Source organism: Asterias rubens, chromosome 2 (genome assembly GCF_902459465.1).
Source record: "Asterias rubens chromosome 2, eAstRub1.3, whole genome shotgun sequence".
Taxonomy (NCBI): Eukaryota; Metazoa; Echinodermata; class Asteroidea; order Forcipulatida; family Asteriidae; genus Asterias; species Asterias rubens.
Window position 1 is genome coordinate 15,589,326 of NC_047063.1, and position 114,036 is coordinate 15,703,361.

At 37.9% G+C, this 114,036-nt stretch overlaps 2 protein-coding genes across 5 annotated transcripts; one reads left to right on the forward strand and one right to left on the reverse strand.

Annotated features, from left to right (window-relative positions):
* Positions 1–49,343: 49,343 nt before the first annotated feature.
* Positions 49,344–79,499, reverse strand: LOC117303806 (cyclin-D-binding Myb-like transcription factor 1). The gene is made up of 14 exons (XM_033788171.1): positions 79,405–79,499; positions 77,700–77,812; positions 76,856–76,912; positions 74,918–75,024; positions 73,781–73,877; positions 72,101–72,177; positions 70,985–71,142; positions 70,397–70,429; positions 69,430–69,539; positions 66,066–66,294; positions 64,868–65,019; positions 52,259–52,381; positions 50,604–50,752; positions 49,344–49,755 (listed from the first exon to the last, which is right to left on the reverse strand). The coding sequence occupies exons 2-14, from the start codon at positions 77,785–77,787 to the stop codon at positions 49,531–49,533; spliced, it is 1,605 nt and encodes a 534-aa protein (XP_033644062.1). The 5' UTR covers positions 77,788–77,812; positions 79,405–79,499; the 3' UTR covers positions 49,344–49,530.
* LOC117303779 (hepatocyte growth factor receptor-like) lies at positions 79,299–109,877 on the forward strand. Of its 4 annotated transcripts, none has more exons than XM_033788137.1 (20): positions 79,299–79,377; positions 81,533–81,943; positions 83,213–84,114; positions 85,372–85,691; positions 86,386–86,574; positions 89,833–89,985; positions 90,770–90,946; positions 91,842–91,993; positions 95,259–95,397; positions 97,693–97,829; positions 98,507–98,671; positions 99,071–99,179; positions 100,313–100,555; positions 102,272–102,427; positions 103,132–103,405; positions 105,295–105,456; positions 106,306–106,562; positions 106,746–107,018; positions 107,795–107,931; positions 108,637–109,877. In XM_033788137.1, exons 3-20 carry the CDS (start codon positions 83,220–83,222, stop codon positions 108,791–108,793), a joined length of 4,095 nt encoding a protein of 1,364 aa, XP_033644028.1. In that variant the 5' UTR covers positions 79,299–79,377; positions 81,533–81,943; positions 83,213–83,219; the 3' UTR covers positions 108,794–109,877. The 4 variants fall into 4 exon arrangements, with proteins under 4 accessions (XP_033644028.1, XP_033644051.1, XP_033644044.1 ...); XM_033788160.1 differs by having other exon boundaries at positions 103,132–103,351; XM_033788153.1 differs by having other exon boundaries at positions 79,316–79,377; positions 81,822–81,943.
* The last annotated feature ends 4,159 nt before the right edge of the window (positions 109,878–114,036 follow it).

A 114,036-nucleotide genomic window follows, 5' to 3' on the forward strand; every position in this document is an offset into this window, starting at 1 on the left:
TGACATTTTCTGAGCCCAGTCACTTCTTCTTCCTATGGGTTACATCCTGTCGCCATTCTGGCATTATGGTGTTATCAAATCATTTTCAAAACGTGGCCCAGTGTGGGTAAAAGTTCCCAAAATTGTCAAATATGAGTACTCCAAATCTGTCTTGATATGGCGCCCAAAGTAAGGCATAAGGTGACCTCATCATTTGTAATGGGTTGAGACTCAACTTTCTCTTTTCATCACATTAATACAGGCTTGGAATTTCATCTTAGGAAGGGCAAGGACATTTAAAAAGGGCACTTTCATTGGAAAATCATGCAGTCAATGAGAAAACCTTTGAAGGGGCACCAAGGCCAAGTCCAGGAGCAATGGAGGCCTGCATGTAATCTCAGGCCTGTAATAGACCCTCTAAGATTGAGGCAACTTTGTGAATTGAACACAAACCAGCTGACATCTCCTAGTTTTATTCCTCTTTGATTCCCTGCCATGTTATTAGACCCTTGAAAGATCTACACCAACGGAAGTGGACAACAAAGTACAATGTATGCCAACATGCTTTGGTGGGCTAACATTCTGGGCCCAATTTCATAAGCCTTTTTGAGATATGGCGAACACAATGCTACAACACTATTAAGGTTTGGGTAAATTTGTGTGTATACATCCAAACCAAACAGTACTCCTGCCATACCTAAAAAAAAAAAAAAAAAAAAAGGGCTTATAAAGCAGCTAAAGCACAAAAAGTAACTAAGCACAACAAGATTATGTTTACTAGAGTATGGTTACCAGCCAAAACTTTTTGTAATCAATACTTTCTGCTGAAACAGCTTTATTAAATTGGTTCCTGGTCACACTCATATAAACCTAAAGTATCACGTCTCATTGTAGGTCCATTTTGTACAAGTGAATTAGGTAAGCCATGTCCGAAAGTGTGGCTACGGCTGCGGCTATCGCTACTGGTGTTGCTATGGGTTTATGCTTTGATGCATGTTCACACCAATTTGATCAAGCCATGGTGCAGCCACCACAACCAGTAAGACTGTAACTCGAATATGGTCTTATACTATTGAATTGCTACTTCATTACTAATTAATTCATTATTTGGGGGGGAAAAAAAACCACTATTGGCAACGACCGACCTCAAAGTTTCCATAGAAAATGTATCTTGACAGACTCTCATCCTCCTTGGCAAATTATCAAGACCAACTTCCCACGTGCCGACAGCCAAAATAAAGCAAACAAGAAAATTGGAAACTTTGGCCAGAGCAGTGTATGTTACTTTGAGTAGTGTTTCTGGTTCATCACTCATCTTAGAAATATTTTGACACTTTTACCTGCACCACTCCCCCCCCCTCCCTCCCCCCTCCTCCAACCATTTGAAACTGGGACAGTTTTAAATTCATGTTTATACATATATCCTGTTTTAAAGACAATCAAACAAATCTCAGGAACAAGCAAGGATTGAGGTCTCGACAGAGAACATCTGTATGTCTAAAGTTAAGAGATATTTTATTAGTTAAAGCCATGATACACTTTCGGTAAACAGTATTGTCCAAGTCCCACACTTCGTGTATCACAACTTATATATAAAATAACAAACCTGTGAAAATTTAGGCTCAATCGGTCATCGGAGTCGGGAGAAAATAACGGGAAAACCCACTCTTGTTTCCGCACGTTTTGCCGTGTCATGACACGTGTTTAAAACAAATCCGTAATTCTCGCTTTCGAGAATTTATATTGTTTTAATGTTTTCTCAAAAAGTAAAGCATTTCATGAAACAATATTTCAAGAGAAGTCTTTCACCATTACCTTCTGTAAACCCTGTAAATTATTTGTAAATCTGTGAACTTTTTTTTCTTTTTCTGTACCACAATGTATAGTGGCTTTAAGAGATGCAACTGTCTTTACTTGAGCTATTGGCATCTAACATGTATATTTTTATCAAATTATTGTATTCACAGTGGTTACATTTCTTACAAGTGGTCTCGAACAGTAAGGTCTTGGTTTGTAAAGTCTTGGGTCTCAAAAGACGAGTGAGGTCTCAGTTTTGGACTTTGAGGCCTTGACGTTTGTGATGCCATAATATGTCGAACATCAGTATACAAAAAGTAATCAGTACACAAAAATAACAATTTAAATCAAAGTTAAAGACCTTGAATACGCATGAGTGTAGAGAGACAGGATGTCTTACTGACATTCTGAACTTGCCTGTCAAGAAACATTTGTGGCATCTAACAAATTAAATAATAATGTAGCGTCAAATGTCCTTCTAGGAACAACTGTAATTTGATCACTGTAAGAAGAAGAACAAAAAAGTTCTCCCACACATAAAATTCTGCTATGTGATAGAACAGCTGTTTAATGTACTTAGAGTAATTGCATGTCCTGTACAGTGTGTACAGCTTGCCAAGAGCCAAGTAGAATTATGAAAAACCTAGATAAGATGCTTAACAAATAAACACTTTTCAATTAAGCACAAATTTTAATCACCATCCTCAAGCAATCAGGCTGCAACAGCCACAGCCGGGACAGACCATACTGATTAAAACTTTCACTTGGGTTTGTGTATAACTACATACAAACAAGTGATTCTTTGTAATTTCTCTAACAGTGATGTGTTCTAACTGTATATAACAGTGCCCAAGTCCTGTGAATAAATTCCACAGAAAAAAAAAACTACTTCGGTGGAATTCAAATCCAGATCTTTTGCCATTCCATTGAGCTTGTCTGTCAAACATTTCAAGGGAAGTTTCCGAGCATGACCATCTTTATACATTGTCTCAGTTACGCCCAAATCGGTGAAAATTTATGCAATCTTACTGATGCTGTGCATACCCTTTCGGAGTAATCAATGTAGATTCAAAATTAGATAAACATACATGTTCAGGCCTGATACTGGACGGCAACAAAGGCGATTGCCTCCATGCCCCCTGGTCATTGCATTTGTGCCCTTAAAATGCTCCAGTAGAAGTTTGCAATTTCATCATAGGGTGCCTTTTATGAAGAAGAAAATGCATTGGTGCCCTTGCCCTTTCAAAAATGAAGCATACCGGCCGTAGGCGGTAAGGGGGGGGGGGGGAGGGAGAACACCAGAAAGTACAAGCCTGTCTTCAAACCTTCGTTTTATTTTTAAACATTAGCTCAGCGGTTTTGAGAGCCAAGACATTTAATTTTAAGAAAATAATAGACTTACATCTCATCAATAAGAATGACAGACTCTGCATCAAACAGGTGCCGAGAGTCACAGATTGAAAGAAAAATGTCACGCACATAAGACACCCACTAAACAGACATGCCTCGCACGATATACATGTACATGTATACAATAAGATTAAAGGCACTGGGCACTTTTGGTAATTTACTCAAAATATTTGTTAGCATAAAAACTCCCTTGGAAGTGGTGAGATGTGCAACAAGGTTTTTTTTTCTTTCTTTTATATCTTGCAACTGTGATGAACAATTAAGTCCAAATGGTCACAGAAATTGTTATTTTACGCAAGTTTGTGGATACACCTAGGGAGAATACTGGTCTTTGACACTGCAGTACCTTTAGAGCCAAATCATCCAAATTATTGTAGCAAGTTGAGATGTTCTGGTCTCTAGTGGCAGCAGACACACCAGGTAAATTCAATGTTCAAATATGCACATGCTCAGAACTAACCAATGAACAACTTAGCACCCAAAGTCCTTGATTACAAATGTACATGGCATTTGTTTAAACCCCATTTTAAGAAGTGCCATGCTCTGTTTTTTTCTCTTCTTGAAAATTTGTGCCACGATGGCCACTGTTTTATTATTAAATTTTCAAAATGTATTATGAATACAACATTCTTTGCTGTGGCAAAGTATCAGTGATGATGTCACAGTTAACCAGTTACCACTTAGAACCATCCATTTTCTTAACCATTTACACATTCAAAACTGTTCACATCTAACAGAATTTTTTGTGAGAAAACTACAAGTTTGATTAATTAGTTTATTTAAAATTTAATAGAAATTAAGGCTCCTAGTCCTTTCTTAGGAAAAAAGAAAGGAGTTCAGCTTCTGACTGACACCCCGAACAAAGATACTGACAGATAGGGAAAATTGCCAGCATAGGTCTAGATACATTAGTTGGTAGAGCGCAGGAAGGTTAAACCAGAGGTCGGTTAATTATCCACCTCAAGATAAAATCGAGTATGAAAGACCTCAGCTCTTAAAAAACCAACCCCCCAAAATCACAGAAATAAAAAGTTTTCAAAAATGTTTCTCACCAACACAACAACAATGAAATGTCCAACAAACATGGGATCATTACACAAAATCTAAATTGATTACTAATAATTGGGCCCTTGATGCATGGCTTTGACCTATAGGTAGTTCTTAATAATACTGCACCTGTGATGTCAATGTCAAACAGGCTTTCATGAACTTGGACACTCCCCCCTCCTCCCAGCTATAAAACTCCTCCAGTTATTAGAGTGGCCATGAAGAGGACGTATCAAGGGGGAAAGGAATTACTTTAAAAAACCCAGGTATCTCAAGTCGGCAGGCAGGGCAGGACAGTCAAAATTGCAAAACAGGTTACATAATACGTCCCTTGAAGAGGATGATTACATATCCTGTCTGGTCATGATAACTATGACATGCTGTCTGCTACTTAAGACAGACAGACGGGGGGGTCGATCAAGTCTAATAAATGTCCAAAGTCTTAAGATGCTGCACTGATGATGTCGGAGAAAGAAGGGGGGGGCTATCAAAAATAAATATGAGGAGAGTCATGCGATGCAAAAAGGGAGAGATACAATTTTATGTTTTACAGCACTGATGTAGGGTTGTTTGAAGTGTCTGCATGAATAAAACTGTTAAGTGACTTAACAGTTTATTATACAAGGTTATTTGCTGGTGTCTGTTAAACATTTGTGAGTATGACTGAAAACGAAGATTTCAACAACAGGGATCCAGGCAGTTTGAAAGAGAGGACACCCTAGCTCCACTTAAAAAAAAGAAAAAAAGTTCAAACTGTTGGAGAAAAAAAGAGAGAAGACCTTGATTGACTGTGTCGACATGGGTAGGAGTGGGTTCGAGTGTGTCCACTCATTGATTGATATGAAGAATCGGGTGTTTTAACAGAGTGAGTACGTCCTCACTTTGCTTTGGCACACAAAACCGTTTTGGACATCACAAAAAAAAACACCCATAAAGTCCTAACGATGGAAGTTCAAAGAGAATTTCTTGATCTGCCAGCTTGACATGGGTTGCCTGTTGGTGTGGGCGTGATTGCTACCAGCAAATTTGTAGGTGACGTTAATATAAGCACCAACATTTGCTGACGACAGGTCTATGCAATTGCCCCAAGTTTGTTCAATGTTGCAAAAGGGATCTTAACACAAGTCATTCACTATTTTCATCTTTTGAGTGACCATGAGTGCGTTTTTGTATAAAAGACAAATTTTATCAGAAGATGTTTCTCTTTTTATGTTAAAAAAGAAAGTTGAGGTTCAGGACATCCTGACTAACACTACACATGCTAAAAGGAAGTTACAACATGGATGATGATCATCCTTATTTAAGAATTCAAGAAGTAATACTTGAAGATGCACTTCATGCCAAATCGGTTGATGGTCTTATTGGTCGAAGACCTAACTCTCTGCTTGAAAACCTTCCTTTATTTCATTCTCAAGCATTTCATTGGCGTCTGAAAAGTTCTCAAAGTCCTGCCCTCCATACTTAACCAAATATAAACAACGGTTTCATTTGAATAAATGTAGGTATATGCGGTGGCCGTATATATAGATTGTAGGGAATTGTCTATGTAACCATCTACTCCTGGTATGTCACTGCTGAGTGGTCAAGCGCACCAGACTCAAGCTATTGTGATTCTGATCAGTAGAATAAGGGTTCGAGTCCTGGACTTGACACTTGTATTTTTCAGCAAGACACTTATTATTGCCTCGTCCTTCAGATGTGTTGTAAAAGCTGTTGATCCCATGTTTTATGTAATGCATGTAAAAGAACACACTTTACTGTTATTAGAGAAGGGGTCGGCCCCAGTGTTTCTAGCTGTGGCTGCTGAATGCGCCAGAGCACATTGTACACCCTATAGAAGGTGTTACATAAATAGGTCTCATAACTCAAAAACTATCAAAAACCTGTCTGGAACTAAATGATGATAAGTGCTTTGAGACACAGTAGATAAAGAGCCATATATAACGAGTCTATAGTGTCTTGCTGAAGGACATAAGTGCAATGACCAGCCACGCCAAGGTTGGAACCCACAGTCTAGAGACTAAGCTATTTAAACTTTACTTTGATGTGTTTGACCACTTGAACATGGCACTTAACCAATGGAAGTCGTAATGAATAAATTTCAGCATCTTGGAAAGGGAAATGCGTCACATGAAACAAATATCAGTATCTTGCCTGGCCTGGCCAGTTACGGGGACAGGGCTTACTACAACATAGCACCAAGACTCTGGAACTCACTTCCGGAATACCTCAGACAAATACACAACATCACTCTCTTCTTCCAGCAGAAACTCAAAACACCTTGCTTTCTAACAATGATCTTGACAAAACTTGACCGGCGCCTTTAAATGTTTGTCTTTTTCAGTAAAGTGCGCCTTATAAATGCTGTAGTTTATTATTATAAATTAGTATTATCTCGTCCTTGGTGTGTAATCGGGTGAGGGGGTGAGAGACAAAGGGCCGGAAGTCATCGTGCAATTCTTGGCTATGATGAAGACAAACATGATCTTCTCATGGATCAAGATTATCTCAAAGTCATGTCATATTGGCAGAGATAGTCATCGCTACCCCAGCCAGCTGTGAGTAACATAGCTGTGAGTAACATTCCCCATGAAATGTACTTTAGGATACATTCATTTTCCTGAATGGGCCAAGGAAGAAAATAAAACATTTCCTCTATTTGGAGCGGAAGCGTTTCTCTAGGCTGCATGACCCTGGGGGTTGCTGTCAGCGGTTATGTCTTGGTGACTCATCCCTGGAACAAATTCCATCTCCAGAATCTGAAGAGGATGAATGTTGAGAGATCTGGGGTGACCCCAAAAGAGTGGGATGAGGGGGAGGAGTGGCCTTCAAGGAAATGTCAAGGGTCACATGAATGAAAATGGGTGACTGAATATCTAGGTAATTCCAACAACAATGGTGTACTTCCAACACTGCAACTGTCAGGCATTACATTTGGTCCTGAGGAAAAAAGTAGGAACATTTGTTAAGCTCAAAGGCTGACCTACCTGGTTAATCTAAGTGATGCCGGGTTTAATAAATTTGTCAGGCTATTTAATAACAGATTTTCTTAATTTTCAAAGGGCACAAAAAGTATAAAAAATAAAAATCAGACTAAAGTAGGATAAGTATTATGTCTGTGACTATTTGTACAGTTTTATGGCATTTCCTTACTGTAAATTTAATATAGGCTTAATAAAATACAAGTAAAAGTTCCTGGACTATATCCTAAATGAGGGAAAAATGCAGAACCTGTGAGTTTTCATTGTGGTGTATACTACACAGTATTGGCATGTACGGGCAAAATCAAAATAATATAAAATTTTAGCTGTTCTCATTATTGGTATGCGCTTTGGGCAAATTTGGGCATCTCACTGGGTCTTGCCATGGCTAGTTACAAAAACGATCCTGTGCCATAAAGCCAGCATGAAGAACAGTGTATGTAGAAATTTTCAAATAAATACAGTATAAACCGTTGACATTACGCAACAGGTTAAAAACAAAATTTGAGACTCTTCCTACACAATCCTACAAATACATCAGTTGCTGTAAACTGATAACCCATAGCTCTTTGGTTCACACCATGTTAGTATGATGTAACATGATAATGGTTACATAACTTCCCATACTACGCTTGATGATAAAAGAGCGTTAAATATTACGGAGGATATTTCCTCCGGGAGCGTTGTGTGTATCTCAAGATAACTTCTCCAGCTATGATAAAGCGATTGGACATGGAAACAAAGTGAGCATGCGGGGGAAGTATGCCACTTTTTGGTAGAGTAAAATGGTGAGAATTCTATCAAATTGAGGTTACCTATATGCCCGAGGCCCGGGCATTTATGTGTAAGAGGGCAAAGCCACTTTCATTTTGCAAAGGACACTTCCATTTGAAAATCTGAAAGTCTATGAGAAATTTTTGAAGGAGTACCAAATGCATACCAATACTAAATTTGGTTATTTTGATTTTGCTCGTACATGCCAATACTGTGTGATATCAGCATCATAAAATATCACAAGTTCAAGATTTTCCCATCATTAAGAATGAATGCCAGGAACTTTTTATTGTATTTTATTGAAGACACAATACACTATTGGTAATTGTCAAAGACTAGTCTTCACAGTTGGTGTATCTCAACATATGCACAAAATAACAAACAAAGTTGTGAGGTATTAATGAAAGAAATAAACACCCTTGTCACAGGGTAATTACCAACAGTGTCCATCACTGCCTTTAAGATAAAACAACAGAGCCCAAGTTAATAAAAGGCTGAGAAACAGAAAATGGTGCTTAGCATTTTTTTTCAGCTGAGCAAAGCTTTTCAGGAAACCAGTAAAAAACATCATATAATGAAAAGATCCTTATCAAAGCACATTTCAAAACCCTCATTTCGACCCTATCAGAGTCTTTCTCAAATCAAAGGCTACATTCTTATCTGCTTGTGTGCATTTTATAGAATGGGGGCAATATTGTTTCTGTTCTCTTCTTTTCATGCGCTTTGAGCACCTTCTTAGGTGGATACATGCGCAATATAAATTTTCCTTATTATTATTAGTATTATAAATGAATAAATTATTATTTATTAAAAAAAAACCAAAAAAACATACAACCAACAAACAGTATAAATACCGCAGACTTGTCACAAATTATCAAGCAGTTACACAACTTCCCATACTGCATGTACATTACACAAGCCTAAAAGTTGTACACATTTCCTATTTTCTAGCCTTCCTGTTCGGAGATAATCAGGGGATGTATTTGTAAAATAACAAGTGAATCACCAGAAGTTTTATCTATTCCAGGTTCGACCTACATATTGTGTTCTGGTTCGCCCAAAGATTACATTCAGTCAGCCTGCCTAACATTTCATGTTGTTTGATTTCATAACCTTCCTTTCTCCAAGTCAGAAATGTTGAGAAATTTGTATTAATAAATATGACTTCCACAGAGGGAAGTACAGTTAAGGTTGGTAAAGCTATGCCAATCATAGATTTATCTCCAGTCTTTATCCTTCAATGATGTAATAGATGCATATATATAGATAGGATTATGCGATTTTATGACACGAATTAAGCAATTTTTTTTTGCATTTTATATAGATTTGTACTGGCATCATACACCCTGAAAAAGCTTCAAACTTTAAGGTTTAGAATAAAATGTTGAACAAATAAAATATTTATTTTCAAACAATGTCATAGGGTTCGAGTCCAGGACTCAGATGTCAGTCTGACTTCTTCATGATTGTGAGGACTCGGACTTGGGCATACCCTTGGACCTGACTATCATCAGTTGGACTTGACAAAGAGGACTTGGGACTCATGAGTCACAAGTTACACAAAAACTTATAACTCATGCTTTTTATCAATGTTTTGACATGTAAATTTTTCAATTTTTATCTTTTTAATGTTGAACAAATAAACTATCGAATTGAATCATCACAGAGAGGAAAAATGAAATGTATATAGCGAAAAATTTGATTATAGAGATCTAAACTTGCCACATTTTTTGGGATCATAAAAAAAAGTTTAGTTAGTTAGCAAAGGGGATCCACCTTCTACAAGATCTGGGTCCCATTTGATAGAGGTGCTTCAGCACAAAAAGTCGTCAAGTAATTTTGAATTGACTGAGATAACCAGCTAAAACACCATGTCACATGTGCAATCTGTGACTGGTATCCTGCTTATTTTTGCTAAGCAGAAAATGTATATGCAATACTTTCTGCTTAACGTAGCAATTGGGCCCTGGTAAATTTTAACTAACTTTGAACAAATTAATTATTTTCTAATTATTGAAAATACAACAGTAGTGACTTGTAACTTGGTCTTGAACTCGGACCAAGTGGCTTGACTACAACTCTGCTCTCCATTTAAAGAGTTAACTGTTCACACTGGAAAGAAAATGTTGTTTTTCAGGGAAATGAGGTTGGGCGGGGAGGAAAGAGGAGGGGTGGGAGGGGTTCGGAAAGAGATCGAAACTAAACTTAATTGGTGAAAAAGACATTTCTGATTGTATAGACAAGTAAATTTGTTCCAAATGGTCCAGGTTTACAAAATAACTAATGCAACATTTCAGTGTACTCTCGGGAATATTCAAAATCAGTTAAACTGCTCAGAATATTTTGAGATGCACTTGTCTGCAAACGTCTCCACTTATGCCTCTGAGGTAGACTAAATAATATTAAAATTAAATACACACTACCCCATGGTCTGCACCACATTTTAACACAGGAAAACTGAGACCGACTTTACTAGGGCATTAGCCAAGAACTGACTCACTCAATCACATCACAACATATTAATGTCAATAAAAATGTATCCAGCCCAGAAATACAGATTCGTTCCCACACACTAGATGGGACAGTAATTTCAACTGTTGGTCAGGGCAGTTAAAGAGGTAGTTTAAAAAGAAAAGTTGATAAAATATGTGGCTAGTGATATGCTCAGCCTCTTTGAATCAAGATTTGGTTTAACAATTCATTCTTATCAAAATTGGCGCAACTGATCTTATTTTGTTTTAATCAAGATAAAGAAGGAATTTGATGATGTAAGCAAAACTAGTACTACAATTTGTTACTGCTTAACTGGTATGCTGACTGTAGTTTTTGGATATATCCGCTATCATTTTGTAAAGTAAATTCCAGTCAGTTTGAATTTGCTATTTGAATTAAAAGGTTTTGGGGAAGTTATAATTTCAGGTAAATTTTAAGGAAGACCACCTCTACCAAAAAAAACTTGGCTTTAACATGGTATGTCTTGAAGAAGACAATTTCCGAAAATTGAGCCTGTAGCGAGCTTCATTTAAAATACACCTTATATGTACACAATGTTTTCTTGAAGATTCAGAATTTCATTTCCATACACAACCATGAATCTTAAAACACTAATTCAATTACCAGTGAACTGGTCTATGTCGGGCAACACACTATTTCAGTGAAAGCCTCTGTCGAGATTTCATTGAATGTGATACAGAATTAGGATTGAAGTGGGTAAATCATGTCATAGGGTAACGTACCAGTCACCCGATAGTGGTGGTGTGGGGCATTTTTACTATGTCCTGGTTTTACTGCCTCTGCTAGTGATCTTGGGGGAGCCAGTCATAGGGGACTAGACAGCATTCTTCTCATTTTGTCAGATGATGGTAGTAATTGCTTAACGAGGACTATGCTGTGCGGAGAGGAATGAGGGAAAATTTGGGGGGAGGTTGGAGGAACTAAGGGAGGATGGAAACAAGATGAGATGCTCGCTCAGATCGAAATCTCTTCATGAGTATATCGGGCTATAATTGTGGCAGCACGTGGTTTTGCATATGAGTCTTGGCCGTTCCAGAGACGATGCAATTGAATGTAATTGTAAAAGAAAAAAATATTTAGGGCTCAATTATATCCATAGACTTATAAAAAACCTTCTTGATGACATTTTTGACAAGACAAAGAAGTAACTAAAATTTAATCAATATCAATGTCTTAAAGGCAGTGGACAATATTGGTAATTACTTAAAATAATTATTAGCATAAAACCTTTCTTGGTGACAAGTAATGGGGAGAGGTTGGTGGTATAAAACATTGTTAGAAACAGCTCCCTCTGAAGTGCCATAGTTTTGGAGAAAGAAGAAATTTTCCTCGAGATTGATTTCGAGACCTCAAGTTTAGAATTTGAGGTCTCGAAATCAACCATCTAAACATACACAACTTCTTGTGACAAGGGTGTTTTCTTCTTTCATTATTATCTCGCAACTTTGACGACCGATTGAGCTCAAATTTTCACAGGTTTGCTATTTTATGCATATGTTGAAATACACCAACTGTGAAGGCTAGTCTTTGACAAACTACCAATAGTGTCCACTGCCTTTAACATGGCAGTCCATTTTGATAAAAACCTTTGATTTGAGGTTAATATTGTGTTGAATTTCTTTTTTGAGAACCACTGCAGCCCTAGGCAGAAAGATTACAGGAATGTTATTGACCAGGGCACTAATGTAAAGCAAATTGATACTTAAATGCATTATCATTATTATTATTATTTATACTACTTGTTAACCAATAAAGTGTCAAAATTATTGAATTGTCAACCAAAAATGTATCCTAGCATTAGGAGGGCAGAATTATCTAGGTCATGATCCATGTGACAGACTCTACATGTGGCATCTATAATTCCATCCATTATTCCATCTGTAATTCCATCTGTAATTTCATCAACATTTTCAAACGCAGATTTTTCCTTTCCCTGGGCTGGGGGGAAAATTCATGCATTGGGGAGTTGGGAATTGTGCAGCCTCTGAACATAATTGTGTTCGAATTGGATTCATGTTTATTGGGAGTAAAATCAAGTGATTTCCTCAGAGCCCTCAACAGACTTTCAATAATAGCGATGTGGTTCATCAATCATACTTTATTAGTTTGGGTATTCGGACAGGATCCTGCTTTGAGATTCTTTAGTGCATTTAAAGACACTTTACGTTACTTCAGAGGGAGTCGTTTCCCACTTTTTTTTTATATTATCAACAGCTTTCCAATGCTCATTACCAAGTTAGTTTTTAAGTTAATATTTGTTTTGAGTAATTACCAAATGTGTACCTTCCCTTTAAAGAGATGGTATGCAAACATTGAAGGCTGATAAGTGCAAATAGTTTCATGAGTGGAGTTAATGAGTTATTATGATAACATGTTTCTGGTTATCAAATTAACTCAACTTGCCTCAACTTAATCACTGCAGTTTGCAGGACTGAGGAAACCTGTAGCCAAGGGTGCTTGAAAAACCGGGGTTACCCCCTACTCATCCACAATATGTGTTCTGGGTTATTTTTGCGCACAACCAATCCAAATACACAGGACCTACTGCTTAATGTCCACATTTACATTTTGAGTTGTCCTTCAAATAGCTCTTTGAAAAGAGTGGTGGTTATTTCACTCTTTTAGAGGGGGTTTCACTCAAGGACAGAGTGAAACATCACTCAAAAAGATGCAAACTTCAATCTAACAGAGTGGAGTACCACTCGAAAAAGATTTGTCCCTCACATGGCTCTTCAAAGAGTGCTTTTTCACTCTTTTACATTAAGAGAGTACAGAAACCCCAAAGTAAAAAATACAGTATGTGCGAATTCAACGAAATGTTCACAGTTACTGTTTCTTGTGTTTATTGAGGATGACTACAGCAAGCTAGTCAAAACGTTGAGACCATTTCAAGAACTGACTCTGCGGTAGTACAGTTAATTACGAAAGTAGTAGTCCCAGCCTATTTCTATACCATCCGCCCAGGTAATAGTTAATAAGCAGGACAGTTCTTTTCAGAACTGAGAAGTCTCCTGAACACCCGAACAATCTACTCCGCGGTAGTAGAATAAAGCAAGACAGTTCTCTAAGAACAAACTCTACCTGGTAATTACATACACACATGGTGTTACCGCAAACCAAATATTTATTGAAAACTGAAGAGTTCCAAAACCAGATGATAATTATACCTTTTTACAAATGAACTTGGAATAAAAGAACTTTGAATTTAGTTTGTAATAAGTGTTCTTATAACTCTTTAATGTTTACATTATTTAAAGAAAAAAATTGTTTTGCCAGACATTGCACCTGGCTACAATCATTTCCCACTTAGCGATTGTTTCAGGACCCCCAATTGATCGTCTTCACATCCATCAATCTATCCGCATTTGGGAAACATTACCATCGCCGAATGTTCTTCCTTACACATTTGTCAAAAAAGAGACTTTCCATGAATGTTTTGAATGTCTACGGATGGTTTAATTAGGATGTTGTGAACGTACATGAATGTTGCTTTTGTGAAACATGATGTTGGTTGAGGTACAAAACATTTAAAGCATTAAAGGTGAAGCTGCGTGAAATGGAACAGCCAAATTCACCAAGTGATTATACTTTGCAAGATAACAATTTGCAAGAAAACAATTTGTTCTCCAACAGCACGACACTGTATCTTTCTAGCCTTTTGCACACGACATCAATTTAGCAGGGGTCCCTTGCTTAATTTTAGCATGGTTGTGAAGTTGCATTTCATGTAAAAGGCACATGGAGTATCCAAGATCCCTAGTGAAATCCTCTAAAATTTGCCATCCTCTACAGACAGTAAAAACATTGCTGTTCTTTCACAACCATGCTAGAACTAAGCAAGGAACCATTGCTAAATTGATGTCGTGTGAAAAGGGCTTAACTGTACAAACCTCTTCAATGCACAGCTGTTGATTGACAACAGTGATAGTTATTCCAAGCACTGTGTTATCATTATCATTGGGAAGTGAGTCACTGGCAATTGGTCTATTTTAGATTCCATGTCCATACATTTTAATATGCTGTTTTCAATAAAATAGTGGAAAAGGCTTCTATTTAGAATAGAAGGAGTGCTATAGACCCCCCCCCCCCTCCCCTCTCCACACATCTTGATGTACTTTACATAATGTATTGGCCTTGTGTCTCGAATTCCTTCTGAATCCATCTCAGGTCTAAGTCTGACCCTTTTGGCATTCAAACGACAGGATGTGGTCTCAAACAGTACCTTTTTGGTTCTACCCTTAAACCAATGCATGTATGTTTGTTTGTTTGTTTGTTTGTTTGTTTGTTTGTTTGTTTTATTTCCATTTGTACAGCAACAAAATTACAGGAATATCGGTAACAAGTGATAAATAAAGTTATAAATACTAAATAAGTACCTGGTTCTACCTCCATGGTAAGTACAGATGGGGGTTGCAACCAGAGCAGGTAACCCTCCTGTATTGGAGCACCCAAACTGTACATTGTGTATATAGCTCACATCGATTTTTAAGTTCTACAGAAAAAAATACCCACAGGAAACCATGGAGCTATATGACCCAACATTTGCATCTTGCAATCAGTGAGATTGTGACCAACACTCAGGGAGATCATTTAGAATTACATCCAACATTACAGGGAAAAGGTTTCAGGGCGATTGTCAAGTTCAGACAGAAGAAAAAAAGTAATGGCATTAAATTGGTGTAATTCCTACATGTCTGGAAAATGGACCCATCTGAATTACCCATCAGAACAGGGACAATTTTGTTTAATTTGAGCGGACTTTGTTCAGAATAAAGGAGAGTTTGCAGCTCCTTGAGAAAGTGACCCCTCCTTGAGCAGAGGTCTATACCACTACACCAACCAACCTGCCCAAGAGACAACAATCACTGGTTTTACCTACATGTAGCCATATTCTCAATCAAAGCGGCTTCCTGATCATTACAAGCACACATACAACTTTTTCTTCAGTTCCTGCTTTCCCCACGCAAAGCAAAGATTGAAAGCAAAGCTGTAAATAACAGCTTTGTGAATGGCACAAATTAATTGGTCCATTTTCCGGACATGTAGGAATTACACCAATTAAATGCCATTACTTTTCTGCTTCTGTCTGAATTGCCCAATCTTAATTCTTTTCTACTTGTAGGCAATCTCTTGGTGAATGGCACAAATTAATTGTTCAATTTGCCCAATTGTAGGAATTACACAAATTAAACGCAGTTCCTTTTTCCCCTTCTAAAAAGCCTTGTAGTAATTTCGTTCTAATTTCTATTGTCCCGACCATGTTTAAAGTGCTTCAGAATAAACGTTCTATCAACTTTTCCACCTCTGGAATTGTTTCCATTGTAAAACAAACTCCTGGACGATATTCAGTTCAGAGTGCCTATTAATTCACAAACATATTGAGAGACAATCCTACTATTACTTCCAAAGACTTTTCTGATTGATAAACATCTCTTGGCCATTGCTTTTTATTACGCGCTTCTGAACACACAATCACTCAAATGCCTCAGGCTTAAGTCCAATAGTATAAACAAAAAATATCTTAATTCATGCTACAGACTTTGGTCACAATGTACTTGTTGGATGGGAAGCTTTGACAGTATCTTGTGCAAAATTTGCTTAGCCCAAAAAGATTTGCTAGGCAGATACAGCTTACCAGCCAAAATATCTCACAAGGTTTTATTTTGCTTCATTCTTTTAGGCGAAGTGGGAGAGGGGTGGGGTGGACTAGTTGAAAATTTGGTGGACCAGTCAAATTGTAGTTAGTCGTTCTGCTGGTTCAACATTTATAAATCTTTGCACTGGTGCCCCTTGAAGTTACCCCCTTGTAAAAGACTCCTGCTGATACTCAGTTAAAAATGCTTATTAATTCGCAACATATTGAGACAATCCTACTTCCAAATCCTACTCTGATTGATAACCATTTCTTGGCCATCGCTTTTTATTAAGCACTTCTGAACGCACAATCACTCAGGTTAGTGTTTTAAATAAGGTTTACTTGAAGACCTCATCAACATGCTCTAATTCCAAACACACTGTTGTTGTTTCTGAGTTCCCCGGTTCCTTCTTCTTCTTCTTCTTGAAGGGTTGACCTTTATTTCAACTTTTACTATGAGTACATCCAGTGATCCCATCATCAGTTCCCTGATTTCATGGAAGATCACATTAAGGACATGATGAGTGGTTTTGGGTGACCTACTTTTTATCATTTCAACGGCTAGCAGTTTCACTTTTAAGACTGCATCGAGATCAAATCATTTCCCTCTTGACTTTGGATGTCTCCACCGTACTTCGGAAATGATCATTCTCATGTGCATTACATATTCTCTCAAACACACATTGTTCTTGGCGAAACTGATAGATGGTGTTGTTTTTTTATTCACTTTGAGAATGAGTGTGTTGTTTTTTAGCGGACAAAAACAAAACACAGTAATAATGAACAGTCTCAAACAATCTGTGTTTGTCCTGCACTTTTTCTAAAAAGTATTTTTTTTTTTATGTAGGCTTTTCCAAAATATGACATCTTAATTGATGTACTGGCTCTTAAAGGCAAAGTATGTCATAGGATTTTGAATCGATTATGTTTTAGTCCTATAAAAATGAGAATAATACGCTAAAAAAAACACCAAAAAAAAACACAAGGGACACTGACTGGGTAAATCTTAATTGATTTAGGGTTTAACGTGACATTCAACAAAGACAAACTTACCAGAGCGGGATTTTAATCAACCACATTCGGATTTAACATTCAAATCCAGCGCTATAGTAACTTTTCTTTGTTCAACCCCAAATCATAGTACAATAAAACTAACATGTGAAAATTTAATTTCAAAAGTTTGTAGCGTTTTTGAGATATTACCGAAAATCTGGGGCGGTTTTGTCTACGAACAAGCCACACCTCCATTCCATTTAAAGTGCATCAACAATAAGGGTAATGTTCTCTTCATATTATTACCACAACATTTCTTTTGGTTTTTACTATCAATCAAGCCACTTCCTCCAAGATGTTTTATTAATCCCTTGATGCTAAATGTAGCCTGTGAATCTATCAATCAAATGCCCCAGGCTTATTATACTTCAGACTCCCAAGTCCAATAGTACAAATGGAAATATCTTAATTCATGCAACAGACTTTAGTCTCAATGTACATGTTGGATGGGAGTCAAATCGCTTTTACGGAGTGTTGTGGAACATTTTCTAAGCACCAACAAGATTTGCTTAGCAGATACAGATATCCAGCCGGCCAAAATATATCGCGATGTGGTTTTGTTGTTATTGTTGTTTTTGTGTTTTTGGGGGGGTGGCTCTTTCTTTTTGAAAAAGCGGTGGACCACACTATTTGTAAATTACTAGTCTGCTGGTAAAACCCTGAATAATGTAAGAATCTTTGTGCTTGTCCCCCATGACATTAACCCCACCCCAAGAAGTCTTGATCTTCAAAAATATACAGGCATCCCTTTACAAAGAGAGATGTCCCATGGCAATTGTTTACGATTAAGAACAGAGATCTCCAAAACATACACTTGACGTCCACTTTATGAGAGGAATCAATGAAACAGCCCCTGAAATGTATCTGTCTGAAATGCTGAAAATTCCCACCTGGACAACTGACTTCAGGCAGGAGACCAAATATCAACATTGTAAGACAAATATGAGAATTGCATTTCAATCAATCATTCAATATAACATTTTTTTCCACATTCACATGGAGGCATTATCCTCAAAGCCGAGGCTTGTCGTGGATGTGCCCGTTATTATATAAATACATAATAGAGAAACAAAGTCAGTTGATGGATGTAACAAGAATAAAGGTTTTTATCCTCAACAGTTATGAATGTGTTTAGAAATGCCTCCTTTCACCGAAATATTTACTTGCGTTTCTAAGCACGTTCATCCTTAGGACTAATTTCACAGAATTGCTTCAGCACAAAATATAAGCTTAGCACAAAAAACTATGCCTACCACAATAAGGTTACCTGCCAAAATACCATGTCACATGTACAATTTGTGACTGGTATCTTGATCATGTCAGAGAGGCAGGAAATTGTTAGCCAATATTTACTGCCCAAGCAGTTCTATAAATTGGGCCAGACTTTTATTGAAAACAAAAACAGATATAGACACGCAAACTGCTTTGCTGACAAAATAATCTGTGGTATAAGTGCAAACAGTGGTAATGGCATCAAATTTCGACCCCAGCACAGTCCTTCTTAAGGGCTAAATAGCCAAACTTGCACACAAGTTTATAAATCATGAGTGAATATCATTGCTTACAAAAAGGCCTGAAACTATAGGGTTAACATTTCATGAGGTATGTTGAAATAATGACATTTCCACCTTCTGTTAATCCCTAGAGTTATAGATTGCAAGGAGCTTTTAAGAACAGTATCCTCAGCGGTAGTAGATCAAACAACATGATTTCTTAATACCCCAAAACAAATAAGAACAGCAACTTTTTTTTCACCAAGCAGCAAAGGGTCTGAAATCAGATAAAAGTCGCGACTCTGAAAGATCTCAAATTATTGTTCATGAACATCCAAATAGTTGTACCATGTTGTACAATCAAGAAGATGAAAATGGCACCAAAAAGTACACAGAAAGCTTTTAATGATTTCCCAGTGTCAGGTTTAAACACACTACTCTGTGTGTCAAAGCCTGACAGAGTGGGGAAGCTAAATCAAGAACCAACTCCAAACTTTTATTGATTTGAAATGTCTCCAGTAATTGTCAAAAAAGATCCCTGTGAATAGATCTCCATTTAAACCAAAATCCAGCCTCACTAGAAACAGGAGCATGTTTCTATTCTCAAATGAGACATATTTGCCAGAGAATACGCATGGCCCAGCTTCTTCCCTTTATCTCAATTTCAGTTTTATCTTTACGCGTAAAAGACAATCCATCCATCCTCTGAGGAGTGCTAGGTATGCTGCCCATATGAAGGGGGCAAACCGTTGCAGTTTACTATAAAAGAAAAATCGCTTTCAGCTGGGATTAAATCATTTCCTCCGAAGGGCCTTTGACTGATCCCAGGATGTCGACTTCGATAGAGTTTTCAAATATCCACGGCTCAAGCCAAGATCCTATTTCAATCCCCTCCAATGTATATTCCAGATCAGAGGCGCAAAAGTCACCATGATATTGGCTTGGAAAAATTATAGAAGGGTTTATGGGAAAGTATGGGAAGCAAGTTATGGCTAGACTTTTGTTCAATGCATTATACTACTCAACCAAACTTAAAAGTAGTATAAAGTGGTACCTTTCCTGAATAATCAGAACAACATTTTGATCTTGAACCTGGGTTTGGGTAGAACTTTTACAACAGCTTTTTTTCCTTTCTGCAAAAGGACAAAAACCTGTTGAAAGTATTTTTTAGGTAGTAATCCATCACTAAGACAGATTGACTCGTCAATTCAGAAGGCTGATATTTGCATCTTGGAAAACTAAGTAGAAATTTGTGTTGTGTACCAGAGATGACCTACAATGTACAATACACATATAATAAGGTGTTTAAATTTTTCAGCATATCTAGTATAAAATAAAAGAGTTTTCAAAGGACAACAAGTAATAATATAGGTATTTATATTGTGCCTTTAACACAGATGAAAGCGCTGAACAATGAATAAAACAAGAACAAAGGGAGAAAGGAGAGAAAAACCAGAAATCAGCTGGTGGACTACCATGAACACACAGTACAGTTTGGGTGGCAAAAGGGGGAAAATAAATTGATGATTCAATTCTTGATTCTGTTGTAACATTCAGTAGACCCAGGCTCAACAAATGTTTTTGAAAGTTTTTGAGCCTGTATGTTTGCCACAAGAAATGCTGAAACGCTTACAAGTTGTTTTCTTCTGAGTTTCAAGACAACAAAGGGGAGTATGCAACAACCATACTCGCGCTGGCCAAAATGGTCTTTACTGTACAGAATGGTGGTTCGAATCCTGGCCTGGTCAGTACCGACACATGAGTCCTTGAGCAAGGTACCATGTCATGACTGCTTCTCTACACCCAGGAGTATGGTCTAGCATCCCGTCTACTGGGATAGGAATATTCTCAGTGGTTTAATACCAATGAAACCATAAATAAAATCCAGCCTGATGAGCCATATTAGCTTGGGACACACTTATTTTCAGAATACTCCTCCTCTTTAAGATGAACTGTAGACCTTAGAACCAGAAAATGATAGTTTATTGATTTAACAGATGAATGGAGTCCGAGTAACATTACAAAATGGATCATAATGACTGTTCAGGCTGATGTCAATTTATAGGATTGGGTCTCTCGTCAGAATCAGAACAGGTGCTAAACGACAGGAAATGACCACAATGGTGTTGAGATGTGAGTACATCGCTTCTAACAGGCTAAGTAACTTTCTTAATTGTTTATTATTTTAAAAAATCACAAGGGAAACAACCAACATAGGGCTATATACATGTGTAGATACATGCAACTCAGTTGGTAGAGCACCGGAAAGTTAATCCGGAGGTCAATGGTTCATATCCCGGTCTACTAAACTTGTCTTTAGTCAACCCAAATTTTGAATTCTTTTATCAAAGACTTTGGTTTGAGAATCATTTTTGGTAAGTATTCTTGGAGGAAAAGTTGGTCACATTACAAAAATCAAATAAACAGTTTATGTCCTAATGTTAACTAACAATTACTTAACTATTTTTTGGCAGTTATACCATAGATTGGTTGGTAAGCAGTTTGCAAAGACTAACTCTATATTCTCATTTGAAAAAAGAGGTACAATTTACAGTTAACATTGCCAAGATCTAAATATTCAAAGCATGTATAATAAATGTGAACAAAATCCATGACTTAACATGTATGTATGCACAATCTGGTAATAGATGGTGTATTTGGGAAAGTAAAGATTGGAAAGTAATTTAATTTTTTCCTAAAAAAATTCACCGGAAACAAAGAAAAAAACCTTGTAAATTCTGAACAGACAGACATCTTTCTTCCCCTAATCAAATTTAAAAAACAAGAGCGTGGCCTCTTTCCCATCCCTCTAGTCTATGAACTCTGGTGAAAGTTCACACCACAATGAAACCAGTCCACAAAAGTTCATCTGCTCCTCAAATTGTGACTTAACAAGAAGTAAAACGGAAATGATTTATGGAGTTCCTCTTTCATAGCTAGGGGCGGGAAGTTTGGGGGAACAGACCATGTGTATCAAAGCTTATGAAATGTAGACTTAACTAATAAAAATAACTAAATGGGAACAAAAATAGGCATATTGGTTAATGGTTTTCCCTTATGTACTCTCTGCCATGAATGCTATGGAAAAAAGACCAGTATCCTGCCAGGGAAACAGTTGAAACTTGTGCCAAATTCGTGCTGTTCAATTTTGCAATTGTAGAAGTTGCTTCTGGCGTCCCTGTAGGCCTATGTAAAGCATGGAAATTGCAAAAAAAATCAATGCGCCAAAAACCATTTTTACATTTAAAAAAAAAGGAACATCAAGACAAACTAAGGTTAATATAAATAGTAAACTTGCGGGTAGAGCCATGTTTAGAATCTTAATTTGAAGAAGAGTTGGTTCTGAGAAGAGCCATTATGGGTCTCAACATTTCAAACAGTATACTTTGCTCGTCTTCAGGGGAATGCTGGAATGCTGATACTGCTGAGGCTATGCAGGGCTGGAGGGGATGCACAGTGAAACAAAACTTTTGCAACAAAAAATATTTTAAATTTGTTGTACTTTCTAATGCTAAGAAAATCTATCAGACCTGCAACGTTGAGTGACACTCTATGAAGCCATAAGCCAGTGCCCAATTTAACACAGTGGTGTGTGGCAAATGTTTCCGCTGAGCAAAAATTTGCAGGGAACTTGTTACAAACATTATATCACAGAGTATTTTGGCTGGTAAACTGTTTCTGCTGAGCAAAATTGTTCTTATGTTGCAAGCAATGTCAGCTTTTGAGTGGTTGAAATAGGTTTCCTTAATATCTGTACTGACTGTGTAACCTCCACTGGCATTTAAATATCATTTTCCACATAAAACAAGTAAAACAATTGCTCAGATATGTTCATTAGAGACACACCCTCAAAGCCTTTCAAAGCTCAACTGATCTGCAGAAATCTAACTAAAAATCACCAGCCTTAGCCATGATAACAACAATAAGTAGCTTCATCCTTAAGGAAACAATCTTAAACCCTCTGGTTTCAAGATGACATGATTTGCAGGGCTTGCACTTCATCCTTAATAGTCCTCTCACAATGCCAACACACTTTGCCAGAGTTCAGTTGTCACTTCTTTATCCCTGTGCGACACACTTACAGGAAATACTGTGTAACTTGAGGCTCAATGGGTAGATGATATGGGACAGTTTGACATGGATCCACATAAGGTATCAAACGAACAAACCCGCCTGTGAGAAGACCAACGACTTTTATTAATCAGTCATGTCGAAGCAGTTTTTAATTCAATTTGTCCACAGAGAGTCATTTTAGTAGTTACCGCAGCAGAGGGAAACTTGCCAGTGCCTAATTCAAATTGAAGGAATTTCCAAAGTCTGTTCGTACTGGGAAGATCATTTTAAGATTTTGTTTCCCCTTTCTTCCTTGTTGTTTGATGGCCTTGATGGATGAAACTGGAACGAGGGAAGAAAGTCATTCATGATGCTCTCTGCACCTGACTCTTGCACTTTCTGTATTTTTGGTTACTGCCAAATATTTAGTGAATAATGATCACAAGAGTCACTATAGCTCCCCACTTAATCCTTGTGAGTTGGGTCTCCTTCAATTTAATGTTTTGTCACAGTGTGGAGATCTTCTAAAAGTTGACAGGCCTTGGACAAAATGAGTTCAGCAAATTATTTGTTGGTGTTTGTCTTTTCCCCCGTAGTGATGTGCGGCCACTGTCGTAAACCCAGGCAAGAGAAAATAACTATAATGTACAGAGTTTATAATGAAACAATTGCTGCGTTAACGGGAAAGTACATTAATATTTATTGGAAGAGTAGATTCAAATTCCATCCTACAATATTTTTTTTAGTTAACAGAAAACACTCAAATCAAGCCCAAACTTGTTGAACGTTTCATCAATATCAGCGGTCATTATTTTAAGTTATCCATGGGTTTTTAACAATTTTTTTACCCTTTGTATGTACCCTTCGTTAAGCACTTTCTAAGTCCTGCCGAATAATATACATTCTACTTGGCTGACATATGAACCAAAGACCCTCACATTCTAGAACAGATGTCTTAATAACAAGTCCAACGAATGCGGTTGTACGACAGTCAGTTTGGCCAGGACCTTGACACTGTTGGAGACTCATTACGGATACTCAGACAGGTGGTGAGATATTTGAGAGGTCTCACAGTCACATGCATCAGTGTCAGGACTTGATATTGGGGGGGTGGAGGAAAATCCACTAGCCTGCATGCAGGGCCCAATTTCATAAAGCCGGTAAGCACAACAATTTGCTTAGCATGAAATTTATTCCTTGATAAATACAGAATTACCAACCAAATTTCCATTTGTTGCATATCGATTGATACTTGTATTCAGCTGTTGTTTGCTAAATCCTGAAATCCTGCTTTTATTAATTTCTATTTCATTCTAAGCAAGTTTGTGTGCTTACAGACTTTATGAAATTGGGCCCAGGGCTTTTAGCTCAAAACTTTTACTGGGTCAGAGAACTCGTTACAAGACAAGAATCAAAATAAAAAATACAAAAAAACAAAAAAAACTATATACAAAGTTTCACATTTGAGCTGTTTCTGGAACAAGTAGTAATTCTTAAGAGATGATTTTTCTTATAGGTTATACTTCAATACTCAGCGGAAATGGAAGATAACTGTATTTATCAGTTTAAATTAAACATGCAGTGACTACCTGAATTGTACAGTCGTATCTTTACTGGCCTGATGCTAAAATCACTTGCCCGGGCTGCTGTCCAATATGGTAATTTGAGCCCTCTGAGTGTCCTCAGCACTGATCTTGAGGAGAATGCAAGCATTTCCTAGCCAGTGAATGAGAAATTGTAAGATAATGAAGCCAGTCTCGGCTAATTACGGGGTTCTTTTTCGAAGAAGACAAGATCAATTAAAGAAAACCTCAGTGTTTCGTGGGGGTTCTGATGTTAAGATGGATCATTCTGGGAGGTGATCCAATTAAAACAATCTGAATACCTCTAGAGAGGTTTTCCTATGACAGGTTGACGACGCATCAGGAGAAGGTGAGGATGTTTGTTACCGTCAACAATCCTTCATCCAATTAATGCTTTGGAGTCCAAGACTACTCCCCGACAATTTTTTTCCCCCAGTAATTACCAACAGGTATATAGGATTTGAGGCATTGCATGGTGAGGTATAAATATACATGCTTGATTTGCAGTAACACCATGTGTGTGTCTACTTGCCAGGTAGAGTTTGTTCTTAGAAAAGTGTCTAACCAGTCTCCTGATGATGACTAGAGCAAGCTAGTCGAAATGTTGAGACCAATTCAAGAGAACTGACTCCGCGGTAGTGCAGTTAACTACGATCCGTTAAACTAAAGTAGTAGTCCCAGCCAATTTTCCATACCTTCCGCCCGGGAAGCAGGACAGTTCTTTTCAGAACTGAGAAGTCTCCTGAACATCCGATAAATCTATTCCGTGGTAGTGGAATCAAGATAGACATTTCTCTAAAGAACAAACTCTCCCTGGCAAGTAGATGCACACATGATGTTACCGCAAACCAAATATCTACCAACAGGTAGTTGCTCCCATAGAATAGAACCACAGATGAACAACCACAATTAAATGACATCAGTATTTGGAGACTGACAAGGTCTAGCCTGTTGGTCAGACTTTATAACAACAAATTCCAATGACAATGTTTTTATAAGAATTAATTATTTATTCTCTGAATGGTTCCTTGAAACATTAAAGGCTACTTCATGTTTGTGAGCGCCACTATTAAAGTTTCCAGTGTTTTTTATTCATGCAAGTTAATTGTGATTCTTTTTTAAACAGGATTTTTCCTTTAAAGGGAAGGTATTCACTCTTAACATTAATGGCAATACAAACTTAATTGGTTAGAAGTGCAGCAGCTTTCCAATTCCAAAACGTTTATCTGAGAAAGGCGACTGTTAGATACGATTCTCAGTGTGTGAATGGGCCATACATGTACATGTATTTTTGACCGCATGAGGGCACTCTCAATCGCTTCCGGGGGTATATTCATTATTATACCCAAAACAGATTGGAGATTGGAAAACATTACCACCACAGACATCTAATCCATCACAGTCAATACGACTTTTAAAGGAGCCGTTATAATCCACCTCGAAAGCAAATTGAAACAACGGCGCATAAAGTGACAGAGAACGCCTATTAATCTGTTAAATTAAATTTTGAAGTTTTTGTTTTATCGTGTATATCTATCTTTATATAGGATTTAAAACAATCAAACGGTTCCAAAAACCCAAAGAACTGTGTATTTTCTCTATAAACTCTAAAATTCTGTCACCCTTGCACTTGAGTTTCGGCTTTAGGGTTTGTAGCTAAAACTTTGTTCTTGGAACTTTCCTCTTGTAAAAAGGAACTTCTATGAGGACAAGTTGTATGGGAACTCTGAAACGAGAAAGGGCACCACAGCAATTCCAGACGAGAAAGCCTGGCACTAATATGGCGGCGGCGGCGACGACGACGACGACGACGACGACAACAACGACGACAACAACAACAACAACAACAACAACAACAACAGCTGATGCCTACAGATGACAAATCTCACAACCTGTGCCTAATAGCAACTTAATCATGACAGAAAAGCAACTTTTCAAGCCTGTCTCCTAAATACAAACACAACCTCACCAGCGCCCGAAGTACAGATAAATAACTTCAGAGACAATAACTTCAGAGACAATAATGCAGTCTGACAATAAGTTTTTGGGAAAGTCTGTGCTTTACCCACTAACCCCTGCAAGATAATCACCATTCATCTAGCTATCCAAGGATCTATCCTACCCTAATTAATGATCATTCTAATGCATCCGTATTGGCTCTGAGTATCACCTTTTATTTGAACGGATCTGTCCTGGATAAACCGGATTGCCGGTCATTACAGTGGTAGACCGGTCATTATTGAGACCATCTTGGACACTCTAGGGTGCCTTCTAGCTAGGAGTAGGTTACCCATGATGACGCAAACATAAGTCTACTGTTTACAGGTCAAGATCACTATGTGATTCATGCAATGGTTATTTGATAAAGTTTTAACAACATGCTTCAAGATGGACGGGGCTCCTTAGTGGTGGATCAGCGACTGACCATAAGGCAAGGACCAGTGGACTGGCAGACAGAGGTGAGTTGATGGTGGCCAGGGTGAGTGGGGTTGGCAGATGGAAGGATCAGGAAAGAAATTCATCCAATGTGTCACTGTATTCCTGGTGGATCATTTGTTTTAACCCCACATCTCATAGTGGAGCATTTGTCAACGGTCTACTTTCTTAAAAGAAAAACAAATCATTAACACATGCTCTTTAGATTTACAACCAGCACCACCAATTTGGACCAAGACCTTCTGGTTTTATCATTCCACCCAATTTGGCATCCGAAAACCACAAACTTACAGAATAAAACTCAAATAACCCTTACATCCGCCGAGGGAAATAATGTGGTCTTGAAATATAGGTCCCCTTAAACCACTAGATTATCACATCTTCCTAGCCGGTTCCAGTTCACTGGCACCAAGTTCAACTTCAACCCAAGTTTCCAGCAGACAACCCCAACCTGCAGCCTACTAGTAGCCTCAGGTGATATGAACCTGTTCTGAACTGAAGAAACGACCCAGTCACTGGGTTTATGAACCCTGTCATCCATCCAATAATGGCAAGGATGAAAACTTCAAGCCTGGTCCAGCGACGGCGGCGGCTGATCAAACTCTTACCCCAGACGTCTTTTACCTCCCCTGAGCAAGTGTTGGTTTTAAAACCTTTTTTTTATGTGTTAATGATGCGGTGCACTTCACCGAAGGGGGTGTTCAAAGCTCTTGGCGGGCGCTGAGAACTTGCGGGGTTATACAAACCAATTTCACTGAGATGAAAGAAGGATGGAGTGATGAGAAATAAAACTAAAACAAGGTTTTATAAGATCCAGGCTTGTTACAGTATTCTAGACCTCCCTTGGGCACGGTTTGGGTCTAGGTGTTAATAAGATGATTAGGCGCCTTGGTTTTTTTTTTCCGGGAGCAAATCAGGCATCCATACGGTTGCAGGGGAAGACGGCTACAATCAAATGGGACGAGCAAAGTACACCTGTATAAACCTTGATCAACACAGAGTTTATCACCATCATCATTTTTTAAAGGCAGGGCATACTTTTGGTTATTGTCAAAGACCAGCATCCTCACTGGGTGCACTATGCTTAAAATAGCAAACCTGTGAAAATGTTGGCTTGGTTGGTCATCTAAGTTGCAAGAAACTAATGAAAGAAACAAACACGCTTGTTGTGTAGCATTGCATGCTTTCAGATGCATGAGAGAGTTTTCATGCCTGGAACCACCTCCCAAACAAAATGAACTATCAACACAATCAATGATAATAGAGTTTTTCCTGAGTAATCCACAAGCAAAAAAATACTTTATAAATCTCACTGAACTTCAAATTGGAAAAAACACGAGCAAATCATAATTTCCTTTCTTTAACGGACACACGTCTTTAAGATAATCCAAAAGAAGAGTCCAATTGGCTTGAAATATACATCCTACAAATGTTCAAGTCTTAAAAAAAAACATTTTCATTCAGTTTGACCAGGCTTTATGTGTAAACAAATGAATCAAGCTTTACAAATTTCTTTGCTAAAATGACCAAGGCGCGTCACCAGTCATACCCAATTATATTACGCAACTTTTTGATTCCTTTCAAAAACTCTTTTTTTTTGGGGGGGGGGGGGGGGGGGCCTAAAGCAAAGTTTGCTGCAGTTACTGTGAGTAATTATTCCCAGGCTTTATGGGGTTCAAAAAAGAAACAAACACATTGATGAATTAAGGCAGTTGGAATAAACAAGTCAGCAAAAACAACCAGGAATGGTCAGTCAGTGGATTTAGAGCTGATAATCAGCAGTACCGGCCACTCACCATGCTCACTAATATCTTCATATACAGGAAGCCATGATAACAGCTTTATTAAGCGGATCATGCACGAAGGAAACAACTACAAATAAACCTGTCAAGTGATATGAGAAATCTGGCCAAGTCCCAACATAAGCGCCATACCACAAACATCCCGTATAGTATGATGTGTTGATTCGGACATCAATTATGAATCCAGCCCAACTCAAGAGGATATAAACACATGGCGTGTTCTTGTTTTGACCAGAGGGCCTAATTTTACGAAGCCGTTAGGCAGAAAAATGGGTGGAGCACCAGTCGCAATAATGTAATATTTGGCTGGTAACCTCTTTCTGATGAACAAGATTTTCCTGTGTTTAGCAGCTATTTGTACTCGCATGCTTTATGAGACGCCGGGCTAATTACATAAAGCAATAAGATTTATCTTGAGATAAGTTTCAGTTATACCATAGTCATTTTTATTGTGACATCACACTTTGCTTAGCGGCTAAGATTGGTACACAATTAAAATCAATCTTGGCTCTTGGTGAAATCAGCCACAGGGCATAATCTCCCTTTTCGTATAAAACCAGTAAGCAGTGTTACAGAGCAAACCTAATTTGCTGATGGATCTAGTTTCACTGCCAACTCTTCTTTATTGTTTATAAAAACTCTTTTGCTTCAGCAGATATTCCTGTTTTAGTTAGACAAATATTTGATTTCTGGTTAAACAAGAATTATAAAATTGGGCCCCGGGTGTGACAATGACGCCCCCCCCTTCAACTTCCGGGTCACTTCTAATAAGTGAGTTTATCTCAAAGGTTTCCCTACATGTATGTTTCACAAAAGTACGTGAAATATAAAACCCAAAAACACCTGTGTTTTTGTTTAAATATGTATTCAGTATATTTCAAAGCGACAACTTTTTTTAATTAAGTTTTTTACTTTTAATAGATAAAAAGAAACTCTTTGAGGGTATATATTGACACTTAATATGCAAAAGAATTGTGTTTTAGCTAAAATAATAATCAGAGAGATAGCCTTTTTTTTTTTGGGGGGGGGGGGGGGGGGGGGGGGGCGGCACGCATGATGCCAGCCATTTTTATGAAAGTGCCCTTTCTAGATAAATGGCTGTCCTCCTTCAAGGGGGAAGTTTAAGGCCTGGGGAATTATGCCCTAACTCTAACACTCATTACAGCAGGTGTGTCATCCCAAGCAAAAGCCTCCCAGTCATAAAACTGACATAATAATAATATACCCTTTATAAAAAAAAGAAATTTGGGGGGTGCATGAAACCTGTTTGTGTTTTATACTGAAATTAGATATTCTATTCTGACTAGACCCCAGGCTGGTCGAGCATCGGTTGTGGTCGACTATTTGAAACCAGCCTGGGGTCCACTGGTGTCGTTCCTCCTGGTACCAGGAAACACAATACACAACAAATTTCCCCATGGCATGTAGGTTTGATCTGTTTTTGATAAACACATCTTACATTTACTACAAGAACTGTGCTTAGCAGCTTTATGGCAGTGCACAGATAGAGATCCTCTGCATGCACTTGGTGAGTGGGAACATCTTACTGTATTAGGGCGATTTATTACCCTAAAGCCCGATTCATAATTTGTGGCATCACAACCTAAGAAATGGTGCAAAATTCTCTTTGCATTTTTATTTTTGGGTGAAGTATGAACCGGGCTTATGACTGATCCATGAAGCCCCGCCCACCATGACAAATGTCTATCAAAGAGAGTGAATGCGTACTGCACATTATACAAATTGGACAATGTGGCAATCCAAATGGCAACAAAAGTTGTCGCCATGTGTAACAAAGCATCTTAACATATTAACTTTTGAGCGGACACAGGCATTTATGATTGGCCAGTTGAAATAGGGCGGAACCTCATGGATCGGTCAATAGCTGGCCAATGAAAAAGGCAATTCTTACCTGATAGGGAGAACACACCTTCAGGCAACTGGGCGTCGTCCACTGACCCTACTGGCTGCATTAGACTTGCAGATGGTGCTGTGTTTACTATGACAAGCTGGGTTTCTGGTTCTTCAATCACTTCTGGTACCATATCCTAGAGAGCAGAGAAAATAACACTTGTAATTTGCGTTTTTTTTCTTTTTGATTTGAAAGCACCACTGAGATCATGGCCCAATTTCATATAGCCTGTATAGAACTTGCTTAGAACTTGCTTAGCACAACAAATCTTTGCTTATCAGAGAAAGGGTACCAGCCAAACTACCATACAAATGTCATTGCTGCGACTGACACACTGGTCATTTCTTGCTTAGCCAAGAACTATGCTAAGCCAGCCCTGAGAATAAAGAATAATCACAGCCTGTGACAGGTGATACTCCTGGGGGAAGAGAAGCAAATAATGGTGATGTGTCTTCCGCAAGGCCACAACCAATACAACCAGGCAGACTAGAAGAATCAGAACCTGATGATGACTCTTCGAGTCAATAGTACTGTTCCAAATGATTCTGAAATGTCCCCTTAAATACCGGTAGTTATTTTCTTTATATTTTCTGTGTGAGGGTATATAACCCTCTGTCTCTTCTTTTAATGTGTTCAGGTGAAAAGGGAACAACTTGACATTAAAAACTTGTGACGCAAAGTTAGAATAATATACAGGGTTTTCCCCATGCACTAAGCTGGTGAATAAGGCCAATAAGCGTGAACTACATGCCAATCCGCGATTCGGACGATACACACAAAAACTAAAAATTTGCATTACTAATTTCACAAAAATCTTCGAGATAAGACCGTTTATAATGCTCAAGAATGCACATAGGGCATTTAAAACCAAGATAAACACCAGGTGGAAGACAGAATGCCCCACAGTTTTGAAAAATCTTGGGAAGAACCAAGATATAAAATTGAAACTGCATGTATTATCATGTTTACTAAAAAACATCTTGACAGAAGGGAAAAGGAAATTATAAGGTGACAAGGTTGTCTTTCTGTTTTCCCAATTTTCATTAAGAAACCAGTAACTATTTCAAGCATTTATTCTGAAGGGTCAGTTGTTTTTGAGTATTTAGTACATAGTTCTGATATCCAGATGTATTAGAGTAATCAGCGTGCTTATTCAGTCAATAAACTCATTACATGGTATAGACCTTATGCATTGACGTCATCCAGCCGCCATCTTTGAGGTCAAACGGTGAAGAAACAATCGAAACGCACATAGATTGGCCAATGAACAACCTCCTTTTGACCTCAAGGCGAGGGCGCCGTACTGAAATAACGTCATGTGCATAAGGTCTATTAACCAAGCCACTCAACATGCCAAACAATTAGCCTTTTTGAGGTAATGGTGGACACTGTTTGGTTTGGGTGTCTACAGACAAATTTACCCAAACCAAAATTAGTGTCAAGGTATTGTGTCTACCTCCATGGTCAACCATACCTCAAAATGGCTTATGGAAACAACCAACTAACAAAACAAACAAACTGTAGCTACTGAGCAACGCCTGTGTTACCATGATGATAATGGTAATGACCGAATAAATTCTTACAAAGCAAAATAGGACCTTGTGATGCACTGACAAGGGCCAGGGAGGGTAAAGAATAGATGGACATCTGACATAATCACTCTGAACGTCAAGGCTGTTAATGACAGCGCGATACCAGCCGTCCAAACCATGACATATCTAGCAATGATCGTGACCATTACCATGACCCACTTTGCTTTGAACTTGTTGAAAGGGCAAGGCGGTTTTCATTTTGAAAAGGGCACTTCCATTTGAAAATCTTAACATCAACGATGTTCATTAAGAAACCAGTAACTATTTTAAGCATTTATTCTGAAGGGTCAGTTGTTTTTGAGTATTTAGTACATAGTTCTGATATATCCAGATGTATTAGAGTAATCAGCGTGCTTATTCAGTCAATAAACTCATTACATGGTTTTAACCAAGCCACTCAACATGCCAAACAATTAGCCTTTTTGAGGTAATGGTGGACACTATTTGGTTTGGGTGTCTACAGACAAATTTACCCAAACCAAATGAGTGTCAAGGTATTGTGTCCACCTCCATGGTCAACCATACCTCAAAATGGCTTATGGAAACAACCAACTAACAAAACAAACAAACTGTAGCTACTGAGCAACGCCTGTGTTACCATGATGATAATGGTAATGACCGAATAAATTCTTACAAAGCAAATTAGGACCTTGTGATGCACTGACAAGGGCCAGGGAGGGTAAAGAATAGATGGACATCTGACATAATCACTCTGAACGTCAAGGCTGTTAATGACAGCGCGATACCAGCCGTCCAAACCATGACATATCTAGCAATGATCATGACCATGACCATGACCCACTTTGCTTTGAACTTGTTGAAAGGGCAAGGTGGTTTTCATTTTGAAAAGGGCACTTCCATTTGAAAATCTTAACATCAACGAGAAACTTTTGAAGGGCACCAAGGCCAAGACCAGGGGCAGCGGAGGCCTTGGACCTCCGTTGCCCGCGTGTAATTCCAGGCCTGGTATTTTCGAGGCTTAACAGGAAGATCAGCTACATTGTATCTACAAAAAGTGCGCATACATGTAGATACAGCATGCTCATAGTGTAGGATGACCAAGAGCCTGCTAATAGTCCCATGCCGAATGCGTGTCCCAGTTCTCAAGATAACAAACTTTTTAATTCCGTAAAGTATGTTAAGATCAAGTCCAGTTATTACACTTTTTTTAAAGCACAAATCATGAAATAAAACTAGCTCAACACAACTCCTATGGGCTTCTGGTGATCTGCAGTGGAGCCGGTTTGTGTGAACTGGGCATGGCTTAGAATGGAATTGCGTGACCACTGGGCAGAGAGACAAATGAGAGAGAACTTTTCTCTTCAATGATGTAAGCAGATGATGGCCATTTAGCACGCATATTGGACTCCTATTATAAGTAATCAAACTGGTCCAGTTTTAAGTGACCCCTAGCGTGTGTCGAATCAATGATTAAACTGACTGCACTTTGATGATTTACTTGACATGTAACAACAAAATTGTATAAATTGTTCAACTCAAAGTCACTAATTCAGCATTTGAAGAGATTTAAAATGTCTTAAGAAGAAAGGTTTCCAGATTTGTTTTTTCGAGGGTCAAACATTCTTATTTGGTTGGGAATTGTTCAATTCTGAATGTTTTTTTATACTCAAGTAATAAGCCACAAGGGTAGCTGACTAAGTAAATTTTAAATGATTGTGGCTTGAACGAAGAAAAATTGACTGGGACAGGGAGACTGCCAGCATGGGGCTGGATAGCTAAGTTGGTACAGCGACGGTATGTTTCAGAAGGTTTTTGGTTCTACTCACTATCCAGTAAATTTATCTTTTTTTTTAACCCAAATGGTTTTAGTATTAAAGGAACATGTTGCCTTGGATCGGTCGAGTTGGTCTTTGAAAAGCGTTTTTTGTAATAGTAAAATACAATGATCCACACAAACATGCCTCGAAATTGCACAGTTTTCCTTTTACCTCGTCGACTAATGGTCTGCCATTTATGGGAGTCAAATTTTTGACTCCCATGAATGGCCGACCGACCGTGTTAGTTCGCACAGTTAGAGGAAAACCACGCAATTTCAAGGCAAATTTGTGTGGATCATTGTATTCTACTTTTACATCATTCCAACCATATCAAAAATGGTTACAAACGCTTTTTATAGACCAACTCATTCGATCCAAGGCAACGTGTTCCTTTAATACAACTATTATGTAAAAAATCATTTTTTTACCCCCCCCCCCCTCCCCCCAAAAAGGTTTTCCACAAAAACTAAGAAATAGAGTAACATTATGGTAACATTGTATAAATCGCACCCCGGAGTTGAATTCTTTTAATTCATTTCCTGGCGCCTTATGAACAAATATACACAAAAAACTTCCAGCCTATCCTAGTAAATGATTTGATTCGACAGTGACATGTTGGGCAGGCATGAGGGCAACGTTGCCAGCCAAACATGGGCCATAGTCACTACACCCCAATTGATTCCTGACTCACAACCCACCCAGCCGTTGGTAACATGAGCCTATATTCCACTCATACAGAGAGGTCTAGCCAAATGTTACTTGACGACTCAAGTACATATAAATGTGTGAAAGAGAGAGAGAGATGTATAATTTTCCCACGGGTGGGCCGATAGAATGTGGTGGAGACGAAAAAAAAAAAAAACCAGGCCAAAAATGTGTGTGACTGTCAGGAACTACAGTCTTGCATTTCCAGGTTGTGGAAAGCCCAGGAGAGCTATAGGTTTATAAGTAGTAACAGGATCCCAATCATGCGTGGAATAAGATGTAACCACAAAGCATGCAAAACTTGTAGGTTAGTGAGCTGACATGATGACAGATCCAGAGCGAGAGAGACAAAAAAAGACAGAAAAAAAGGGGGCGGAGGAAACCGGGAGCAAGAAGATGGTTGAGGAAAGTTCTAATCCCTTTCCAGTGTTCGGCCTTGAACTACGGCTTTTGAAGAGGGGCAACATTTGTATTTGGTGAGGGGTACTTCAATTAGGGCCAAAGCCATAATGTCGGTGGGGAACGATTCTAGCGGCACCAGCAGGGGCGACCACACTCTTTGGAGGTCATTACAACTGACAACTTATTTAAGTCATTGATAGACCAGAGGGTCTGGGCATAAGCCCCTGCTGAACTTGAGCTGGTCTTTCCTTTCAAGGGCTCTGGGAGATGGTAGAAAATATAGGTTTGGGAAGTGCTGCGATCTCAAAGAAAAAAACGTGGCTTGTCAAGCGGGTAAGAGCACTGGACTCAAGTGTGGGATCGAGTCCCGGTAGTGACACTTGTATCCAAATGTAAGACACTTAACCATTGTTGCTGTGTCCTTCGGATGGACTATCAAAAATATTGCAACTATCTTGGGAGAGAGAGTTCTAATAGAGAGAAGATCCAGCAAATGCGAATGAATGATTCCCCCATAAGGTGCGGTTTTAGAAAATGGATGATCTAGAAATATAATTTGTTTTTTGTTTAACCTTAAAACCACGTGTATACACAATTTCAACTTTACTTTTTACAAAAATAGTGTAATTAGCCTCCCCTCCACCTAGAAACCATCAGATGAAATAATCACAATGTACTTTGGTTTAAAAACATCCACCAAACAAACCTTCAAAATAACTACAGATTTACGTGAATGCTTTTCATACATTTTTTTCACTTTCTTGACTGAAGTTGAAAGCACTGTCTACTTCCCACCAGCCAGAGCCGCAGACAGACGGCTGTGGAGAGGTGATCACAGGTGACCTGTACAATAGATTTACAGTGTGTGAAACCATAGTGTGTGCAACCACAGGACGTACAATGGCTACTGTCAAACACGCAACTAATAATTACTCAAGTCATTGACCATATGGGCCTTGTCCATCAAATAATGATATCTATGACAGAGATTGTTGGCGGAAAATTTGTCTGCCCAAGTTTAGTATATTGTCGTCATCTGTCAATCAAGCATCCTTGATGGGCAGTTCTTTGCTAAGGGCCAGTCAGTATCAAGTCAAAAATAACTGGAAATCAAAACTCAGTTGTTATTAAAAAATAGTTGTTTTAAAGTAAAATTACTTAGCTGGCCAAAATTGCCAATTTCGTTCCTGAATAATTTACAAAGTTGTATAAAGTTTTAAGCTAGAAAAAGGCATTGAAAACTAGTGATGTTGAAGACCTTTGATCTAAAATAGCTGGTTCATTCGATGCATTACTTTCTTCTTCAGTGTATTAAAAAGCCATTTAATGTTTAAAAATAGAAATTTAAGTCTAAAATCAAAATCAAAATCTAAAACTGGATTTTGGGGTACAAAAAGTGAGGCGAAAAATAAACGTTTAACACTACGTTTCTTTTTTACTATGGCAATGTGGGGCACTGACTGACCCTGCCTTCAATGATTTGCCACATTTAAAGATGCAGTAAAAGAAAGGCAAGACATGGGTTGGTTTTTAATTACATAAATCGTTTAAAATGTGTAATATCCTGTTGCAAATCTGGAGTAAGCACAATTAAAAAGGTGGGCAAAGTTTCAAAGCGATTCTATATAACAACAGAAAGATTAATATTTTTCTGACATCACTTGAAAGTGTAGCGGTTTCTCTTCACTGTCTTTCACTTCTCTGGACCATGGTTCATACCCCCACCATTGACTGGACCCCGACACAAAAAATGAGTGGGGTGAGTTTCCATGGTAATATTGGTTTTTACTGTCAATATTTTCTCCTTCTATTTTAGGATTCCTAATACAATCAAACAAGCAAAACAATTTAACTGACTGGTGAATCCACAAAGTGAACATAACTGTTTGCAAGATTGTTTAACCCAAATTGTGTCTGGACACACCAAAAGACAGCCAAAACATTTTGAATTGGTTAATGAATACTCATAATCACCTGGGACAAATTATCAATCCTAATTTCCTGAGCAAAGACCATGTGACCACGAGGAAATGTGTGACATAAACACAGTTAGAATTAAAAGTGATTAAAAACATTACCTGACCTTATTGAGTCAAACGAGGGTGCTAACAGATGATTGCGCCGAGTGTGCAAATTTCACGACCCTACTTAATTGGTAGGTCCTATTTAATTGGGATTTGGCTTGTGCAAGTTTGAATATTTTGTGTGATAGTTTGAAATTTAAAAGTTCAAGGCAAACTTTGATTCCCATTTATAAACATCCATTATTTTTTGTTTTAAACCTAGCCTCTGCTCATCTTAACTCTGCATTGAATTTCCGTTCACATCAGCGCTAAGTAGCTCCAGTACACCATTCAACACACGACTGCATTATTAAGTATAATGTCACAGGCTCATTTTCATAAACCTGTAACCCTATAAATCTGTTACCACATCAAAACATTACTTCAATTTTTCTAGTGACCTTGCCAATGTAATGAAATATGTGACTTTAAATTCCACACTGTGTTGACAACATTTACTATCTTTGTTGAGTCTAACACAGCCTCAACAAACTATCATAAAAAATAACTATAATGATATTATTCAATAAATAATAACAAGTTTTGTTTATGAAGCACTTTATTCAGTGGCATCTCAAAGTGCTTATCATTTGTTAGTTTCAGACATATTTTTGAAATTTTGAATTATGAGACGTGTTTATTGTAGGGGTTAATAATGTGCTGCAGCGCATTCAGCAGTCAATGCCAGAAATACTGAGGCAATTTAATAGCGGAGTAATAGATAAAGTGTCTTGTTTAAGAACACAGTCAAGACAAGGATTCAAGCCCACACACTCTGCTGATCACACACACCAGAGCTTGAGTCCATGGACAGTGCGCTTGACCACTCAGCCACAACACAACTCTACATGTAACTGTACCCCGTGACAACGCACTCTCCTGGGGAAGAGGATCAACTTGGCCTGCCCCCCCCCCTCACAGTGATTAAAAGAGTTACTGTTCAAGAGCTCCCTTATTTCAAGGAGCTGAGCTGAAAGTGTCTGTGTAAAAACACCCTATCGATTCAGAAGTTCCAGACAAAAGGTCAGACCAGAGTGACCTTCAGTTTTGTCATGGCCCTAATCCACACTAATCCACACCCTAACTGCTCAAAACAAGAATTCACGGACAAGTACACAATAATTTCATAGGAGTCTTCTAAGATGGGTTGCTTGTGACCGATTGTCAATCATAAGTACAATGTCTGATTATATTTTTGCTTAATACAAAAAAAAAAACAGGGTGCTGAAAAACAATAGAGTATTGTTATGGCATTTTGAATGATAACCAGTTTCTGCTCAACACATTTTTTAGTGCTAAGCAATTATTTGTAAGTGCTGAGCAAATGTTAATGCTTACAAACTTCATGAAATTAGGTCTTGGAATGTTGGTTGACCAAGTTTAACATGATATGGGGAAGACTGGCTCCTCCCACTCTTAGAAGAGTTTCTTTAAATAAAAAGTTTTAAAAAATCACTCCAGATGTGGAACTTTCAGCCGACACACACATTCCAATTCATGCTTGAGTCTGTATTCGATACAAACATAAGGCATTTGGAGAAAGAAAAAAAAAGCTCAACGAAAAATCAGAAAACTTTAAACCAAGAATTGACACAGGGGTGAATGTTTATTGGGCAAATATACGACTGTAGCCTAGAAATGTGACTATCTGTGAAGGTTGCATTCTGCACATAAATAATCATAATATAAAACTAGATTTGTTACATGGGATGCAAAAAAATAAATGATCCACAATATTTCTATCCTTCTGTTTCTACTAGCTTATGATGCCAATATGAACAACTGCAGGTAAATATTAAAGTAGAAGAACATTATTATATGAGTAGTACCCAAGCCTTTATTGAACTATTGTTCAACTGTTGTAAGGGTGTGCAGAACTCTTTTTATGGAATTCCAATCTATTTAAAGTCACCTGGAAGTGGTATTTTTTTTAAATAAAGCTTTTGTCACTAATATATGTGTTTTGATGAGTGGAATGTGAATAAACAGTTAACTAGGGTTTTAAAAAATCAGTTCTTATGTTATTTAAAAATTTAACAGTAGACCCCAGCCCGTGACGTCAATCGAGGCAGACTTTGCCTGTAAAGCGTAGAGTAAACACAATTGCAAAGTACATGTACGGACCAAGTCATGAGTTTGTACGTTTAAAAAAAAACGGCAATGTCGACAAGGTGTATTGCTGCTGAATGCAGAAAAACACTTTTTGAAATGTACCAACTCACGACTTGGACGTACATGTACTTTGCACGTGTGTTTACTATACGCATTGCAGGCAAAGTCTGCCTCGATTGACGTCACAAAAGGGGTAGGCGGAGTCAGCCCCCCAAACAACTTTATATATTTTTTTAAACATATAAATCGTGACAAACAATTACTAAAAAAATTGTTTTATTGTTCGTAAGCATATACTCTTATGTTTGAAAGAAAATAAAATTCTATTTCCAGGTGACTTTAACAAGCTAGGAAGGTTCAATATACATTTAGTATGTAGACCTACACTACTGAACTATCAAAAACAGCACAATAAGGAGCACCAACACAACAGGATGAATAGGAAGCAACAAGAAATTATCATTTTTAGTGATCCCAGTATTTTTACTGTAGAGCCACACAGTATCCTATTCATTTCTTTGCACCCCCACCCCCAGCGCATCCTCCCGACACAAATCCTTGCCCTTGTGATACTCCAACACAGACCAACATTTTATCAACCCCTCTTAATGATAGGTAGTACCTGTACAGCGCTTTGAAACTTTTGTAAAAGGCGCTTTAAAAATATTATTTATTTATCCAAGCATTTTTACTGTAGAGACACACAGTATCCTAATCCTAACCAATTGTTTGCCCCCATCCCAACGCATCCTCCCCTTGCGATCCTCCCACGCACACCAACAATTTGTCGCCCCCTCACACCACCCTAACAGGAAGTGTTACTGACCTGGCCAAAATTAATTGAAGAACCTCCTGCTTGAGATCCAGGTGCCTAACTAACCAGGTGCCCAGATACTTATTGCGTGCACAATTTGAGACGTTTGACCTTGGGACATAGTCTCTTGCGTGACTGTATACATTATATTTACATCTACTACGCAAGCCGGTGGGCCCAAACACGTTGTAGGTGTGTTCGCTTTCCCGACTGACCGTGTTTCATAAGTGCCACCACTGCACGTTTGGATAAGCAGTACGTGCTACTAGGGCCTGCCAGACATATCAAAAGAGGCCTGGAGATGAAATTGTCAGCTGTGTAGGTCATCAAATCTTTTATGATTCGGTAAGATTTATCATGGCTATTTAAATGGTGATGGAGATTTCAACTTACAACAGGAAAATATTGGGTTTTTTTCAGATTACCAAATAATACATGGTAAAAAAATTGCACTAAATGCCCCGCTTGGAATTACAAACGAGGGTGGTATGGCTTGGAAAGGAGATGGGGCTTAATGTTAATAATGAAACCAAGTTTTTAGGATGTGCCAACAAAACCCCATAAATGTTCACAGATTCGCATTGTACTTTCATAATATGCGTTTTACATGATTCCAGTAAGCAATAATTTCATTCCCAGATGCAAAAATTTTACCAATGAAAAGTACAATGTGCTGCATCCATAAGTGTTCTATGCTTGTTTCATAACTATAGGATGTAACCTCCGGCACTTCAAATCTATCAAAATCATGACTCGGCAACCCAGATTAGGTTTGAACCCCGCATCAAACTGTATTCAAGATGGCGTCAACAGCCAGAAAGCATCTTTAGGAGACTGCCTTGTCTGTGTAAACTCCTGAAACCAACTTTAAGGTTTTTATTTTCTTTCTCCAATGTCAATGTCTTGAATACCTCTCCCTCTACATACCAATCAAAACCAGACAAATGAGCTTCCCATGAATGAAACAACTGGGTATCTCATTCCATTCACCTGGATGGACTATCCGTGGTGCTGAATTGCCCAAATTGTTAACTCAAAGGTTCAACCACTGTACTTTAGATGGAACCAGACAAATGAGTTTCACATCCATGACCAAGGCACAACATTGGTCAGTCAGAGTCTTGGTCATTAGAATTTCAGGGGTCATTTACAGCACATGTTATGCTTTGCATTTGATGATTTTGTTGTTGTAGCCAATATTGAAATAAATGTCTAAACACTTTTAATTTGAAAGGGCAACCGCACCAAGGCATTTTCTCCTTGTATTGGTAAAGGGCACCCTATGAGGAATTGTTTTGTGACTGGTTCACTGTTTGGCAACTTAAATGTTCCCAACAGCTTCATAATAACAGGCCCTGGAGGATACCTCAATATTCCTGTTCACCCACTGACATACATTTACAGGGATGATGTACTACCAAAGCTTTTTCCCTGTGACTCAGTCTACAAAACACACTGACATTTGTTTTTGTCGTACTTTGTTTGATACAGGCTTCTACGCATAACACCACATGCTCCCTCAGCAGCACCCATGAAAAAAATCGGTGCCAAGTAAGGTGAGGAGTGCCTTGTTTCAATTTCCTTTGGGCTGTATCTGCCGTTGCAGACAGGAATACTGGTGTGTTGCTCTACTTGGACTGGGTATGTTTACTAGCACACAATGAGAGAGTGGGTTGGCTGTAAGGAGGTTATAGGGTAGTATATATATAGGGTACTCTTACGGGATAGGAAGGGGCTCTTATACGCATGCTTCCCCCTCTTGACCCCATTCCCCACCCCACTCCCACACCTAGGGACTGGTTGATGGTGCAAAAAAAAACACTGTACAGCAAGCTTGATAAACGCTATCAAACAATCAAATACATGTACCTGATCCACAATATGACCTATTGAATCCAAGGAATAATAATGGAAAGCTGGACTTTACAAAAAAAGACTGAATTGAACTTAGAATTGGTCTCCTCTCTAAATAGCCTTTTTAATTTCCACTTTGTGACATTTTAGAGAATACTCCCTGCATTACCAAAGATGGGCAAATAAGGTGCCCCCCCCCCTTTTGATTGTATTTTTATCAATATTAGTGCTTTATCTATGCCCGGCAGGCGTCTCAAAGAGTTGAATATTTTTACAAAAAGTTTGCAGAGCCATTCCAGAAACCCCTTCTACCATGTCTACAGCCATTGCACAACACCGGACGTATGGCTTTATGTCCCCTCTTAATGACAAAGCAATTCTGGCTGAGTGTCATACTCAAGGACACAGGTGACCATGACCAGGACCTGAACTCACTCTCTGATAATAGACCTTATGCAAACGACATCATTTGAGTAGGGAGCCCTCGTCTGGAGATCAATCGAAGGTTGCTCATTGGCCCATCATGCGCTCAGTGCGTATAGTTGTGCGTCTGCCATTAGTGTGTCATCTAAACATTGTAGTTCCCTCACAGAGATGCTTTTACTAAGGAAATTTTGCCTCAATGCCCCATGCCATTGCTTGGTGCCCTTTAAAATGGAAAAATTGCATCAATGCCCCTGATGCTCCTAAATGTTCACTCTAAATGTTTACTCTACATTGTATTGCAGCAGGTGGATAGGTGGAGGGGTTATTTAGTTGCTTTTTAGAACTGCTTAAACTGGGCAAGTTTCCAGGCAAGCTCTAACAAACAAGGGTCCTTGACACTTGTTAAATGACCCCAGAAATTCCTGTGCTTCCTGATTGAAAATGAATGACGCAACAGTGTAAATCCATGGTGAACGCGCAAGCTGGCCGCCTAATTTTCCTGGTAACCTGTAAAATACACTGACGCTTAAAAGCAAATTACAAGGGCCTACTTGTCTTTACTACCTCACAAAGAGATCACCGCTTCAGTCACATGGCTGTAGGTTAAACTGTTAACCTTGCCTCAATGAGCATTCATTAAGAATGTATCCTTCGCCTAAGGCAAAGGATGCAGTCATATCAGCCATTAAGTCCCAGTACTAAGCCACAGCATGTGAAATCCTCACAAACACTTTACAACGCATCTTGTGGTCAATGCTGACTTTAACGATATTAGGCGTTTATTGGGCACTTTTAAAACATGTATTAAAGCGTCTTACACTTTTTATTAGTTATGTGTATTTAATAATGCTGGTCATGAAGCCAAAGGTTCTTTAAAAAAAAGCAACCTTATGTAATTACTATACTTGCCAAGGGAGAAGACAGAGAAGAAAGTTTCAGTTTAAGATATTGGAGAAAGTCCCCAGCGAGAGTTTTTCATCGAAAAACCAAGGGATACTTCCTCAATCCACAAAGTGCCCCGGTGGGATTCGAATTGGGGTCCTAGAGGCAGACGGCGAGGAAAGAAGCCACAACGGCAACCAAACCGCCGTATCACTACCCCTATTAAACAATGGCTTTAAGCATTCGTAAAAACATTCCTCAGCTCCTGTGGTGTATGCAGCACCAGCAGCCAGATGGGTGCACAGCTTGCTAATCATTTATATCAGCAATCTCAACCCTGACAGGTGCCCATTTACTCCTGGGTGATGAGAAGCAACATAGATAATTGTTTTACTCGATGACACCAGTGTCCTGACCGGGATTCAAGCCTAAAAATCCAGAGATTTTACCACCAGAGGGACCTTAGGTCCCACAGCTCAATAACAACCTCGCTGATACTTCAATAGCATTCAATAAGAAACCAATATTTATAAGCGTCACCTTAAGGCTTGGAAAGCAACGTCCTTTTCTAAATCTTAAGGTCTTAAAATGAAGGCTGAAAGAATACCCATGAGCTTAACTTTTAGTACACCTTGAGTAGGACACCTTTAATGTATGACAAAGACAACAAGTCAATGTAGTGACATAAGATCAACTCTTAATATACAGCCATTACCAACCGACCTTCTCTGTGAATTAACGTGTCTATGCCTTGTGTTCCCATCTGTCCCCTCCTCACAATCCCAGGCATGTTGTTGAGTTCTAACACAGCCTCGTCCCCAGAGCCTGGCCCCCAGGACAAGTTGAGACTCAAGCACATATCAGTGTAGGAAACGAGACGATGCCACCAGGTTGTCTGGCACCAAACCTTGTACTGTGAAAATACAATCTATACCCTCACAGGTACCCAATTAATTCTGGGAGATGACAACAAACATTTAGATAAGTGCCTTTTTTGAGCGAAATCTGAACCCACACTCCAGAAAAGATGAGGATACAAACATTTCTCATAAAAACAAAATGGACTTATGATCACAAAGTTTTATAGGAGTAAATACTGGCGAATAAATTCTGTTAACATGAAGGATTTTGTTAAAAACCACTACCGGTACTTATACATCTTTGCATAAAAATATCAAAGGTTTGTTCAATATACCAACTGTATGAAAACTACTTAGTTCTATAATTATTTCGTACTACAATGGGCATCCAACAAGTTTGTTAACCTGTTAGTCTCAGTGGTTGTACAGTGGTTGGAGTACGCGCACTAGCATTTCTTTTTTCTTTTTTCAAAGAGGGTTACAAAATAGGAAGCAGACTCTCAAATTGCAGACTGCTGAACCCTCAATGTTTGAACCGACCATACCAACACCAACCAAAACTTTCGACAGCCGATTTCATGAAAAGCTAAGATTAATCCTCAGTTAGGACGACTAACCGTCCTAATTTAGGACGAGTTCAATGTGTCCTACATTGTACATCTTGGAATAGGGAACTTAACTCGTCCTAAGTCTCAAGTTTAATCTTTAGTTAGGAAGAGTTTGGTCTCCAGAGGTCTTTAGAAAAGTGTGGTGACTGGAGATTCAGTTTCAAGGGAAAATACTGTGCAGCATCTTGATACAGCTCTACTCGCACACGAAGACAACTGTGTGGTTGCAGAGGCAACTTGGGGGTTTCTTGGGGGGAAGCATGGCCTCATTTGAGGAATGAAGGAAGCCCTTCACTCAATTGACATTTCCTTGCATGCTAACTGACTCACTTTTCAGAGGATTTTTCAGTCAAAAAGGGATGCCACAAGAAAAAAGAAAAGAAACAAAAAAGTTGGATGTGTGTTGATTTAAGTAAATACCACAGAAAGATATCACCCCAAATCAGTCAATTAATCACGTACACCTAATGTAAACCTAACGTATCTGCCGGCGGTATTTCCTGTTCTTATTACAGGGAAAGCACAACATTTATTTAGGTTGAAACAACAAAGTCTCTATTTTGAATCCTCAATGTCTGATTCATACATTTAAAAATAAAACAGTGTATTGTTCAGACTGAGACTTTTGATGGAATCTGGTCATGAGAAACCTACATGTATGTGCACCCAAGGGATGTGGGGGTGGGGGTGAGGGTGGGAGCTCAATCAAGGTGGTGGGGACAAGATTCTCCAGGATTTTCCTGAGGTTTCATACTCTGGGAAGTGGCTCCAGAGTGTGAAAATTTAACATTTTATGAATTTGAAATGTGTAATAAGGATCCCCACACGAATAGGGGTGGGGGGGGGGGCAGCTTTGGCTAAAAATATAAGACAGGGCTTTTCAAATCACTCAGAATTGTATGAGATGTTTGGTTGCTAAATTTAAATTCTTTTACATGATAAATATATACCAAAGAGTGTATCAATAAACCCCTTGCACATGACTTCGCAAGCTCAAACGGCACCCTCACTGAAGAGGTCAAAGGAAGATCTATCATTGGCTAAGAGTTATGCATGGCGAGAACACTATGAATAAGAAACAAGAAGAGGACAACCCCAAAGGGGAAAACCAACGCAACCAGGTAGAGACTGAAAACCCAATTCACATGCAAGGCTCCCATTTGAGGTGGGATTTGACCGGGGTCCACAGAAGTAAACTGGCAAGTAGAGAAACCACCGCCTGATATGCACTGTTTGACCTTGGCATTGGCAGACAATGCAAGGTGTTCTTACATCCCAAACAGGGCGCACAAAGGATTTAATTTACCCACATAAGGAGAAAAGTAACTTACAGAAATCTATATAAAGGTTCAGAGTAAACAAGTCTCCTGGGTTCGATCTCACAAAGAGCTTACATGTAGATTGATCTAAAAATGTGCATCAATCTTAATTTCTAGGCAGAGTGTGATGTCACAATAGAAGTCACACTAGAGCTAACTGACAACTCATATGAAGAGTGAGTTTCAGCCATAGAGCTATATATATTGACTAGAGCGCTAACTTGCTCTGCGTTTTGAAGCCACCCTGGGCGCAGACATGTTTGGTGTGTTGCGTGAATTCGGAATTTTAAGAGAACACACATTGCCGCGATTATTTTACATTCTGCGTGTGCGTATACATACGCAACTGTCCACTCGCGCGCGTACGTCCGCGCTACGAAAACTGTAACTTCGACTTGATCGCCGTACTAAAAAAAGTATACGCGCCTTTTAAACATGACGCACATGGCGATCGCAGTTTTGTACGCTCATCAGCAGATTGTGCGTTCACATTTGCTGCATTTTTTTGCTTCGATGACACACAAAAAAGAACAAACGCACTATCATGCAAATAGCCGTACAATTGTCGTACAAAAGCTTTTGTATTGGTTTGTACATAAACATGGATGCGCCCACACGGCTTCAAAACCTTAGTGCGTGTATAACGGTGTGTTAGCTCTCTAGTCAATATATATAGCTCTATGGTTTCAGCTCTGTGTGACAACAAGCCCAGACAGCCTAATGACTGGCGTTCAGAAAGTGATGGGTCACCGCTATGTTTGTTCTTGAAACAGTTGTGCACGGACAAGTTTTATATATTCCACACCGGATTTGCAGAGAAATTGATTGATTTTACTGCACCATCTTATTTTGTTGTCCTCCCATGGTGATGAGCATTTCCACATGCAAGTGAAACAGAAAACTAATGTACAAACACATTATGCCAGCTTTCACTTTGCTACAGCAGGTTTTAGTACTTGAATATAAATTCTGAGTGAGGCGACGGCGATACTCTTTTGGATGGTCGGTTTAAAGAGAAGAACAAATTTTATCTAGGATTTGAGGCATGGCATGGTGGGGTATCAATATATTCAGTTCGCAGTAACACCATGTGTGTACATCGTGCCAGGTATAGTTTGTTCTTTGGAGAACTGTCTTTCTAGGTTCTTCTACCGCGGAACAGATTTACCGGTTCGTTCAGGTGACTTCTCAGTTCTGTTAAGAACTGTCCTACTTTTAACTGCTACCCGAGCGAAAGGTATAGAAAATTGCCTGGGACTATTACTTTATCTTACAGGATCTTAATTAACTGCACTACCGCTGAGTCAGTTCTTGAATTGGTCTCAACGTTTCGACTAGCTTGCTCTAGAACAAGCCGATAAATATACTCTGCGGTAGTAGCAGTAGAAAGACAGTTCTCCAAAGAACAAACTCTACCTGGCAAGTAGATACACACATGATGGTGTCACCGCAAACCAAATAAACATTTTACTGTATCACTGATTTTGTTTAGGTCTAACTGAATTCTCATCATCCAAGTTCTCTTTAAGAAACGTCAGGCCATTAACTGTTTTGTGCATTATTTCCATAGTGGCAACAAAATTAAAACAACGGGCACAAGTGGGGTCTTTAAGTGCTAATTCCCTCAACATTGACAGTATTTCCCACAGAAACATTGCTACTACAAATTGGTACTATAATGAACTTTACAATCAGTTTTCTTTTAGATTGAAGTTTTTCTCCAGATAATTGCAAATCCTTTACTCCATCTTTAAGTCACTACTAAGTCCTTCCACCCCCAACCCCCCAACAAAAAATAAATAAATGTGTTTCAAATGTGTTTTAAATGGATTCACCAGACTATACCTTCATATTTTGTGAAAGTTTGATCATCTGTGACAGAATTGGACTCCACACGGGTTCACAAATGTGAGGAATGTTCATTCATGGTTTTTCTTCACTGGATAAAATGTGGTACTCATTTAGCAGAATATAAGTATCCCTGACTCCCACAGGCACATGAACAATCAAAAGTGAAGAAACAGATGTCTGTACTTGTATCCTGCCTGGGGTGTGTGGAACATTCAAGACTCACACTAGAAAAATTCGAATAGGGTGCGGTGGCTAGTGCATAGTATGTTACAGTACATCGTTTGTAGTTATTTTGAGAACTAGAAGTGCGTCAATGTTGTCCAAAGACTTTTTAACTGTATTTTTACCCTTACTGTGTCCATTTCCTTCTGCTATAATTCTTAAGAATTTTTTTTTAATTCCTCCCAAAAACCCTCCCAGAAAAAGAAAAAAAACCTGAACAAATTCTTACCTGCTGAGTGAGTACTGCATCCGTTCCGATCAACTGGGATTGGCTCCCGAGCGTTCCCTCTTCCGACTGATCTGATTGGCTAATATCTCCCGTCAGCTGAACGTCATGACTGTTCATCATCTCCGATTGGACGAGAGGATTGTCCTCAGATTGCTCTGATTGGTCCATATCACTTGTCAGCTGATCATCATGCGTATTGATGAGCTGTGATTGGTTGAGGGTGTTCTCCTCTGAGGGTACAGACTGATCATCAAGGTCATCTGCTTGAGGTATGCCGACCGGAACAAAACCTTATTTTGACAAAAAAAAACACAATTTAATTGACAACACTTATTAATAAAATAACAATGATCATGAATAAAATATATTTACAATGTTTGTCAATCTAAGGGATGGGGGTGCTTGATCTTTAAAAAATGGATATATATTCCAGTAACTACAAAAACAATTGTTTTTTAACTTCACAAGCATTCTCACCCTGACCATTTCCATTTACCAAAAGTTTGGTGCATGGCCGTTGTACTATGACCTCTATGACCTCTTTGTAGAGTGTCATGGCCGAGTGGTTAAGAGCATCAAATTCAAGTTCTGGTGCGTTTTCACCGGAGTGTAGGTTCGAATCCCGGTCGTGACACTTGTGTCCTTGAGCAAGATACTTTACTATAATTGCTTCTCTTCACCCAGGGGAATAAATGGGTACCTGCGAGGGTAGAGGTTGATATTGTGAATGAAAAAGCCTTTGGAGCGATATAAACTGTTGCCCAGGTTGTATACTCCCAAGGGAGCTGAGAAACATTAAAAAGGGATGTTATTGGCCCTATGACCAGGGCACTAATGTAAAGCGCTTAGAGAATTAAGCGTTAGTTATTAGGCGCTATATAAATCGAAAAATTATTATTAATTATTATTATTGGCTAAACAAAACAGGTAATTGAAATGTCACGCTTCAAGTTCGTGTTCCCTGCTCCCTTGCAAGTCCGGCAAACTTTGGGTCCTGTTGGGTGTGTAATTTTGTTTCCTTAATGCTTTTAAGTTATTGAGGGGTTGTAAACAGGTTCCAAAAATGTTTGAATTAATTTGCATGGTGTGTAGATTTTAATTGTATTACACATCCAACAGCACAATTAGCACCACTACGGGATGAATATGAATCAATATCCAGTTTTAGATGTGGGAGGAAAACCCCAATGGAATCTGGTAGTTAATAAAATCCACATGAAAGGGTCTGGTCTGTGGTTGGAATCGAACAAGGGTCCACATAGGTGAAAAGCAGGGAAAGAAACCAATGAGCCAACATCATCCCCTAAAATCTTCCACGTTCAAGCCAATTTTATGGCCAACCATTTATGATATGATGAAGAAATCTGTACCTTCTCCTGCATCGCTGGTCAATGCTGTCAACTGTCTCCTCTTAACTGCAGGCATAGCTCCATACTCTCTGCTTGCAAAGGCCTGGGCGGATATGACGGGGTTCTTAGAGATTGCAGAGATGATGATCTGACCCGTGGAGGGAAGGAGGGAGCGGTTCAAATGAACAGTAACATTCTCGTTACTCTGAAGATGCTCACCCTATGGGAACAAATATAAATAAATCATTGATCGGTCAAGACCAGGGCCCAATTTCACACAGCTGCTTTTATAAGCACACAAGTAGTTTAAGTAGCTAAGCAAAATAACATCATGGTTACCAAACTATGGTTACAAGCCAAAATGACATTTATTATGTACAATCCGTAACTGCTTTCCTGCTTATATTTTCTGGTGAAGCAGCTGTATGAAAATGAGCCCAGAGCCCCCATCTACAAGGTTTTATAATCCATTAGGACTGTCAGAGCCCACTTTCATAGGGTTGCCATTATGCCTTGGAGCACCACTTTACACAAGACTAAGCACGCCCACCCCAGTATTTTCACAATCTAAATCACAATTTAAAATAAAGTTTTTTGTTCGGCAACTGAGTGAACTTAAGGATGCTCATGTTCTTTTTAATTTGGTGCGCCTAACATAACAAGGCAAGGGCTACATTTAAACAATCAACCAAAATCAACTGTCATCAGGGGTGCACACGATAAACAGAGTAAACAGAAAGTCGGCTTCATTAATTTTTTTGTAGGCCCTAAAAGTATTCTATTCTAGACAGATTTTAGTATCATCTGCTGCTGACAACGAGAGAGCTTGACTGGGTCCAGTGAATTAGACCGCTTGGCCATGACACGCCATGCCACCAGAGTCAAAGTAGCTGTGAACCACGCACTGTGGGCTTAATTGGTTCTGAAGTTTCTAGTCCAGTTCAAAAATTACCAGACTCCGACATTTAGGCCTGATTGGTTTTGAAGTTACTGGTTCAGTTCTAAAAGTACTGGACACCAGCCAGTGATCCAGAACATAATTGAAGCCCTAGTTACACACAGTCCTACCTGCATAGTAGTCACAATGTAGCTATCTGCGCTGGTACCTGGGTCTCCCTGGTTAGTTGCACTGTGTATGAGGTATGTATTAGCTGGTGCCAGACCCATTGGTGTGTCTAGAACCTCATACTGGTACACTCCCATTTGCTCAGCTGTAGCTGATAAGCAACAAAAAGAAGAAGACATAAGATATATATAAGATTAATGAATATTTAAAATGTGCTGGTATCCATCACAAAAGATATACAGCAGCTCTTGAAAATTTAGCAAAAATTGTAACATTACCACTTCCCATTAAAGGCACTGGATATCTTTGGTAATTATCAAAGAACAGTGATCTCACTTGGTGTATCTCAACATATGCATAAAATAACAAATCTGTGAACATTTGAACTCATTCAAATATTTTAGTGAGAAATTACTTCTTTCTCAAAAACTTTGTAACTTCAGAGGTACATGTAGATGTTTCTCACAATGTTTTGTACTATCAACAGCTCTCCATTGCTCGTTACCAAGTAAGTTTTTATGCTTACAGTTATTTAAGTAATTACCAAAAGTGTCAAGTGCCTTTAACAAAAGCATTCAGTGAAATATTATAGTCTGAATGCAAGTTTAACTTCTAATAATAAGTATTCTTTGCACTGCACCGACATCCTGGGTATAAAAGCTTCTCGGCGAGACTGTTAAAATGTATAAATATGAAATTATTTTGCAATGAAGTTTTTTGCACTCCAACCTGGGCTACTAATAAAATACCGATCAAGACAATTACAAACTTTCAACGATTTTGTATTGTTTTTTTTCAATTTTGAATGGTAAAACTGAGACTAAAAAAAGATGAAATCAGCTGATCCAAGAAAAAGTTGCATGCCTGAGATTAGAGTTGTAAAAAACACAAATGGAAATGTAATCACATCATGATATGGAAATAGACCCCTCCACCCAAACAAAATGTAAAACCAATACTTGTATTTGTTGCAACACTCAACCCAAATTGAAAACAACATTGCTGCAATATTCTACTCAACATTCAAAAACAACATTGCTGCAATATTCTACTCAACATTCAAAAACAACATTACTGCAACATTCCACCCAAAGTTAAAAACAACAGTACTACCAAAATTCTACCCAAAGTCAAAACGACATTCAAAACAACATTGGCACAGACAGTAATATGCATCTCAACTTGTAGGTGCACAAGTGCATCAAGGCACTCAAACATTAGATTGCTGTTTCGTATTAGATCATTGTTTTATGATTTGGGGTTGAATAAAAAAAAATTCACAAGAGCTGGATTTGAACATGAAGGCACTCTACCAACTGAGCAATATAGGCTATGTTAGATGACTCCCTATTTCGTTAATATACTTTTTTGGGGGGTGGCAGTCAGAAGCCAGAATCCATAACTGCCGTGTAGCCAGGGATCATACCTGTGTAGCCAGGGATCACACCCAAGTTTTTGATACAACCTGTGAAGCAACAGCCAGGGGATCGCCTTAAGAGGATGCAAGTTTTTATTAGGGAGACCGCCAACATAGGGCTTGATAGCTCAGCTGGTGGAGTGCCGGCAAGTTAACCCGAAGTCATTGGCGGAAAACCCCCCATCTTTAAACTGACTTCAAATGGGTAAAACTAAGGACAGTTTTGTGGTGAGTACTTACTTCCTAACGGTACGGTCAGAGTGGTGACAGGCATATTGACCTCACTGGACATTCGTTTAGGTCCTCGTGGTGACTTGAGAAGTTTTGTGCCGACTGGTTGGGTATTTAAATGCTCAATTAATGCTTTATTTAGGAAGAGAAAATAATTTGAAAAATCCTTTATTATCATTCCAGAACACTGCTATGTACATCTTGGCAAATATATAGAATAGTTTCCTACAACATTGTCATAAGCAGCAGCATGCTGAATTGCAACAATTTACAACAAAAAAGGAAAAGTTTTCAATTTAGTTTTAAAAACTTCTTTAAAAATTTACAATAAAATCTTAGGAAAAAAGAAGGTCATAACAAGTTTGAAAATTAAAAAAAGTACTTGATGTGTAACTGAAAACAATAATTATTTATAGTGTGACAACTACTGAGAATTTAAAAGATTGATTAAATAAGGCACAGTACCGAGTCTGCAAGGACTTAGATTGAAGGTATGATAAAGAATATTAAATTTAAATTAGCCAAGCAACGATTTAAGTGATTTAATAAGTGGTATCCATTTCCAATGCTCAACTGCCTTTTGAACCCCTTTTTTACGGTCATTGAGGGCTTAGGGAGGCCATTTGGCTCAGACGCAGAGAACTGAAAAAAATCTTTAGTTATATAATTAATGTAGAAAACAGACTTTTTTTGCACAAAACTTTACTTTTTAATAGCACAATGACCAAAAAAAAAAAAAAAAAAAAAACCCAAATAAGTTTGGAGGCATTGCATATGGAATATTTAATATGGTTTTCGATCAGCAAATCTGACTTTCCGGCAGTATACAAACTTGGCAGGATAAGGTCTTTCCAGCCAAGCCTGAATTATAATTCTTATCAGAACTGAAATTCTACCTGGAGAACAATAGACAACACATGGTAATAATGCAAACCTAAAACCAAAAGGGCAAGGATGGTATTTTGAAAGGTAAGGTATTACACAAATATTTAATAAAAACAATAATATTACTATATAGCGCAATATGAATAAAACATTCCTCAAAGCGCTTAAAGGCAGTGGACACTATTGGTGTTTACTCAAAATAATTATGAGCATAAAACTTACATGGTAAAAAGTAATGGGGAGAGGTTGATAGTATAAAACATTGTGAGAAACGGCTCCCCCTAAAGTGACGAAGTCTTCGAGAAAGAAGTAGTTTTCCACGAATTTGATTTTGAGACCTCAGATTTAGAATAATCAAGCATCTGAAAGCACACAACTTCGTGTGACAAGGGTGTTTTTTCTTTCATACAGTGTAGTTATCTCGCAACTCCGAGACGACCAATCAAGCTCAAATTTCCACAGGTTTGTTATTTTATGCATATGATGAGATATAAGTGAGAAGACTGGTCTTTGACAATTACCAATAGTGTCCAGTGTCTTTAACAGCAACATGAAAAGCATTAAGTAAACAAAACTTGGAGTATAATGAATGCTGTGAGAGTGTTGTCGATGAATATAATCCCGAGGTGACATCTATACCATTCACAAGAAGAAGCCAAGTGAAATGGAGAAGCCAGATTTCATCAAGATAGTATATTCTGTGAAAATGCAAAATGTATTTATTATTTGTTTTAAATAACTCACACTTAGATTACTGTCTGTTGGTTTTGTTTTAACAAACCCAAATTAGACACAACAACTTGTCCACCCTACACTTTGAAAATAATAAACATCCCTTCTAAACATGGTTGACTCTGTAGTGAATTCCTTTTATAAATAAATAAAGCTTTCCTGGTGGGCAGAAGAGGCACGTTTTGAAAAACACTGAGGCGAAGCGACAACGAGGGGTGCAAAGAAAAGGATCTCTTATCTTTAACCACGACAGTTTTCTTCGCTACTATTTTCTTTGGCCAATGTGGCAGGTTTGGACTTGGCTTGATGGTGTTTGCCCCTTACAGGGAAGAACCTGCTCTATTGTTGAAGTTTTAAGTAGTTTATATTGATAGGCAGTTGCAGTTGATTTTTGCAGGCAGTTGATTTTTGCAGGCATTTTTCATAATTATAGGCCTCGGCAGTTGCAGGCCGATATAGGATTCAAATTGTTGGTAATTTACTCTTACCACAAAAACTTCATGAAGATGCCAACCTGGTCTACCATAACAAAACCTTGTTTAGAAAGGTTTGTTTTTTGGAACAACAGCTGAATTTAAACAGCGAAAATCAATTAACTCGTCCTTCGATATAGTCTGGTACAGGTTTCGCCTTTATTGATAAAAAATAGTCAACACTAAGTTGAAGACAAGGAACAAGATCACAGGAAAAAAAATAAATGGCAGCATGATAAAGAGTCTATCCCTTCACCCGGGCCCAACTTCATAGAGCTGCTAAGCACACAAATTTGCTTAGCATGTAAATTTCTTCCTTGATAAAAACAGGAATACCACGTGATTTTTAGAATGAGCAAACAACCAGCAACAAGCAATATGTAACAAATGGAAATTTGGTTGGTAACCCAGTTTTTATCAAGGACGAAATTTCATGCCAAGCAAATGTTTGTGCTTAGCAGCACTATGAAATTGGGCACAGGTGTGCTGGCCTTCCTCTAGATATAAATCAGTGACCTATAAAAATTGGCTAGATCGAGTTTCATTCCTTCCCTTGAATTAAGATAAGTACTAAAGAACCAGCCCCCTTCGAGACCTGACCCACTTTACGTGGTTTCCTTCCCAAGAAAACAGTCACTGTGTTTCTGTAATATTTGAAGAAAAAAATTCTACTCGGAACCCTGCTACTTATTCCACACTGCGAAATATATATTTCTCCTTAATCATACAACTTTTTATATTTAGTATATACATTGTGTTGGTTTATAGATACTTAATTGTATATCACATTTGTCTGTGTTTTAAATCCATTCAGTGAATTGGAGCATGCATCTCTTTGGAACTCCTTGCCTGGCGCATGTTTCCCTCCATCCTACAATCTAAAATGTTTTCAGAGAAATATCAATTCCTACCTTCAGCTTCCCAAACTATTTTTAACATTTAATAATTTTTCTTCTCAAAGCCTTTTACTGGCCAAGAGCGCACATTTAGCTTTGTTTAGGGCAAACTTGCATTAAAAAAAGATGCCTTGCACAATAAGGGTGATATGAATCATTGTAAAATAGAAAAACCTTTGAGTCTAGATTATTAATAATAGTAATAATTTGGGATTAGGGCATACAATTATCCTTGTAGGTGAGAAAATGAATTGTGAAGGGCTTGGCTACAGCATGCTCAAGCAGCAGGATTCAAGGGCATTATTTGGCAACCAGCCACATTGCCATTGACCCACTATGACTTATGAGCCTGAAGCACAGCCAGAGATTGAAAGTGTTGGATTTTTCTTGAGGGAGAAAAACCAGCCGTCGATTTCACCAAACTCTTCCAATAAACTTAGGACTAATCTTAGGACTTAGGACGGGGTCAGTTCTGTATCAAAAATACGTAGGACGCATTGAACCCATCCTAAGTTAGGACGGGTTACTTATCCTAACTCGAGTTAGGATTAATCCTAGCGTTTCATGAAATCGGCTGTGGCATAGGAGAAAACTAATGCTATCTCACGGCCCTACAAATGTAGCTGGGAATTGAACCAGTGTTGATGAGAGGAAGGCGCTTTAAGCACTAGCCACCCAACCACCAATAATTTATTCTTCAGTGTTTCAGATCAACAACAAATTTTTGGTTATCACTTCATATTTTCACTCAAAGGGCACTGTTCACGTTTGGTAATTGTCAAAGACCAGTGTTCTCACTTTGTGTGTCCCATCATAAGCATAAAATAACAAGCCTTTGAAAATTTGGGCTTAATTGGTCATCGAAGTTGCGAGAAAATGGTTTAAGAAAAAAAAACCTTGTTAGACGATTTGTGTGCCGGATAGGAATAAAAGACTTCTACATTTTAGCTAGAAGTCTTTTAATATTTTAGTGAGAAATTACCTCTTTCTCAAATACTACGTTACTAACCAGAGGGAGTCGTTGCCACCAATGCTTTATACTACCAAAAGCTCCCCAATGCTCGTTACTAAGTCAGTTTTTAAGTTAATATTTGTTTTTAGTCATTACCAAACGTGCACCTTCCCTTTAATTTCAGAAGACAATAGTATCCGGAGAGATAAATACCCTTCTCAGGTATACAGTTAAAGTATGTTAAATGTTTCAACAAATATTCACAAGACTGCACTCTATATTTAAGTGCAGCAGGCAGGACGGCTGCATTATACCCACTTTCCTCTCCACCATGTGGTATGCATAATGCTTCTTGTCCCATGATGGCTCTCACTACGGAAACACATCAACTTATGTATGAACAAAACAGAGCCATGAGAGTTAAATGTAAAATGGATCAACAAGCACATCTTGGGAGGGAATGATCTTTATTAAGAACAAGGTCTTCAAGCAATTATGGGTGCTCATCAGCCTTAGGCATTGCTGCATTGAAGTAACTGGGACAGAACCCCGTTTTTTTTATAAGGTCAAACTAAAATGCATAACAAACCCTTATCATGTTGTCATGCCAGTGTTCAAATATCATGGCACAAAATGGCATATGAAGTACAATTTGTAACGGAGTGAACAAAATTAAATAAAAAATGACGGAAAAAACTACAGTATATAAACTCATCACTATCTCTTGTCAACAGCCTTTTTGCAGACCAATCAAGTAAAGCCACAAGTCATTGTGCCCAAGGAATGAAGTCACTGCAGATAAGAAAGTCTAAACTGGGGTCAAACTCAAATGATGGCGTTTCCACCTTTTGATATCCCCTTCTATGGTTATAGAATCCAAGGAGCGTTTGGGAACAGTGTCTTCAGTGCTAGACATAGATCAAAGATCCTGACTTATTTTATTTGGAGACAAATACAGCACTTTTTGTTCTTTGTTTACCAAGCAGACTTGACTGAAATTTCTCACTACTGCTACCCCTAGCCAAACCAAGCACAATTCATTTAACTACAAGTCTATTCAAGTCACAAGCTACTTTGTGCAAGTTTCAAGTATTTTTGGCGCAAGTCTGGTCACAAGGCTTTTTTGTCCATGTCAAGAAAAAATGGACTTGGTTCGAGTCACCTATTCATGTCATTATAAATGCCATAAGGAGTGTCTCCTGTTGGGATTCCAGTATGCAATTTGAATCAGTTTGTAGTTTGCAGTTTGTTTTCATATAAAGAAAGCCTTCTTTCAGTCACACAATATCATCACAAAGGGGTACTGTTATTGTTGGGTAAATATATAATAAAAGCAACTAAATAAAACAAATGAATGAACAAATTATCTTTTGAAATAGTTTGAACCATCAAGAAAGAAAAATGTGAAAACTGGGGTGAATATCGCACAATCCAATACTTAAACACGTCTAGCCATCAAAGGTCAATTAACTTGTCAGTCACTTTCAATCAACTCATGTGGCCGATTTAAAACTTCCGTCTTGATTTGTAAATCACCGATACCTGTACTCTAGACTTGAGGAAGTATGAAATTTTCCTGTGTACATCGTGCTAATATGGGATGAAGGTGAATGGACTTTGTGCTTTTATGATTATTCAATTTTTTGGTCCATGTATTTGATTGCATCCAAACAATCGTGATACTGTAGTCCACAAGAAAAATTAGATTCATTAATTCATCAGATAGTTCATGTTGACGTTTCCCATCCCGACATAAAGCCGTTCATACTTCATGCAAAGCAAATTGGACTTCACACACACACTGTTTTGATGCAAATGTTGCGGAAGAGTTGAGACAGCTCAACTCTTCTGAACTGTTTGTTGCAAATGTGTGATATCAAAATTTGCTATTTAAACATGACAGCAAAGTACACGATTGATAATTATACAAAATTAAATTTCATTTTTATTTATTATCTGAGAAATCATTGATTAAAGGCAGTGGACAATATCGACAATTGTCAAAGACTAGCCCTCACAGTTGGTGTATCTCTACATATGCATAAAATAACAAACCTGTGAAAATTTGAGCTCAATCGGTCATCGAACTTGCGATATAATAATGAAAGAAAAAAACACCCTAGTCACACGAAGTTGTGTGCGGTTAGATGGTTGATTTCGAGACCTCAAGTTCTAAATCTGAGGTCTCGAAATCAAATTCGTGGAAAATCACTTCTTTTTCGAAAACTATGGCACTTCAGAGGGAGCCGTTTCTCACAATGTTTTATACCATCAACCTCTCCCCATTACTCGTCACCAAGAAAGGTTTTATGCTAATAACTATTTGAGTAATTACCAATAGTGTCCACTGACCAATCTTCTACATATCCATCTGAAACACTGTCAAAGTAAAAGAAATGGCACTTGAAGCCCCTACAAATTACAATTGCTTATTTTAATTGCCGCAACCAAAATAAGCACAATGTGAACATGCACAAAATCCCTGGCAAAACACTAAAGGTTTTTTTGTTTACCACGTTACAACCACATTCGATGAAACTTAACATTTTGCTAGAATGGTTTGTTTTATCAAAAACTACAGGATGGGAAATAGTTTTGTCTTCTAAACTAATTCAGGTGTACTATTTCCTTTAATATTTAGGTCATTCTAAAAATAATGATAATAAATTCATACAGCCAAAACAGAATATATTCTTGTAGTAAATGCCTGAAAACCATATATAACTAAAGATGATTCTATTGGATTGATTGTAATGTAACACAATCAATGACCAATTTCATGAAAAGCAAATAGACAAATGTTTACTATAAAGGAAAGTTCGCAAGTAACTTCTGTGTGCATACATTGTCATTATGTAGGCACAAATTGGGTTATATTTTGCTACACTCGATTCTCTACGGGGGTTCTTAACACACTACTGTTTGACACCAGCTGAGCAGATCAAAGGCTAATCAATCAGTCAAGTCAACTACAAATTGTAGAATGTCATCAGATTATCAAAAAGGAAAATTCCCATCAAGTAACTCCCGAAATACAAAAAAAAAAAAACCACTTATTAGATTTGTACCATGAAGGCAGGACAAACAGTTGGGACAAAATTTTGTTGGATGAATTGGCACAAATGACAACCTTGACAATTTAAAATCAATTCTATTCTGGTTCGCTAATCTAACCTGACCCAATTTGTAAACATAGCCAGGGGAAGTTAGGGAAAATAAACCATACAGCAGGAACATTTATCAATGGTACAAGACTTTGACGTTACAGAACTGAAACGAGCATCCCCAACTGACCACTTGTGCAACAGAGCTTTTTATACAGAGCAGATGTTTGGAATTTTAAGACATTTAAAAAGATATAAATATTCAGTATTAATATTCTCTTGCATAGCACACCCGGTACAAACATCTAAAGCCTAGATCAAACAATTTCTAAAACAGGACTGCGAGATACAAATTTGAAATGTCATTAGTTTAATTGTGGGTTTTGAGGAATTGCATGGTGTGTGTCAGTGTGTTGATTTGTGGTAACATCATCTATATTATAAAAGTGCTTAAATCGTATGGGCGCCGCCATGTTGTTTTCACGTTAAGTAGTGCCCGCTCCCTGCAGAAAATGATGCGTCTTGGGGTCAATTTCGGGGGTACCCGTGGGTTGGGGATATGTGTTGTTTGTGACGTCACAGTCAAAGCGCAAACGTGTATAACTTTGGGATTGAGTGCATGCGTCCTTTGTGATGTCACAGCGCGAGCATCCAGTAACTTCGCGCGTACATACAGTAAAGAACAATGCATGGGATCGAGCTAGGCACGGCGACAGGACGAAGGCTGGTGGGGGTTATTAGAGCACGTTGTGGGACAGGGAGAAGGAAGGGGCATGCAGTGTGGTATGTCTGTTGGAGGAGGGCGGGGGAACGGCGAAAAATGAGAACATAGTAAAAGGGCTGTGGGAAAATAATACGAAAAGGGGAAAAAGAAAAAGGGACTAACGATGACATTGGACAGGGAAAAATAAACTGGACAGAAAAAAATACACGAAACGGAGAACCACCTGACTGGCGGGACCTGCGCGGAATGGGGAAAGTTATGGGCCGGCAACAAGTGTATAGAACAATTCACGGGCGGGATGTAGGGAAGGAAGTACAGGTTAGATTTAGGACGGGGACAGGAGGAAGGGGCACAAAGTGGTACGTCTGTGTAATGGGGGACGGGCGGGGGAACGGCAAACAAAAATGACAGGGAAAATGAACAGGGCTGGGGTAGGGATTGAAAAAATGAAAGGGGACTATCATGATATGAGACATGGGACAGGAAAATATTAAACTGTATTGATCAAGCCCATGAAACAGGAAAGAACCACAAACGGGACCCCCGCGAAACTGGAAAGTATGAATTATGGGCAAACAGTGGCAAGCAAAGAACAACGCCAATGCACGGGATCGCGGGGACGGGAGGCACGGAGGCGTGGGTTAGATATTGGACGGAATAGGGAAGGGGCACACGGTGGGACAAGGAATTGGGGGAAAAATGAACAGGGCTGGTGAGGGGGAAAAAGAAAGGGGACTTGAAAACGATGCAGGACGGGAAACGAAACGGGATATAAACGGGACTCGGAAAGAACCACTATTGGGACCCACTGGAAACTGGAAAACACTGGATGGGATCGACAGATAAACGGAAAAAGACGGAAAAGTGTACGATTTCACAAAGCACTAAGTTTAGTCTTAGCTTAGGATGGGTGGTTTGCCACAGTGATTTGTATTCTGACCCTGCCCAGCCACTTTAACCCTCCCCTGTACACAACGCTACACTTGCAGCATTTTATACGTAGAGCTTTCTAGCGGGGTTGCCGCGCGGCATCCCGCTAGTATGTATAAACTTTGCTGTGTAGATTTTTCTCTGACACTTGTCTTGCTATCTATTCTACTACAGTAGAATAGATTTCAGAATTCGGGAGACAACTTAGTTCCGAGAAAAAAGAAATAAACAGGATGGTTCTTTTTAGAACTACATGTAAGTAGTCTCCCAAATTCTGAAAACAGTTTAATTGATGTAACACAAATATTGGATGCATTTGGGTACATTTTACAACGAATGGGAAGTTAATTTTCTTTTCGTTATTGCACGACAGGTGCAGCACGCTCGTTAGAGCGTGCAACGATTACGTAAGGTTTTCTTTCACATTCTCCCTTAAAACCGGGGCGTTTCAGCCTATTGATCACTCTCAGTAGAGCAACTTACCTCGCTCCCAACCCGCCCTTTGCCCTAATAAATAAATTAAAACTAAATGAATGAATAAAGCTTGCTCGGAGTAAGGATAGCGCGACCTACGTCCAACATCCTGGTCGCGTCCACGGTTCCTCCACAAGTTGGGGGTTTTACGTGGCCACTGAGCGCTGATAACTCAGCCTGGTGTTGGACGCCGAGCTTTCGTTGCACGTTTTCAGTAGCAACACCAATTACGTGCATATTAAGCACAAGTGTTTTTTATCCTTGAAACGACAGATAAATTTCCTTATCTCAGATCGTCTGCAGAACGGCTGATTTAGCCATAAAATAGCATTTATTGCATATACGTATAATCATAGCACTTTGGCTATGGTATGGAGCACAACTTTTGCTGCTCTCTTTTATTTTGTCTGTTTCAGATAGATGGTTGGCACTCTCTCATTCAGCATCTGACCCGGAACTAAAGCAACTTGCCCTCGAAGCCCTACCAAAACTACTGATGTCATCACGAGCACACTCAACAACGATAAAATACAGCAATGGTTGGAAACGATGGGAATCATGGGCTTCATCCAAGACCGGCGTCATATCGTTTCCCGTCAACCCTACTGATTTCGCCCTATATTTATCTTCATTATTTTCATCTGGTCATAAAACGGCAGCAGACTCCGCAGCATCCGCTGTCGCCTGGGCACATAGCTTGGCTGGATTACCGTCACCTACAGAGGATCCATTGGTCAAAACAACCTTACAGGGCTACAAGAGACTCACAGCCTCTACCCCAAACCGGAAGGAACCGGTAACACCTGAAATCATGGCGAAACTTTACAATGCTCACGGTCAACCTAGTGCAGCATTAGACGATCTACGCATACTATTCGTATGCTTTATTTGTTACGCTGGTTTCCTTCGTTTTAACGACATCAGTAACGTAAGACGCATGGACTGTAGTATACTCACCGACAGTCTCGTCGTACATTTATGCAAGTCCAAAACTGATCAATACCGCCAGGGCAACAACATAACAATTGCAAGAACATTTCAGCCAACCTGCCCAGTTGTAATCACAGAACGATATTTTCAAGCATTAGGCGATCCCAACTCTTCTCCTCTACCGGTACTTCGCAGACTGACACGTTCCAAAACCGGTCTTGTTCCTACTACTCATGGGCTAAGCTACACCAGAACTAGAGAGATCGTACTAGAAGCCCTCCGACCATTCGTTCCAGATATTCGAAAATTCGGCCTCCACAGCCTGAGGTCGGGAGGGGCAACCGCAGCTTCAAACGCCCTACTCCCATCTCACTTAATATCCATGCACGGAAGATGGAAATCCGAAAAGGCCAGAAATGCATACATAAAAGCTGATCCGCAAGCGCGTTTACTTCCCTCCTCTGTACTTGGAATTTGAATTTATGTGTATAATTGGTTAGTTAAGCCGACGAGAATAATGATGAAACTTAAATTAAATGAGTTGGATTATGTGAATGTCATGAATAAATAGTATGCGAGGCGAGCAGCTCCGCCATTCCAATGTTCACCAAAACATTAAGTTTGTGTTGTTTTTTCTTGTCTATTCTTGTATATTCTTACATGAGGTAAATTTAGAAAAGAAAATAATTTTCTAACGTAAGAATGAAGTAAGAAAGGCATCTACTTTTTATTGATTCCAATTAAAGTTCATGAATTTGTTTTCCATTAAATTCAATTCAATTCAATTAAATGTGACATTTATTTCTGTACTCACAATAACAAATGACAGAGCCATTAGACAACAAAATTCAGTAAGCTCGATACAAGCAAAACAGGAGTATACATGACCAATGATAATGATGACATAACACATTTTAAAAAGTAATGAAGATAAGACCACAGAGGATCTCCAAAAATTTTTGAAATATGCGAGACTTGCAAGGTGTATTGATAGTTGATCAATATTTTCCTTGACCTTGCCTTAGCATGCAAGACTCGTAAATACAAGAATGTGCCATGATAAAGCCCGCTACACCAAAAGCTCAAACCTCCTCAAAACACCCACCTCAATAGTTTTGTGTTATACCAATTTTGATGTGATTAGAGTTTTGTGTGCATAAGGCATTACATGTTCAAAATGGTTTCACCTGTACGTGTGTAAGACTATCCTGTTGGTGAAGTGTGATGATTTCCACCATAGGCCACACCTAACTCAGACAGTTTGACTCCAGAGTCCAACGATTACGAGAAGTCCATTGGAAATGCAGTGAGTAAATTTTTCTTTTAGGATTTAAAATTGAACAAATATTCCTCCATGGTTGGACCAATAAACTGAATTGAATTGAAATGCCCAAATGTGCAATCTAACACCTTGTTACAAGTGTGAAAAAGAAATTATGTTCAAAAATGTGCAATTTGACTGTATTGCAACATCTGCTGTAGAGTATAAATCATCATTTGCACAATGTCCTGTAACTTTTTTTTCCGACAATAATAATTGCCATTTAGGCTCACCTATAGCTGTTGGGTAAAGGTTCTATCTCGCTGGTGTTCCGTATAGATGTGTCAACATTTATAGGTCAAAGTAGGTATGAAGGGTAAAGAACGTGAACCGTTGAGGAAATGTTCGGATAGTGCGTCCCCCAGAATCACCAGCACCGATGACTGTCATTCAGATTAATGTACTTCTCAGAAATAGATACACAGACTGAGACATTCTACTATGTGTATCTTTCAACAGACAACTCCGGAAAAGACACAAACCTCCTCTTAACTTGGTTAGACTACATATATAGTGCAGTGCAAGTTCACAAGTTTAGTGGATCTGCAGTGACACCATTTCAAGGTGACCTTTCTTTAAGTGGATCCCAGCAGGAGAGATATTGGGGTCCTCCACACAGCCGTACAAAAGCCATCATATACCAAAAGGGGAAGATGTTCATACTTTCTGTAAAACTTTAGTGTTTAGGACTTCAGGAGATTTCTTTGATTAATGAGGGCGGTCAGGTTGGCGAAGTGGTATACATGCCTGATCTACCACCTCTGGGACCCAGGTTCGAATCCCACCAGGGTCACTCTGCGGATTGGGTTTTCAGTCCCTACATGACTGTGTGGGTTCCCTGATATAATTCTCAGGGGTTTCTCTCCCGCATCTAAAACTGAAATTATCAAATTTTCATTGTCTTCTCTGTTCGCATTTGGCTCTAATAAGAGCGTTGAGGATATTTATCCAGATCCAGGAACAGATAAAAGTGTTTGGTTTTCCTTCAACATTATTTATGGCTTGTGAGATAAATGTTTCACATGGCTTCGCCTGAATATAATAATTTACCGTTGCAACAAAAGGAATATCAGCGACATCATTGTAACTGTAAGTAGTCCAACGCATGGGCAAGATTAGGGGGCAAGGTTAGGGGCAGGAGAACTCTTAACCATGTCTTTTCATGGCCTAACTGAATAAAGAATGTATTGTACTCACTGTTGAGGCTCATTACGTCATGGCCTGGTATGTGTCTCTTCAACATCCACCACTTGGATCGCAGCCATTGCGGTGAGCGCACGCTGCTCCAGTTCTTAGCAAGCTCCTCCCAGTTTACTTGACTGTCATTCTGGGCACCGGTATCAGCCAACCTTTAGGGATAACAATGAAGATCGGAAAAAGTGTCTTAGGGGGCCCTGAACTTTCAGGGAGGCAGTTGCCTCCATGCCCCCAGGGTGCCTTAGTGCCATTAAAATATAGAAACTTACAATTTCCTCATAGGGTGCCCTTTACCGAGGAAAAAATGCCTCGGTGCCCTTGCCCTTTCAAAATCAAAGCATGTTTTAGTATACACCTTTGTCCAGTCTGAATCAGTACCTCAGTCAAAGAGCCCAACCAAATAAAAAATACCAATATAAAACACTTTAAAAGCACACCATATCTGACAAAAAATGCCATTCAATGGCGCCAGTTCAAAAAGACAAAAGTCCAGGATTTGAAATGCCTGTTGGAATAAGAGACGTGTCTTGAGCTGTCGTTTGAAGAATGAATGATTATTCAATCCCCTGCACTTTACTCACTGCCTGGATACAATTCCACACTGATGCTCCTATTTACTTGGTGTTCTGGTTTTGTTTTCATCTACCTTTACAGTATCTAGCTTTAATTTAACCTTGTGCCCCTCTTCCCCTACCCACCATCAAGCATGTGGCCTGCCGTAGTGTGGCGTGGCCAAGCACACTGGACTCAACCTGTGCTGTCTCTGATCAGAAAAGTGTAGGTTTGAGTCCAATTCTTGACACTTGTGTCCTTAAGAAAGACATTTTACCACTATTGCTTCGTCCTTCGCATGAGACTATAAGCTATAGCTCATACATTGTGTAACCCAGTTGGAAACTAAAGTCTAATTGTCCCTTAGAAAAAAGGGTTTGGTAAAAAGTGTTTTGGTAGCTGCTGCATACGCCTCTGCTAATATATAGATCAGTCTCGTAATTCAAAAACTACACAAAACTGTCTAAAAAATGTTTCTATTATGTTCATTGACCTCAAGTACCTTATTGTTAAATATGTGCGCTATAATAGGACTCCAGTATTATCATTATACGCGCTGTATTATCTCTCACCCTAGATTCCTCATTAACCTAACCCACACATCTCTCAACCAACCCTCAGCCCCCCTTAGTCTTTATTCTCTTACCTATCCAGTAGTATGTTATCATCTTCCTTAGTCCACTCTGTACCTCCAGAGTGTTTCCAATTGAGGTAATTCAGCCACTTGGCCCTGCACTGCTTCTCTGTCCTAGTCGGCACCTTGGCAGCCACCTGTGACCATGATATACCTGTGGTGATGTTCTCGCCTGGAGCCGCTTTGGACATTGAATACACTGCTTCGGATAACATCTGCTCTTCGTTGATTGTCCATTTGCCTGGAAAAACAAAACAAAAAATGATTTGAAAGTAACCTCCCAAAATTTTAAAAGATTATTCCCTTCTGAAAAGAAGTTATCAAGCCTGATTTGATAGGACTGTTTGGCTGTGTCAGAATTGTTGTTAATTTTATCATAATTGAGACTCATTGCTAATAACAAAAACAAAGGGATCTCTGTAAGCAATTAGTATTGTAATCCATGGGCCTCACGACTCCTAGAGAAGAGAAAATGATGAACAATGTAAGTTTCAGATATTGGAGGAAAAACTGAGCCACGAAATCAGGTGGGGATTGAAAACTCAATCCTCATACAAGCCTCTGGTTTACAGTAGGATTTGCACCCCTATCCATAGGCGAAAGGCAGGGAAAGAAACCACTAAAATCAACCTGAAAGTGACTTTGGCTTTGGCTCTGGCCGCTTGCTGAAGATTAGGACTATTCAGTGACCAAGCCATAGCCGCTGCCAAATATGTCAACTCGGCACAAATGAGGACCCTAAACTTCCATTTGGTAACCCCCCCCCCTGAATATTGTGTCTCTATTGTGTGCTTGGAATCTCAAAAATCTTCTTCAGGGAGGTGGGGGGGGGGGTACTTCTGTACAAGAGGACAATAGTGTTGGTGTGGAGGGTGCTCTCTGCTTCTGTATCAGGAACGGTATCAAAAACCACTCAAATATCATTAATACGAAACCTTCATCAATATTTGTTAGGGTTATATTTGTTAAGTTTATTTTCCATCAGGAGCAATCTCCAAGTTTACCAACAATCGATCGAAATGTGATATATCACCTACGTTGAAAACAATACTAACTCCTTGTTGAAATAGCAAGATTGCACGTCGTGCAAAATTGTGTGTGTATGGACTGGTGCTGGGCGAATAGTGAAATTTTGTTATTCCGATACCGCTGGCCAACTATCCGAAATTAAGCGGGGGGTCATATTCGAATAGTTTTTTCGCCGCTAGAGGGCGCTATTTAAAAAAAACAAAATGTTTTTATTTTTTTGCCGCTAGAGGGCGCTGTTCGTTTGTGAATGAGATCTTATGGGCGGATTGATATTAGTTTTAGACAGTGTCACTCGGTTCATTCATAAAAATGACCGGATCTAATTTAAAGATGGCGATTTGCTTTTTCTTTTAATCGTGATTGACTCTACGTGAAGGAAAACTTTTGTAATCTTTGAACAAATTACGTCAGAAATGTCATTGTTTTAACTCTTCGCGGAGGTGAGCATAGTTAAATACTTAATATATGCCGTTTTATGCTGTCTTAATAGAAGTTTCATAAGGATTCAGACAAAACATTCATATCAATTGTCGCCCGACGTCCGCAGATATTCGGATATTAAAGAATATCCGGTTACTCGGTTGTAATTACAGAATTATCCGGTTTGTAAATAGGTATTCGCGCTCTATGCGGATATCCGGTTAAGAAAAAAAAAGCATTCGCGGTTACGGATAGGAAAACCTATTCGCCATTAACCGGATATTCAAATAATTCGCCCAGGCCTAGTATGGACTAAGTGGTTTTGAATAGTTGTATTTACTCTGTTTTAGATGTTGTCAGGGAACATTGTTTTTTTATATCATGTTCACAAAAAAGAGCGATCTATTTATGATAATACTGGTAACAGAACACACCACTGAGAAGTGTGTTTTTTTCCTCCAATACACAGCAGTTTTGCTTTGGTAACCCTTTTTTAAACAAAATAAATAAATAAACTAAAATCTGTTCAAAAATTTTTTTGAAGTCCCTAAAATAAAAGAGTTTTACAGTATGAGTTTTAATAGAAAAGGTACTGCCTTTTAAATCCATTTTAAAGGTATATACAGGATTGGTAAGGAAAAAAATCACTATTGTTTAATTTTAGTCTGAAGACTTACTGATTATGAAGTTACTAGAAACATTATTTTTGACAAGTTTCCCTGATATTCGGGAAAACTGTTCTTAAAACCTTCAAAATTACAGCAGCTGATTTCAGTTGTTACAACCCATATTATGTGCTTACATGTACATGCTGAAAACTGTGCATTGTTTTTGCATTATTTTCCTGACTTTTGAAATGCTTTAAGCCCGAATTTTTACAGGTTTGTTATTTCACATTTACGGTGGATCACACAAAAAAAAAAACTGTCTGTGACTATTTTGTCAGCTCTACCAATCCTGTACAATACCTTTAACAATGAATGGGAAGGCTATTGTGGGTGTTAATTTGCAGGGATAGTAATTTGCTCATTTGCCCTGGCCACACTAACAAACATATTCACAAGGGCCACACTGGCAAACATTTATTGTGGTGACTATGACAAAGTCATTTTAAGGTTCTATGATGACAGACGTCTCAAACAAAAGTTCCATCTCAGAGGAAACTCCTTAATTAACAAGTCGTCAATGCCAATTTCATCAAGGATGACTAATTCATGGCTTATTTTTTATATGTATAAATCACAACAAATGATCCAGTATTGCACACATTTGTATGCCACAATCTAATCACTATGAATGGAGAAGGCCAGACACTGGTTTTTCGCTAAAATCAATCCCTAGGAATTGAAGTCCATTATTATTGTGTATTGACCAATTGCAGCATATTTGTTGGCATAGTCCATTAAGTATAATGGGTGTAGGGTCTGAAAATGCAAGGGATTGATTGAGGCTTACATACTAAAGTCTACCATTGGTCTGCAGGCAGCAGCGGGTCTGGACTGGGGATGAAAGAAGTCCCAAACCCCAATCCCCTCATCTGGACGGATTTTTTTTTAAAGAAATGTTTTTTGCTTTATGCAAACTTAAAACTTGCACTATCCTATAATGTTAATTCCCAACTCCCCCCACCCCCCTCCCCCAGTGTTGTGACCATCCCCACCCAATTATTAATTAAATTTCTTTTGCCTCTGGCAACTTCCACATAATGTTTAACCCTAATCTGGCTGCTGTAGATCTCAGTTCTCTCAGTGAATGACACCCATTTTTGTTTGCTTGTTGCAGAATGGTAATCTTGAGTGCACAATCAGCGCTAAGCAGAGCCATAAAACTGGGCCCTGGTAAAATTCCTGGATCAACACCTGGGTAGAGCTTTATGACTTGGTTAATTTGACAGGATCTAGTTGTCTTAAGATTGTGAATGGATTACCTTGGTGGCAGCGATCTTTGAGCAGTCGAACTTTGTCCTTGACAGATGCAGCACTGCGTCCCATCTCGGCTCCTATTGCACACCATTCATTACCATATTTGACTCGCAGCCTATTTTAACATAGAATAAAACAATCGTGTTTGTCAATGTTAATTAGAATGCCTAATAAATAAAAAAGGAAAAGCTGCTGATTTGAACAAATAAATATTCTTCACAACTTTGTCCCAAAAACAAATGATCCAAAAACTAACTGTTTAACTGCTTGTCTGCAAAATAGTGATGTTTGCATAGGTATGTTTTAAATACAATAATATTAATAACAACCGTATTTATAACGCACCTTTTGCCAAAGCATACAAAGCACCAGGTGTTACTACTGCAAGGAGTAGTTTGAGATTTAATCCTTAGCACCATGTAATGGTTTACAAGGTGCTGTGGCGCAATATGCTGCCAATCCAGCCAGGAAATGCCAGGAACACCGGGGAAAACCCCTTCTCTTTTTGATAAGTGCACTGGGTTCTTTTACATGTGCTTACACAACACATTGGACCAACGGCTTTACGTCCCATCCGAAAGACAAAGCAATGGTTAAGTGTCTTGCTTAAGGAGACAAGTGTCGTGGCTGGGGATTCGAACCCACACTCTGCTGATCAGAACTTGAACTTAATACGGTAAAACATTACTCCTGAATATCTTTTTAAACAAACTTAAAATTTGAACCTTACTATAGCTGACCATCAAGTAATACAGCATGTCACAGCTATGGGTAAACAATAATACTTCAACTTTTCAGACGCAGATGCATTCTATAGTATCAGCAGTCAATATTGCAAACTGAGGGCGCTATTATGTTACAGCATTACCCACTTTTCATTAACCACATTTCTTTTAAGACAATGAGGGCGCTGTTTACAGTGAATGGTTGGATGAGTATTGCTAAAACTACTAGCTTCAACAGTTTACTTACTCTTTCAATTTCTGGATATCTTCAGGTGTGTACCTATAACACAATAAAAAACATTAAAATAAATGAGAACGGGAGTTCCAAGCTTTTCTGGTGTTTATCGAGTTACAACAAACTTTCTGGTGTTTAAAAACAACACCATTCATATCACAAGATGGCGTTTGGTAAAAACAAAAGTTATAATTCTCTATCCACAATGCAACTATAGTATCTATTACATCGTTTGCCAGGATGAAATTGAAAACTCCTGAAAATGGCTCTCACTTCCACGTTTCCCCTTCCGAACCTCCCAGATGTTATGATTCAGCAGTTTCTGCTCATCACCGTAATTGCAAACTGCAGGTTTTCATGAATCTGGTGATTGCTTTACTTCTTTCAAGAAAATTTTATGGCTCAAGGAGAATTTTAGAGTTTACTTGAAAATGGCAAAATATAAATATTTGAATTGTTTAGGCATTAACTATTGTCAACTTTCCAGAAGTTGAGCAGAGTATTTTCTTTTCAGAGCCAATGCTCCAACAAAAAGATTTATACATGGTTGTACCCGCAAGTTTACTACTTATTTATAGTTTCTTCTTATTGACAACTTACTTGCCAACATGGTTTTTAGAGTCATACATGCGTATGACTCGTCTGTAGACAGCGAAGAGTGGTCTTTGGAGACCCTTAGCGATGAATCGATAAAAGTCTTTCCTCTCCTCTTTGCTCATCTGGAAAATCACTGACACCGCATCACCAAGTTTACGGATCTGTAATAAAACAAAAATGACCATGAAACTTTTGAAAGATTCAGAATGTTAACCTACTTTTGTGCATGCAATATCATCAAACTGTGTACAACAAGTTCCAATTTAAACCTGGTAACCTGTTCCTAGTGTGCAAAACTATCTTTTGCGAAAGAAAATGTGTCTAGCAGTTTTACAAAATGGGCTTCTGTGTATGATTTCATAAAGCTCAGACAGTTGCTGAGCAAAGAAAATACATGCTTTAACAGAAATTTGTTACCAGCCAAAATACCATTTAGTGTATACAACTTGCGACTGGTTCCCTACCAAATTGACCGTAACCCTAGCCTGATAAATCTCTAGCAGTGATGTTTCATAAAGGACATCTGATCACTGCCCCAATCCAAAGGTGCACAAAACTGGTTTCTATGAACGATTATACTTTCAATGCATGTATGTCTCTATATCTCCCAAAATGTGACCAGGGACCAGTTTCAAGAAGCTTTTAACCAGAATTGACTGAGGTATCAGTTGCAGCAATTGCAACTGTGTGACGTTCTGGTTGGAAACCTTCTTCTGATAAAAGCAAAAGGTTTTGTGTGTAAAGCAAGTTTTTTTGCGCTTTCAGGCTTTATGAAATTGGGCAAATTCCCCCACAAAATGGAATGGTCTTCCAAGAAGTATTCAATCGTCTCCATTCTTGCAAAGTATAATAAGGAACTTTTTGTTCAGCAAAACATTTCCATACCCAGTGACATTTCATCCAACTTGAGCTGCATCTAGCAACCAACTTATTTTTCTATTCTAGTGGCAGTGGGTGCTTTTGGCTGATATGTGCACAATACAATTGTTACATTTTTAATTTGTGGTTATTATAAAGTCTAGTGCGCATTTTAGGAAACTGCACATGCTTAGAATTATTGGCAGACAGTAGGAGCGTGTGACATTGTTGCAAGGGCTCATTACTATACATCCAACCAACCTTAAGATATTCCTCAATGTTTCTTTCTAAGATGTCCACTTCCTCCTTGGACCACATACCCTGCTTCCATTTATGACCTGCAAATACACAATAACGAAAACAAAATTGTTCTCAGGACAAATGCTTCTGTAAGTTTTGTCACAAGTTTTGGTTTAAGGTTTATGGTAGTGCAAAACACTCTTATGATCTTCGTTTACAAGATACACATTTAAAACTAGATATAGTGTTTGTAGAAACAAACACTAGGTGTTCGGCTATTGTTGGGTCAGTGTTTGAATCAATGAAACAAGTGTTGTTAATAGCTCGTCAAATTGCAAAGAAATCAAAACCAAACAGTTTTCTCGATGTTCAATAATTTTATGGAAAAAGCATCAAAAAGTGTACATTTCAACCTAAAAGCCTTTAAATAATGCCTTTTCAAAACATTTTACAGGCACTTCCAGTTTAAAAAGGTCAAAAGGTCAAGAGAAGGTCACCAACATATATGATGTATAGATTGTCAAAATAGCTTTTGTGGTTGAGAAAATGTGAACTGATGAATAATGGCGACTGGAGAAGAGACTAACTAACCAGAAGGGAAATGTTTGTTGAAAACGCCTTGAAAACAGACTACGTACGTAAAGCCCTTTCATATGATGTATAGATTGTCAAAATAGCTTTTGTGGTTGAGGACATAGGAACTTATGCATAATGACGACTGGAGAAGAGCCTAACTAATCGGAAGGGAAATATATTGAAAACGCCTTGAAAACAGACCACGTACGTAAGGTCCTTTCATATGATGTATAGATTGTCAAAATAGGTTATTAATGTGGTTGAGGACATAGGAACTTATGCATAATGACGACTGGAGAAGAGACTAACTAACCGGAAAGAAAATGATTGTTGAAAACGCCATGAAAACAGACTAAAAACGAAGCTATTAAAAGTAGAAAAAGAAAAAAATTAAAAGACAAATAAGTACTAAAAAATTTGGTCGCCAAGTGGTCTCCCATCCAAGTACTGACCAGGCCCGATTTTGCTTAATTTCAGTGATCGGACGGGAACCGGTGTTATCAACAAAATGTACTTTTGAAGAAAATATACAATAAATTTGATTTGAACCAGAAGATGAGGTCAAACAGGGGTCATGTCTGTGAGGCGTTTGCGTAGTTTTTAATTACCTTTCCGATGATGTATTGATGGTAAAAATCCCTCATGTAGATCAAAAGTTAATCAACTTTGAATTAGTGTATCTCGTCAACTGATGCATCATCGTGACGTTACAACTTTTGTATCATCTACTGGTTATTGTCTACTTAATGCCAGCTTGGCAACTATGCTTTTTTTTGCGGACAATCGACATCGAGAGGAAGAATAAAAAAATAAAAAGATAAAAAAAAAAAAAAACAATAACAAAGAGTTGTTCGGGCTGTTGCCCGAACACCTACAAAATATCTTTGAGAAATTGTTTGTAGGCAATGAAGGATTACCTCGCGGAGACAAATGTCTTAGCGTTTTAGAAGCAATGCCAGTTAATATAAAAGGCAAGTCAAGAAAACAAGCCAATCTTGACTATAAAGTTTATTTAATTAAGCTTGATATTAGAGGCAATGTTTAGTTCTGTAAGAACACTATGACTGAATGTCACAGCTGTAAAAAATAATTGTTGTAAGTTTTTTATTTTAAATAAAGACTTACCTTTCTTTGACAAGTTGTCTTTGGAGTCTCTACTGGTGAACCAAGACTGCGTCACTGGATCAATAATAGGCTCTTCACAATGAACTTTTGTTGGCGACTGAAACAAAACAAAATCATTGAATTTGTTCATTAAATTAGTTTATATCTGGGCCCAATTTCATTGAGCAGCTTAAGCACAAGAGGTAGACGCGTAATACTAGAATAGTATTACAAACCAAATTACCATTCCATTTAGCACAATTTGTGACTGGTAACAGTATCATTTCTGCTCAGCAGAAAAAGTGTTAAGTAATGTTTTCTGTTTAAGCAGCTCAATTGGGAAATTGGGCTCATTGGTTTCAAGCTTAAAAGGTTATACCAGTACCAATCCTCCAGAGTAATAGTTTTCTCTCAAAACTCTCATCGTCAAGTAAAAAGTATTCTGAAGGTCCTGTCACAAGAGCCTACTTTTTGTAGCCAACTTGGAGGCAACCTACTTGGAGTGCATGCTACAAAACCACTTTGGAGGACACATGTGTCTTTCTATCCCCGAGAAAAACATTCAAATGTGAACGTCTTTTCTTCTTTGATCTTGCCTGGAACTGGTTGTCTTTAAAGACAATGGACACTATTGGTAATTGTCAAAGACCAGTCTTCTCACTTGGTGCATCTCAACTATGCATAAAATAACAAGCCTGTGAAAATTTGAGCTCAATTGATCGTCGAAGTTGCGAGATAATAATGAAAGAAAAAACACACTCAAGTGTCACACCAAGGTGTGTGCTTTCAGATGCTTGATTTGGAGACCTCAAATTCTAAATCTGAGGTTTTGAAATCAATCTCGTGGAAAATAACTTCATTCTTGAAAACTACGTTTTTCAGAGGGAGCCATTTCTGACAATGTTTTATACTACCAACAGCTCTCCGTTACTCAACACAAAGTAAGGTTTTATGCTAATAAATATTTTGAGTAATTACCGATAGTGTCCACTGCCTTTAAGTTTCCTCATGTAACATGGCCCTATAATCACATAAACCATCAATGCAAGCCTGACATCGATGTGCACAAAATCCCTGACAAAATATATTATTATGGGCGATGTTAAACAAGGAAAGTTTTCAGAACCTGAAATAAATGCCTGCCAGCTAGGAACTCACCAGATGTTTATCTTCTGGCTGGGGCTCTGATGGTTCATGTAGGTCACTCCCCATGTCGTCATTGCTCTCCATTATCCCTTGTTTGGAGTCACTGCATTCTGGAAAATCTGCAACATTTTAGGGAGAAAGAGACTGCTCTGAGAACAAGGAATCTTAAGAAAATGAATAAATATACCTTAAAGTCACCTGGAAGTGGTATTTTTTCAAAATAAAGCTTTTGTCACTTATATATGTGTTTTGATGAGTGGAATGTGAATAAACAGTTAACTAAGGTTTTAAAAAATCAGTTCTTATGTTATTTACAAATTTAAGAGTAGACCCCGACCCGAGAGGGCGCTGTTCGTGACGTAAATCGAGGCAGACTTTGCCTGTAATGCGTAGAGTAAACACAATTGCAAAGTACATGTACGGACCAAGTCGTGAGTTTGTACGTTTCAAAAAAAAATGTTTTGTTTGTTTTCCTGCAATGCCGACCAGGTGTATTGCTGCTGAATGCAGAAAAACACTTTTTGAAATGTACCAACTCACGACTTGGACGTACATGTACTTTGCACGTGTGTTTACTATACGCATTGCAGGCAAAGTCTGCCTCGATTGACGTCACAAAAGGGGTAGGCGGAGTCAGCCCCCCAAACAACTTTATATATTTTTTAAACATATAAACCGTGACAAACAATTACTAAAAAAATTGTTTTATTGTTCGTAAGCATATACTCTTATGTTTGAAAGAAAAAAAATTATATTTCCAGGTGACTTTAAGCAAAAAGTTTTCTGCTTACCAGTAACAAGTTGTCTGCTTACTAGAGAATTATAAGATTTCTAAAAAGGAATCAGTAACAGAAACAAAGTTGTCTGGATTTTTGTTCCCAAACAGACTGGGTAACTGTAACAAAGTTGTTTGCTTACCAAAGACTTGAAAGCTTTCAAAAAAGAAAAAAATAGGATAACACTAACAACTTTAAGTAGGATTTGACACTTTGCATGGTGGAAATACGATATAGAAAGGTTTGCAGTAACACCATGTAATGACTATCTCTAATGAGTTGGGGTGGTTCTGAAAAGAACCGTTGGTTTCAACTTGATGTTTCGATCAGTATGCTCTGATCGTCTTGATGTACCTACAGTTCAAACAATTTCAAAAAGGAAAGTGTATCAGAAACAATGTTGGTTATTTTAAAATGGCTTGGGTAACTGCAACAAACTTGTCGGCTTAATTGAATTGAATCGGATTTTTTGCGGGAAATTTTTTTTTGGGGAAAAAAGTTAAACATTAACAATATTTCTTCTTACCAACAAACAAATTTAAACAGGAAAGGGAAACAGTAACAAGGCTGTTTATTTCAAAAGGAAAGGATAGTTGTCTGCTAACTTAAGAACTTAAAAGATTTAAAAGAAAAAAAGGAAAGGATTACAGTAACAAAGCTGTTTTTTTACCAAAGTCTTAAAGGCAGTGGACACTATTGGTAATTACTCAAATAATTATCAGCATTAAACCTTACTCGGTAACAAGTAATGGGGAGAGGTTGATAGTATAAAACATTGTGAGAAACGGCTCCCTCTGAAGTGATGTAGTTTTCGAGAAAGAAGTAATTTTCCACAAATTGTTTTCGAGACCTCAAGTTTAGAATTTGAGGTCTCGAAATCAAGCATCTGAAAGCACACAACATCGTGTGACAAGGTTTTTTTTTTTTTTCATTCATATCTTGCAACCTCGAAGACCGATTGAGCCCAAATTTTCACAGGTTTGTTATTTTATGCATATGTTGAGATACACCAAGTGAGAAGACTGGTCTTTTGACAATTACCAATAGTGTCTCTATACCAATAGTGTTTCTATAATATATTTAAAAAGGAAAGGGTAACAGTAACAAAGCTTAGCAAAGTTTTTTTAACGGAAGACTTTCAAAAGTGAAGGGTTACGTAACAATGTTTGCTTACCAGACAAATCATTTAGTTGTTTCCTATTATTTCCAGTTTCGCGTTTTGATGTCTTACCTAAAATAGAAAAACAAAAGATAAAACAAAATAACTTTTTAAAATGTTCCTTTTAACGATTTCATATCATGACAGAGTACACATTACACTGATCAGAAAATTCGTAACTTTTTTAACGAGCACAGCAATTTTAATTTTTCAAAGAGCACTTCCATTTGAAGATCTCAAAGTCAGATGGGGACCTTTTGATAGGGCATTAAGGCCTTGACTAAGGCATTGTACTCTTTGGGTTATAAAATTTCAGCCCGTGTGAGTTTTATGAAGTATGACAAATCCATGGCCCTTTGGAGTTTGCCATAAAGGCAGTTGTCATCATTGAACTATTACAACTATTTACAATTCAATTGGTCGCTGCGATATTCATTTAAAAAGGGCATAAGGACCTCACTGCGATACGTGCTAACAAAACGATTTTACATTATTATACTTGTTATATTATGCCAAACTTCTTCAAATCACGCACTCACAAAATAACAAAAATTTAGAATTGTAGTTTGATTTAATATTATAAATGATTTGTTCTGAAGATGTTACAACTTCCAATACTAATAATAATAATGAGTATTTATATAGCGCCTTTAACAAGATCAAAACACTTCACAGCGAACCTAGAACCTAAAGTGGAAGCTAACCAGAAATAGAAAAGAGGAAGGTTTTGAGTAAGTTAAAAAACACTGAATAGAAGAACAGTTTCTTCTTAGCATAGTGTTTGTTGTCAAATTCAAACAACATCAACCCCTTTAGCAGACTGTGCATATTTTAGCCACAAAAAATCCAGAGAACAAACCTGATGATGATGGCAGCGGGTTGACAGGTAGGACTAAGCACGCTGGGGAAATCTCACTCTCTGTCTCAGAACTGTTATCCTGATCCATTATTCAGCGAATTCTCTCCGTTAATCTGAGGAAATTCATCAGTTACAAATAAGAAATTAAATGCCACTAAACAGAACTTTGTAGCTGCAAGTATTGTGGGCTATACACTGCCATTGCCAGGATGCTGGCAGCGAAAGGTTTTGTACACAAAGACAAGACACAAAACACTACTTATTTTACTTTCTCAATGATTTATAGCCTGGAAATGAAGTAAATTGTTGAGAAAGACAACATAAACAGTTTAAAATGTCTGTTTTTCATGTCTTTATGTACAAAACATTGTGAGCTGCCAGTGTTCCATCAATGGTGATGTGGCTAGGCCTACCTTTTTTTTATATGAAAATTTACCTCGCAGGGCCAAAGTTCTATGCTGGTGCAACCAATCAATCAACTTTCATACCCTTAATATCATCAAAACAAAACCACCATTATTCTGGGGAAAATCCTTCAACCTTTATTGTTGAAAAAGATGGAATACCAATTTCAGCTCTGTCAAAAATTTTGTTCTATTCTGTCAAATTTTAGCTGCTTTTTCTGATTTTGTTTTTTAAATATTTGAAATTTTTTGTTGAAGAACTTGAACCTGCACAATGTCTAAGAAAGTCTATAAAACGCTTAACACTACTATATTTTATAGTATTTTGAACTTTTTAACTTTTAAGAATAAACAATAAATATTAGTAAACTTGCGGGTACAACCATGTAATAAATCTCTTTGGCTCTGAAAAGAGATGGTTTGGTCTCAATGTTTCGAACAGTACTCCGCTCGTCATCAGGCTTTTTGAAACAATGAGACCAAACCAGCTCTTTTCAGAGCCAAAAGAGATCTAATGTAATATGGTTGTAACCTTAAGTTTACTATTATTTTATATTTTGTAGTTCCTTCTTATTATTCACACCAGTCCATGCAAAGCTTCAAACATCACTTTCTTAAATGTTGGTTCTTTTTGAAAAGTTATCAGAATTTTTGCCAAAACAACATTTTAAAATAAGAATAATCACATGAGCTTGTTCATTTGTGGCACTGTAATTTACAGTGTAAACGAAAACCAAAACTAGCTGATGAGCTGAAAACAATGAAATGTTGAATGCCTGGTGACTAAATCTGGTGTGACCATGGACTGATCATGGAGCGCTTCTACCTCCATGGACTGATGTATTGTTTTAAGGGCGATATGTCTTGCTGAAAAGAAGCGCTGCATGACTTAAATTAAGCTATTGTCATTGACATGATTGAGTTGTCGACTTCCGTCAAAAAAATACATTTATTCTCTATCGCCGAAAAAACTTCGCGCATTAAAAACGGTACAAGATAGTGACATACATTACTTTAAACCAGAGAAACCTTCCTCGGCCATTCCTGTCGAAACCACTTCAACCTACTTTTGCCTACTTTTGACCTCATGTCTGTTTACAGTTTTGATTATTGGATGAAAAGTTTTGTAGCCTTTCAAGAAATTACGGAAAATGCCAGGATGAAAAAGAACCAGGATGTACAAAATGGCTGCCCCCATGAACGGAGCGTAGCTGCTTAGATTGGGGAGAATTGTCACCAAAAGACACATCTAAACATAATTATCATAGCTGGAGGTACAACAGAGATTACATTATACTTACCAAGAATAACCTTCTGAAAGTTTAACTTTGTTTGGTTTCTTTTAAATCTAGAAAATGCTGAAATTACTGTGGACCGTAGCAAAAATTATTTTTTACGTTGGAAATTACTACACTGTTCAATGGTTCCCCGTTGTATGTATCGTTTACACGCGCACATTTTACGTGCGCTAAGTGTAGATCACGGGGTACCAGTAAATAAAGTGAGGTCAGGTAGAATCCCTAAACTAAACCTAGTCGGTCCTCCCCTTCATTTCACGAAGATATTTTTCAATGAAGTTGTAGTAAATTTAGTCCAATTATGGAATGGAGTTGATATAATAAAAAGGAGGTCCACCATGGTCCAACTAAAGGAACCCAACTAAAAGTTCAATATAATTTATAAAGTCGTGGTTCAATTAAATAAGTCTCAGTGTTGAACCATGGAGGTAGAAATTTCTACCTCCATATGGTTGAACTTGAAATTTTTATAGTTAAATAAAAAGGGACACAAAATCCACATTATCTTGGATCAGTTGAGACCATGAAAAGCGTTATAAAATGCATATATTTTCCTTTCCTAGTGAACTAACAGTAACACAGCATGCAATTTTGTGGAGTCGAGCTTTACTCCATAAAATGGCAGACCGAGTTAGTAGGTCATCAATGGAATCCATTTGTGGTAAAGAGGTTTTCAACGAGTGGTTTAATCCAAACGAGGCCTGGTGCTTGATAATTTTACCGAAACGAAGTCGAGGTAAATTATAAAGAACCGGGCCTCAGCGGGTTTAGACCACGAGTTGAAAACTGATTCAACACACTTTGATCCCATTCATAAATACCTTTTCGATCAAAAACATCACTTTTTTGTCAAAAAGTTAAATAAGTGCAAAAATCATAATTGCTAAATTATTTCTTTCAACACAACAACCCTCCAGCTATGAAATGGTAAAGCCCTCTGCCGCCCTCGGTTAAACAACTACTTATAAGGGAATGCTTGGCGCGTCGCCCGTATCGCGTGATGTGGCACAACTGTTTCAGCCGTTGCTCTCTTATAAGAAACTGTCTTATAAGAACAGGTGCAAGGTCGCGTGTCACGCCCATGAATTAACACTTTTTACCGGTCATAAACAAAGGTTTATACACACCCACGTGTCGCGCTCTCCACCAATAGGAATAGCGAAATTGTCTGAGGTATTTATGAATAACGGTTTAAAACGCTTTACAATGGACCAATGCGACAGATTCAAGGCAAGGTGTCGGCCTTTCATATTTGGTCTTCTGACTAGGAAACAAACAAAAAAGTAAAAGTTACAAATAAAATCAAGCCAGGAATCATGATCAAGGTCATGTAACGGTGTGTATAATTATAGTAGGCCTGTTTATAAAATGTCATCATCATTTTATAGGCCTATAGCTAAAATTTAGTTATTTTTAAAGAACAAAATGCCTATGCGTCAATAGTCCCATTTTGGGGGCTGTTAAGCATGACTCCCTTGTCATGCTTAAGTTTTGACATTGTTCAAATTTTACAAAACCTTTACTCTAATGAGACTAAACAAATTGTTTATATTATTGTTTTTTTGTTGCCATTCAATATAACAGCCCCACCCCCTTTTCTTATTACAGTGTCCATGCTTTAACCTTGTCTAAAATGCTACATGTAAGTTTTCAAAGTTGATCACTTGCCGAACATAAAGGAAGCTTCATGCTCTGAACAAATATTGCATATTGTTGAATAAGACCGATGTTAAAGCATAGAGGAAGGTTTAAGAAAGTCATTTATAATGTTCCAACAAGTTGTGCATGGGTGCAACATCCTGTATAATAAATCGTTTACTTTGAAACTTGATATAATTATATGAAAATTACTTTTAATGCCAGGAAGCGATTGTCCTGTTGACCCACATTATTCTGTAGTCAGTGGAGATAAACAAAACATCATTCTTTTAAGCGTCATGTAGGAAGGTAATTTGAGGTGTTTCAACATTCGTGATCTTATTGTTTACAGTCTGACCTGAAGTTACACTTGATTAATGACTTTACTTTCACTCGTTCACCCCACACGAAACTCATTTCTATCCTCCAAATAGGGAGGAACACTTTCTATTCTAAATAAATACTGTTTACAGTTTCCTCCTCCTCTGCACAGATACCAATCTTGATGACACATTGGCTTCCTGTTTGCTTGCCTGCATGGTACAGCCAAAGAAATACTTGGCGTTGTTGAGCTTTGGAGTCTCTATAAACAGGAAACAGTCCAGGACGTCAGCCACAGTGCACCTCAGGGTTGTACATGTACCTATAGCCAAAACCAGAGAGTAGATGATAACGCAGCTGTTGTTTCCTGAGCGATCAGCACCACCAGATGATCACCATCTTCAGTCAGTGATTACTGGTATACGCTTGAGTCTTTTTCTTTTTATTTCCTGGTCTCATAGGTCCGAGATTGGTAATGCCCTTTTCTCCTGTGAACCACAAGAGAAACAGTAACCATGGAGGTGGTTTAGGACCTCTGAGGAGTATAGAGATTGATTTACAATACTAAACTTATAGAATGCAGGTAAGTCTAACCATGGAGGAATGAAATCTATAATTTCTACCTCAATGGTCTTACTAGATAGTCAGTCTGATTTATTGTGCAGTCAATTGTAGTGTACCTTTGGCGATACATTCCCTAACTTGACAATATTGACAGAATATTGATTGCAAAGTTCTTTTTTTCAGTGCCAAACAAGCGTTTTATTTACATCTCATTAGGGTTTTATCCTACACAATTTCTTCTTATTCCTGGTGTGACATTTTCCCTAATTGTTAAAATTTGTGATGATTTGTTATTTTTGGGGCAGTAAGAAAATCAGCAAAATGATTTGGAAGTTTATCCTCCATAACCTGTCACACTTTTGTCAAAATAGAGGCCATATATAAGGGCCTATATCATGAGTGTTGATTATTGAAAAAGGTAGAAACCATGTAGTTGGACAGTGTTTTTTTTTTTTTTTTTTTTAGAAATGGGCTTTTTAAAGAATTACAATGTATAAATAATTATTTGGCAATTCAAGTAAATTGAATTAAATTCAGGGAGCATATTTTTATACTCACACAAGTGAAATGATATGACATTATTAAGAACGCTATTACAAAGTTAGTTAACCCATTATTGAAGTCATTTTTAACAGTATTGAAATTTACTTTAATCATTTGTTATTTTAGAAAGAACAGTATGGATGCTGCTTTAAAGACAGTGGACACTATTGGAAATTGTCAAAGACTAGTCTTCACACTTGGTGTATCTCAACATATGCATAAAATAACAAACCAGTGAAAATTTGAGCTCAATTGGATCGTCAAAGTTGCGAGATAGTAATGAAATAAAAAACACCATTGTCACACATAGTTGTGTGCGTTCGGATGCTTGATTTCGAGACCTCAAGTTCTAAACTTGAGGTCTCAAAATCAAATTCGTGGAAAATTACTTCTTTCTCGAAAACTATGTCACTTCAGAGGGAGCCGTTTCTCACAATGTTTTATACCATCAACCTCTCTCCATTACTCATCACCAATTAAGGTTTTATGATGATAATTATTTTGAGTATTTACCAATAGTGTCCACTGCCTTTAAAAGTAAAGTACCTAGAAACTTGTATAAAAAAGCCCAAGGACGAGACAGTCAGCCGAATAGTAGCGGCAGTGTGGGCTTCCTCCATACAATTGTTTTCTATTATTATTGTATTGTACATCTTGTTGGGTTTTAATTTATTTTAGGATTTCTCCCCTAGAAAGATTTAAACAATTTTTTTATCTTTTGTGTTTGGTTTTGTTTGATACACAGATCAATTATGGCAGTTCAACCAAACGTAAATTCACCAAAGAGATGCAGATGGTCTGACCTACAAAGAAAAGAAGTCGTTTTGTTTTTAGTCATCGTTGTACTTCATGGACTTCTCCTGCCTGCCTCATGCCTGAATCAGAGACTTGTCGAGACCTTGACCCATTTCAGCTCTCCAAATGTTGCTCTGCAACATCTTTTTGTTCATAGAGACACGGGTGAGATCTACGTAGGTGGAACAAACAAGCTCTACCACTTCTCGTCTGATTTGGATAAACTGTCTGAAGTCGACACAAGACAAGAGGGAATCATTGAATTCTGTCCTACAGTCGAGTTGAACAGATGCCCAGTAGGAGATAACCTCAATAGGGTCTTGCAAGTTGATTACAGTCGGAACTTGCTCATAGCATGCGGCAGTGATTTCTATGGGACATGTGCCCTGCACGATGTGAGTAACTTTACAAGGATTGTCGGATGGCCCCCTTATGTCCATGGTGGGGAGATCCCCAACCAACAGGACAGCTTAGCTCTTGGAGAATCGGTGGTAAGCTACTTTGCCCAATACCAAGATGGCAATGGTGGGGCAATTGAACATGTCCTGTATATTGGTGCTACATTCAACAGCGACCCTCGGTATCAAAATGTGAGTCAACATGCTGCCACGGCCAAGAAACTGAAGATGACAAGCTCAGGGGAGTGGCAATTTTCTTTTGCAAGCCAAGAAGACAGTTACTATCGGAACTCCTTCATCAATGTGATTGAAGCTCAAAAACATGATTATAAAATCAAGTACATTTATGGCTTTAATTCTGGAGATTTTAACTACTTTACCACAGTGCAGCGGGAGGATGTGGACCTGGACAATTATCAGTCACGGATTGTACGAATATGCAACAGAGACAAAAGTAGGTGTTTTTTTTAACTCACAGATAAAAGGGAAATTTATACTTTGTAATATGATGAAGTACTAACAGAAATTTTCATTGACTGAATGAGTATGACATTCCTGTAGATGTGCCTAACTGTCACCAAATCAGGCCTGGAATTTCATCTTTGCACTTCAATTGTCAATTGGAAACTCTTAAAGCGACACCAGGGTCTACAGAGGTCATGGCTTTTATTGCTACATTTAATTCCAGGCATGCTTAAATATTTCTTTTAAAAATATTATTTACAAAACCCGATTGATCCAAGTTCCTCAAGAATATCTGGAAAGGGCATATTGTGCAATTAAAACAGAGCCATAGAGTCTGGACTTCCTGTAGTACAAACACAAGGGTTGACCCTGTACTCTTCCTTTATATATTTTCTGGGTTGACGGTTCTTTTACATGCACTACCAATCTTAGTGAGCCGAACCTACTGCTTAATGTCCTATAAGAAGGACAAAACAATTATGGTAGAGTATCATGCTCGAGGACACACGCCTTAGGACTGGGACTCAAACCCACACCCTGCTGGTCAGAAACACTGCAGGGCTTGAGTGTGGTGCTCAAACCGCTTGGCTCGGCCATATGACATGCCATTACTTGCAGATCATATGTACTTGTCATGTTATTTTCAATGAAATCGTGATCAAATTAATGTCAAAATTACATTTTGTATTACTGTATTCATCAGCTATTAGGGGAAGTGAGTCTTTGGTTATATAAAGCATGGACTTTGGCACATAGTTGGAATATGTCATGAGAACAATATTTGGCTATATAGGGCCATTAAAGGTTTGAATTAAAATTTAAAAATGTAGGCAGAAAAACAATAAATTTTTCAAATGGCTGCAATTGCTTGTCATTGAACCTTTATATTTTTTCAAAAGACAAATTAACTATGACCAAATATCTGTCTTAAGCCAGGCATGACACTATACAGATGCAACAAAGGCAATTGCCTCCATGCCCCCAGTCATTGCCTCTGTGCCCTTCAAATGCTCATCAGTAGAAAGTAGAAACTTACAATTTTCTCATAGGGTGCCCTTTACCAAGGAGAAAATGCCTTGGTGCCCTTATCCTTTCAAAAACAAAACTGACAGGTCTGTATAACATAGTCTGACCGTGTGCCAAATTCCGTGTTTGTATCATCAAAGGCTTAATCCACTCCCCTCAATGCCAAACTAAATGGGGAATTAATAACTACATTGTTTCCTTATATTCCTCTCAACTGCAGACTTTTTCTCGTACACCGAAGCAGCACTTATCTGTCGTGATTCAGGCAACAAAGTGTATAACATTCTCAACGCAGCCTACGTTGGAACGCTTGGTGCCAACCTACAAGGGTTTGATTCTGGTGAGGAGGTGCTCTTTGGTGTCTTCTCAACGAGTGTCTCAGAGGACTCAGACCAACCTGGGCGAGACTCGGCTCTCTGTTTGTACCAAATGAGTTACATTAACAAAAGAATTCAGAAAGGACTACAGGAATGCTTCAACGGTGATGGCACGCAAGGACTGAAATTTTTCTCAAGTGATCGTGACTGTAGCTCTACACCTGTGAGAATCACAATTTCTTGTTTATATGCCAATGTTTGCTTTGCATTGAAGGAGATAGGGAAATGTATAGGGAAGTTTTTAACAATATACTTGTGGGGAAAATGCACTTTGGGATTTTAGTTGATTTTTCAATTGGTTAGGCTACAAAAGAAAAAAACAAACAAGACTGTGTACCCTGATACAAACAAAAAGTATATTAAAGCTCTTAACATGCCTCGAAATAACTCAATGCACTCACAGCTATAGACCGATCCATTAGGCTCCGCCCACGACGCACGTGTGAGCAAGAACACGTGAGCCTCTCATGCCTTTCTGCATAATCTGCTGCACGCGCCAAGCATACGCGCACGCATGTCGGACCTTATTTGTCGGACCTTCGTTGCTTTGTGATTGGTCAATATGCAATGGGGCGGAGCCTAATGGATCGATCTATTGCTGGGTGCCCTATACTGCTTTTGCTGTTGTGCCGTCTGCAAAGTTCCAATAAAAATGTACAGTCTCCTGATAGGACCCAGGGCCCCCTTCAAGAGCGAAGTTCAAGGCTCGGCCATTTTAATTTCTATCACGTGTACTTTTTTCTTGACTGAATATCGAGAAGATCAGGTGCTGGAATGAGTACAATACTTATAAGCTTTTACTACTGTAAGGACCATGAATAAAAATTTATTTTATTCCATGATTTTAATTTCAACAGTATCGGGTAGTGAGCCCAGACTTCTGTGGGACAGGAGACTTGCAACCAATAGAGGCAAGGAAAACGATTTTAGGAAGGGACCAGTTACGGAACGGCGGTGCCGGTCGGTTGTTTACAGCAGTTTCTGTGGTTTTAATGGGAGGTGACACTGTAGCTATCATCGGCACTCAAGATGGTCACATTATGAAGGTAGGACAACTCACTCAAAATGGTCACATTATGAAGGTGGGTCAAATCACTGAAGATGGTCACATTATGATGGTAGTAGCACTCAAGATGGTCACATTAGGTCGATTAACTCAATATGTTCAGGTAACGACGGTAGGTAAAATCATCCAAGATAGTCGCAACATAAAGGGAGGTTATTTTAGATTTTAATAGCACTTAGTTTTGTCTACATTTCTGGGTTTTTAAAAAGGTTGTTTTCCAGGCATTACAAGTGGGAAAACTGTGTAAATATATATTACAACGATAGCAATGTCTGGGCTATGGTTATGATAATAAAAATAAATGGTCCCTAAAAGGGTTGATAATCATATTTACCTTTTTAAAAATACTGCTTGGAAAGTTTCTTTTGCTGAAGCCATAAAAAAAAGTAAAAACTTGATGGAATGTTGGCAAGTAACCTGTTCCTGCTAAGAAAGGTTTTTTTGTGCTTGTTTTTGAGCTTACAACAGAGGCTTATGAAACTGGGCCTTTGTGTTTTTGTCAACACAATCCCAAGACAAAATATCTGACTAGAATCTTGGTTTGAATTAGGTGTAAAACTTTAAAGGCACAGCCGTTGATTTCACAAAACTCTTCCTAACTTAAGACTAATCTTCGGACTTAGGACGAGTCCCAACCCTGCACTGTAGCATGCAGACCTTAAGATTAATCCTAAGTTAGAAAGAGTTACTCGTCCTAACTCGAGATAAGACGAATCCTAACTCTTTGTGAAATCGACGGCTGGACATACTTGGTAATTACTCAAAATAATTATCTGCCTAAAACCTCAACTTGGTAACGAGTAATGGAGAGAGGTTGATAGTATAAAACATTGTGAGAAACGGCTCCCTCTGAAGTGACGTAGTTTTCGAGAAAGAAATAATTTTCCACGAATTTGATTTTGAGACCTCAGATTTAGAACTTGAGGTCTTGAAATCAAACATCTGAAAGGGTGTTTTTTTCTGTTATAGTTATCTCGCAACTTCGACGACCAATTGAGCTCAAGTTTTTAAAGGTTTGCTATTTCATGCATATGTTGAGATACACCAAGTGAGAAAGACTGGTCTTTAACAATTACATGTACCAATAGTGTACACTGCCTTTAACAGGCAGTTTCCTGTTCTTCCAGTCACATGCTGTTTGATAGAGGTAATAAAAGGTGTCTTATTCTGAGTAATTGTGTACCTATGTCCTTGTTTGACTTCCTGATAAAAATATGTCAATGATACAGGCACCGGAACAAAAAGTTCAATCAAGAATGCCAGAAATTGTATGTGCCTCACCGATCAAGTGGATTCCACGTTTGTAATTCTATCAGCATCATTTGTAAATCTATAATTTGTATATGTTTTTAAAGGCACTGTACACGTTTGTTAATTGTCAAAGACCAGTGTTCTCACTTGGTGTATCCCATCATAAGCATAAAATAACAAGCCTGTGAAAATTTGGGCTCAATTGGTCATCAAAGTTGCGAGAAAATGATGAAAGAAAAACACCCTTGTTGGACGAATTTGTGTGCTTTCAGATAGGAATAAAAGACTAGCCAGAAGGCTTTTATTATTTTTGTGACAAATTACCTCTTTCTCAAAAACTACGTTACTTCAGGGGGAGTCATTTCCCACAATGTTTTATACTATCAACAGCTCTCCAATGCTCGTTACTAAGTCAGTTTTTAAGTTAATATTTGTTTTGAGTAATTACCAAACGTGTAATTACCAAACCTTTAATGTTATGAGCATGCTCGACAAAGCAGATTTCCATTTTGTGGACATTCAAAATTGAATTTGATTCTTAGCAGTCTTAACAACCTCTGTTCCTGTGTCAAAATAGGTTGTTTAGATCTGTTTGAGTTACGTGAACCTCTAGCTGTAAATTTGATTTTGTAACTTTTGTATTCTGGCAGCGCAAGGTTTTGTACATGCTAAAGACCTGGGAAATCTGTTGTCTCTTTTGACTTTGTATGCAATTTAAGTGTCTTCCTCAACGATTTACAGAATTTCCCTAACGATTTACGGAATTTCCCTGACTAACAGCACGACATAAATATTTTTGCAACTAAACAGAAACAGACCATAGGATCACGCATATGGATTAGTCAATAAGTTTCCAATGAGTAAGAAATTGGCTTGTTTTTTATAACAGTTTCCTTTTATAAATGGAGAGGATTTTGTTTCCATAACTGCCCACTGATGTTTGAAACATGCTGATTAACTATGTATAATAATTTGGCTTTACTACACATTGTGGTGTGTAACGCATGTAAAAGAAACCAGTGCACTTATGGAAAAGAGAAGGGGTTCGCCCCGATGTTCCTGGCTTTGGCTGCTAAATGTGCCGTAGCACCTTGTAAACCCTTGTTGCATGGTTGGGTCTAAGAATTCGTAACTTCAATAACCTATATTCCCGTATAAATGTATAAACTATAAGCGCCTTGAGTACCTTGTTGGTAGATATATGTGCGCTATATAAGACTTTGATAGTATCGATGTATGATAAGCTCTGTGTACTTTGTGCTTTCCCGAGTACTGCGGGAAGATAAACTAGGCATTCTACACAAGTGGGATTCAAACGCACGACCTATCATGCCTTGAGAGCAATATACTCCCTAGAATGCAGGGGTCATGGGTTTGAATCCCAACAATATGGTGAAACAAAACTATTACCCTCTCTTCCTGAAGCAAGTTTCAAATCTATTATACATCCACATGTTTTTCTCATAAAACAAATAGTGTTTGTTATAATCTAAACACCCTTCAAAAGAGAGTTGGGACACTGATCACTTTGGCTACGAGCCACTGAAAGGAACATTACAGAATTGGTTTTTGCTGACAAAACAGTTGCTGGCAGTGTAAGCACTTTATGTAATCCATCATATACATAAACAGACAAACCTGTAGAAGTTCAAGATAGATCGTAATAGTGTTAAACCGATTACAAATTTGCATTGAATCGATGCCTTAAAAAATTAAGAAAACGCTCACTGAGTGATAAACTCCTAACGCGAAATTAGATTATTTATTTCTCATCAAATATGACATTTCAGACAGAAATATTTCAAGGGATGTTTTCTACTATCATCGTGTAAGTTTTATGTAAATCTGCAATCTTCCAATTTTTGTTTCTTACCAATAAAAGCAATATTTCACAGTAGTTATTGATATATCAAGTTACTCTCCAAATGATCACATAAGTTGTTTTATTTCTCCCACTCAAGTGATGTGGTTTCTGTTTGTTGTTAAGTTTTTACTGCAGTCCTCGGATAACCAGGGAGATGAGGCCAATGTGTGGGCCAGAAAACCCTACAAGGACTTGGACCTGTCTAACGGTCCTGTACTTTCAGACATGGTGTTTGATGCCGACAAGAAACATGTATATGCTATGACATCACACGAGGTAGGATGGAAAGAAAGTTTTTTGCTTAAAATTTAAACGTCAATCACCTGTGTATTATTCTAAGACTCGATGAAGTAAAAACAAAGCAAGCTTTTGGGGGAACAAACTTCAATATAGAGCCTCCCCTTTTCACTAATTTTTACCAAAATAATATCAAAAGTATCAAAATTTGATAGATGAACACAGCTAAAAGTAAACAACAAGGGACATGGAAAGCAAGGAAGTTATAAAGATGTTAGAAGTCTTGGGCTTGATTTGTTAAAGCTTTAAGATTCATCTTAAAGATAAGTATTTTCAAAGTAGAATACAATTATTCACAAAAATATCCTTTGAAATTGTGTGGAGTTGGTACCGTTTCATTAAAAAACTTATAAGACTCTTATAGGAATCTTTTAAGAAACAAAGGAAGTGACAACAAATCTGTAAGAATCCTAAAGAAATCCTATTTAAAACATATAGAACTCTTTATGAATTTTGCCTATAGAATAGGGCTTTTTGTAAGTAAAACATAGTCTGCCTTTTTGTGGAATGAAATTGTTATCTCCACAAAATGGCGTACCTAGAATATGTTCCGCTGGTTGTATTCGAAGAGTCAAGTTTATGTTTCATTAATCACTACTCACTAATAACAACACACTGTAGGTCTTCTTAGTCGATTCTGTAAGGGATAAGGAGTAACTTCAAACCGCAATTTTTTTTTTGAGATTTTAAGGCAATGTGTACCTTTAATAAGTTTGAGCTGAATCGATGTTAATTTCCCACTGACTGATATCCTCTAAACTAGGTATTCAAGATAGCCATTAGTTCTTGCGAGCACTACGTGGACTGCTCAGCATGTGCTCTGACACATGACCCCAAGAACTGTGGATGGTGTGGTTTTTGTTCAACTCAACAGGAGTGCACGGAGCAAGGCGGTACATCGACATGGCAACAAGATAGCTGTCCACCTGCCATATATGGAGTAAGACTCTCAAATCTTTTCTTGATCCTTTGAAGAAATGTTTTGTTACTTGGTCATAGTTGGTTGTAAGTTTTTTTATTTTATTTATTTATATATTTTTAACAGTTTCCTTGTGTTTTTTTTTACTTGGATTGTTGATGTTGTTATTGTTATTTTTGATGAGTGGTTGCATCTCATCTTAGTTTAGCAATATCAAAGTAGGGATTATTAAAGATTAAAATTTTTGATTTCTTAAAGCTTTGATTTCCTCAGGTCTAAGGTGTGCAGTAATTATCAACTGCATGGGTCATTGGAATCCTGTGCATAATGTAATATCTATCCACTGAGAGAATGACCCAATGCAGAATTAAGATTTCAAAACTGCATCTTACTGTTGGCAGGGCAACAGCTGACTTCCTTACCAGTGTTTAATCTACTAAATGAGTCATACATCAGGCAACATTGCAAATCCATTGAGAGTGTGCAAATACACCACAACATTTTAACAGTGAGAAAAAAAGTAAATGCACTGACATTTTGACCCTAGCAAAGTCTTTCTCTTTGAGCCTTTAAGAAAGATTCTGCTATGGTTGAAACTGGTGTTTTTCCATTTACACCCACAAATCTTTGGTTTATATTTATTATTATTATTATTATTATAAGCAGTTTGCAACAGCTAAAATAATGTTTTATTGGCTGTTAGTATGCAATTCTAGTTTATCTGTTTACCAGCTTTTTGTTTGTTTTTTACATCTGAATCGGTTTATTGGGATAGGAGTTTGTGCACTACCTAATTCAAGTTCTGTGTAAATGCTGGTTTGAGGTTTTTTATTGCAGTGACTTGACACGCCTTTAATAGTTACCACCCCGTTACTAATGAGTGTGTGATTATGACTGAGATAATTGCTGCTTGCAGGTGACCCCCTTAGCAGGGCCTCTGAAGGGAGGCACGCAGGTGACCATAACCGGGGACAATCTGGGACAAAATGTAGAAACAGCCAATACGCATGAGGTGACGGTGGCAGGCAAACCGTGCAACGTCATACCAGAGCGGAGTGAGATTTATAGGTAATGGAGTTGTGTGGGATTCCTAACATTAGCTTCTCTAACTCTCATATCTCATAACTATCAATACACTGCCATAATGCACCGCTAAATCATGATTTATGAGATCAGTGAACATTTATCAACATTTACGATTATTGAAGGTACATGTCATAGATTGGTAAATTACTGACCTTAACAACTTACTTGCTAATGAATTATTTTGGGAAAGGAGTCCCTTTGACAATGAAGTAATATGGTTTTAATAAGTTTTTCACTCGAATCTGAGAAACAATTCTCAGATTGTCTAGGTTTCACGTTCACGAATGCTGCAGCCAGTGAAGTGGGTGGTACCAGTTGTCCCCTACATGTAACTAAACATGGATTAATGTTTTGATGTAAAACATGACAGTTTCTTGCCGTTTTCTCAGCAAGATGACACTGTATACAGCTGAAACTTTCACATTTGACTTTAATTGTATCTTTCGTTATAATTTTGCCTATAAATATATATATTTTTTTAAACACACCTCATGAAAAACAAGTCAAAATTTGTTCAAAGTCCTTGGCCACACTTTAATGAACGAGCACAAAACCAAAATGCTCTCTCGGGGATTATTTTGTTAGTTCAAATTATTTCAATTGCGACGATTGGAGAAACTATGGGAATATATATTGGTTCTACATTTGCAATTTCTCTTGACTTTCAGATGGAAGTATTTCTTAGTTGGATTGGTACTGGTATTTTAATCTGTATCTTAACAGCACTTAAAATGTTATTCTCTATTCTGACAACAAGTTGTATACTCAGGTTATGTAATTAAAAACATCACAACTAAACTTGCGAGGTTAAGACTTTACTTCTTTTTTTTTTTTTTTTCTTTTTTTTAAATAAGTCACTCATAACCAGCATTTTGTTCAATTTATATCAAATGTGATGTTTGATTAAAGGTTTTGTTAGTATTATCTGTTGATTTTTTCTTCTCTGGCTGGCATGTTTTTCTTATTTCATTAATTATTTCATTAACATTGTCATTAATTGTCACATGAGGCAACTTTTATAGGCAACCAACTGTGGTGCATTTAAAAGCAAGACTTTGGTGTAGCACAGGAGTAATTTTTTTCGACAGTGCCTCACTGTTTCAAAGGAAAGTATGTGAATCTAAACTAGTGTGAAGCCTGCTAATTGCCTTGTGCGTCATAGCCCTCATACTATTACATAACCAGTAGACAACTGTCTTGTCAGGTGTGACTTAACTGGCAACTTGGAGGTAACCAACTGCAGTGCATGCAAACAAAAACAAATTAATAAACGACACTGGTAGGACAAGAGACATTTATTTAACTGTTACTATTATGTGAGTTGAGGTATGTACGTTCATATTAAGGAAATTTCAATTACAGAAATTGAAATAAGCCAAAATTTATTGTATGGTCTTAAAATGGTATTTTCTCAACTCTGAAGATCAGAACTGCTATGAAGTTTATAATCAGTAAGCTTTTAAAGATTACATTTTGTTTGTCTTCAATAACTATCAATCATGTTTTTGAACATTTGCAACCCTTGTCTTCAATTTATCCCTTGCACAACACACCATAGTGCACACACACTCGCCTATCTTGTCCCTTATTAGGATAAAAAATATAACCCAATAAATTGACTTTCAAAGTGATGAAAATAATAGGCGTGCATTGTGAGGAGGTAAATTCTGAGAGGAGTCCAATACCGTCACAGCTTTGAACTATGGTAAATGGTTAGCTGAGTGCAAACCATCAGTGCTATAGTTTGACTCTTAATAATAACAATTGACCCCTTGTACACGCCTCACACGCAGCGACTGTGCCATGTTCACCATTTTGTTGGTCACATAGGTTTTTACGTGTAAACATTGTGTCGCCTAAAATGCGCACTTCGCTGAATAACGCACAGTGACATTGCCCACCAATAAGGTGCGTCTCAGATTACTTTGATGATGATATCAGGTGAATCGAGTCAATAGTGCATTTTACAATAACCATATCAATGTGCTTTACATTAAGTGCCCTAGTCACTGGGCCAATAACATTCCTTGAATGCGCTTTATTATGTCTCTCTTCGTCAAGCATAACACAAAAAGTGTTTTGTTATGACTGTCTTCATCAGTGAAAACAAACAAGTATAACACTGGATTTCCTGCAGCTGTTTACTCTTTCCTTTCATTGTGATTTTAACAAACTAACCTTAAAGACACTGGACACTATTGGTGATTGTCAAAGACCAGTCTTCTCACTTGCTGTATCTCAACATATGCATAAATAAACAAACCTGTGAAAATTTGAGCTCAATTGGTCATCGAAGCTGTGAGATAATAATGAAAGAAAAAACACCCTTGTCACACGAAGTTGTGTGCTTTCTATGCTTGATTTCGAGACCTCAAGTTCTAAAGCTGAGGTCTTGAAATCAAATTCGTGGAAAATTACTTCTTGCTCGAAAACTACATTACTTCAGAGGGAGCAGTTTCTCACAATGTTTTATACTATCAACATCTCCCCATTATTTGTTACCAAGTAAGTTTTTATGCAAAAACATATTTTGAGTACCGGTAATTACCATTAGTGTCCACTGCCTTTAATTTATGTTTAACATAACATTCAACATGTTTTCATGTCTGAATCCCATGCCTTCTGACACTAACATCCTTTTCATTCGACTGACCTGAATTTATGTTTTTTTTAATGCATGTAATATCGTCTTACTTGTATTTTATGTTTATTGTTAAAAATTAACCCCTTTATTTGCATTTCACTATGAGAACTTGGTTCATGAAAAAAATCCCATCCTAAAAAAAACACATTAGCAATAGAACATAGGAAATTACAAGTTACATCAGATATCGTCATTAAGAAAATATGACTTTGTTTTTCGATGATGGCAAGAAAATAGGTACTTTCAAAATGAGGTCTGCGTTATGAGAATGTGTCTATGGAAAATGAAATTCAAGGTCTTTGTAGCTATTGTGAAACTGCTTCTAATGTCATTTATCAAGTGAGATTTGCAGTAGCACCATGTTTAAATCTCTTTCAAGTAATGTTGGTTCTGAAAAGAACTGTTCGTATGATAACTCCTGGATAACTTGTGAAGTTGTCAACCACCGGTTCTTTTAAAAACCAACACTACTCATACAGTGCTACGGCAAACTTCGCCTAACTATACTCCCACCATGCCAAGTTTCAAATCCTACTTAATGTAATTTTTTCTTATTTCTAAAACTGTTTAATTCTTTTCAATCACCTATGGTTTACTTAACAGGATTGTGTGTAAGACGTCTCCCTCCGCTGTCCCAACCTCTGGACCTATTGTAGCTAAGATTGAAGTATTGACCCCTAATATCCTGTACACAGTCAATGGAACCATCTCATCGGAGCCAACATTCATATTTGAATATGTGGTAATTATAAGCTAATTATTATTATATAACACCCAAGCAGATCCTTGCCATTTGATTGGAGGATTGTCCGTCACGTGATAGCAAATAAAAGTACCATTGCACGCTGAGTCACTCACCGTGCTTTTTCGTTCCATCCGAAAAGTACCATTGCCCGCTGGCAGCGTGCAATGGTACTTTTCGGATGGAACGAAAAAGCCGAGTAAAAACATCACTGCGTGCAAGAAGGCATAGTAAAATTACTAGCATTCGGCTTCTACAGTTGAAATTGTTTGTTTTGAAAGTTGTATCTTTCAATCAAAATGACAAAGATCTACTTGGATGTTATATAAAACAAATAATGAATGTTTTTCATTCGTGCAATGGTGCGAATATGTTCATTCGTTGAAAGCTGGAATGTTCTATTCAACTCGGCTCCGCCTCGTTGAATAGAACATTCCCTCTTTCAACTCATGAACATATTCACACCATTGCACTCATAAACATTCATTATGTGTATATTATCAACTTTTTATTATGGGACAAATTTTTGTTGTAAAAGAGTTTGGGTACTAATTGTATGACACAAAACACAAATGCCACAGATTAACATTAAACTTACACGGTTTAAACATACTGATGGTAGAGAGCTTCCCTTAAAATATTTACTTGCTGAGGTGCTGTAGTTTTTCAGAAATGGGTTAAACAATTTCAACCCCCCCAAAAAATTAATTTAGCATGTACAACGTATTTATGCGAATCTACTGAACTCATTTACTGCAACAAACAGTAAAACAAGAACAGAACAGAAAATTTGATAAAACATGAGAAAACAAGGAAATGATATCAAAAGAAACAACTAAAACCAAATCAAAACAAATTTAGTTTTGATTTATTATTTTTCTAAGTTGCTAAAACAACCTGTTATCTCCGTCGATAAGTGTATTTGTTGTATTGTATTATCATTATTCCTTCATGATATTATCCTAAGGTATTTCTATTATTGTCCCGCCCGCCTTCCCCTTTATTTATTTCGACCACTGCATTTCTGGTATTTACTTTGTATTTGCTTTGGAATGTCTAGTATGCCCCGGGTACCAACGAAGTGGGCGTTGGCTGCTTGGTATATATTCTTGCAGCATACACCTTAGGCTCATTTCTGTTCCTGATTCCGTTGTGTTCTGTTCGTGTATACTTTAGTTCTTCTCAGTCATGTAATTTCCCGTAGCCTTCTCCCGTAAGTAACCTCATTCTGTTTGAAACTGTTATTTCTAGCATTCATTTCCCTCATGTATAAATATCTTTATTTTAACCTTCACATTAAAAACTTCCCTTATGTAAGCATTTTCCTGTTCGGCTTATTCAGCAAGTTGCCGTTTTTATTATAGTTTCACCTGTGTAATGTTATACACCGAGTGCAAGTAAATGGGAAAAGCTCATCTAAAGGTCTCCGCCGTCTCCAATTTGTACCGTGCATGTGACACAACCCACTTGGTCTTTTAATTTATGTCAAGGACTTGTCACACCAAGTAGGTTTAACTGATGACAACTGCAGTGCATGCAATGGAAACACTCGAGTAGCACATGAAGTAAAATTATTATTTAAAAGGGGATTAATTTTTACAGGCAACTTGGAGGTAACTTACCTAATTGCATCCATAAGAACACTTAAAGGGAACACAAGAGTAGTTGTTCTAAAATAATTTACTAAAGAAATTAATGTGAAAAATTTCATGTTCATGAAGATTGTGGTAACATGTTTTTTTTATTAATTCGATCAGTTATTTTTGTTTTCCATAACTTCCAAATTAACACAAAAATTAAGTTATTGTCAGCCAATTGCCCCATGTTATGCCCCTAATGCTGCTTTGTTGCCTGACCCTAGCATTAGACAAGGCATAATAGCATAACCAACTGGTTCAGAGTCCCTCGGTGTGGGGTTGCTGGAAGAGTCACAATGGATAAATTGTTGATTCCTAACCTAAATATCACTGTTTAAAATAGGAGCTACAAATGTAAGTACCCGGATCTGAGACAATATGTCAAAATTCAGAAGCACGCTTACTTGTCCGAGCTTTACGTATACTTGCGTGGACTGACTGTAAAGTTCGGCATGGTGGGCACATGTCGTGGTCGCGTGTGTGAGCTAGATGGTAGAATGTTTGTCTGACATGCAGGTTTTTTAAGCAAAAGTAATATCATTAGTGCGGGATGCTTTTCATACAGCTAAACACTTGTAAACTGTTCCATGAGTTGTTCCACAAAAATAGATAACTCTTTTTCACTGGAGAGTGAATCTTTGTGTTTTGTTTGTTTTAGGATCCTGTCTTGGAATCTGTGGATCCTGGAGTTGGTGGCGTGTCTGGTGGAACAAGGCTGATTCTCACTGGCAATGGTTTGAATGCTGGTAACAACATCACCGTCTTGGTCGTAGGACAGCCTTGTCTGATTGAAAGGTTCACTTTAAAGCAGATTTTGTTTTATTACTTTGGAAAAAAATTACAACTAAAAAATGTATACATCTTGTAGACTCCTATAAGGTGCGCCACAAATTGGTCCCATAATTAAAATATTTCAAAAACCTGTCTTAAATGTATGTGTTTGATTAAGTGTTTTGAGTACTTTATCATTAGATATGTACGTTACATTATTGATTTGATCCATCAAAAATGGATCCGATATGATTGTACTGCATTAGAACAGTATGATGAATGTTTTGGTTGTACCTTTCCGGTAGTGAAACCAAGGTTCCCTCACCGCCAAACCAATGGGCCTAAATGTAGAAGAGAATATGATGAAAAAGTCTCAGTTTTAGATGTGGGAGGAACACCCACAACATTAGCCAGGCACTGGAATCCAAACCCATGCAAATAACTGGTTTAAAGTAGGATTCAAAATGAGGTCAACACATGCGGTTTCCCTATTCTGTCAATATCTTTGTTCGGTGGTGCCAGTCAGAGGCCAAACAACTGTTAGCTGTTATGTAGCCAGGGATCACACCCAAGTTTACGATACAACCTGGGAAGCGGCAGCCAAGGGATCACCTTTTGGGGATGAAACGTTTCTTATTTCAAATATCAAGTTATAAACCACAAGGGAAACTGACTAAAGGACTGAATTCTCTCTCCAACAGTGTGAATATGACCGTGTTGATCTGCAACACTGGTGCAGCCGCATCAGTTGGATTGGGAGACGTAGAAGTCCAAATAGATAGCGTCTTTTTATCCAAATCTCAAACCTTCACCTACGTGGAAGATCCTCGACTGGAGCGTATCTCCCGAAATAAAGCCATTGTGAGGTAAGTTGGGTATCGTGTGATGACAGGTTTACCTCTCATTTTCTTGAAAAACACAGGGCCAACTTTCGTCAAGCATGTAAGCACAAAAACTTGCTAAGCACAAAAAAGTATTGCTTATCAAAAAGAGGTTACCAGCTAAAATTACATTAGGTTTACAATGTTAGGACTGGTGCCCCACTCAACTTTTGCTGCGTTACAGTTTTAATAAATTGCCCAGGTCACCAGTAGAGTCTCATAATGCCCATTTGTTATTACTGTTTCGCCTCTTGTTTTAATAGATCAACAGATAAATGTATCGCTATGTATTTTTTTGTCGGCCCAGACTGAGAGAGTTAATATGCCAGCATTTGTTTTCTTGTTTCATAACTCCATAAACTTCTTTTATGATTATCTTTGTAGCGGTGGTCAAACCATTTTAGTCTTTGGTATGTATCTTCAGTACATCAGAGTAGTGCAGATGAGGGTCACAATAGCTGATACAGAGCTAGAAGACAACGTCTATATGGTGGTATGCCATCTCTTATACCCTCTTCTCATCCTCTGGCATTTTCACATCCATGAGGCTCAACATATGCCTATCTCAATTTTTTTTTTCTCGACACAAAACACAGTGTGTGCACAGATTTACTCTTTTAATGTACAGGGTTTAAAAATATAGTGGTAGAAAGCTTCCCCTAAAATATTACTTGCTGAAGTGCTGTAGCTTTGGAGAAGTGAGTAACACAGTTTCACAAAGTTCACCAAGACAGTTTTTGACTCATTGAGACAAGTTTTATTTGAGCATGTACAACAGATTCAAGAAACTCTTCTGAAATTGTTGCTCTGTGTTTCTCGCAAACTTTACGACGAATGAAGCTGAATCATTACAGATGAATTACATCTTCACTAACAGTAATAGTGGGGATTCATGTCATGGCCAAAACTTTTATCTACAAAAGGTATCAAAACACTTAAAGAGAACTCTCATTTCAGTACAAGTGTCAAATGCCACAAGGTTTTTTTCACTTGCCCTTCCAGATTTCCTGCCTCAGGAAAAGTCAAAAACTGATCTCTGTCTATGGTCTTTGGTCTGTGGTCGTAATGGGTGGATGTGGCTGTGGCTGCATATAGGTTGCATGCATGAGGATTAATAATAAGTTATCAATATTTCAGGCAAAGTAGACCTTCTGTACATGTACAAACATTAAAAATGAATTAAAACAAAAAATAAATAAAACAAAAAATAAATGCCCAGGAGAGCATAAAAGTAACAAAAGGGCATATTTCCTCCAAACCCAGAAAAGGAAGAATTGAGGCAAGACGGGCGTAGACAAAAAGCACCAATATCCATTTAAAAATCACAAAACAATAAAAAGGCCTATAAAAGAAAAAAAGAACACAGTGAAACATAAACAATAGCTTTAAAAAAAAAAGGCAATCCTAGACAGTATTCTCAAGCTTACATACAAATTCCAATATAGGGGGGCACATTGCAGATTGTTTAACAATCATGTTGCAGATTCTCAGCAGCAACTAAGGATGATTTCTTATTTTATGCATATTTTGGACTACACCAAGTGAGAATGCTGGTCTTTGATAATTTTTATTGTCAAAGGTGTCCATTGCCCTCTAAAGATTTTATTGGCGATCTTCTCTGTTCAGATATGCACCGTCATCGCAGATGACCTCTGCCGCTGTATTTCTCCAAATATCAACCAATCATCATCCAGAGAATTATCTGATCAACCAATCAGGGCGAATGTAACATTCTTCTTGGACAACAAGCTGACGGAGTTGGCCAATGGTGATGAGATTGAGTTCCTCTTCTATCCTGATCCTAAGTTTGAACAGTTTGCCGGAAGGGTGCGTAACATCAGCAACAGCATGAAGGTCCTTACCATTGGGGTAGGTAAAGTCAAACCTTTTAATTTTGTTGTGAGGTTTCGTATGGTTAATAGATATCGAAAGTAGCCCAAGCGCCTTTACATCAAGTTAGGTGTGGGGGTATAAGTAACAACAAAAAAAGAAAGGATAGATTGGGGTGGGGACATTTTTGCTCCTTTGGGTCCTTGAGGGGGTCATGTGGGGTCTTGACCCAAGCTCAGAGTTCGTCATGTTTGGTATAAAATGAAGGAAATTTAATTTAAATTGTTAACTATTATATTTTTGTTTTGTCATTTTATCATCTTGTGAAAATTTATCCTTGATTCGAGACATTGGGTCGTATGAATAAAAAGTAGTATTTACTGACAAGTACTAGCAAAAAGTGAAAGCATAAACTTCCAAGTAGAAGCAATTAGTAAAAGCATCTTCTGTAAGAATAAACCTATTCTTTGACTGCAAAGTATTCACTTAATGCTTTGGAGTAAATACTTCTGATATACCATGGCTGAATGGCTCTTTAACAAAAGGTTTCCTTTGTATTACAACTTCCATTCACATCTACGTACCCGCTCACACACACACAGCTTAAGCAGCATTTGATTTAATAGAAACATAGAAATCTTCAAGTCAGCCATGAGGTTTTTATTCTGACAACATTTTGATGAAGACGACTCATCTGGACACCCAGAATCAAAACGTTTTTGTTAAGGTTTTAAAACTTACAGCGCTATATAGAGAAGATGAGAGCTGGATATGAGCATAGCTATTTAATTTAAACTTAGAAGTTTTAATAGTAACATGAATGACATTCTATTGAAATGCATTTAATTGTTTAAAAAATTACCTTTTCTGAGCCTTAATGACCGAGGCATTCATTTCTGAGCCGAAAAATTGCTTTATATCTTTAAAAAAGCTTGCTTTACTGATACAAAACGTTTTTTTACAAACGGTTTTATTTTATCCTCAGCAAAAATATAAACAAACTTGTTTAAAAGCAGTTTGAGTTTGTGTGCATTGTTTCTGTTGTGAAACACTGTGCATGTGTCTATTTAATATTTCAGTGATGTCTTTCATTTGGACTAAAACATTTATCCTGTGAGGAACATTCATAAACACCGTCATTTATTCAGATAAGCCTTTTACTTCTGTGTCCAAGGTAGCTCTGGAGCCACCTTGAAAAATGACCAGTACTTACTAGCATTTTGTAGTATTTTCTCCTTTTTATTCATGTGAAAGTAAATAAGTGCTAAAAAGAAAATGATTTACTTTTCATTAAAAGTAGATACTTTTAGCATTTTAGTAAATACTTTCCAGTAAAAGCTTTTACTTCCTTTTATTCATATGGATGGTAGTAAACACTTAAAATTTTCAAGTAAAAGAAAATACTAGTTTTTATGCATATGACCCACTGTGCTGGTTAACTTGGAATTAGTTAGCTCATTAAATAGTTTCTTTCTTATGTTAAGAAAACCTTAAAACTATCATATTACGTTACTACATCTATATATATATAAAGGATTACATGTGTCAACCCTTGAGGCCACTTTTTATACAATGGAATTGGTAATGTATATAGGCCAATGGGAGGCACATCTTACAGTTTTGTTGGTAAGCTTAAAAGTCACCTAAAGTTAGTATCCTTTGCAGTTAGTATGCAGTTGGTATCATTTTGGTTAGCATACAGCTAGTTATATTTTCTCTACCATATTTTTAATTTTTTTTTTATAATCCTTGTAGGGTAGAGACATGAACCTGGCCCTAACCAAGAATGACATCCGGGTTTTGATTGGTGGGAAAGTCTGTCCAATCATAGATCTTGAAGATGATGAGGTCACCTGCCAAATTCCTGATTTGGCTGATGCTGTGAAAGACCCCTTGGGTTATAAAGTAGAGGTTAGTAAAGCCCGGTTCATACTTCCTGCAACTGTGAATGTGATATCAATTTCGAAGTTACAAATTCGCAACAAATAACTTCTGTGAAACATTCGCTGCGAGAGCAGCATTCACAGGCAGTATGAACTGGGCTTTAGTCGTGTGCTTGATGTTCAACTATTAGGTTGCTGGTCAAGTCATCATGGGTGAAGTGGAGTTATGGCAGTTAAGTCTAATTTTAGCGCAAGCCTAAGTTGGGCTCAAGATTGAGCTTGAGTCCTTTCATGCCAAATTCAAACGCCTGTTTTTGAGTTCTCAGAAGAAAAAAAAGACTATACTCATGATTTGTCTCTTGAGCATTGAGTTCATGTTAAAGTAGTATTAGTAAACAAGCATGCTTTACTTTTCCTTAGTATTAGTAAACAAGCATGCTTTACTTTTCCTTAGATTAAGTCATCAAGAGGTATTTGCTGGGATAGGTTACTTTTTTTCTTTTCTTTTTGAAAAATTCCTTTGTGATTAATGCCTTTGTAATTTGTCAGCGGCTGATATCAACTGGCACTCAAGCTCAAAAACATGTGCTGGGTACCATGCAATATTGACCTCTAGTCGTCAAATGGTCCTTGTGAGAACTTGGCCACAATTGAACTTTCAGAACTTTCATTGACTTTCTGTCAATGAATTGTTTTGATATTATTTACCATGTACTTTGTCTTTAACTACAGATCCAAGCTGGTTCCACCTCGACAACCATCGAGTACGTGAACATTCTTCAAGGACCCTTCGCATGGTATGGCATTCTCATTGCTATGCTCATTGTACTCTGCATCATTGTTGCACTTATCGTAAAATGCGTACGCCAACAGGCTAAACATGTCGATAACCGCTTAGCAGCAGGCGTTATAGCGCCGACGGTCATGTTTCGTCAGAACAGCAGATCAGGTGGTGAGTCAGCCGAAGCAAGAGTTTTACCTCCTCGTACCCTTGCCCATGTCAATAGTGAGTCTTATCTATTCTATTTCTTGCATGATGTGATGCTTCTAACACATCATCATCATCATCATCATCACAGTCAGGTTTGGTTTTCATTTAATTTTATAGAATAGCACTCCGCACTAATGACGTCACTTTTGCTCAAAATACCCAGCTGTCAGACAAACGTTTCACCACTTATGCGCATAGTCGGTACACTCGAGTAAACATTAAACATTGACACACGTATTCAAGCGTATGTTAGTGAAGTTTTATATGTTTGTCTGAGATTCGGATACTAAGCTTATATTTTTAGGTTTAGTGCTATTGCCCGAGCAAAGAAACTTGGTTGTGGCAGAAACAGTTTAGCAAAGAAAATGCTTTATCATTATTCATAGCTTGTATAAGGGCCTGTTTTCATGACTGCTTAAAAAATATAGTGATTATCAAATAAAGTTCACCAGCCAAAACACCTTGCATTGCGTATTGTTTGTGACTGGTTTCCTAGTAATTTCTGCTAAGCAGAAAGCATTGCTTAGTACCACTCAGCAGTTTCATGAATAGGGCCTGGATCTAAATCTAATTCCACAATACTAAGGTACTAATCTGCACACACTCTCAAACACCAAGGACAGGAAGAGCATTAGACAAGCAATAAGGTTTAAAGCGTCACCAGCAGAATTTAAAAAGTGCCACAAATTCTGTGCCGTTTATGACTGTTGTCCCAAATTCTCGGCTATTGAAGAGATATTTGCTGCTGAGCAATAGAGCTTTGAAATTGAGTCACAAGACTTGTGTAATTTCTTCATATTCCAAGATACATTCCAGCATCTGTTCTTTCTCAAAGAGAAATTTTCTGATATCAAAACTTCTTACTGTTACAACTAAAGATAGCATCAGCCTACAACAGCAAAAATGTCAGCAAAAATTATGAAACAGTTTCTAAAGAAAGTTGACAATATTTCCTGTTAATTTATAGACAAGATATTCTTGTCATTGTTAAACAATTCAACGTTTTTTTTAACCAAGTCATTACCATTATTAAAAAAAGAGTTATGTGGAAAAACAATTTCACAAGTTATTTTGTTGTTACAGTATTTCAAGACTGTGCCTTAAAGGAACATTTGATCGGACGAGTTGGTCTATAAAAAAAGCATTTGTAACCGTTTTTTTAATGTAAAATGCATATGGTTGGAAAGATTTCTTAAAAGTAGAATACAATGATCCACACAAATTTGCCTCAAAATTGCGGGGTTTTCCTTTTACTGTGCGAACTAACACGGTCGGCCATTTATGGGAGTCAAAAATTTGACAAACGGTTACATAACAAATGGTTACATAAATGTACGCTTTCAAAGACCAACTCGACCGATCCAAGGCAACGTGTTCCTTTAATCTCATCTTCATAATGTCTACATGCTTGGTGTTTATGTTTTGTTTGCTATATTGAGTTTTGCATGTGTTTCCTTTCTTTGTTTTATTTGTGTAATATAAATAGGTGAATGTTGTTGAGGTAGATATTTGTGTGTTTTTTTTGTTTTTTGGGGGGGGGGTTATTTGTTGTATATATTAACTTATTCATGATTAATTGTTATTTTGTTTATTTTATTATTTAAAATGTTGGGGGGGGGGTTCTTCAACTCTTTTGGACACCCTGATTGCAAATGGGTTTGGAGTTTTCTTTTATACTGGCTACCTTGTTTCTAATTGGGTTTCTAGTGGTTGGAATTTAAGTGTCTATTTTACACCTTGTTTGCAATTGGGATTTGATTGTCTACAATTCTTTGGGAAATAGTTGAGCAATAGGGACACCCTTTTTTATATAAAGCAAATCTGGACCCCCTGATTCCAATTTCTGTCTAAAGACCCTGACACATATGTTTTAATCGTTCCCCCCCCCCCCCCCGACTCATTAGACTACATGAGGACACCATCTTCATCAGCCGAGGCGGCCTTTGCAGGCACTGCTGATGAGAATAGACCCTTATTGGAGACCATCAATAAAGACTTAGCCATGCTGGTCAGCGAGGTCCTTATCACGGAGGACAATCTCAAACAAGGAGAAGTCGTCGGGCAAGGTAAGAGTGGGTTCATTCTTAATTCCTTATTCCTTATTTCTAATTCCTAATTATTTAACCACTGCCATGGCAGGAGTCAAATTGGCACAAGAAAATGATAAACAAAGGTGCTCAAGACAACAGAGATGCCGAGTCCAGAGGCCAGCTATGCGTGAGATTTCTCAAAGCTCACCACAAATTTGCGCTCCTGTTTGTACGGCAGCTCAAGTTGATGATTCTAATAAACTGCGTGCAATCTGAAGATTGTGCAAACATTGTAGATTGTGTTTTTTGTACACACGAGCACGATTTGGCAATGCATTGTCGTTAATTTTAATTTTTTTCCCAGCTGGCCCCAATGCGTGAGAAAATGGTTGCTGTGCGTGTGAGCGTGAGACAGAGCCCAAATGCGTTAGTCTCACGCCTAATGTGGAGATTTGGTAAGGTCTGAGACAGTTACATGAAGTTTAATAAACTACACTTTGTTGAAAAAGATAACATTTTAGCAGTTTCGTGAAAATAATTTTGTATATATAGTCTGAGCAATCTTGGTGTGATTCTGTAGAGTTACTACTTTCATTAGGTCCATAGCAGGAGAGTAAGCGATCTGCAAATGACACAGCATGTGTTCTGGGGATGATCAGCTATAGGCTTTGGGGTATGCTGGGTTGGGGGTTGCTTCTCCAGCAATAGCGACTAGATCTTAGTTGCCTTTGCAGTAAGGTCTGTCATTATAACTCATAAATAGTTCTATAGATCTGATAATTTGTTATGTGGTCTTTCCAGGGGATGCTTATACGGTACTCACAAGACAGTCTCATAAAATCACAATACTAAGTTAAGCTAATTTGAATTGAATTGAATCACCAGGTCACTTTGGCTGTGTCTATCTTGGCAAGCTCTGGCAGGAGGGATCCTCATTCCAAGTGGCTATCAAGACGCTGCTCCGCGGCGAAACAGATGACATCTCCAACTTCCTTCGAGAGGGGATCATGATGAAAGACTTCAAGCATCCGCACGTGTTGCAGTTGATTGGTGTGTGTATCAACAAAAACAACTTGCCGCTGGTCGTACTGCCCTACATGAAAAACGGAGACCTTCTTACATTTGTGCGGGATCCTACAAAGGTAAGTATCCCTTCATGAACGTTGTGTATCTCTAACAGCAATACACACTTGAGTCGCCGTCCTCTCTTCACAGTGGTCCACTTCCCAAATGCTAGTTCAAACACCCGTGGACCAGTTAGCTCCAATTGGTCTGACTGGCTAGTTCAGTGTTGATTATAGACCATTAATTCCATCTCATTTAAGGACCTCACTGCAAGAGATTTACTGGAGTTCAGTCGGCAAGTGGCAGACGGAATGTCGTACCTGGCCGACCTCAAGTTTGTCCACCGTGATTTGGCTGCGAGGAACTGCATGCTGGATGACACTCTGCTGGTGAAGATCGCTGACTTCGGTCTCTCTCGGGATATTTACGAGAGAGATTACTACAGTGCCAAAGATAAAACCGCTAAGCTGCCTGTGAAATGGATGGCATTGGAATGCCTAGAGAGGAGTGTTTACAGCATCAAGACAGACGTGGTATGTTAACAGTGGGGTGATTTTTCAGGTTTTTCACAAAATCTCTTGTATACCCGTGGAATGTTTTTGAAAGAAGTAAAGTAATCATCCAAATTGAGAGAGAAATAGTCCAGAGTCCAAACAAGGTGTTGTATTTCTGGTGATGCACAGAGTCTATATACCTGTAACTATCTGTGAGGTTCAGACACTGAAATACAATGCAGGGCAGCAAGTCAGTTTGGGGAATTTTTACAGTCATTTTCCCTAACAATAAGCTATCCTGGTTTTACGAAACCAAGGAAACCTCTAAAGTATACATGTCATCACAAAGATGCTTGTGACCAGATGACAATGGAGAAATGAAAAGTTGTTAAGATGTGGGAGGGAACTGGGGAAAACACAATCGAGTAGAAACTGAAAACCCAATCCACACATTAACTCCGGCCCGAGGTGGGATTTGAAAAGGGTCTATAGAAGTGAAAGACAGGGAAAGAAACCACTGGGCCATCTGTATTTCTATGGTGTCAGACAGGAGTACCAATTGTTTAGAGTTTTACTGTGTATGTTAAAATTTATATTTGTTTCCTTTCTCAGGCAAATAAAAAATACATAATGCAAATCGGTTAAAAACATTTAAATATGCAACAAGAGCAATTAAAACACAGAGGAAGGAAAGAGAAGCAGCTGGAGCCCGAAGGATTGCCTTAACAGAAACAAAGAGGCTCTCCTCTCCAGCTGGAAGAGAACAACAATAAAATCAAATATAAAAAATCAAGTTTGATCTGTTTTCTTTGCAGTGGTCATTTGGTGTAGTGATGTGGGAGCTACTGACACGTGGAATGAGTCCATACCCCGCTGTGGACAACTGGGATATCAGTTCCTACTTACAGAGAGGGCGAAGACTCCAGCAGCCAATGCACTGCCCCGACCATGTGTAGGTTTTCAATTTTCAAATGTCATCACACTCCAAACCAAATTTTATTTTCAATCCTAAAACTCTCTTCACACTAATTCTCAAAAATACATCCGTTTGGAACATTCTTTTGTTCTTTCCTTTATCCCTGCATTTAACAGTTTCCCATAGACTTTGTACACAGATTTCCTTGTGGAGCACCCACGTCTTAAAAATTCCCTATGGACTTTTTGTTTTTTGTTTTTTTGTCCTTGGTCTCCATAAGGTACTGAAAATTAGCACAAATGATCAGTTTTTCTTCACACACTAAAGCAATGTATGTGGTCAATCTAAGGTTAAAAATAAAACACTAGCATGGAATACAAGGTATATTTTCTATAGACCTTATGCATTGTATTCATCCAGCCGCCATCACAGTATTGGCCAATGAACAACCTCCTTTTGACCTCTAGGTGAGGGCGCCCTACCGAAATGACGTCATGTGCATAAGGTCTATTCTAAGTTGTTTTGATAAAAGTATCTCTATTTTTTGGTTTTACCCATATACATCGATGTGTGTTAGCACCGGAAGCTCAGTACTTATCCGAGCTCTGTAAAAGAAATCACAGGCAGATTACTTGGATGGGATTCGAAACCTGACCTTCTAGATAACTACTCTTTATCCACGATGCAAAGTTCCATCTATTAAAATTGAAAATATCTTTGTCTGTTCTCTCGGTCCACCAGGTACCAGGTAATGTTAGACTGCTGGTCGGTGAGTCCCGTTGACCGACCGACATTTGAAGCTCTTGTGTGTCAACTTACTGATATTCTGTCCACACCAACTGACCAACAGACAGAAGAGGATCAGGTTTATCTCAATGTAATACCCAAAATCCACTGAAACCTTTTGTTGAAATCAACTAATTGATATACTGTCCACACCAGCTGACCAACATAAACCAAAACAAAGGATCTTGATTATCTGAAAGCAATATCCCATATCTGTTAAAACTTGTAGTTGAAATCAAGTAACTGATATTCTGTCCACACCAACTGACAATCATAGTCCGAATGCAATGAACCCAAATCCACTAGCCCAAAAGCCAACCTTGTAGTTGATAGACAAACATCTGTAGTTGATTGCGAACCAGCTGACCAAGTCAGAGGATCTTGTTTAAAGTGGATAGGGAGGTAGAAGTCTCTTGGCCTTTTTGCTAGGATGGTGGTGAGTTAAAATAAGATTCAACTTGTAAAAAAAAATTATAATAATAATAACCGGTTTTTGTATAGTGCTTTTCACATCTGAAGGTTTGCTCAAAGCGCTTCCAACATTATTACCCCTGGTCAGAGGGCCTTATTCATTCCTTTAACATCTCAGCGCCCTGGGGAGTCTACGAAAAATGGTATGGTACCTACCTAAAAATAACCTAAAATAACTTAAAATACCAACCTAGCATTGCTCATGTTGCAGTGAATGTAAGACACTACCTTGAGCCAGTCAGTCACAGTGATTAAACAGAAGGACTGTTTATAAGGTCAACATTATTTTGTGTTTAGTTGCTTATATGTAACTCTGAAGGTGCTATTATTTATATGAAGAAAAAAAATGTAACTCTGCAAACTTCCTATCGGTACTAAATCTGCATGATTTTTCTTTAAGCCTTTCCAAAGAAAACTACTCACAGCCATTTATACTTGACGACTTTTGACTTATTAGTGTTTTTAATGGCTGCAAATGATGATAGTAATTACCTTTTGAACATATATTTCAAAATAAACCACAAGGAAAACTGACGGGACAAACGTTTAAAGAATTTTGGGTTGAAGACCAGGACTTGAATCTGCGATCTCTGGATTAATATGTAATTCAGTGGTCACAGGTTCAAAGGCTGCCCCAGTAAACTTTTCTTTGGTGAAACCCCAAAATATATTTCCTAACATGATTTTGCTGTCAGTCATTTCAACTGAGAACAGGTGAACCCAAACAACAATTATGTACTGCCATTATTAAAGGGGTAATACTAATATGGGACATAATATTGCCAATGACCAAAAATGCATTTGTCTTTAGAAAAACATTGATCAGCTTGTACATGAATTTTTGTGTATTAAAAGGTACTGTGTAATCTAATAAAATTTTGCCATTATTAAATATTATAGTACTTATCAATTATTTTGAAATGGCGAAAAAGTAACATTAGGAAGTACATTTTTGTCCTTGTTCTATTTCATGGGGTGTTTAACCCTCGTTCAAAAATCTTCCAGCCGATGGCCACACTTCATGGTCGTATTAATGGGTTTTTTTTTAATTATATTTTTTAGTTCATATTAATCTAATAATTTTAAGTACTTAACCTCAAGGGAAACTAGGAGCTGTAAAGGTTGTATGTGCTTTCACAGTTTAAATAATGCACCTTTTATATTTTTGTACAATGAAAATTGCGCCAGTGAAGTGAGTTTTATTGCTTCCATTTGTCTATACATGTTATGTTATATTTCAACTTGATCATTTTGGCTTCATGTAACATTCCTTAATAGTTTATTCTAGGAAAGCATTAGAGATTAGAACTATAGGCACCTTAAAGGCACTGGACACTATTAGTAATAACTCAAAATAATTGTTAACATACAAACTTAATTGGTAACGAGCAATGGTTGGCTGTTGATAGGATAAATTATTGTAGGAAATAGCTCCCTCTGAAGTAACGTTGTTTTTGAGAAAGAGCTAATTGCTCACTGAAATATTAAAAAACTTCAGGCCTGAACAAATTTGTTTAGGCAAATGAAAGCACACAAACGTGTGCAACATTTTTCTTTCATTATTCTCTAGCGTCGAGACCCAACACTCACCCTAAGAGATTTACACATGGTTGTACCCGCAAGTTAACTACTTATTTATAGTTTCTTCTTATGTCTCAACACCATGCAAAGCTTCAAACAATACTCTAGCAACTTTGATGACCAATTGAGTAACAGATACGTTATTTTATGCCTATGTTGGGATACGCCAAGTGAGAATACTGTTTTTTTGATAATTACCAAAGGTGTTCAGTGCCTTTAAAATAGATAGCAGTAGAAAATAAAACTATTAGAACTTTATAGTAGATGGCAATAAAAAGTAAAACTATTTTTGTATAACTTTGACCTTGAATTCACCTTAATTATAGATAAATATCATGTCGAATCCTAGCAACTTTCATCACATTTATTCTCATGATGTTTTGTAAGCTGAAATATTAAGCTCAATTTATATAATGCATTTGAATGTTTACCATCTCAATTTAATAAATTTAAGATCGCATGATATTTTATTAAGTATTAAACAGGAGTGTACATCATTGGTTTTGTTTCGGCAACAACACCAAATGCACCTTTCTTTCAAGAGACATATGGTTGAAAAATTAGCCTGTAAAACATCTCATTGTGGTCATGTTTTTAGACAGTTTATATACACAGGTTTTGTCAAAATCTTCGTCAGGAAGATGTCACATCTGATGGCACCACAGAATACTAATTCCAAATTAATTCTAATTATTTAACCTTTGTACTTAATGCAGTTGATAAATATTAAGGATGTTGCCAATAATGTACATTCTCTAAAGAAATCTAAACAAAAAGTTCAATTTGATGTTTTTGTTTGAATGAATTAAAGTTTTACTTCTCTTGCCTTTTCATGAAATGTTTCCCGTCTTTTTATTTGGAGGGGGGGGGGGGGGGGGTCGTTAAATAAAAAATCTTTAAGCCTAGTTCCACTAGTAGTTATTTGGTCATACTTATAGCGGTTGGCATCCTACAGATGGCTCAAATCATGCTCGAGTCAATTTTTCTTTGCTAAATATTCATAATTCCACAACAAATACCTAGAAGTGCCGCAGCTTTTTGCAGTAAAGGGGAAATTATTCATTGACTCCTGAACTTGAATCCTCTGCTCAAGTTAATATGGAGAGTCCCAAGGCCCATCAAGTGGTACCCCTTCCAAGGCAAAACGCCCCTACACCGGTGTAATTTTACAGCCATCCGAGCATACTAGACTCCCTAAACCTCTCGACAAATATAGGACCAACTATTTCAAGGCCCAGTGTTTTTGAGAGCAATCGCTGACTGAAGTGTTATGGTGAAGGGACACGTTGCATTGGATCGGTCGAGTTGGTCCATGAAAAGCATTTGAAACCATTTGTTATGAAATGCATGTAGTTAGAAAGATATTTTAAAAGTAAAATAATAAAAAAACAATCAATACTAACAAGCCTCGAAATTGCATGGTTTTCCTTTTACTTCGCAAACTAACACAGCTCTAGTTAAGATCAAAGTCAGCTACCCCAGGTAACAATTTCCCTTCTCTTGGGCTCTAAAAATCTGTCTAGAATAGAATATGATGAAGCTTTGTTTTTCCTATTCAGTGGGGTGTGCCCATAAGGTCCCCCCCCCCCCTCCTCGGACTGTAAAGTGGGGAGCTCGGACTTAGAAGGGGAGGTCTCTGTCTCATACTTTGAGGTATTAAGTCCAACACTCGATAGCACACTGAAAAGTCCAATAGATCGTATTGAATATGACGTCACCGTTCAAATATCTGACCTACAACATGGCGTCTGAGCGCGTGTGCCGTAGAAATCAAACCGGGAATGTTGCGTGATGGGTGCTTCATTGACAGACGCGTTTGGACGCGCATACGGTTTGCCCTACAAGATGGCGACTTTCATAGCAACAAAGGGGGATATATATAAAGACTACAACCAGCACCGCCGAAGCCACTTCATTTGTACTGTTTACACCATTAATGATAACCAAAGACAATTCAAAATTTGTTTATCCTCCACAATGGACATAGGCAAAACTTTATTCAAATGCAAGGATATTAAGTTAAAACTTATCTATACAAGTAGCTGGAAATATCAATTTAGGTAAACAACTCTTTCGGAAAGAATCCAAACTAACTTCTGAAATAACTACTTTAAAATGTTGTACAAGTGGTCAGATAGTCATAATATACGCCATGCTATATATGTACTCTTTGGCCTGCGTAAGGGACAAAAGTATCGCCTTGGAAAAATTCACTACCTACTTAATGTTTTACATCTAGAAATAGATCATACACAGAATGTATCAGAATATTGAAATAGAATTAACTGTACATTTATTTGCCTTTTGTAATAGTTTATAGCTTTTCTTTCTTTGTGAAAATCAGGCAAATATATTAATCTGTAGAATTCTGTACAATAGTTGTAATTCTACTAAATTTGTACATGTATTGACAATGTGAAAAAGTCTGTTAGATTCTGCACTTTTCAATTTTCAGTTTAAGAATGTTTTTTTTTTTTTTTACAGATTGCCTCGTATACAAGCCCTGTTCGTTTTCTTTATCAATATTTGAGATCATTTTGTCATATTAATTCCATTAACATTTGTCATCCAGCTGCCAGATTAAATATAAATTTAGACAAAGAATCAATTAAGGACAAATTATAAAACAAATGGAGAAAGAAAAAAAACAATTAACATCATCACACTTTCATTTGTTTGAATAAAACCCACAGGATGATTTGAAATGTAACATGACTTTGGAAAGCTCAGCTAACATCTATATACGACCAAACTCATTAAGCTGTTCAGAAGAGAATGTTTCCGCGCAAAATTGTAAATGTACGCTAAGCAAAGAAATAGCAGAGCACATAGTGTATCAACAAAAAATACATGTCACTTTGGATTGTTGTCGTTACTGCTTAGCAAGATACTTCAGCACAACTTAATCAAGTACTCATTGACACTTTCAAATGATTTATTACGCTAAGCACATTTGTCTTTAACTTTTCAGAGATCTCAGTTCACCCAATGTATAAACAAACAAACAACACATTTTGACCAGCGTTTAAACTTGTGTTTCCGGTAATTCTCTCAGATTTCACACCAGAGCTCATCGTTTTTGCGCAATAAAAAAAGCCAAGGAGTAGACCATGGCAATGTTGTAGATGTAAAGCACCAAAGATATGTTTTTTAGATACATGAAAATGAAACGGGAAAGGCTAGCAGGAAATAGGACTACTTTGTTGTACCTTTGTACAAACATTGACAGGAAAAGCAATCACAAAGACCTGGTCGGAAACCTTTAGGGTTGTTTCCCATCTAAGATACGGCTTTCTTTACTGA

What these genes read in the sequence shown, in the direction of transcription:
- LOC117303779 (XM_033788137.1), top strand. Translation starts at nt 83,220, where the DNA reads ATGGCAGTTCAACCAAACGTAAATTCACCAAAGAGATGCAGATGGTCT. An exon ending in AGGAGAAGTCGTCGGGCAAG is followed by an intron (nt 105,457 to 106,305) that starts GTAAGAGTGGGT and finishes TTGAATCACCAG; the next exon opens with GTCACTTTGGCTGTGTCTAT. An exon ending in ATGCACTGCCCCGACCATGT is followed by an intron (nt 107,932 to 108,636) that starts GTAGGTTTTCAA and finishes TCGGTCCACCAG; the next exon opens with GTACCAGGTAATGTTAGACT.
- LOC117303806 (XM_033788171.1), bottom strand. Translation starts at nt 77,787, where the DNA reads ATGGATCAGGATAACAGTTCTGAGACAGAGAGTGAGATTTCCCCAGCG. An exon ending in ACATTGAGGAATATCTTAAG is followed by an intron (nt 71,143 to 72,100) that starts GTTGGTTGGATG and finishes GTTTTATTACAG; the next exon opens with ATCCGTAAACTTGGTGATGC. An exon ending in TCTAAAAACCATGTTGGCAA is followed by an intron (nt 70,430 to 70,984) that starts GTAAGTTGTCAA and finishes ATTGTGTTATAG; the next exon opens with GTACACACCTGAAGATATCC.